The sequence below is a fragment of the Sylvia atricapilla genome, chromosome 4, assembly GCF_009819655.1.
Source record: "Sylvia atricapilla isolate bSylAtr1 chromosome 4, bSylAtr1.pri, whole genome shotgun sequence".
Taxonomy (NCBI): domain Eukaryota; kingdom Metazoa; phylum Chordata; class Aves; order Passeriformes; family Sylviidae; genus Sylvia; species Sylvia atricapilla.
This window is the reverse complement of record NC_089143.1, coordinates 19,617,742-19,731,306: the sequence shown is the minus strand read 5'-3', so window position 1 is coordinate 19,731,306 and position 113,565 is coordinate 19,617,742. Positions and strand designations below refer to the sequence as shown.

Below are 113,565 nucleotides of genomic sequence, written 5' to 3'. Positions count from 1 at the left end.
AAATAAAAAGTATTGTTGCAAGGCTTAATATCAGGAACCTTAAAACTGAACTATAAAAGAACCCTGCAAAGAATGGCACCCAGGAAATTTTTCAAGCAAGGAGTGTAAACTAGACAGAAGTATTTACCCTGCAAATATTAATTTATTGGCTGTAAATATATTCATTGATTTTACAGTCTAATGTGGGTATGTCTCGTGCACTAATAAATGTGTTTGATTAGAGTCAATATGCAGTGCTGAAAGTGTGTTTCCCATGGCACAGCTTTGCCAGATGACAGTGTTATTACTCCAACTCCCAACTAGGAAATCACACCGCCAGATAGCTGATCTTATTCCTACCCATTTTACCTGCCTTTAAACTTCACTGAAATGTTATGTGAGCTTATTAATTGCATTTTTGAAATAAATTTTAAGGATATTCTGAGAAGTAAATTATAGTAAAACGATGAAAACCAGTCTGTCTATAATTAAGACGACTGCACACTGTGCTTGTACAAACTCCTCTTCTGCCTGTGCCCCACCAGTGCCTGTTTAGTCTGATATTTTTTTACTTTTTTTGCAAAGCAATGTAGTAATTCCATCCTTTGCTCACTAGACATAAATAAATTCATCATGTATTGCAGAAATGAAATTACCTTTAAAAATTGTTAGCCAGACTTACAGAAAATTTTGAGAAGCAGTGCAAAGTAAATGAAGTGTTGATACTTGATGTTCAACAGACTATCCAGTACACTGGAAAATTCAAGTTTGATAATTTTATCTCAATGTGGAGAATGAAATGTTTGTTTATTGTTCAGATGTTACTCTCTTGCTATGAGAAAAATAAATTGCTGTTCACACTGTTGCCAAGAAACAAGAAAAATAACAAGTTCATAACTTCAGGTTATGTTTTCTTCCTCCTGTACTTCTTCCACACAGATATGGAACAGATTTGTGGAAATTCTCAAAAAGTTTTCCCCATGTAGCTTCCTTGTATTCCTTTAGGAATAAGATAACTGTAAGGAACAAAAAGTTCTAGTAGAAGGTTACCATTTCAGCCATCCCATTTCAACCATTCATCTGGCTGTGACACAAATGGACCTTTACAGTAGAACTGATAAATCTATTCTTCAGAATTTTCCAAAACAGACACTACTGCAAAGAGCATGGAATAAAACTTTTTCTCTAAAAGAATATCAGCACAGAGTCACACAAATCTCATGTAAGTCTGAATATCTGACCAAATGCCATAAGATGGGTTCTGATTATGCATGTTACAGCCCACATTTGTATCACATGTATAATTTAAACTTTTGGTCCGAGTTAGGAACAGCAAGACCTTATTCTGTATAAACATTCAGTAAATGCTCTTCCAAACTCTTGCCAATACCATTCTTCAAAGAAAGAAACCTGAAAGAAGAAAATCATGAGTATTGTTTACATTATAATTATGATACAAAATTTAAACCAGCACACAATGGTTTCTCTCACTGGGGAGCTGGACAGATGGGTTGGCATCAAAACACTGCCAGCTGTCCTAGGTGGGCCTTCTATTTGTACTCTGTTTTGGTTTTGCAAACAACTGTAATAATCTGTGCTGTGTGCACAAAGCTGCGATTTTAAATGACAAACAAATCATAAGAAAATATTTAAACAGTACAGAAAGTGTGGATTGAAAACTCCGAGCAGTGCTGATGTGTGTGCACATGCATGAATACGGATAAAATACACATCAAAAATAAAGAAACCCAGCCAGGCAGCCCTACCATGGTGACCTTTCTGTTAGTAGAAATTCAAGCTGTGGGGTTCATTCTGCTTTTTAGCACTTTCGCAGCCATATAATCAAAAACTCTGAGTCACTTATGTTTGCAGAGGAAAATGTGTAAGAACACCTTTTCTGCCGCATTATGTGGCGGAGTTGTGGACATACTGACGCATACTGTTGGCTGAAGATGATCTTCCTCTCTGCCCTTTTCAGAATACTTTTTTCTTTCTGTATAGCTAACACTGATCTTCATGATTCAAAGTCATAAAAATGCATGAAATAAACATTTTAAATTTTTTCCTTTAGAAGGAGGAATAGATTTTTCTTTACTGGCCATGTTTAATATTCATGTTACAGATACATGTCAGAAAAGGAGAAAGAAAAGTTCCTGGCATTTGACACACCAGTGACTGCCACTGTGTGTGTGTGTGTGTGTGTGTAAAGACCAGATCATGTTCATAGCTGACAAGGGCCAGTTGTTTGCTCTGCTCTTGTTTCTTCTTCTAAAGAAACCCCGCAGGTTTCAACATGCACTATAATGCAAAAATTTCAAACTTTACTTAAAACCCTTATCCCTCTAATGCAAATCAGTCACAACTACATCATAAGGTAGAAGTCAAGAACAAAAAATTCTCATTAACTCTTTGAATAAAGCATACAGCCTGAGCTGCTGCTGTGATTTTTTGGGAAATCCAATGCACAATCACTTGTTGAAAAATGTAAGATGGAAAACATTGGGAGTTTTGTTTCAGAACGATTCTAGATTTCTACATATATGAGATGGGTAGTCTTGCTCTGAGATATTGTCGATGTTAGAGGACAGATTTTGCCTGGGGAACAGTGGCTATAGGCCCTTGGGCGAAAGGAGTTTAATTTTTAAGGTTTTTCTAAATTAAAAACCAACTCTTGTTAATTTGTCTATAGCATATTATGAGTATAAAGTTATCAGCAAGCATCTTCAAGGATGTCCAAAGACATCCAAACACAGATTTAATTTTGGGAATCCATAGTCAGGGTCTTCTACAGAGAACACTGCACCCTGGGGTCCATCAGCATTATTCATCCACAATGTTTTGATAGGTTTCCCCAAACACTTTGCTCAGAGTGTGTCTATTCTGCATACTCTAGATGTCACTCACCTCAAATTAACTCCTCCAGGTCTGGTGTAGGCGCCTAGAGTTAGCAGAGACCAAGTTACTCTGTGCTTGGCCAGAAATCAGCACTTGTTCAAAGCTCAGCATGGGTGTACCTGATGAGGTTCCACCAGCTGGGCTCCCACTGTCCATGTGCCACCCAGCTCCCAGCACAGACGCTCAAAAAGCTCTGCTCTGTGTAGGTGTGAGTCCAGCCAGTTTGGTGATGGGGGACCTCGGTTCACAAGCAAAGCATGAAGTTCATCAAAGGCCAGAGAGGGACACAGGACTTGAGAGTGACCTTTTGCTTTCAGCACAAGTCATTTTATTGCAAAATTTGTATACTGCGTAAAGTAAATAGCAAGTTATTTTACTGCAGATGAAGATGAATTTTGATACTGGCTGTTTGCTCAAGTATGAGATGTATTGCTACAGATATCTCTACCTGAGCAAGTGCTTTGTGGAGCAGCTCTGCAAGGCTCCCTTTGCTGGCCCTGGACAGATGCAGGGCTCCCTTTGCTGGCCATGGAGAGATGCTGGTTTGTAAGACCTGTTTGAGACATCCACTATGGACTGAGCAAAATCCCAGGACTATGTTAGCTACCTGCACGGCAGATCTCTACTTTCAGTCCAGAGAATCCCACCACAAGTGTGTGCTAGGGATTTATGTGCTTTATAACAAAGTCCTCAGTGTGGCAGAGAGGACAGTCCAAGCCTGCAGCCCCTCACAATCCCCAGCTAGGGTGGTGAGGGAGAGGTGAGATGCTCATCTTCCTTCTGAGCAGATTGATACTGCACCAAAACTGGGCAGCCAAACCTCTGCTCCTACAGGGATATCTGAAAGAACAGATCTTGAGCAAACAGCCAATAATAAAATCTGATTTTCGTTTGTTAGTCACACTGTGTACCTTGAAGGAGAGGCTGGTTTCTACTGGCGAACAACTGGTTGTACCAGTCACACCAAGACAATAAATCTTTAGTTTTGAAAAGGTGTTGGCACAGAGGCGTGTACTCCAGATAGAGGTGTTTGCTAATGGTTATCTGTCCCCTGGGGGTGCAGCCACTGATTGGAGGGGACAGATGCATAAAGAACCCCAGAAGTAGAGCAGACTCCATCCTCCGAGAGAGAGCCCTGAGGCTGTGCCCGTCTAGGAGATAGCCAAGCTCCAGAGGCAACATGTCTCAGCTGGAAACTGCCATGGGAATGACTATTGCTGTCTTTGACCAGTATGCAAGGACTGATGGCAACAGGCAAACCCTCAGCAAAGCAGAACTAAAGACTCTGCTGGAAAAGGAACTCCCAAATTTTCTGGCGGTAAGAGAACAGCGCGGCACCGTTTTTGTGTAGCAGGTGCAAGAGCAGCCTGCAGAAAGGGTTTTTAGTAAATTTTTTGGGAAATTGCATCCAAAAATATGCAATGGTTTCTAGGAAAATATGAAATTTAAAAAAGGTTTTGCACAAATTGTGTAAAACTTGTTTTAATATGCAGGGCCATTCCCTCTTTGCTAAATTCATCACTTGGGTTATCAGGACAATGGGTTTGAAATAGATTGGGTTTCAACTTCTGAATTCACTTTCTTCGGTTTATGCCTGGATTTATCATCTCACTTCATGTCACAGCTTCTGTGAAGGTAGTTTTGCTGTCAGCAATTGAGGATCTTGACTGCAGACGGGCAATCTCTCTAAATATTTATACATTTACCTTCTCTAGGCATTTATACTACACACTCAGTATGCTCATCAAAATTATGCATAAACCAGAACAACAGGTGAACTCAGAGCAAACTGTTTGGCATTTGCCTTTAATAGGAAAATAAAGACCTGGATATATACTGTACAACATAGATTTGTATGTAATCATAAAGTGCATTTCAGTAGGTATTCAAAGTACTTAATATGTTCTAGTAAAAGCCTTAGCTGCTAGGGAGACACTTTCAACTTTTTTTTTTTTTTTTTTTTTAATTCGTTTCCCTTCACCAGAAGTCCAGAAAACACTTTTAAATACACTGTTCCTTCCACGCTGAAGTAATGTTTTCCTATTTATACTGTTTTGTTAGTGTTCTTAATGGAAAAAGTCTAGAACCAAATGCTTCTTGTGTGGCTCTCACTTTTTGTATCCAGCATAGTTCAGTTTTACAACAACTATTTCAGGGCACTGCAGGAAGGGCACTTGATACAATTCAGTATCTTTCCGTGCAAGCTATATGAATTCACCACATGAAATCCATGCCTGCTGGAGTTATGTCTCATAAATTTAAAAGATGCAATATTCAGAATAAGGTGAATATTCTGGGTGGCTCAGGGGGAATATATCCCAATGTTTCTCAGAAATCTGTGTAAGACAGGTAAGCATCACAACAGCATCACAGAAGGGTCCTGCTCCTGAGCATGGAGTTGTGTGCACCCACAGCACCTTCGTGTAAAGAGAAACTAAACCAACAACAAAACCACAGTTCTATGACAGCATGGAAATCCCCCAGACACTCAATATCTGAATAAGCCTGGGGAGCCACTGCAGTAGGCAGCACTAGATGGAATGATGCTCAGAGGTCTGTCCCGACTGTGGCCTGACACCATTTTTCCAGTTCCCCACAGCTGCTCTTACTGCATCTACCTATTTCCTGCAACTGGTGGAAAACCTGGCATTTTCCAGGAAGATAATTAGCTAATTGTCCTCTTTTACTCCATCTTATCTCCCGCTCCTGCTGTACCTCTTCTAGGAAAAAACAAACAAACAATCAAAAATTAACACATTTTAATGCCACTATTTTAAATAAATTTTAAAAAATGGTTCCTTGTTCCTTTCTTGCCAGACTGATAACTGCAAGAAAAAAACTGAGAACATATGCCTGACTACGAAAAAAAGTTCTACCTGCATTTTCCTGTCATTTGTATCTGTTTATTTTCATCTTCAAGAAATTCTAGGGAACAATATTTTCTGATTTCTCGTGTACACTTTTGGCCTTAGAATTGGTTATAGCTGACACAGATCACAACTGCCTGGAAAGGTCTTGAATCAATCAAGCATAAATACCACAGGATTGAAGGATTGGACTCGGTTATAAAGAGTTTCCAAAAAACAATTCCCATTTTTGCGTCTTAGAAGTAATTCAGATGCTACAACTAGTTCATATAGTTCACTAAACAATTTGAAACAGTCACTTAAAAAGTTAAAACTATGCCATTTACAAAGTGAAAATGAATTAAACCTGCAAGACACATTCATCAGTTAAATCTAAGGAAATTGTTCAATTTTTTAGTGATTTTTAAAGCTCTGCATTTAATGTGAAACATTAAATTACAGCATGAGACATTTTGTTAATTAGAACATGATCAAAAATTGCCTTCAGATTTAAATTTAGGTACTAATCGTTTTAAATTGGTGGACATTTTCCAAAAGTTTCTATAATTTTTTTCTAGTATTATATCAGATTTTTTAATCTACAAAATCCACACGCTTGTACAGGTCTGTACTGCCATCTCCTGTTTAGTGTTAAAATTGCAGCTTTGAAAATCCCTGGAGATTATCAGAGCCAAACAAACCCTCCCGTAAGCTTCTTTTCTTTTTAATCTATTTTGGCAAAATGAAAAAAAAAAAAAATTCAAACAAATAACCACTTTTTAATTTGATGATGCATTGCTTAACATAAGCCTAGAGATGCAGCGGTTCACAGAATCCCAGAAGCACAGAAAATGCAGAGTTGGAAGGGACTCACAAAGATGATAGAGAGAAACCTCTGGCGCTACATAGGACATCCCCTGGAGTCACACCGTGTGTCCAAGAGCATTGTCCACATGCTTCTCTGTCAGGTTTGGTGCTGTGACCCTTTCTCTGAGGAGCCTGTTCCAGTGCCCAGCCACACCCTGGGTGAAGAACCTTTTCCAGATATCCAACCTAACTCTCCCCTGACACAGCTTCAGGCCATTCCCTAGTCCTGTCACTGTTACCACAGCTCAGAGATCAGTGTCTGCCCCTCCTCCTCCCCTCACAGGGAAGCTGCAACTGCAATGAGGTTTCCCTCAGTCTCCTCCAGGCTGAACAGACCAAGGGACCTCAGCCTTTCCTCACATGGCTTCACCTTCACCATCCTCATTGCCCTCCTTTGGACACTCTCTAACAATTAACTATGTTTCTTTTATTGTGGTGCCCCAGACTAGCCCAGCGCTGGAGATGAGCCTCCCCAGGGCAGAGCAGGACAATCCTGTCCCTGGCCTGGCTGGCCATGCCCCCCAGGACAGGGCTGGCCCTCCTGGCTGCCAGGGCACTGCTGTCTCACATTCCACTTGTCATTGACCAGGACCCCCAGGTCCCTTTCCATGGCACTGCCCTCCAGCATCTCATTCCTCAGTATGTCTGTACATCCAGGACTGCCCCATCCCAGGTGCAGAATCTGACACTTTCCCCTGTCCCCTTCACATGGTTGGTGATTGCCCAGCCCTCTCATTTGTACAGGTGTCTCCAAAGGGCCTCCCTGCCTTTGAGGGAGTCAGCAGCTCTTCCCAGTTTTGTGTCATCTGCAAACTTACTCAGTATCGCTTCCAGTCCCATGTCCAAGTGGTTTATGAAGATGTTGAAGAGCACAAGGCCGAGGATGGAGCCCTGTGGAAGCCCACTAGTGACAGGTGCCCAGTCTGAGGTGCCCCCATCATGCCCTACCCAGGAGCCAGTTGCTCAGCCATCCCATGATGTGTTTATCCAGTTGTGTGCTGGACATTTGGTCCAGAAGGATTCTGTGAGAGACAGTATTGAAAACTTTACTGAAATCCAAAAAGAAGACATCAACTGGCTTCCCTTGGTCAGCTAGGTGGGTTGCTTCATCATAAAAGGAAATCAGGTTTGATAAGCAGGACTTTCCTCTCATGCTGGCTGTGAATGACGACGATGTTCAGTCATTCCATCAGAATAATGGCTACTTAGAAGAATAATGAGAACTTAGAAAAAGGTTTGCTGTTTTAACTCAAGCTCAGCATCCTGCAGGTTTCAAGAGGCACCTTTCCAGCCACCAGCTCCTGTGAGCAGCTTCTGCTGGGCCATAAGGCCAGTGGCAGCACTCAAACCACTTTTGAGGCTGTTTGCTTATTTTCTGGGGTGGAAGTATTCTGTGAAGCTTAAATTTGACACTCACCTCAGGAAAGCATCTTTCTGCAGAACTGCAAACTGCCTGAGCTCTGGCTGAGCCTTTCCAGGGGAATGGATGGGGGACTCATGGCATTTAATTCATCTGGGTAGTGCCCTCAGGGCTCTGTTCTACACAGCTTTAATGGAGATAAATGCTGTTTAAATGTAGCAAACATGCCTCTCTATGACAGTGCATGACTGCAGCTCTCAGGTGGAATAAACTCAGGAGCACAAGTTTTTTGTACTCATTGCTGCTGTGCAGACAGTGGGAACACACAGGACCTTACCAAGTGCCCAGAGCCCAACCAAGGACCTTGTTCAGAGAAGTTGCTGCACTGGGATTGTGCATCCTCTCACCTCAACCTGCTCTTTTTCTTTTGCAGTCTGGGAAGGACAAGAATGCTATTGATAAAGTCTTCAAGAACCTGGATGAAAATGGAGATTCCCAAGTGGACTTCAAAGAATTTGTCATCTTTGTGGCAGCTCTGACTTGCTGCTGCCACAAATATTTTGAGCAGAATGCAGCCAAATAGTTGTCAAATTACTCACATAAGCTGTCTTTGCATGTGCTCCATATGCCAGTGATATGGATCCCTTCACTCCTTCCATGTACTGCCGTGAAGTTTGCAAGCATGCTGGACTGTAAAAATAAACCCTACTGAGCTTACTCCCTATCCTGAATGTTAATTTCTTCTCATTTGTGGAGCAGCCTGGGTTTAATGACTCCCACTATTTCACACTGAGTAGTTTCTCCCTTTCTCTGGTTTTAAAATTCTTTTCTTAGTCGAAAGGTTCAATATGCATCCCAGTGCAGAAGCTGCACAAGAATAAGGGCTGCCAGAGCCATCAATCAGCTGGAGGCTGTTTTTATACATCAGCATCTCTGGCATGCATCCCAAATCCACACATGTGCCACTGTAGCTGTACAGGACAGGCCTCACTTGGCACTACCTTTGAGCCTGTTTGGTACCCTCAGCTGGGTGGTTTGTGCAGGGCAGCCTTGTTGGTTCTTTCTTGGTTAAAACAACAAAACAACACTTAACACCTTTTCTGGGTTTTTTGGCACGGAGGATTCTGTGCAGTTCTGGGGGCTAGTGAGCCATCTCACCCAGATCACATAGATTTCTTTTCTTTGACACCGTAAGTCTTTTGTACCAATATATTGATATTACTTTAAAATAAATCCAAATACCCTCCCAAATAGTGTACCATCATATTTTTGCCTAAAGCAAAAATGGCAGGAACTGTTGCTTCCTTACCTGAAAAATGTCTGTGTGGGGAAGTAGAAGAATTTGCTTTCAGAGGAGCAGGGAACAGACATCAGCTGAACTCTGCAGCTGAAGCAAGACTTTATCCAGAATCAAGTCTATATTTTGAAGCACTTTGCTGGTGAGCATCCCAACACAATTGGCAAAACCATTAAATTTAGTCCCTTTATCTACAGAACAGTACTGTTCAGTGCTATTCCTATGCCAGAAGCCAAATATTTCCCTGTCCTACTGCATGTGCAAATGTGCTGTGTATGTAGAGGTGCCACAAGTCCCTCTGGAGCCTCTGAAAGATCATGCAGCACAGAAAAAACAGGAACAGGAGCTCAGTTTCCTGAATCTGAAGTTATGCCACAGGTTTGACCCATTCATAACCCTATACGAACATGCATTGTTTAGGTGTATTCATGTTTTGGGGAGCTCAATGGGAAAATTTGGTGTTATTAGTGTATTTCAGCATGTTTTAACTATTACAGGGTGTTTTCATCTAGCTTGCTCTGGTGCTGGATGGCTGGAGATGAATGCAACACTTCCATTACACTTGCAGAAGTACCATTACCTGTCTTACTGACAACAGTAATATTTTCTGCATTACCCGGGCAAGAAAACTATCACCAAAATGTGCAAAAGTCTTCCCAATGCAGGGATCCCAAATCAGCCTTTTCTTTAGAGACTGCTCTGTATTATTGCTATTTTTTGAGATATCTTTACAGCTCTAATCCAGCATGGCTCTGACCTGTGGCTGCTGTGCCATTTGCAAGGGCTGATTCCACTATCACTTACCTCACTATTTCGTCAAGGCTATAAATGAGGAAAATGCTCTTCTTGCTGCAAAGCAAGCTAACTCTAAATACAGAGTCAAAAAATTCCTATATTGCACATTTATCTAGCTAGTGGGATAAACTATCCTCAGATAATGAAATATTGGTAATACATATCACAAATTGATCAATATATCCTAATTTTTGGCATGTATTTTTACTTTTATAAGTTTAGCATTAACACCTAATGTTCTGCATTGCTTCAGAATATCCACCCTCACTGAACATTTTGGGGTTTTACCCTATGTGGCACTAAATGCAGACTTTTCGTTGCTCAATGAGTCAACAAATTTTGTTGTTCAAAAGTCCATGCATCATTACTGAGATAGAATGGAAAGAATCTGTGTTAAGGTTAGAGGAAAAAAATCAGAAGTGCTCATAACATCATTTTATGTCAATAAAATGTCAATTTTATGTCTGGACGGATACCATGTGTCCCATAGAGAGCATTTTACTGATTGCAGCAGGAACTGCAGTGGAGCAGCAGGAACAGAGGGCCAGGCAGAGGCTCCATCTCTTGAGCTTTTGGAAGGGTTTAGCTGCACCAGCCCAATCTCATCCTTGTGAATGGTTTCCCCCTTAATTGTAAATTGCAAACCCCCATGCAATTTCTTGCTGCATAGTTCTCCACAGCATTGAAATTGCTTTTAAAACATAGCTCTTAAAGAGAGTGTTGGTGAAAAGCTCTACCTGTCTTGTGAGCCAAGGGATTCACCTTGTTTATCTATCAGATTATCTATTTAATCTATCAGATCTTTAAAAACACAAAATTGACTAGTGACAGCTGTTACACAGCCCATGTTTCGCTCTTACTTCATAAACTTCCTGCCCCCAGTCCAACATCCACACTATTTCACTCACCCATTAATGCCATTTTGTCCATTTTCCTGGGAATCAGTCGGTTTTTTCAGTGCTGGAGGACTGCTCACAGCAGTCCCTGTCACAGCAGCCCAAAGCTGTTCCCCCTCCCAAAGGGGTTCTGACTGACCATGATGAGCTCAAGGACCTCTGTGTCCTTGAGGGAGTACCAGGGCTGCCCCTCGTTGTTCTCATTGTTCCTGCAGCCCTCAGCTCCCAAAGCCCTTACATTTGTAGTGACCCTTGGTCCCACATTTGGGGACACCCAGAGAGCTCAAGGCTCGTGCCCAGAAGCACACGGATGCTGTGTGCTGCTTTGCTAGCCCAAGGGAGCTGTGCATGTTCAGAGCTGCATGAAGAGAGGGAAGAAGAGGGGTTCAGGGCTCTTTGTCTTTTTCCCTACAGGTTTTCCAAAAGCTGTAACTCTGTGATGAATATTCATTTCAGTGTAGTACTGAAAACTCAACTTGATGACATCTCAGCAAGAAAATGATCCAGGAATAAAAGAAATTAACATATAGCTCCCACCTTACCATAGAACAAAAGTGACTTTTCAGAATATATTATTTAACCTAAAAGCATCTGAACAAAGTCACTTTAGTACCTTTCAATCCACTAATTTTCTTTCCCAGTATTATTAATTTTCACCATGAACCTTCAGTTTACCCAGAATATACTGTGTATTTCCTTCCCTCAGTAAACTTTTGTAACTCAAAGTTCAAGTTACAGAGATGGTAGACCTGGTTTTATGGCTGCCATTTAATTTCAACTTTTAGGCCTCAATGTCTTATGTCAACTAAATAATTTAAGAAACGGTATAGGCAGCTGTAGGAGAAAGGAAAAGAACATAAAAGGCAGCTTGGAATATGTAAGCTAACAGCTGTGGCTTGTGCACATTTGACTTAGCTAGCTGAAAGGAAAAAAATATATAAGAAAATATATTACCAGAAGATGATGATATGGGAAATCATAATTTGTGATGAGCTACAAATTAAGCAAGTCTTAAAGGCAGAGTTGAGATAGCCAGCTAAGCAGCAAATCAGCCAATAGGTATTTTTATAGTACAGGAAAAAAATTATATTAACATCAGATCAATTCTAGATATCAAAATACTCCAGTATCTGTAGTTACCATTTTGAAATCTAGTGGGCTAGTGTCAACACTCTTCAATTTTTAAAATGGCATACTGAAATCTGATTCCTGAGTGTGTATACAGGAGAAAACAGGCATAATATTAAGTGACCCTTAAGTCACTCATGGCCACTTACACTGAAGTTTTGGCTGGGAATATTCCTCATTATTTGACCTTTAAGTTCACTGAGGCTCAGGGAGAAAAACAATTCGCCCACTCCAGTACACTGATTATCTCCCCAGTAATCCCACCTTGGGGCCGAAAACAGAAAGATTATTTCCCCAAACACTCTGAGCATCCTACACTAGCAATGTGCACTTTCAACACTTGACCTGGAGCGTCAAGATCAAGCTTTTCACGAAACACATTTTAGCTGCTGGTTTCCTTACAGAAGGCGGGCAGGGGAGGAGGAGGAGTTGTTACCTGTCTTTTATGTAACAGTCTCACTGCTCCTTTAAGATCTGGGAAATTGTGTTCAAACCTTTCCTGGAGTGAAACCCACCCACACCAGCTGTGTGCACTAAATAGCAGGAGGCCCAGGACACCTGACACTGACTCCCTCCTTCATGGCAGAGGTTCATGGGGCTGAGGAGGCCTGAAAAGGGGGGAGGCAGCACATCTCTCTAGCCTGGTAGATGCTGTGGTTTGCCAGTCCAGAAGTGTCTGTGTCCCAGAGACACAGTAAGGGCACTTTCTGTATTTTAGTCATTTAATACAGACTATTTAATTCAAAACACACACCTGGCATAATTGAAAAGATGTTTCTTGCCAGGTGAGTTCCCAAACCACTGAACAGCAGAAGTATGGTCATTGCTCTGGTCCCCTCTCTTGGACAATGTTCTCTGCAACAGGCTCAAAAGGTGCCAGCAGAGGATAAGAGGGAGAATCTCCTCCATCCTGTTCTTTTCCCCCTTTTCCTCCTCCTCCTCCTCCTCCTCCTTCTTACCCTCATCTTCTTCCCTGAGGGAGCATCTCCTCCTCCTGCCCTGTGAAACAGCAGGTGATGCTCAGCCCACCACTAGCAGAGTGAAAATCCTGCTGGCATATCTCCCCTGCCTTAACCACTCAGCAGCGCTCAGAGAAGTTTTTAAATAAATACTTTAAAAAGCTGACTCCTGCTCAGGTACCTGGAGGGAAGGACTGTGATTTCTATTGTGCTACAAAAGGTTCACAGCTGCAGCCCAGGAGAGGCTCAGAGCCTCCTGGCCTCCTCTGGGCCATGTCCTATTGACTGTGTCACAAAGCTCCCCAGCAGATGTGCTCGTGCTTTTGGGTCCCTTGCTGAGGTACCTCTCCCACCTGCTGAGAGCAGAGCCTGGGGGCTTAACACAGGTTTTTGCAGGCTGCTCAGATCCACCCACCTAGAAATTAGTCATTCCAGCAGCTAATTGACTATGCTTCTGTAGAGCTTTTACAGGCCATTTTTCTTCCCCAGACAAATTCTATTCTTTTTCCTTCGTAGTCAATAATTTTTTCTTAATCCTGTACCAGCCTCTAAACCTCTGGGTCACAGCTCCATTCTGGAAGCTGTTCATTATCTGAAAGGAGAGGAAATTCCATTTTTTAAGAATACAGCTCTGCTACTCTCCAGCAGGTGATCGATAGATGCATATACTATATTATACTGCAGGACTAAGAACTAGAATATTTTATAAGTAAGTTTCAGTTTGGCTTTTAAACCTTTCCATTGTATCCAAATAAATGTACTGATTTTCTTTTCCTCCTGATCTTACAACTTTCTATTTAGATGCATTTGCCAATGGTATTTTCTTTTCTTTCGTGACAAGAAGTAGGTCTCTGTAGTATTAGGTAATTATTGACTGTTGCCTTCAGAAAGAACAAAAGGTTCCTGGAAAGAAATAGATAAGAAAGCTGACAAAGATCTGCTGTGAGAGCCAGAAACTTCCTTTCCAGGAGGAAAGTACATGAACACAGAGAAGCAACCGGAGGTCTCTGCTACAGTTTTAGCCATGCTACCTAAAAGGGTTTAAACCTGAGGAAGGCTTGAAAACTCAGGATTGTGGGTTTGTTTTGGAAGCATGTTAATGTTCAAGTATTTATTTCCCTTAGCCTGCAAAATCCTTGTTGTAGTGATTATAACTCCTTTCCTTCTCCTCGTTGCCAAACCCTACTCTGTAATTTAAATCTGTGCTGCTTTAACCAAGCAGTTTCAGATGGAGATGTTCTGGAAGCCACCAATACATCACAAAAGTAAATTTTGTGTTCCCGAATTAACTTCCTCACCTGTACTGGCCTCAGTCTCCCCATATTCTCTGTAAGATTTCCTATTTGTCAGTGCCAAGTTAATATGTTTACAACACTAAGCAGTAAAATCTGCAGAACAGGCAGAAGGTCTAAGACCCAGTGCCTTCTGTGGCTCTTTGTGCAGGTACTAAGAGGGCTGTCTGAAATGAATATTTCATTTTCCATGAGAAAACCAACTTCTTCCTTCCTACCGCTGACTTCCCAAATGAAAAGGATGAGAGAAAGAGAAAATCCAGAATCTGTAGGGGAACTGGAAAGGATCTGAAGTAAATAAGAATCCCAAGTAAGGCAGGGATGATGCTAGGCTTGTCTTGGAGGGCTCTTTAGCTGAAGGCAAACATGAGTGCCTTGCCTAAGGCTCAGCCCGGGACTAGGGCTAGGAGAGAGGGAAAGCCCAGGCTGCAGTTTTAGCAGGATGCTGGAAAGCACCTTCCAGAGTTAACTTGGGGCTGCTGTTTGAATACTTGGTCTGAACATGTGGCTGGGTGCCCAGCCCTGCGCCACCTCACCTTCCAAATTCACAGGGCTGCTGAAAGACACACATTGCTCAGGCCGGTAGTGTCGCCAGCCATCTCCTCGGGGGCAGGTTCTTTTTAGTCTGGTTTTGGCAGGGCTAAGTGCAATTCCTGCAAACCCAGGTGGTGGATCTTTCTCTCGGGAGGTTCCGTGGGCTCTCCCTGGGGCAGATCCGGCTGACAGCCTGCCCCTGCTGACGGGCTGCGGGCACATCGCCTCGGCTCCGCCGCCTGGAGGGGCAGGGAGCTCCGCAGAGGGCACCGCAAAGCCACGGCAGCAGAGTGCGGTGAGGCAGACCTTGTCCCTACATCCTTGCTTTTCCCTGCCTTTCATGCTTTCCTTGTTCTTTTCCTCCCTATTTTCTCCCAGCCCTAATGTGAAGGTGCCTTTCAGCAGAAAGCCATTCTGTGGTTTATTCTATAAATTACAAACCAAAGCGTTTCTGTCCTGCAAAGTCCCCCAAAGACAAGCAAACGAGCTGTCCTCTTCTCCAGAGAGGCGGCTGCTCTTTTGGCTCACAGTCCAGCCTGCACAGCGCAGTCCTGTCTGCGGAGTCCCACCCTGCTGCATGGTGGCTCAGCCTTTCAGCCCTCAGAGAACGAGCACATTAGAAGCTGAATATAAGCGATGTGTGATTTCAATTTGCTCAGGCTATGCCCAATTACTTTATTAATGGACTGGTTTGCAGCAGGGTTCAGATAAAACAAAGCCGTGCTTTAGGCTGGGTTTTGCAGAGCAATAATAGTGAAGCAATGTTAACCTTTCTGGGGGATATTGTCTACAGAAGCATGAGCCAAGGATCTCTCTATGGGCAGCCTGTCCTCTGCAGAGCTCAGTGCTAATGACAGCAGCAGGACAAACAATTTTATTTTCCTGATACCTTTAATTAGGAAAGGATGGCTCTTCAAGAGGCAGTTCAACAGTAACAAATAGTTGTTTAATCTTTATTTTAGGAAGTGCGGTGCCAAGCAAGTCCAAGGTCCATTTGGCTCTGTCTCCTCCTGCAATTATGCTTTTGGATTAAGTTCTCCTCCACAGGAATGTTTTAGGTAATCAGGAAAGCTGAGTGAAGGCTTTTTAGAGAGTTCCAGGGAAGCTCTGGACCAGTTCTCTGAGGATTAGGAAGAGAGTTGCTGACAGAAACATGCAGGTAGTGACAACCACGTGCTTCAGAAAAAGCTGCGTGAGGCTGCCAGCCCTGGAGGGGAAGGGGAGACCAGAATCACCCCCACCACCCCCCTCACATATGAGGTCTGAGTCTGGACAAGATGACAGTAAGAGGAGGTAGGTCTACACAGGTTTCCACTGTTGCAAAGCATAATTTTGGCCACATTAATACTTCGCCTCTCAGAGATGAAAGCATCTCTGGGCTTTCCCATTAACTGGGCTTGGAAATGTTTCCTGTAGAATCAGCACAGGCAGAGTCATCTCCTGTGGAGCAGTAGGAGACACAGAACTGTAGAATCACAGACACTCTGGAAGTCTGCTGTCCCGAGAAATGATGTCCAGAGCCTGCTGTAAACTGGGCCCATGCCTGGACCAAGACTCAGCAGTGCTTTCACATCTGTAACTCCAGGAGCTCATCTATAATCCAAAGGTTTTAATGGTGGTCAGTAGCTGCTGCACTCTGTAGATGCTGGTATGACCACATCCTTTCTTCTAAATCTACCTGTTCTTGGAAAGAATAATCTTCAAGTTAAAATAAACCAATTATTCATATATTTTACCATCCTGTGGAGTCTATTATTGTATTTTGGGGTTTTTAAAAGTTTTTTTACATTTCAAATTTTTAAAAATAAAAAAAAAATCAGATTCTTTCAAAGACTAGAGCTTTATATAGAGTTGTAAAACAAGTTAAAAATAAAAAGGTTTTGAAAGTTTTATTTTATCTCTGAAAATGTAGATAGTACTAAAGCACATCTAGAAAAGAACATGAAAAGGAAAACAGACACACAGGCCTGGTAAATGTGTCACAATTTATAGCCACATGATCTTTCCAAACAGCATCAAAAGTCATCTGTACTTGGACCAGAAATGGTGACCCTCCTCCTGCCTGGCTACAGGAATGCTGATATCTGGTCATCAAACTTTGGACCTTGGCATAAAGATGTGAGGATTAAGATTTTTGGTTGGAAAAGCCCTTAATGTGATTTGGAAAAAAAAATTAAAAAAAAAAAAAAAAAAGGTGCTGGACCCCTAAATCCAGTGGGTAGCAGAGAGTACTAAGTTTCACAGTTAGTCAACCATATGGGATGATAGAAAACAATTCATGATAACACACAAAAGAGCCTTAAATCCTTTGCTACAGGACATGGTTTGTTCTCTGTTTGCATAGTGCCTTTGTTTCAAAGTACAAGTGAAGGATACCAGTAGTGAAACAGAAAGCAATACTTGACAATGAAAGCAAACAAGTCATCAGCTTAGGACCTCTAGTGAGAACAATAGATTGGGCTTACAGAGGAAAAGAAAAGATAAAGACAGTGGGAGAAGCAGCATAAAATGAAGGAAATGGATTCCTATGACTGCCTTTAGAGCTGAAATTTTGAATGATAAGGAAATATGTTTTTGCTGCATTTCCTTGAGGGAAGAAGCCGAGACTGTGTCTACCTTTATTTTAGACCTCTTCCAGTGTTCTGCTTTGCTCGCAATGGTGCCTAGTCTGCAATACCCCACTGAAATGGATGCTGCATGTTTTGGGTTATCTAGAGTCTGCCCACTTTGCACTGATTTATCTGACCTTCTGAGAAGCATTGCAGTACTTGGAAAAATCATTTTAGCTTTGTTTTGTCCCTCAAACAGACCAATTGCCCATGCCCTTTGCCACCCTTTTCCACAAAGAGAATCTGCCTCACCCTTGGCATTATCCACCCTCCACTATGAGAGCTGGAACCCCTGTTCTCCCCTCCGTGCTCTTCCATGTGCCATCCAGTGCTTATCTGCCTTTGCTGCGCTGGGACAGTCCCAGCTGGGCTGGGAATTGCAGCAGCCCCAGGAAGACAGCAGAAGATGATGTGGGAAAACCAAAAAGTGCTCTTCTAGAGAGCGTGGGGAAGGGATGGAGATAGCAGGGGGCAGAAAGCGGGATGTGGAGAAATCACCTCTCAGGGCATTAAACCAAGCCTGAAGCTACTCTTTCAGTGCAGAAAGGATCCAAACCCTTCACTGTTATCCAAATAAAACCAGATGTGTTAATTTCCATAGGCCATGGGTAAAGAAATGCTATGAACAATCAGCAGCTGAAGGACTGACAGTGGTGGCTGTGTTGCCCTGCAATCATTTCTAGCCTGATGCACTGGACAGGAGCAGACTCTGTCTTCCCAGTCCAGCCTGGGAAATCTTGAAAGCAAACATCTTGGGACATATGGAGAAATTTGAGGCCTGGAGATGAATGAAGATTCTGAAAAAGACAGGCAATGTTAGCAGACACATCACAAGAAGGCTTTGACCTTCTAAAAAGCTAGGAATTAAAATTATAATTAACAGCTGTGCCAACAGGTTTTGGCTCCACTTTATGTGATCCCTCCAACCAAAGCTTGAGCCTTCGTTTTCTTCCCAGACTGTCTTCTGCAAGGGCAAGGACTATTTGATCCAACAGGCTGGCCACTGACCTACATAGAGCAGCAAAGCTCAATGAAATAAAAGGAAAATCCAACTTCCTTTTTAAAAATAATCTAAATTTAGAAGCAATTTAGATGCTGATGTAACTGTGTGACTCTAGAGGTTGCAGAGCCTAAAGCTGGTGATTTAATCTGTACCTGGCTCTTGGCAGATCCTGTTCTGCTCCTGATTTTCCATCTAAAAAATCCCTATTTAAGGAGTTACAAGTTCTGAGTGGCACAGACATAGATGGAGGCACAAAGAAATCATCTTTCTTAATATGTAACAGTTTCTAAACATAGTATTTTATATTTATTTAAAGATATTTCCTCTGATTTATGCATGGTGCCCAGTTCAAAGGAGGTTCAAATTCCTGATCTAGATCCCAAGGCAGTATGGCAAGATAAGTAAAAAGTGTTATAATATCTCTCATTATATCTCCAGTTGCTTTCAAGTCTTCCAACAGTTTTCAGAGCTGGGATTTTCCAAACTGCTCAGTGTTGGTCTAACTCCAACATTGTTGCTTCCAGTGGTTGAAGTATTCATTCAAAATAGATCCCAATATAAACATATAATTTGGGAATGGAAGTAAATTTGTTTCTATGCTCATGGAGTAGTATTTTGATGCTTAAATCACATTAAGTCAATCTTCTGTCATCCCTCATATAATTTATCCAAGTAGATCCTATCTTGCTCTTGCTGAAAGTGGTTCAAGTTTGATGACCAAGGCACATAGTTGATTGTATAATTTCTTCATTTGTATCAGGAGATTTTAGAAGTGTAACTCATAACATATCTCAGCAAAAAAGCCCTTACATGTGACATATTACTGGCCACCCATTTTGTGATCAAACACATACAGCAAGATTAGTTATCATCTGTAGCTCAGCTGTTATTTTTACCGGGTTTTCAAAGCTCTGGGGAGGATTTTGTAAAGCTATTTAGCCTGAAGGAAGGGATTAAAGAGGTTTCTCCCCATGAAACATCTGTCGCAAATGTACTTTCTCATATTTGGAACAGAATGTTAAAATTTATCAGAAAGGGCAGAAGCCTCTTCCCTGACCAGCAGCTGTGCTCTCTTCTCAGCCATCCCACTGCTTCTTTCCCAACCCAAACCAGAAGCTGCTCCCAGCACTATGGGCACAGGACTTCTTTGAATGCTGTGGCTCCCAGTGCCTTGATGGGATACTTCGACTTTTTCCTCAAGCTTTCCTTCCTTTTGTCAATTAAAAAGAAAAGAGGACTTGAAGACACTGTTATAGCCAGAAAGTCCAACCATCCACAAGCTCCTTCCCTTCCTGCCTTAATTCCCAGACTCTACACTCATGTGATTTTGGTATATGCACTTGCACACGTTGTGTTTTTTTCCAAACACCTGCTGGAACAGTGTGTAATCATGCCTACTTTGGGCAAGAGCTGATTATTTTCCCAAGTAGAGCCCATCATCTAGAATTCTCCTGTGTGATCTGTGTGATTTTAAAATCAAAATGAAAGACTAGAGAACTAAACAAACTTGGGTACTAGCAGTTCTGATACTGATATGGCCCAAAAGATGTCATCTGGGCATTTCTTCTTCTCACACAGGGCTCTCTCAAGTCCACTTATCTCAGCCCCAGAATAAAGGAAAGGAAATATCTGGTAATGAGCAGGCATATTCACTACAGAGCAATATATACTGAGCAAACTCTAGTGCTAAAAGAAGTTGGATAAAACAAATTCTCAGTTATTCTCCTGGTTCATGCAGAGATTTCCAGAGGAATTGAGGATACTCAAACTCAGTAATGAATGAAAGCACTAAGACTAAGAAAGCAGTCTGGGACTTTTTTCTACGTAAGTGGGGAAAGAATTACAACTTTTTACATAATCACAATTCTTTTTACAAAGAATTATAAACTCATGTTTATAAATGCTTGGCTTAGTAACTGAAGCCTCAGGATGGTGGGGGAATGGCTTACTGGTAGCATGACAGCAGTATCCTAGTCAGAGCCATAAGTGACACTGATCACCTTGCATTTCTGTCTTCAGTTCACCCAGACGAGCTAAGGGCCCCTTAAAAACACAGTATCCTGCTGCTGCCTCATCAAACACATGAACAGGAGTGACAGGACATACCTGTCCTTGTCGCTCCATGCCCCCAGCTCAGAGGAAAGGCGCTGAAGTGTTTCATTCCCTGGGCCAAGCTCACCTGCTGCAGGTGTGCTGCTGCCAAGAGATGGGAGTGCAGCAACAGTGCTGAAGATGTGGGGGTGCACCTACAATGCTTGTGCTAAGAAATAACAAAGCAAAGAAATACTGAGGCAATAAATCCTAAACCTGGATGCTTGGGCACCTCCCAGGAGGACCCTGGACCTACACTCTGTAGACATCTGGGAATGAAAGAGGTTTATTCTTCCATTCCCAGAGCCAGGTTGTGCTAACAGAAAGCAGAACAGACATTTTTAAAGGACTTGTTTCAGGCTGATGTATGAAACAGTCAGAGAGAGAATTTACAGTGCTGAGCATGAGGACGAGTCATAAATAAGAAGGCAAACAGTAAAGCTCCAGCAAATGCCTTTACCTATAACTACAAATATCAACTCAAAGATTTATTGGTATAGGTAGATCAGCCAAGCTTTTCTGCTGTGGCATGGGCTTTAAAAAGTCCTTAGGCACGTCACCTGTTTGAAGTTGTACCAGAAATCCTGGTGAAGACATCCTGAAATCTGAGAGGGTACAATAACCAGGATTTCATTCCAAGACAACGAGGAAGGGATGACCAGTCTTTTCCCACCACTTATAGGCACAGGCCATGCTGTGATAATTTGGGAGTCCACCTTCAGTGCCTTTTCAGACCTTGTGGTTGACAGTAAAAAAAAAGTGAAACATGTGAGTTCTAGCCTACTAAAAACTGGAGAAAATCCAGAGCAATGTCACAACAGGTCATAAACCAGCCTGTAAATAACCACTGAAGACCTGGGCTGTATTAAAATTGGTGATATGTGACTAAAAAAAGCTCTCATTCTCCTCAGACTATGTGCCCACAACCAGGTGACATGCTGCCCCCTCCCTGGGGATGGCTGGGACACAGCAGTTGACTTGGCAACTGCTACTGTAATAAAATACTTTCCCTCTTGATTAGAAAAAAAAAAAATAGTGACAAAATGCACACCGCATTTTTTTCTCATGTAATAAATCTGCTTTTATATTTAAAGAATGTGCTTTTTCTCCTGGGAGGAAACAACTATGTAATATTTCTCTCCTCAGAATATGCTGTAGCAGCCCGATTTCTGTGTAAAGGGGTGATGCAGAAATGCAAAAGAGGGGATTTTTGCAGGTTGCTGCTGTTGGAGGCACAGGATATGTTCAAGGGACATTCATGGGCTTTACTGAAGATTCTGCAAGGAGCAAGTCATCATACAGCTTGCAGACTCACCCAGCTAATGCAGGAGGGAGGTCTGCCCAAGTCTTCCCGGCCCTGGGAGGACTGTCAAAGTCTCCCACTCTAACACATTTCTGAGCATAGCCCAAGGCAGGTGAGAGCACTTACTGGAGCTGTAAGAACCCTACAGAATATGTACAGCAGTTGTGACCTGCTCTTAAAGGCCTTTTGACTCAAGATATTCAGATAATCGCTTCTGTTGAGGGGTGGGTGTATGAGAAAGGAGTCAAAGCAATTTCCAGGAACATACTGCCTTAAGGGGGCCCTGCCTGGCTTTGGGAAACATGGAGCTGTTCCCTGGAAGGGGTGACCAGAAATAACTACAATCATACATGGCATCTGCAGCCAAGTCTCAAACAGAGATGGCAAATACCTTGCCCCGAATATATTCTTGCCTTTTCTATGTAATAGGGATATCTATTAACTAATTATCAGCCAGGGTTATACAGCCTTCCCAAGTACAGCAGAATCAGGATTTGCTGTGTGCATGGTAGCCGCCTCCTTTTCCTACTTTTTTTTTTTTTTTTTTTTTTTTTTTTTTTTTTTTTTTTTTTTTTTTTAAATAAAGGCGTGCTGTGAGGCAAGCCTCTGAAACACATTTAATTAGATAAGCTGAATCTGCAGTGTAGAATTTGGAAACTGTCCTGGTTCAGGATGGATAATTCAGTAATCTGGCTGGGTGATGATGGACTTTGCTGATTTGTGTGTGAATCAGCTTAGTGATGTTTTGGCTTCCCTCTCCACCCCAGTAATTCATTTGAACACCCCTTCTCCTGTCTACAGGTTGTGGGGTTTTTTACATTGCCATTCCTCTGCCCTGAAACACACACACACACACAGAGGAGTAGAGAAGTGAAAGTGAACAGATGAACTTCCACAATATTATAATATGGAAATGAAGGTGCTTGTGGTCCTTGCCCAGGTAACTGCACCCAAACTATAGACTGCTCACAGGCTGAAGTTAATTCACAATGATCCCAGCCACTATTATTTAACATTGTCTGAGAACTGTTGGGAGTTTGTCACGTCCTCCTCATGTCCATTTTTGTGACCAGAGACAAAACCCCATGGGGCAGAGGGCAGTGGGGAAGGGGCAAAGCTCCCAGTAAATGAAGTGGTGGCTTCTGCTGCTGGAGGGAAGAGGGAGACTGGGACCTGAGGGGGAACATCTTCAGTGGAGGACAGAAAGCTTCAATTCCTGAGGCTGCACAGCATATTAAAAAGAGGAGTCATTGTCTAGCATTTTCTCTCTCAACAGCAAACTGCTGGCCAGCTGCTGTGAAAGGAAACTCACCAAATTGCTCCCAGTGTCACCTGGATATCTAAAATAATTCTTAGGTAGCTGGAAAATATTTGGACTTAACTGACTGCGGTGGTGCTGGAATCCCATAAAAAAAATGATGAGGAAGGGGGAGACAGCTGAAAATGCAAGAGACGTGCAGTGTTTGCACAGCAGGCTGCGGGTCCCTGGGCAGCCTGTCATCACTCCCTGCTGCTCACAGAGCAGGTACTCGATGTGTGCCTGCAGGATACAACAGAACAACACATCTGTGCTCCAGAGGATGCTTCAACTTCACTGCCCTATGAGCAGGGATGAAGGTGCATCTGACAAATGAAGATTTTTTAAATGACAGATCATGTGAAGGTCGATTTCAGAGGGCTTTGTGTGCTTGGCTGGGTTATTATGTGCGCAATAAGGTGCAGGCAGTGATTGAAACATTTCCTGCAGCTCTCTCCTCCCTCGTTTGAGTTCCCTGGTACTCACACGTTTGCTTTCACAGAATAATCAGCCTTACTGTGAGGAGTGCTTATTTTCATCTGCCTCCCTGATGAAATTTTGCAAGGCTGTGAAAGAAGACTATCTTTGAGACATCTAAGACTTGATTCCTTTAGGTTGAAAATTTTAGGGTTCCGTTTTGGGAAAACAGTTGTGATATAGCTCCATTGAAGGAGATCTTTTTGAAAACCTGGTTCCTGATGTCTCTTTTAATTAATCACACTTTCCAAGGAAGATTATTTAATACGTCAGAATTAAACAAAAGTGCACATATATCATGCAGATGCAAATAAATTACATGTTCAACTCCAACGGCATTCAAATCTCACGAAATTCCTTTGCTGGTAGCTGGATGAATTTAGCTGAGAACATTCTCCATGAGTATAGCTCTTCAAATTAGAGCTAAACCATTGTTTTTGGTGACAGGGCCGCAAGGAATCCTGTGCTTTAGCACTTTAAATATAAGAACAAGAAGTAACAGCGTTTTCTTTTTCCAAGATTCCCCAGCGAGTGTTTTTCACAACCAATGTAGTTTCTTCATTCAAGGTTAACATATTGCTCTTTAGCTGGTTGAAAACATGAAGCTAAAGATTCTATATTAATCTCATCATTTTAAGCTGAAAAAAGCCACCTGTGCTCTAAGAAGTTAACAATAAATGGCTGACCAGCATCAAGGTTTCCACTCTGATCTGACTCTTGTTGTGTCCGCTGTCCAGGAGATTCCTGAACTACAAAGGCCACAGTCAAAGTGCTGCCTTTATACTGCACAAGAGCACTTCAGCTCAAAGCAGGTTTAGCTGTGAGCACATACCAACCCCATTTCTTCCAAAAAAGATCTCCCCATTTGTCTTCCCAGCACACAGCAGCACCTTTTCTGCAGAACTATCGCTGCTGGTCCTGCATTCAATGTTCACATCTGGGCAAGACAAAGAAAGAAACTGAGGAATTAATTAAATGGCATAGACTCCAGGTACTGTAGGAATATGGTGAGACTGGAATAATCTAATTTACAGTTAACAAACCAAATTCTGGTGAATTTCAATCAAGTCTGATACACAGCTCCAGCAGTCAATGAGAACTGAGAGAGAGAGGTGAACAAGCAGACAAAAGATTCCCTACAGAACCAGGAAAAAAATCACCCAAGGACTGCTTTGACCTGTTAGGCCTCAGCTTAGAAAACAAATACCACTCATATGAAAAGTCCCAAAAGGGGAGGAAAGGCTTCTTTAGCAGGTAGAAAATCATGCTGACACACTGCCTTATGTGCATGTCTTATTGCATGCACAAATCTTTTCCAAAACACACCTTGCAGCTGTGTTCCTGTTTCTTTGTGGGACAGATACTTGCCCAAAGCAGATCTTTTGCATCAAACTCCTATTCTTACCCCACTGAACTTACCAAGGCTTAGAGTTCCAGAGTGTGTAGGGGTAAAGGCAGCCCAAGACTTGCTCTGGAAATTTTTCTCCTTTGGAAACAGACAGAATGATCTTGCAATGTGCTACACACAAAAAGTGTGACTTATGAACAAAAAATTTAGGATTTTTAAATTTAGGAAATATAAATTTTTAAAAGTTTAGGTAATAAAGGCAGGTGAACAAATGAAATATTATTGAACAGGTTTTTGTATTCCTTAAACTCTTCCCACAATCTCTTCTGAACAAAGACCAATCTAAAAGTATAAGGCCCAAAATATATTTCCCTTAAAGTGCAAAGGAAAATCCTTCTGGCACATCTGATGTAAACATAAAATGCAGGGCAGCATGTTGTCCTATAAATTTTCAGGCACAAACATCTCATTTACACTAAGATTCTGCTCAGAGGCTGCACCTCTTGCAGTGGCATATTCACTGGGTTCAAATAGTTTAGCAAGATCTTTGAGAAATCACAGAGCTTTTAAGAAATATCAGGAACCCATATAATGGAAAAGGTTGTGTGGCACAAAGAGGCAACTGTGGAATTCAGCCTTCAGAGGATCATTCTGGCCAGATTTAAAGGACAATCTATAAGAGACCTAAGACCCATCAGAGTGAAATTAAAATATATGTACTTCAAAGGAGAGAAGAGCTTAGTTAATTTAAAGAAATGCAAATTCAAGCCTGATACCATGAAAAAAGGGTAATAAGGTGTTCGAAAGCTCTCTGTTAAGAAGTACAAAGATGCCTTAGCTGGAGGAAGCCCTGATGCCTTGGGAAGGCTGACCTGGAGCAGAGACTGAACGGAGCTAGAGAATAAAATAGATATGTAATGAAGGGCCTTTAAGGGTACACCTTGGGCAGGACAAGAGCCTGACCAGGGCTACACCCAAAGTGGACTTAAATGGATGACTGGTCACAAGGCCTTACACTTCCATAAGTTTTGGTCCATTTGTATATTGGGGTTTAATTGTCCAATTACAGCTTCAGGTTGTGAGGTCTCATCCTTCTTGTTTTCTCTCTTCAGTCCACCATTGTTTATGATGCTGAGCCTGAAAGTTGTACTCGTTGTCCTTGGTCTTCAGCAGGAAAAGGATTTGTTTTGTCTACCTGCTCTGGGAAGAGAGCTTGCTGGCACTTAATATGAAGCTCAAAACTACACCCCTAGGCAGCACAGAATCTGAAAAACATGAAAGCTGAAACTTAAGGCATGAGCCCAAACTAAGGTGCTATTAGTAGTTGGATGGTTACTATGTGCCTGCACAAAAGGACAAAATTTTGCTGAAAAATTTCCAAGTGTTTCCTAATATATTAAGATGGGGTTTAGAAGAATTTTTTTTTAAGCATCTAATGAAGAAACAGACTTGCTAGTCAAGGTGACGATCATCTCCAGCTGTGTGACGCTTTGTTTGGGTACTGTACCAAGATAACTTTAAGATTACAGCCGAGGTTAAAGTCTACTGTCCAGGCAGACTGTCAGATTAGCCCCATTCCCGAGCAGATTTGCCTTTCCCTTTTATCTCTCAGGTTTCACTACCTCCTGCCTTTCTCCATCTGTTCAGATGAATTATCAAAGCATTTTTTGCTGAGCAGAAAACCCCATCCCAGTGCAGCATGGACAGATTTTCAAAAGAACTCAGTCTTGGTTTTGATGAACAAAGAAACTGAAGCCTGATAACCCATTCATAGTCCACCAGGTACTCCTGGAGATTCACCAATAGGTTTAATTTCTCTGAAAAGCCTCTAAGGTTTTACTTCTAAACTCAGATTGCAATCACTGTCACCTCTCTGTCTCCACACCCTCCTCTGCACCTTCCTGCTGCCCCCTTGCCCTGAGCTTCTTGCTGACATGTGCCACCTTGCCTTGTGCCACACCTCTCCTGCCGCCACCTGGACCTCCTGCAGCCGGGGCTGGAGCCAGGCCAGGCAGCCTTGGTGGAGTTTGTCAGCTCAGGAATCTTGGATCCCTCTGGGGCTGGCGTTCCCTGCCAGGCAGGCCCTGAGGAGCCCCGGTGTCACCCTGAGGAGCCCCGGTGTCACCCAGAGCCAGCGGGGATCCGCAGCACTGTCCCCTTGGGCCCCGCCGTGCTGCGCCAGGAGCCTGTGCGCGAATTCCCGCGGCTGTGCTGGGCGCGGATCTCCCTGCCCACAGCAGCGCCTTGGGTGTGCAGCGGGTGGAGGCTGCTGCTGCTGCTCCCGGGATAATGAGCGCTCACTCTCAGCAGGGCCAATTAGTCTGAGGAGGGCGGGGGGTTCACTCAGCTGCAGCACTGGCTTGTTTTCTAGTTGCGACCTTGTTTGCCTCTAATTGGGGTACCTTTGCGTGATGTCACTCTACATCCTCACACCTGGCAGCATCCATACTACTTCAGAAATGCCACTTAGTCCTCTAGTGCATATGAGCTTTGTCATGCTCAGCAGAGCTATACATAAATACATTTTAACACTTCTCAGGTGTTCCAGGAATCCAGCCCACACAGCCATTTAATGCCAACCTGGGAATGGCTAATTGCTGCTTCATGCAAAACCTGGACTGACACATTTTTTGCTGTATCTATCACAAAAGGAACCAAAATGCAGCATAAAATACAATAATCAAATTAAAATTCTAGTGATCACCACACTACTAATTCACATGAGGAGGGGACAGCTAGAATGGGCATCTAGAAGGCTAAAAATCCACAGGAAAATCTAAGTTTAGTAACAAGTCCTGAGAACGAATTATAATTATTTGAAGATTGAAATCCTGTTTTGTCTCCCTCACTTGCTCATGAGGGAGAAAACTAACACTTAAAAGTTGTTTATAAAGCCTTCAAGAAAACATTTTAAATTAGGTGACTGTCTCCAGTTTTACTTTCAAAACAAATTCCCTTACACAGGGCTCAAAGTTACAAGGCTCGAGGCAGTCATAGCAAAAGATTTTAGTAGGCCTTTATAATAAAGACATAACTTAAACCAAGAAAGAGTTAAAATTTCAAGAAATCATATGAAAATTTCCCTTTAAACTTGCAATAACCTGAACTACTGTACCATACCCTTATTTAATTTTTACCTACTCATCAAGGTTGAAATATCATGTTATTGCCATAATATTGCCATAATTCTCCAAGTCGCAACTGTATTACTGAAGACATTACAAAAAACCAAACCAAAACAAAAACAAAAACAAAACAAAACAAAAAAGTTTTATTCAGTATCTTTGAGGGATAGACAGAACCAAATTTCTGTAAAATTGTCTCTTTCATCTGTCAGAAAATTGAGCCTGTAATTATGTTTTAGATCTTGGTAGAGACTTGGGGTTTATATAATTGTTATCCAGTTCTTTAGATGTATGTTAATGTGCCATTTTTTTGAGTTTTCATAATTTTCATGTATCGATGATTCATTTCCAGCAGCAGTACAGGAATCTTGAAAATGCTCATCTCTTTTTTTCCACGCATTTTTTTTTTTTTTTGCAAATCCGGTCCCAGCTCTGCACGGACGGGAGTTTGTAAGCGAGTATTTTCAGGCTGCATGTTTAGAGGAACAGCTCCGCGCTGATGCGAGGTAACCACGGAAAGCTGTGACAGGCTTCCTGCTCCAGCAGCACGGCAAGGCGACATGGGAAACACGCTGCTGTTGGGAATAACTCCGGCAGATAGCAAATCCAGCTGTGTTTGCGGGGTGCCGGGCGGCAGCCAGGGGAGGTGTTATCGCCGGCGGGGACTGCTGCCAGCTCACGGCGATACTTCCCTCAAGGGCACCACCGGCGGGAGTTCTGCCACAATAAATCGGGAGAAAGCGTGCTTTTCTAAACATGGAAAGGACGCAGGCTAGCGCTGCAAAAACTGACCGTGTTTTTCCAGCCTGACTTTATCAGCTTCAGCGCTTCAGATATTTAAATCTTCATTGAACGTTTGAACAGGGATCAGAGGCCACGAGTAGAAGTTGAAGATCTGATTCGAGGGAAAATATTTTCAAGGGGATGAATATGGTGTTTGGGATTTTGTTTATGCAAAATCTGGTACAAACAGAAGGAATTGAGGAGGGAAAAGGAAGTAAACTTTTTTTATCAGACACGTTTTCCCACAGAATGATCAGTGAAGCACAGACGCTCGTTTCAATTTGTGCAATAGCCAGTTTAGGGAAGCACATAAATATCACAGGGGGAGTTCCAGAATTAAATGTCAGGACCTCTCTGACCTGGATTCTGCACAGAGAAACCAAAAGGAAAACCTCGGGCACTGCTGGCACTTCCAAGATTGCATCAATAACTGTGTTGCTTCACTCATTGCATGCTTGCTGCAGGGTGGTATTTTTGTCTACACTTATAAGGCTGCAGCACACTGATAACTCACTGGGAAAGTGTGTGGGGCTTCACTGTGTAGTTTCCTCTGTGCTTGGGCTGATCTTCCAGCTTCAGCCCTAGCAGGTCCCTTGGCAGGACTCTGGGTAGCTCTGTGTCAATGCTTTTTTGTTGTTGTTGGTTGGTTGGTGTTTTTTGGTTGGTTTTTTTTTTTTTTTTTTTTTTTTTTGGGGGGGGGGAGTGGTTGGTTTGTTCGTTTTCTTTTGTTATGAAAGGGTTTCCCGATTTAACCCTTAATTCCTGCTCAAATTTTGGAGATTTGTCAACAAATAAAAAAGTTGCATTTGGACACCTAAATGTTTAATCCAGCTCTGTCTACTGCTAGATGACTTGGGCGTTACTCATATACTCTTGTACAGCTCCGAAGGCTTGTGCTCGCAGTCCTTGCAGGACTGGGACCATACTTCATGAGTTAAGAACAGCTCTCCATGCTCAGCCATGTTTGGCCTTGGCATGTTGCATTTGACAAGCTGTACTCGTCAGGGTCTGGGTGTCTAATCAAGGCAAAGAGCAAGCAGCTATCTCTGGCGGCCTCCCCTGTTCCCCAGCAGAACACATTTTTCCAGAGCCACTGATACCCTTGCAGCAAGTCTTACAGACTGATGACTAGTGCCCCCAGGAGCTACTGCAATGTTGCCACTTAATTTGGGAGTAATAGTTACAGTAGCACAAACTGATAATTTTTACAGAGATTCTTTCTGTAAATTACTCGTATTTACAGAAAAAAAAGTTAATATTTCCTTTTTCCCCAACATTCCATTCTGTCAATACCCGTGCTCCTGCATTTCTATAAAAATATCCTCAAGATACTCATGCCCGAACATAGTTAAAAAATGCACAAATATCTATATAGATGTACAAGAGTTACACCCAATATACTCTGTCAGAGAAATGCACTAAATAAATACCTGTTTTAAATTGCCCATTCAGCCCACACACAGTCCAATAACTACGTTGTGCAGTGGGAAGGTCCCCTCCACTGCTTTCAGTTGAAGCACACAAAGCTCAATTTAGCAATTAGATAAAAAGGTTCAGTTAGTTTCTAATTTCCACATGTTCGAGCACATGACTCAATTAGCAGAAACATTTTGTGGATTAGCTTTTGCAAGCCCTGCTAGAGGGGCCTCATGTTCTGAGCCTTGCTGGAACTGCCCACAGATGAGCTAATGCACAGGTGAAACCTGCACAGCCCCGTGCTGCTCACTGGAAACACTCTGCATGTGGGGGTAGGGTCTCTTCTATTAACTCCAAATGTTTGCAACATCTCAAAATTATTTGTTTGATAGAGGGCAGTAAAAAAAGGTGAGAAGGGCTGTCCCTTTGACCCACAGTGTAGTGCTCTGCAGCAGGCAGTAGCCTCGGGTGGTTTTTATGCCCAGGATTAACAGGGATTGGGAACGATGCCGAAGCAGCATGGTGAATGAAGGGTCGGAAATCGCTTTGCAGGGCAATTTTTCTGGTAAGATAAAAAACAACGATGATTTCCAAATGCAAACAAACACCCTAATGCCCTGTTTTCAGAATTTGTTTATTTAATCTCAATTTTTGTGCAGTAAATGGTGCAGCTAAGACTTTCTTTGGATGATCTGACAGTGCTGTGTTTCAAGGCAAAGAGGTTTGTCTGCAAGTGACAAAATTATGAGAAATTTTGGGAGAAGTGAATGCAAATAAGTTTGTTAGACTTTGACAGCAAAAGAGAGAGAAAAGAGGACATATTTTCGATCAGAGACAGCATATTATGTCCCTTTTTTCCTTATCAGGGAAAGCAGTGAAGCATTTCTTTTTATGTTGAACTTGCTTCTGATAGTTGTGGATACAATTACTTTAAAATATGCATTATTTTTAAAAATCTGGATCTTCCAACTATGTATTGAACTTCAACAACAACAAAAAACAAAGAAGAATCTCTTGGACCCATTCTCAGTTGGATGGATTTCTACCTCTGGCTTTATTTTTCCCCTTGTTCATTTTGGCCATGTGAAAATTTGGTATTAGGGAAGGTGAAACATTTCTTCTGCTGCCAAGTCCTTCCCTCATAAAACCATTTTATGCCTTTTTTTTCCCTCATCCTTAATTCTCTGTGCCTTTTGTCCATTTCCTCTCCACAGTGTCCCAGCATCAAAAAAGTCAAAATTCTCTTTCCCCTGGGGTTCTAATAATTATCTCTTACTTGTTTCTACAAATTTTCTTCTAGTCCCCCTTCAGAAAATTGCTAATACTCTATAGAATGCATATTGAATAATAAAGAACTATCATTGCAGGTATAGATGTAAGCACACTCATGAATTTCTATTTAAGTTTGATTGTGAATGAAGATTTACACTTAAACTTGCCTCAGATATATACATGTATTGAGAATATCAGTAGTATCTGTTACAGACTGAAATGTCTCCAAGTTTTCTAGGACAAGAGAAAAAAAATCCTGTCTTGGTTTTCCCTATAGCAGTCTCAAAAATATGACTGTGGAATAAAAGTGCTTTCTTCTTTTCCCCTAACTGAAGGACAAATTCACATAGTCCATCATGCCGAGCTAATATATTTTTGGTCCAAAGAGTTCTCCTCACCCCCAGACTTCAGGCTTACAGTGGAATCCAAGGTATGTAAGGATGTTATGAACATGATATACTTTACTGTAACCTGTGCTTCAGGCAGCTGTCAGCGCCAGTCTAGCTTTCTGTAGTGTTCAGCCAAAGGAAAGTTGTCTGCAGCATATGCACAGCTCCAGTCCCCGGCAGACAGCCTGTGAAGTCAATGGCAAGCTGAAGTAGACGCCACAGAAGCAAACAGGCATTTGTTGAAACTCAAGTCTCAGATATTAACATGTATTTGGGATTATTTCCCTGCCTGAGAAAGAAATTAATTTCCTTCCTGCCAAATTGTAATTGTGGCAGTGTCTAAATTCTCGCACAAAGACCCAGAGACGCATTCTACTAAACTTTATGGAAACACTGGGAAAGATGGTCCCACTCCAAAGAGATAAAAGTCAAAGGTGGCAAAAAGATAAAAACACAGAAAGGAAAAACCAAGAACTTCAGTGGGAGGGGAAACAGACAGATATACTGACCTCTTCACTCTGCTGAGCAGATCAAGAACAGAAGCATTGGAACTCAGGCTGTTGGCTCCTAGTCTAGTCTTCTATTCTATGCTGCTGTTTGTCACAATCTTGGTCAGGAGGGACATGCCTTACTGTTTCAATATTGCCCCAAATCATCTCTTTTAAGTTGTTTTTGCTATGCGGACCCTCATATACCCCTAGTATACTAAGTAAGTTTGCAGATCACATTAAATTGGGAAGAGCTGTTGACTCGCTCAAAGGCAGAGAGGCCCTGCAGAGAGACCTCGATAAATGAGAGGACTGAGCAATCACCAACCATATGAACAGAACAATAAAAAGTTCTGAATTCTGCCCCTGGGATGGGGCAGCTCTGAATATACAGACAGCCTGGGGAATGAGAGCCTGGAAAGCAGCACCATAGAAAAGGACCTGGGGGTCCTGGTCAACAGGAAAAAAGTTTAACAAGAAAGTTGAACAAGAGTCAGCAGTGCCCTGGCAGTCAGGAAGGACATCCCTGTCCTGGGGGACATCAGGAACAGAATCGCCAGCCAGGCTAGGGAGGGAATTCTCTGGCTCTGCTCTGCACTGGGGCAGTCTCACCTCAAGTTCTAGGGGAAGTTTTGGGTACAAAAATATACAATAAAAAGAAGACATTAAACTATTAGAAAATGTCCAAAGGAGGTCAATGAAGATGGTGAAGGGCCTTGAGGGGAGGCCGTGTGAGGAGTGGCTGAGTTCACTTGGTCTGGTCTGGGTGTCATAGGAGAAATGCTGTATGTAAATAAAACCAAGTAATCCTTCCACACTACTTAGCTTTCTGAATGTTTACACTTCAGAATTGATCATGTTCCTGTTTTTTTGCAGATCAATGAGGGCAGGAATCCAAGGACTACTTGGTTTTATTTACATACAACATTTCTCCTATGACATCCTCATAGGATGTTTATTTTTGTGCAGCAGTATGACATTGCTTACCTATATGTGCTCTTTTTCCCTTCTTAAAATATTTTTATACTGAACTACTGTTGGTAAGCAGTTTTCATGTTTGGAATATTAATTTTAATTTAGTAACATTAAATTATGTTTATCAGTACCTAAATGTAACTCAGCTATGAAAATACCAGGTGAAGTGTTATCAAAGGCTTCATTAACTTCATCACATATACTTACAGCTTCTCCCTATACTCTTATTTATGTGCATACACTAGTGAAAATAATGGCAACTTGTATTGATTCTACTGTGGATTGTATTTTAATTATTACAGTTCACAGAACAAAGACATCATCGAGTTCATGCAATGCCCAACTTCTGTAGCATAACTTTACCTTCTTCACAAAATCTACAAATCCAGTTCCCTGGAAATGTGATTGGTTTTAATCACACTGCCAAAATATAGAACTGTGTTCATAATTTAGGTGCTGAACACCAAGTACATCTTCAGTGTGGGGGTCTCAACAACTTTTTGGAGTGGAGGGGCATCAACCATGCTTGCAAAGAGGTGAAGCTGAGGTATGGTAGTAGCTATCACTACATCCGAAATTCTCAATTACAGAGCCAGCTATTGAGGCTGCATTTGCATGTGCACGGTGACAGGCAGGCTTTGTGGACAAGTGAAGATAAGAAGTAGGTGCAAAGTTTGCAGCTGATCAATGTGGACAGCACAGGCATGCTATTTATCTTCCCAAAGCTCCTTGCAAAGGGCTCAAGGCACCTTCAAGGGCATTTCCTCTTACAAGAGAGAAAGTGAGCTCCTCTGTGGCTAAACTCCTTAGTGATCTACGAAGGATTAATTGTAGGGTGAGAGAAGAGCCAAAGCTGAGGAATTGATTTTGGCTGAGAGGAGCACTCAAAAACACTACAGATTTTGTAGTAGCAGGCAAAACTGATTTCTTGGATCCAGTGATACACCAAGTTATGGAAAGGGTGTAGACAGGAAAAGATGACAGCAAGACTAGAGAGCAAAAACAGAGAGTAGGAACTGGCTGCATGTTAACAGGAGATGGAAAAGAAGGCAGAAAAAAATATTAATGTAAATTTTCTTTCCATAAAATCCACATATTCTACAATTTTTTTCAATGAACCTACAATTTCCATGAAGGGTATCTGTTCATTCCAGTGATAAATCTAATCTACAGTTTCTAGATCCCATTATTTAACCAGAATTTGTAACATTGCAATTTGATTACTTCAACATCTGATCATTTGCATGTTTCTACTGAAGTATTTGTCTGTGTGACGTTCTGACCACTACATTCATCAGAAAACACATTTTGAAGTAAATGTAATAGTGGGGCTGCTTGCCAAGCTTTTTCCAGTTGAAAATGCAATTCCAAACCGGGACCCAGCCTGCATGTGTACCATCATAGACTATTTTAGCATCCTTCAAACGTATTGCAAAGTGCAAAATTAACCATTTGAGCATGCTGATCAAGGCATTGATTCTGCAAATACTACTACCAGGCTTAATCCCTTTGAAAGCACGGGGGACTATTCACGGTCAGAAAAGCTGTGCCTGTGAGTAAACATTTGCCTCTCTCAGCCCTTGAAAGCGATTGTAGGCAGTATTTTCTTCTGGATGGACAGTACTGTCTTGTTGGCAGCCCACAAGTATGAATGACATAGACTATAATTGTGAAAATTATACGGACTGCCCCTAATAACAGTGTGCAGCCAGCAATTGGCTCGGTGGTGAGAGAGAAGCGCTTAGTCATTCTGTGAGAGGCAGGCAGGAAATGTCGAGATGAACTGTCGTAATTAGACACGTGTTATTAGTATTATTAAAACACAACTAGTTACACTGGTTGTGCATATTCTGTAGGCAGACCTTGTGCAAACCAGAGTAATCTAGCCTTAGCTGTGCAATATAGACCTTGTTACAGTAGAGAGTTGTCCGGACCTAACCACATTAGTAGAGTTAAAGCTGTACATCTCCAGTTTAGGAGCTGTATAGAATAGCTTATTTTTCCTTAGCAGGAGGAAACCAGTGGGCAGTGTAAAACACCTTCATAAGCACACATCATTTTAAACAGCGTAATTAAATGGATGTAAAAATTCACGCAGCTGAGATAACATGGTTAATTCGGTATATGATGTAGGAAGAGACAAGGATATCTATTTCCCAAATAAATGTCAACAGATGAATCTCACTCCTCTACATGTGAGGAGGAGGAGAAGTGAAAATAGCCAGGTGTTTACGATTAGAACATTTTGTCTGAGCAACTTGTGACATAACAGCTTTTGCCAAACTCAGTGAAATGCAATGTATTCCATTGGTGGCTGCCTGTAAAGTAGCTTGAATTCAGTCTAAAACTGATTCTTTGCATAGGAATGAAGAGGGAATCACTATGGCTGGATGGAGAGAAGCTGCTCATTTACGAGAAGAGTAAAAGATCACAGAGGGATAAGTGCTTCTGGCAGCATAATTTTTACTCTGATGTTCCAGTATCTCATCTTGAAAATGGAAGGGATTTCCTTCCTTTTTCCTTTCAGTTTCATTCTTCCAGTCAGATAAAGTAATGCCTAAATATGACCAAAGAAAGCTCTGGGCTATGGCAAAAGCTGGCTAATACTCTCTAAAGGTTTCTGTTTCCCAGTGATCACGGATGAGCACCATGGTGCTGGTGGACAGATGGCAGAACTAGGCAGCAGAGAATGGGCTTCTGCTTGGGCCCCTGCCTCTGGCCTGCTGTAAACCTCTCTCTGTAAGGTAAACTCCTTCTTTCTCTGTGTCTCAGTTTTCTCCTTTACAAAATGAGAGAAAGTCATTGCAAAGCAATTTGAGAAATAACAATGGCAAACAATTGCTCTGTATTAGTGGGTAGAATTGTAGCTTCTATACCCTCTTTTCTTGTGAAAGGGCCACTATTACAGACAGAAACTGCAGTTTTGCTTATTAGATAATTTACTAATTACGGATCTAAATCTGAATTGAGATTTCAAGTGAAGCTCAAGCTTCAAATTACTGAATGTGGTTTTTCAGCTTCATGTTAAATAAATGCAAATTTTCACACAGAATATTTCAATAAAACACATTTTGTTCCTATTTCTGATTATGAATATCAAAATGGAGACAATAAATCTGCTCAGAAATGCTACCTCTTTTGAAGATTCCCCTCACTATGTATTAACAGAGAAATTGATCCAACACTATCATTAGGTTGAATCACTGAGTAACCTTGTTTCTGACACTATAACAGATATATCACATGAAAGTAGTGAACTGAATGCATCATGTACTGGGAGGCTGCTGAGAAAGATATACTGAAAGTTAGGAAAGCAAAAATAGCATACAAATATGGGATCTAACAAACTAAGCAAGGATTTGGAGCCTACTGTTCATTGTATTTCCAATTGTATCTTACTAGTAAACTTACTACAATTACATTGACAACATCAAAAAAAGTTTTGATTTGCATAATTACTTGTAATGCGGCACATCTTTTTCATAAACTCTAGAATATGGAAATAAAACTATTCATAAGTCAAAATATTTTCAGGATGAGAAATTATATACAGTCGTGGACTAGTTTGGGTTGGAAGGGACCATTAAAGCTTGTCTAGTCCAACCCTCCTGCAGTGAGCAGGCACATCTTACATTAGACCAGGTTGCCCAGAGCCCACCCAGCCTGACCTTGAATCAGGCATCCACTGCATTGCTGAGCAACCTGTCCCAGTGTTTCACCACCCTAAGCATAAAAAATTCTTCCCTTACAACTAGTCTGAATCCCCCCTTCCTTTAATTTCAAACCAACAGGTCCATGGCTTTCTTCTGCTGAGGATCCCAAGCAGGATGCAGTACTCAAGGTGGAGTCTCACCAGAGTGGAGAGTACAGGGACAGGATCAGCTCCCTTGACTTGTGGCCACACTGCTCTGATGCAGCCCAGGATACTTTCTAAGTTCCAAGCACACACTGCTAGCTCATGTCCAAATTTTCATCCCGCACCCACCAAGTTCTCATCCACAGGGCTTCTCTCAATCCATTCATCCCCCAGCCCATAAGGATACCAGGGGGTTGCCCCAGAGCAGGTGCAGGACCTTGCACTTGACCATGTTGAACTTCATGAGATGCCATGTGCCCACCTCTTGAGTTTGTCCAGGTCTGTCTTGCTTAATTGAAATTGTCTCTATTTTGTTTTTACTGTTGTCTCTCTTTGTATATACTGGCTAAATTCATGCACATTGATCACACATTTTATATTTGAAATATTTGTTTGGGTTTTTTGTTTTTGTTGTTTTTTTTTGATATAGCACGAAATAATCTAAAGCATTTAGATCTTCTTTGTCAATTTATTGAATCTATTAATAATGGAATTTGACATTCTTTGTCAAATTAGTGATTTATTTCATAATGGACCACTGTGGCGGTTTAAGCATGTTTTCATTTTCTGTGTTCTTGGTAAGTGCAAGAAATTCTCTTTACATGCCATCAAATCTAAGCATTATATAATACATTATTTTATGTAATATAGAAACTTCGTTGGTATGAAAATAGTTCATTACAAATCCTGATAAATCTCTCCAATATTTAAAGGTACAATTCTGAACACTGGTGACCCAGACCCCATTGGCTTTATCAATGTGAATTTTTTTGAGCTGTTTGCCAGGATGCACATTGTGAAATATGTTAATAGCTTTTGTTTTACTAATAGTCTTTTGGCTGTCATCCCAGCATCTTCTGGTCATTCCAAAACATTTGCAGGAGATGGGTTTGAAGCAATTCTCAGTTAAGTTCAGAGGCAGGCTCTGATGTACTCCCTTCTCTTACCAAGCCCTAATTCTGCCCAGATGTTGTATGAAAAATGGATTTGTAAACATGCATGTATGAATGACAAGAGCAGTCTCGGAGCTAAACAGGTTGCGTTCTTCCTGTCCTTTAGTTGTAACTGTCTATCTTTCTGGCTCTACTCAGGCTTTAACCTGTGATTAAATCCCAGTGAAATCAAGACTGCAGCACACAGTTAAGGCTCAGCCCACACTTCAGTGCTTAAAGGGGCAGTTCAATTACATGCATTCCTGAAAGAATATTTAGCATGGAAAGCTATTATTTCCCTGCGACTGGAAAACAACCAAAGAATCTTTGGTGGCAATCCACAAATGAAATCTATGAGATCATGAAACACTTGAAAATAATTAAACACACACTGAGACAGCTTAAATATTCAATTTTTCTGAGCCTGACGTAGTAGATTTGGTAGCTCCACCATCCCATACCCTGCAGGTGACTCCTCGGCGTGTATCTCGGTCCTCCACAACCCCCATTCCCTTATCATGCACCTTCAAGAATTCAGTTGATCTCTTGAAAACATGCATGGAAATTATGTACACTTATACTGAGAAATGCAGGGACATACCATTCACCACTCTTTGCTGAAAAACCTGTATAATTCATAGACATGAATATATAAGTAGTGTGTATATTTATGGATTTCTGCTTCACTTTTACGCACCTCTGCAACAAACTTTGCAACACCTTTAGTATTTTTCTTCTTTCTAGGGAAATAAGGACCTTTGTGTATATTAACCAAGCAAACATAGATTAATCTCAGTGTAGCACCTTATCTGACATCTTTCTGAACTGCAAATTGGCTGCATCAATATTATTCTGTGCTTTCTAGGAGTCCTCATTTAAGCTGTCAGCATGCTGAAGGGGTGGAGACTACTAGAATATTCTATATATGCTATATCCTGTTGAAATGTGGCAGAGCTCATTTGGCTCTTCCATAGAGACCTTCCAGGTATAGGGATTTACAGGGTGCATTCTGATCTGACAGAACCAAATGTACCCCACATTGTTTAATGGAACCTAAGTATTTAACTAATACTTAATCTTCAGAAGCAGGTTTTCCAATATAATATAAATGGAAATATTCTGTGGTGGCTTCTTGTGAAGTCCCTTATATTGTAGGTGTACACATGGCTCTTTCGATTATCTTATGACATAGAAAAGGGACTGAAAGCAAAAGAAACAACCCTAGTGCAAGATGAAAGGAGTATTCCCAGTTGTGTGTGATAAAACCTTCCCAAAGAGATAAATTAGGAAACTTATTTTTTTCATTTGCAGGACATTAATGCTATCTTCTTACCAAGACATTCAGCCACTACAAACAGCAAACCAATACTGTCTGCAACTATTATACCGCAGGTGTTGTTCCAGCCAAATACAGCCACAAGGACAATTCCGTCACACCACCATTACCATCTTGTACCAATCTTGGACTGGAGATGAAAGGAAATAAAGTAACTCAGGATGTGCATGAATCTCAGCAGAAGCTGCTGCTCCACATTAAGGAAAGATTTGCCACGCTTGGAAAGAGACACCTGGGCCTATTTGTCCAGCTGCTGCGAGGGTTAAAACAGTGGAGAATGCAGGAGCATGAACATCCATAAATCTTTTCATCTTCTAGGAATGGGTTGCTGCTGCAGTAATATTATCACAAGACCCTGTCTCTAGAGGGTTCTGCCACTGTTCCAGTGAGCGCAGAAATGTTTTGGTACAGCCTCTATTCAGCCCTGGGTCGTCTGAGTAAGATCAGTGGAAAGACAGAGCTTTTACCAGCAGAGCAGCACCGTACTGTCCACAGTGCCAATGATTACATACTCTTGACAGGTGGTAAATCATGCCAATCTCTGTAGCTGCCATAGTGTTTCCATTGTGACTATATCTATGCATCTATTTATGGTGATGCTTTATCTTGCAGATTTTAAATATGATGTATTAAAACATGGTGCAGAGTAATCCAAATGCAATTGAGCAGGTAACTGTAAAAGCCAAAATTAGGATTCAGAGAACAATGTATTTCAAGTCAAGTGGGAACAAGACTACTTGATAGCTGAAAATAATGGGCACCTTCAGTGCCTTATGTGTATACAAATGAGAGGTGTGCCAAAGGAATATGATCTCAGCTGGCATTACACAATCTACCACCCTGAAAATAAGACCAGTGCACTGGTCTAATCATTATGGAATTAAAAAAAATCACCCCTAAATCCACACCACAAGCAAAGAAGAATCTTGATTTAACATACAACTGCATAAATTCAAAACCTGCCTGCCCCAGCAAGACATGACTCAGGTGAACCCCTGAAATGCGGTGGTAAGCAATTAAATGTTCTCTGCATTGACAGTTTTAAAAAAAATAGTATTATCAAATCATTGGAGCTTGTTATCATCTCTATATCTGTGTCAAACTGTACATAATTCTGTACAGAGCAGAACAGTTAATGCCAACAATCACATACTCCAAATTTGAGCCAATCACAGAAAAAATAAACACCATGACTTTGGATGAGACCAGCAGCAGCAGTGAAACCAGGCAGTTATTAAACCTCAGCTGAGCTATTGCTAGGATTTTCTTTGTAAAACAAATGAGGCAGTACTTTTAAAATACATTGCAAGTACTTTCTACTACTAGCTCATGTAAGTTTCCAAAACTCCCTTGTCACAAATAATGACAAGCAGTGACTGTCTAGAAAAGTCAGTTAACGAGTTTGCTGAAAAGAAATTGCAGCTGAATGCTTCACTTTCACTGCATGATACATAACCAGACGTAAATCTTGAAACAGGAACATGGACTGTGTATCATACAGGATAATTTCATTCACAGAAAGAAAACCGCACAAACACACAGAAAATGAATCAAATATCTTAGGAATTGAATCCACCCTACAGGAATTTACTCCCTTATTTAAAATTGAGTGATTGTAACAGGGAAATTGCCTTCTTTCCTTTTCCAAATGTGCATGTCTTGAAGATGAGAGGGCAAAAAACACGTTTCATTTAAGGGCCTATTTCTGCTCATTGGTCTTCCTGTCAGTTTTGTAATAGTCCAGTCTGCATGGTGCCTAAAATCCAAGAGGGCCATTCAGGTCACCTAATAAACATGGAAGAGCTGAAAATTTACTAGAGTCTCAATATTGGACTTCCAAATTTTCTATATAGACCTTCCCCCCTGATAGTTAAAAGTATCCCAAACTGAACTCTTAAAGCTGTAATTGAGAAAGAAATGCCTAAGTTCATCCCCAGAGAGGCCATTCCCACACCTAGCATCCATGAGTAGCTCTCATGGATTTAGCTCAAATTCCATTTAGTACTCCCAGCTGACATTAGCACTCTTATCCTGCATGTGGAGTGAGCTTCCAGCAGACAGCTCGAAGCAGCAGTGTAGAGAATAGCTTGGGGTGAGGTTCACTTCTCCCTCTTTCCACTCCCCGTAACTTGCTCATGAGAGGGACAGTTCACAGTTTGCACTGTAAAATTTGGTAAACTGTATACATATAAATGGAAACAGAGTTTGAATCCCAAGACTTTAAGACTTGTCATTCAAAGGAGGATCTTCAGCAACAAGATAAAGGGAGTTTGAGTCTGGTTTTATATTCTTCTTGGTTGTGTCTTTCCTTTCTGAACAATAACCTAGCTGCAGCAAGAGGGATGCAGAGTAGCCTGTATCCTTGGGCATTCTACCATTTGCTCATTCCTTGGGAAAACCAGAATCCATGGGTTCAGCTCACTCGACTGAAAAAGTCCTAGACCTAGAAAAAACATTTCTGTCTTCCAGGACAAATGCCCAAATTGACAGGTACCTTTGCACAGGACTACACAGTACTTAACTGTTAGCACAACTGGCCAACAACAGGCGCCCAGCATCACCAGGAGGTAGCACAAGCCAAGAACCATCCCTGGCAGGAAACCTGATGAGCCACACTGGCTTCAAGGCGTGGGAAGAAAGAACAGTCATGTGGATGTGAAGTGGGAGCCTCTCACGGCTCTTACTTGTAAAATGTCTTGGTGTCAAGAGTTCGTTCTGGCAAAGTCAAACCTGCTGACTCTTCAGATGGTTTTCAAAATGTTTGCACTGATGAGCTCTAAGCAGTGCTCCGTTTCAGCATGTGGGTGTGCTGGATCAGCTGGCAGACGTAGGCAGTCAGAGCAGAGAATCTGGTGCCTCACACAGGTGCCCTGAATTCCTTTTTACAGGGCCTCATAGTTTTTCATTGACTATAGAAGAAATGTTGTCCTAATATTTTTGCCACAGCAATACTTCGGTTCCATATACAGAAGTCACTTTATGCACAACAGTGAAGCAAGGAATTTTCATCCTGTTTTCAAGGATATGATTTCCTACCTGGAAAAGTTCAAAGTCAAATGCTGCTCTGTACAGAAGCACATGGATCTGTGAAGTATGCTCCCAGGAATAAAAATCTATAAAATCAAAACATTGCTGTAAGTCAGAAAGCAATGCCTTTGGCTATCAATTCTTATTCAATGCCATGAATATTGGCCTTCACTTTAGGAGGAAAATATCTATTTGAGAAATAAACTATTCTCTTATTTAATATACTGCATTCATTTTACCCCTTTAACAAGTAATGTTCAGGCAATCCATCTTGTAGGATTATACTCGCATCTGTGATCTGTACTTGTGGCCCAATCCTGCCATCTAATATTCTCCTCTGATATACCACCCGACATAGCTTAATTAGCTCAGTCTTTAGTGCCTCCTCCCTATGTAATGTGAATACAGCATGGCCTCAGTCCTCAGAGAAAAAAAAAACCATTACTTTCTTAAGGGAAATGACCCCTACAAATGAATGCTCTACCTGGAAAAGCTGGCTGGGTTTAGGCATTTAAATGTTCCATTATTTCATGACCTCTTCAACTGCCAAAATGTGTGGGGGTGTTTTAACGTAATTTTGTTCAGCCAGTTAAAGCTATGCCTGCTTTTTTTGTTTCTTCACAGTTGATATTGAAATAGTATCAAACTCAAAAGACAACCCTATTTAACCAACAACAAAATCCTAATGAAGCCAGAAACAAGTAGTTTTCATCTCAACAGCGATAACTCCCTTGAGAGAAAAGACTTTTTTAGCATAAACACGTAAACTGGCCTTAAAAATGAGGTAGTTTTCTTCCCATTAACAAGTTCCAATGAGTAACTCTTTAAATGAGCATCTAATCTAATTCAGTTAGAATTGCAAGCCAAATATCATGAAATATACTTTTGAGAGCATATCAGTCTAGTTGCAAAGTATTGAAATATTAGCTTCTTCTTGACAGAAAAATACCCTCTCCTTCTCTTGTGCGCTCAAATGGTTTCTATTTCTGGCTGACAGCCCTGTAGTCAATCACACCAGCTAGAAATCTCTTCCTAGAGCTACAGCTTTGGAAATGCAGATACTAGAGCTCTGCATGTACTGCCAATTTTTTTCCCCTAATATCAAAATAGTAGTATATTCGGTTGGGATTCAATACCTGTTTTTAAATGCTGCTTTTGTCAAACTTGACTTTTTCTCTTCTTGTATATGAACCCTTTGTAATGGCTACTGGTATTAATCAGTCACTCTAAACAGTCCTTTGATATATATGGAATTTATTATTTCCCAGCCCATCAGTTCTATCAGAAAGCAGCAATGGCCCTTTTGTCTTTTGCCCACACAGACAAAACAGTTTACACACATAAAAATATCAACATTTTATATTATCAATAATAATCTTATTACAGTCTGTAAGTCATGTATACAGATTCCTTCACTTTCAGTCTCAGCTTTCAAACCAAGTTTGAGGGTATTTATTTAATTTTTTAGGATCTGAAAACGTGCAACCTTTTTTGCCTTGCAGTTTTTTACTGGGTTAGGTAAGAAAACTTTTTGATCAGTCAAAATAATGTCAAAGTGCCAGGACAATAACCCATTAATACACAAAGGAGTACTTTTCTATTACCAGGGTCTGCAACAGAATATCTTGTTAAGAAATGTTAAGGAAAGAATAATACCTTCAGTGCAATTGCTTTAAGATCATAAACTTTGAAGTGCTTCTTTCACCTTTCATTTTCTATAGGTCATTAGTATAGATGGTAGTACATTATTCCAAACCTGTGGCCAGATCGTCAGCTATGACAATGCATTCAACTGTTTTCAGCAGTTTCACTGACTGAGATATGACCAATATCTGGAGAAAAAAAGGGAAAAAAAGAGAGAAAAAAAAGAAAAAGAAAAAGAGAAAGAAAGAGAAAGAGAAAAAGAAGAAAAAGAAAAAGAAAAAGAAAAAGAAAAAAGAAAAAGAAAAAAAAAAAAGAAAAAAAAAGAAAAAGAAAAAGAAAAGAAAAAAGAAAAAGAGAAGAACAAGAAGAAAGAAAAGAAAGGAGAGAGGAAGGGAGGAAGGAAGGGAAAGAGAAAGCGAAAGAGAAAGAAGAAGAAGAGAGAAAGAAAAAAAAGAAGAGAAAGGGGAAAGGAGAGAAAAGAGAAAAAAGAAAGGAGAGGGGGGGAAGAGGGGGGGGGAGGAGAGAGGAAAGGGGGGAAAAAGAAAAAAAAGAAAAAGAAAAAAGAAAAGAAAAAGAAAAAGAAAAAGAAAAAGAAAAAGAAAAAAGAGAAAAGGTGGATTAGTGTAGAACAATGTTGTATCTCTGATGAGCAATGCAAGGATTGGATGCTGATGCTGCAGGCTACTCAAGGATGTTTAATTGCATTCATGAACTATTTGTTAGACAGTGAGCTGCCAAAACCTCAGACATTTCCAACACGGTAATTCTAAAATGGCTGTAGTATATAGGAAAAAACAGATGTCATAATGTGTTTCATCTAGTTTAACACTTACATGTAATTAACTTAGTAGCTTGACAACAGCTGATGTAGTAACAAATATAATGCAATTAAATTCATACCTCATTATGACATCAAATTCTTCTACATATGCATTACAAAAAAAGATCAGATTTTGAGACACTGGTATATTTAATGGTGACTAACTGTCCTTAAAATGTAATTGCATGTAATACTTGCTTTGTATTTCATCACTTGTGAAAACAATTTTATTTTTGTAACACTGTACTTCCTGTAGCCCTTCCATTATGCCACAAGTGAAAGCTATTCCTTGGTGTATGGTTTCAAATGCTGTATCTAGGTACTTGGACCTTTACATTCATTATGTGTAACGTTTTCATTTTAAAATCTTTTTGTACTGCTTGGCTGTTTGTCTAAACTGTTGCAGACAATTATCAGGGTTCTTTATCATTTTCTCTGAGTACTTTTTACGATAGACCTCAGGTGGTCTGTTTTATGCAGATACCATCATGTTGAGACAGAGTCTTGTTCATGTATTACTTTGGGCTGCTCAAAGGTTTCTCAAGGTATTATTAGGGTTTCTCAATCATTAGTGCTGCAGGATGAAAAAGTGTAAGAGTAACACTGAAGCAGAATAATTAAAAAAAAAAGTAGAGTCCTAAAGAAATACCAACAATAAGCCCAGACACTTGTTACAGAACAGAATTGCTTGACATACAGTTTCTGTGACAGTTTCCTCCATGCAGTTTGTGTTCAAAGAAAACAAAAATACATTTTGAGGTTATAGTGATCAAGTTGCATTAAACAGAAAATAAATTTACTTTGAATTATGTAATTGATTTTTCAAGTGACTCAGATCTTCCAAGCTCACCACGCTAGTGTGTTCCTGTTAAAGATATTGAAACCTCTTTGAGAGAAGTCTGAAAGGAAAAGGGTTGAACTGTGGCCTCATGAAAGCTCCACTAAAATTTAATGTCACATTCCATTCACTGCAGTAGATGGGTCCTTGATGCTGACAACAGAGTGGTCCTCTGATCCTGTGGGTATGTAGAGCTTGGTTTTTCACTGCACAGGGATATTATTAGGAAAGAGGGATCAGTAAAAAGGAATCTGAAACCTGATCTAGTGCTGAGGAATGCCTTTTGAATGTGTCATTTGAACCAAGTTATTACTTCTGGGAGGTGTGAACGTCTTTGCTCAAATCCTGAAATGGGCCCTGAAAAAAAAAAAAGTTAGGCAACCCTTCATGGAATTAAGAAAAGTAGTTTCAAAGAGATAATTATAATTTTGAATCTGTGCATCAAGATTTCAAATAAAACTCATCATGAGTCTGTTGGATATTCCCTGTTTCAGTTTACATTAACATCCATCCATTTTCTAGATTTTAAGAATACATTATGAATTTATGTGTATATTTAGATCCTGCATGCTTAGACGATCTTTGAAGTTCTTAAACTACGTATTCCCTCGCAAACTGTACTATAGCTCCATTTCTAAAATGCTGAATGGGCAGATTGTTTTTATCAGGAATTTCGTAATCCCTGCTCAGGGAAAATCAGGGGGTTTTTATTGCAACTACAAGGAAATTTTAGGGAATTTTATAAACTGATTGATTTTAAGGAAGTAAGAGGGATGACTGACAATAAAATGACTAAAAGCTGTGGCTATGTAATACTGAAGTGCTGTGCAATTTCTACTTCAGGAGGTTACTTAAAAAAAAAATACTATTTGATGAAATGGATACATTTTTAGGAATTTATTGGAGACCCTTTCAGGGGATCACAATGAAAAAGGGAAATGGTGCTGCTTGCTGAGGCTGACAGCTAAAGGCACAAGTCCATCAGTCACTCAGTTGTGGTTTAGCATTCTTTTCAACACAGATCATTTAGCCTTCATTTTCCAAACAAGTGCTGTCACCTACAAAGCACACCCACATAGTTGTTCTCACAGGGTGCAGGTTGTCACACAGAGGCAATAAACAGGGTCCCCATAGAAAACTTCCATCTTTCATAGCACTTCAGAAAGGAAAAACCACTGACTGCAGCTCATGTGCTCTATCCCTAAGGCTTTTTGTAGGAAAAGTTCATTAGCTGCTTTGCATGCCAAGGGACCAGCTGTCCTTCAGCACATGGAGCAACTCTGATTGACCAGGAGGACAAGTGGGAAATAAGCTCACAGCAGTGCCAGCACGGCATATGGTCATGTACCAGCTGTTTCTAAAATGCTTGCCAAATGGAGATCAGAACTGGGTTGGTTGTTAGGAAAATAAAAGCCAGCAAAAACCAACAAACAAACAAAAAAGTTCCACTGTCAGGATTCCTGAGATCTGACCACAAAACCAGAACTGTCAATTTGAAATGTCACACAGCAACTACGTGAATATTCAGAATAATCTGTCATTGGCCTCCAAGCTCTGACTTGCTCCATTAGGAGAACAGCAGTGTTCTGAGCATCTGTTCCTTCGACAGAGCTTTCAGAGAAAAAATGTTTAGAAAGGGTGAAATAGAGTAAGTGGATTCTTATTGATGATACACATTACTAATACATTGAGTATGTGCGTAAGACTGTATGGAGATTGATTTAAATAGGTGCCAATTGTTACTACAGACAAATCCCAGGTGCCCCATTTTAGTATATTTATTCTACCTTGAAAAGAGGAATTCAAATTCTGAGCTCCTGACAAAAGGAGATTTGATTGTGATTGGCGCGAGTTGTGTTACAGTGGTGGTGAAACGCTTCTGATAAACCCGGGAATGACTCAGCAGAAAACAGTCAGCAGGATTTTCCCCCCAAAGCTTTTCAGTTTCAGCTTTTCATAACAAGAAAATAAATTGAACAGTAATTAAATGGTTCAGAGAACAATTCTGTTCTTTTATCACACAATTTAAAGCATTACTTTCTTTTTTTTTTTTTTTCCCAAGTTTTTCCCAGAATATTCCTGCAAGGTTTGGAGAAAGTAACTGATTAACTGTATGTTCATACCACATTAATTACTGCCTCAGCAGCATTTAAAAGAATGCTGGTAGTTCATGCAGCTACACAATCCTGCATACTTAACTTTTGGCTACCCTAAATCAGATTTATGACTAAATTAGGCGCTAAGGATGCTCAAAATTGGCAAACCCTAGCTAAGACAAAAATAAGTATAATGTTGCTCTGCATCAGGAAATGAGTATACAGGCTGGGAGGCAGTGTTTGCATTCATGTTTCTTATGAGATGTATTTTTTACATACGGACTTAACTGCCGAAAGGCCTAAATGGGACTACATCTGGTACTGGGGGATCATGTTTTCAAAGGCAATATTGGTTCCAGTGACTGAAGATGTTGTGCACAAAAGCAGCAGTGTGAGCCAGCATGGATGACATACTGCATTTTGGAACTCTAGGAGCAGTGAACAAAACGAAGAAACCTCAGGATTACACAGACAGAAGACTTACATGACATCTTACATAATATTGACTTTCCTTAGGCTCATATGTGTTCATGTATTTGAGAAATGTGGGGTGGTGGTGTATACCTGAAAAGGGCATCATTATTTTCCCAATTAAGAAGCTTAATGAGTACTTTGGTGTGTCTTGTCATATTTTCAGCCTTACAGTGGCCCATTTTCACCCACGTACTATGCTAAAAATGTTGCCCTTTTATTACTCCACGGTTGTGTAAACAGTTGTGATTAAACTGGCATTTAATCAATTGGAACAAAATCTCTGCGGCTCCCGAGGAGCTCACCTACTAAACCCGACTTTCAATGGTAACAATCTTCCAACAGACGACTTCCCTTCCAGACGGGCTTTCATTGCGCAGTATAATAAACCTTTATTTGCTAACCTTGCCCCCGGAGTCGTTCAGCATTTCAAAAGGACCTCACATGACAAACACCGCTACGCTCCATCATTATCCCCCGCTCCCGCCCTCGCATTCCCGCCCGGCCCTGCCCGGCCGCTCCGCTCCCCGGCGGCACCGCGCACAGGCCGCGCCGCTGAGGCCGCCGGCTCCCCGAGCGCCTCCGCCCGGGGCCCTGCTCAGGCGGACAGCGCGGCGCTCCCGGAGCGGGCGGGAGGCTGTACAACCAGGGCAAAGGACGCTTCCCCTTCCCCCCGCCCTTCCTGCGCCGCGGCCCTGACATGAAGGCGGCTCTCCGGGCCGCGGGCCCGACCGACGACAGAGACAGGGAGAGGGAAGGGGACGGGACGGAGCGGACCGGTCCCGCCGTCCCTCGCCCCCCGCCCACCGGCGCGATGGTCGGAATCCCCTTCCCGCCCGCCCGGCGCAGCCCCCCGGCTCCGGCATCGGGGATCCGGGCCGCCCTCTGGGCGGAGGGATACGGGGCGGAGCCGGCGGCGCGGTCGGCCGGGGCGCTGAGTCCCGTTGCCGGGTGACGGAGCGGCCGGCCCGGCCCCCTCCTTCCTCCTCCCTCTCTCCCTCCCTCCCCGTGGCGCTGGAACCGCCGCCGCCGCCGGTTTACGTAACGCCTCCCGGGGCAGGTCCGGCTCCGTCCCGCCCGCCTCACTCGGGGACGGCAGCACCGGGACGGAGTCCGCTGCCTCCTCCGGCTGCCAGAGGCCCCAGGGCCCCGCTCTGCGCCGCCACGGCAGGTAAATGCCCGCCGCGGGCCCGGGGAGCAGAGGGAGGGGCAGGGCTGAAGGGAGGGAGGGAGACTGGCAGCCGCCCTGCCCGTGGAACGGGAGGACGGAGCCGGGAGGCGGCGGCGGGCGCCCTTCCCCTCCCCCGCTTCCTTCCCGCCGCTGCGTTGGGACAGGCGGGCTGGAGCCCCGGCAGCGCCGGGCCGGCGGCTCGGGGCCCGGCCGGGAAGGCCCGCGCATCCCTGTCCTCTCCGCTAACAGCCCGGGAAGAGGAGGAGTTGCGGGGCCGGGCCTGGTCCCTAGGGAGGACGGTTGGGGACGGCGCGTCCCGCTCCCGGGCTGCGCCCGGCGCAAGGCGGCGGGAACGTGCCGGGGGCCGCGGGAGGAAGGGGCCGGGGAGGGGGTGACAGGAGCGCCGGGGGCCGGGCGGGGGGCGGCTGCCGGCCGGCGGCGGGCAGGGCTCGGAGGCGGGGCCGGGGGCCCCGGTCACAGCGCTGCCCGGGAGGGGAGCTGAGCCCTCCCTGGCTGCCGCCGGCTCCGCGCTCTTCAATCCCGGCGGGACCCGGCGCCAGGTGAGCGGCTTGTGCCGCGGCCGGGAGGGAGGCGCCAGCCGGGAGCGGGAGCCGCGGCGCGGTGCCCTCGGGCCGGGTCACGCCCGGGAGCAGAGGGAGAAGGAGGGAGGGGAAGGCGGCACCCGGCACCCACCCGCCGCGGGTGCCGGCCCGCGCCGGTGTCACCCGGCGCCGGCAGATGGGAGAGGGGAGGATGTGGCGGTTCGGGTCGGAGTAGGGAGATCCCGATCCGGGCAGCGCCTCGTCTGCCCCGCCTGACCCCGAGGTTGAGGTGACAGGATTGTGCCGCTGCCGGGCCCTGCTCACGCCGTGACCTTTCATCCGTGCGAACGTTCAGAGCGCAGCAGCGGCCGCGCAGCGGGGAGGGGAGCTGGGGCCGGGCTGGGCCGATGGAAGCCGCCCCGGCTGAGCCGCGGCGTTACAGCGCTGCCCCGGGGGCCGATCTGGCGGCTCGCGCTTTTTTTTTTTTTTTTTTTTTTTTTTTTTTTTTTCTCCTCAGCAGCATTGTCCTTTAGGGCCTATTGAAGGCAAAAGGCGGATAGGAAGGCTAGGGCTGCTGTTTGAGGAGGCGGAGCTGGGCTGATGGCAGACTGACGGGAGCCGTACCCTATGGGCGCTGGGAGCCGGGCGCCGCTGGGGCGGGACCGCCGGCCGCGGCCTCTCGCCGGCGATGGGCGGGGTGGGGGACAAGGTTTGCCGAAGGTTACAGCTCAATGCAGGAGTGACACAAACTGACGCTTCGCTCCGACAAACTCGTTTCTGTCTTCTCCTCGTGTCGTCTCGATTCAAAGTGTACGCGTATTGAGTCGTCTTGTGAAACTTTGAGAAAAGCGCAAGTGCGGTGCTTTTTTTTTTTTTTTTCTGTCTTGCCTTTGTTTTAATTACTCATTGCAGTACCTGATACTGATCTGAAGGGTGAAAATAGTATGATTTGCTCGTCCTTCCTTTCAAATAAAACGCATTCCTGTATTCTGGTGTTTTCTGTGTATAAGTGATTTGGGCTGTAATTTATAAGTTTGGGATCAGAGGCCTCTGTGCTATGTGTAGTTGCTTTTCCTCATTCAAACCCTTTCAAATGTTTATGGTTTCTGTTGTACACCATATATTCCTTCTGTGTTCCTGGAATGAAGTAGGAATTGCTGATCGACTTTGGTTTCTTAGCTGTCAGAAGTGAACTCGTGATGATTCAGTAGATAATTGTGTAAAACTGAGTACTTCACTGCGGTGCTTAAACCCTAGCTATTGCAAGCTCCTCACAATCCATGGGAGTCTGTATTTGACATTTTTCTTTATTATTTAAGGCAAAACTATGCCTTATAAAAGCAAATAGCATAGAACTTGATTGTTACTTGACATGTAACTGTACAGATTTTATGTTGTACTAATCCTCCATCTGCTGTTTCTTGTTAGTATGGATATGCTAAAATGGTAGTGTACAATCATTCTCTTCCAGTCAATAAAGCATATCATATAGGTATCAAAGTCTTCTCTTTTCATCGTTGAGGTATAAGAGGCGATGAATAAATGAATTGAATAAAGTAGGTGACTTGAATAAAACGAGTAGTATGTTCATAATGTTACTTATTTTCAAAGACTTGACAATTATAGGGGAAATCCTGAGACAGGCCATTAAAAGCCTCAGCAGCGTATATCCCCACCACGTTCTGCTTGACAGATATTAACACAGTAACAGAACTTTATCTGTCTGTTGGGGGCACCGTTGGGATTAAGATCCTTTCAGTCCACAGACTGTGCAAATTTGGATTGGGTATGTGACCCTCCAGCTTTTCTGCTCATGAGCAGTGGAATTGGAAGGAAAGTAAGGGTCAAAGAGATCTATATGTGTCCCAAGAAGAAAAAATGGAGGCTGAACTTCTCTTACCTATTATGCCTGTTTCATGGGCATATTCCAGCAATCCCCACTGCTTTGGTTGTTGTTGCTGTTTGTTATTTTTTCAAGTAAGAGAAATTCCATAGGAGTAAAATGATGTCAGCATTTTCCTTTGCTCCTTTGCTGTGCATTCTAGCAGGAATACAGAGAGAGGAAGATCTAGATACTGCTCAAAACTTCATTATTTGTCCATCTTGAGCATCTTGTTTCTAGGCTAACAGGGAGAATGAGGCAACCAAGAGGCTGGACAGGTGAATGCTCTTGAGGGATTTTACTGGGTTTTAGGCATAGTGTTGTAGAGTCAGAATAGACGCTTTATATACTTAGCTAGAATCCTGGCAAAATTGTGTTTGCTGCTTCTTTAAGCAGTAACTAATAACTAAAGTAACAATTTAGTGCCTTTTAATAGATAGGCAGCTATGTCTGGTAAAGCAGAAAGTGGTGAAGGTGGTAAGACTTAGAATTCCTGTGGAGTTGGAGAGGTGCGGGAAATATTCCCATTATCTGCATTGCTAATGGAGATTGGAATACAAATTATCTTGTAGAAGCTATTTACTATGTTCTGTTTATTGGGATAGTCTGTTTTTAGGATGTTCTTCTGTCTTGTGGAACAGAGATTGGAATCCTTCATTTTTGTCCAAGAAAAGTGACAGGCTGGTTGGATAATTTGTAAATGTGATTGCAAAAACGAGTTGTGTTGTCTATCCCCATCATCCGCCCCAAGAATATTTCCAACTAAAGTAAATTACGTGATGCAAAATAAAAATGTTCAAATGAGTATTGGTGTGCTTAGTTACATTTCAGTACACAGACAAAAGGAAAATTGTCTGATTAGAAGGGAAATTATGTTTTTTAATTATTTGGAAGTAATTTACCAGATTTTTCTAGTGAGAAGTACTGTGTAACTGCGAGTCTGTCAGAATGTTTTAGTAGAAGATTTAGATGAGCTAGTTATAATATTTTTACAAAAAAAATCTTGCCCTACTTTCCTGAAAGTTGGTTTGGTACATTTTTAATGGATGTTAAGAAATTGAACGTGTTTATTTGCCCCACAGAGGTGGTTGGGAGTGGGGGGAAGGATTGAGTAGCTTAAACAATCAGTACAAAGATTATTCTTTCACAGACATCTTACTAGCAGCTTCTGTAGCTTTATTAGAAGATACTGAGTATTTTAAAATTTTCATCATCTACTTCCTTTATAATATCATGAGCAGGATGTTTGGATCTACCTGCATAATAGTATACATTGTCTTGTTTCTGCATCTAAATTCTGTTCATAACTCTGATACCAAGGAGGACATATGGAACCTGTCTTTCCAAGAGATTTATTTCTGAGGCAGTAGTGTGGAAATTTAAATAATGAAGTATTTAAATTAAATTTTCACTCTTGTGATATTACATGTAATAGTTTAATTATAATAGTGTGGAAATTTAACTTACGATGTATTTAAATTCATTTTTTCAGTTCTGATATTACATGTAATAGTTTAATTATATCCTGCTAAGTCTGTGCTCAGACTTGCTGTAGTGATTTTCATTTTTAATATAATTTGGAGACTGTTTGAATTTCTGGATTTTGCTGTATTGAGGAAGAAATTTCAAATGTGCAGTCCATGCTAATGGTACTTGTGTCTGCAGCTTTCTAGGCCTGATTCTAGAAAGGATTACATGTGAAAATATATACTCTATGCAAAAAAGTTTGTTAATAAATAAAAATAAATTGTAACAGGGATGAAATCTGAATAATTTTATGGGTGTTTCCATCTTTTAAAAGTTTTCCTCTAGTTGGTATTAAATGTGCCAAAGGAGCAAGGTCTGCTGGATGGATGCTGGGTTAGGATTGAGAGAAGAGATCTGCATGCGGTTTTCTATCAGCTGTACCACTGAGTGAATTCAAGTGAAATTTCATTTTCATGGGCTTGTGTTTAAGGTGCTGTGTGGAAAGGTGTAGCTGTTACCCCTTTTTAGGTTGTTAAATTGTACGAGTTTGTTTTTGTGGTGTGGTTAGGCGGACTAGCTTGGTTGTAGAAGAATTCTGAAGGGAGACATGGTTGCACTGCCAATGAGATTTTGCATGTATGGACTGTGGAAGGAAGTACAGAGAGAGAGAGATAAGGGAGTAAGAGACTGGGAGTAGCTGAAGGCCAGAAAAAATAAAGCAACCTGTCATAAGATGGTACAGCTTTAACATCAGAGCAGCAGAGCGGAGTTACAAGGTCCATATCCTCTGCAGGGTTATTCCAGGTAGTGTTAGTGTAGTTAGGACTTAGATTGAGATAATAATCATCAACAGTAAAATTGGAAAACATGCTGAAGCATACACAGATCAATTCAAGAAGTTATTTTGTTAATTTAGCATGTATCATATGTACTTTTAAAGAAAACAAAGTGTTTTATTAGCCTAAAGGAAAAGGTCTGCTTGAGGAATCCCTGATGAAGAAATCAGTAATGCATATTGCTGTCACTAGGTGAGTAATTAATTCTCACTAGATCCTTATGACACTGTAATATGTTATTATGAACTTGAAACAAATTTGAAGACTGTGGCTGAGTGGATGTGTAACTTTAAAACATTGCATTGTATTTAGGACACTGGAATATCCTGAAAGACATGGGGCCAGCTTCCAGTTATTTGTTGGGTTAATATATTTACTTTTAAAAGCACAGGAAAACTTTTATTATTTCATTATTTGATTCTGCTCTGAAGATTTTGAGCTAATTACTATTACTAATTAGCTAAGACTGCTGTTCAGTGAATTCCTCTTAGGTTCTGTTTTCTGGGGTAAAGTTCACTCCTGTGCATATTCAACTCTTGCATTTGACTGAAACTGAATTACCTTTAGTAATTTTTGCTTTTTGATGTTTTTATGCAATTTTGATTAAAGTCATGTTGAATTGTGTGAGGTGACACAAAAGTTTTAAAGTATCTCTAAGTTCAGATATAGTTTATCATATGTAGATGACTTTTTCACCATCCTCTCAGAACTGAATATCTTAGTGACTTCAGAGAAACCTCAGAGTTCCAGTTTTTAGTAACTTTGTTCTTGATTATGAAAGAAGTATCTTGGTTAGCAGTACAGTAACTTCCTTGAAGAGAATTAATGTAATGCTGACCTGCTGTTTTTTGTAAGAGGTTTTCTGGTTGTATTTTAGTAAAATGACCTTTTCAGCTGTCATTTGAACTATCAAGCATCAAATGTATTGCTTTAAGAGCAATATTAAACTGTCCTACCTATTTGGTTAGTAAATTTTTTCTTAAATAAGTAGTGTTTTTAAACAATATACTTAATCATAAAAGTGAAGATATGGTAACAAATATCACCGCTGTTTTTATGGAAAAAGACAGCCTGGCAGCCTTACAACATAAACTGAACAATAAATGCCTATGCAGATTCATTCAAAAGCTAAAATATAAATTATTTCATGTTGACTTGCTGTTCTCTTCAGAACAGCAGAATATCCTACATTGGATCTCAATTTCATAAATAGATAAAAGTTCATTTAACAATATTTTTGGAATAAAAATTAGAGGTGGTAGAGTGGCAGGGGAGGAGTATTTGAAACTATTTCCTTTGTAGGTCTACCATATTTTATACTGAAGTCAGTATCTTTGCTGGTTAAGTTGTAGAGCTTGCAAATTCAACTTCTCAGAACTCTGTGTTTACTGAACCTCCTGTGGCTGACAAATCCTGTAAGTTTTTACACACCTATTAATGAAGACATTGTCTATGTATGACTTCCAACTTAATTTATAGTAACTCTTTTCTTTATTAAAATAACTGTTGAAAAGGCCATATAGTTAGGTGAAGTTATATTTGTTTTCAGACTCTTTATAAGGCTATTTAAAGCTTTTCAGCAGGATAGTAATTAACTCCCTGAGCTGCAGACCAGGTATAGAAAACATCAATAGTAAGTATTCAGAAAAGACCTTAATACAAATTAAAGAAATTAAAAACCAGAGGAAAATATATAGTGTGGTCTTTAACTAGTTAGATGTTTATATACAGCTGGATGATTAACCTTGGAAGTATAAATAGCAGGACAAATACCATAGCCTTTAAATGAGCACTGGTGGTTGGATCTTTGGCATTCATTATTCATTCTTGTCCTTGCCCGACTGAAAGATGCAGTGTATGCCCAAGAGTAAATCGTATATTAATTGAAATTAATCTTGTATGGTTACACTACAAGAGTGCCCACTGGATTCTGGCTGATGGGAAGAGCACCGAATATTTTATCGGGGTGGTCCCACTGGTGGCCTGGGGGATGATTCCACCTAGTGGCTGCCTGTACCTGGGAGGAGCCTGCAGCAAATGTTGGGGTACATGGGTGGGTCCAGTGTCTACTCAGTGAGGTGTTTAGAGCTGGGGCCATGTCTGTTTTGATGCGCACGTGTGTAACTTGGTGCACAGGCCTCCAAGCGTTAGCATCCCACTTGGGAATGGGGTTCAAAGAAAGGCTAGTACCTTTTGGTGGCAGATAGTTTGAACTGTTCTGAAAGTTGAGTACATAAAGGACATCGTGAAGGCAGGAAAGAAAATGGTCAATAGCCAAGAGCATATTACATTACAGTCTTTACATTACTTGACTGCATTCTGTATTGTGTTTTTAAGTCCTGCATATATTCTAGGTGATACTAAGGCCACTAAATATAGTGAGACAGAAGTAGTAGAAGGCTTACAGAGTTTACCTGCTAAAAATCCTGAAGATAAATGTTTTGGTGAACTCAAAATATGCTCATCTCTGCGATCACAGTTGTGTTTGGTTTTGTTGTCTGTTAACTCCGTTTATGTTTTCCTAAATCTGAGTAAGTGTTACTGAGGTATGATGATGGTAATCAATGATGTGTAGTCTGTTGCTTGTTTATGTAGTAAAAGATACTGCTTTTGATAAATAGTGTTCATGTGAAGATTCTTATGGGACTGAACAGAAAAGACTAGCTCATCTCCTCCTTGAAGTTGCATCTGGGAAAGTATTTCTCCCCAGGATCTCTCAGGCCCAGTAGCAGCCCATCGAGGCAATCCCTGTGGAATAGACTCGAGGTAAACAAGAGAGAGCATGATGTGTCTCTGGCAGTACTCTGGTACACTGATAAGATCTGCAAGTTTAAACTTTAAAACTTTAATCATACCACTGTCTTCACTGGTAAAAGAAATGCAGCAGAGAGGTGTGACGGCTGATGTTAATAGTACTGAAATTTCACTGATGGTTGGAGGGTAAAGTATGAGGTGAGGCAATGCCTCAGTGTTTCTGAAGTCTACACATGCTGCCTTCTGCACTACCACACGTTCTCCTGGGTTCTCCACACTTGGGTGATCCGTCCTATTCTCGGTTAGTTGCAGTGCAACACCTGCCTCTCTTCACAGCAAATCTAAAGGAACCAGTAATTTCTTTGTCATCACCAGGCTACTGTTGGAGACTGAATCTGCTGAATGTTACAAGTATAGGGTATGGTTGCATGGGTGCCTAGTGAATTTCTGTAAAAATATTGGAAGTAAGTATCATACCTATTGAAGTGGATTGGCTTTCACACTTCATCTTCCTAAGAATAATCGTTGTCTGATAGACTTGGATCTGAATTAGCTAAAATGTAGCTTCTGCATTCTGATTTTTAACGTTTTCTTGTTATTCTTAAGTGAATCTAATAGTGGATTGCTGCTGAAAGGGTCAACACACTTCCTCTCTTATGCCACATGTAGAAATTTTGTGGAGAGAGAGCGAGTAGATCGCTGATTCGTATTTTTTGAAGACTGGGTTACCAGAAATTAAATCTTTCCATTTGGAACAAAAAATTGATACAGTTCATCTCTGCAACCACACAGTGGATGTGTTGGGTACAAGGTCAAGAGGGTGGGAACATGCAGGGAGGATGAGAGAAGCAGTGGAATGTCTTGTCCTCTCTTGGTGGCATTGTGCAGTGTGGTGCAGTTCCTGTTACATTAACTCACCTTCAGGTCGTCCCCACAGGTTTCTCTGTCAAAATGCTGCTGCTGTTGTTCTCTTGAAGGTTAGTTACTACTGCTATAAAAACAATCGCTTCTGGTTTTTGCAGACTGGTTCTTGTGCTGGCATCAGTAGTAATTCTTTTAAGTTTTTGTGTGACATTGTTATAATTCATTTTTAATGTGAAAAATATTTACCTAAATTCTTTGTCATTTGATGCTGATTTGTATTTTTAAACAGTTACCATACATCTGAGGTAGGCTACATGTGTGCATTTTTACTTTTTCAGCTAAGATTAAAAAAAAAGTAGTCATGTTTAAACAAAGTAAAATGTGGTTCAAACACCAGTATAGACAGTAACAAACTAAACTGGGAAAAATTTTCTCATGTCAGTTTATGTTTGTTATTATTTAAGGATAGAATGGAATTACTAGTATTCTTTTGGTTGCTGGATAACCTTTTGGACAAATTCTTAAATAATGTAATTGTTGCCATTGTTAATGACAGCTGAGCATTTAGTAATAGTGAGGCAGCATTTCACTTCTCTAGATTCAGGCAATTTACAGATATCTTCTCATTTCTTAAATCTGAGCAATCAATATTTTTAACAGTTTTAAGTCCTTCTTAAATAGCAACATTTTTTGAGATATAATTCTTTGGTTTGAGGTGGTTGCCAGTTACAGATGTGCTGTACTTTAACTTCTCTCATGCAATTGCATCATCTGTGGTACCAGAGATTGTTTCATCATGTTTTATTTTGTCACAAATGCTCTGCCCCCATTCTGTTTATTGAAATAGAAGTGGTATCTATGTGCTGCATAATGGAGTGCTTGCTTTTGGGTTTTTTTTAATGCAGCTGTAATACTGAGTTGACCTCCTCAAACAGTTTCTTGAGCGATGCTATGAAATAAAAATACTTCCATCTAGAAGATAAAATTTGCTTCCCAAATTATCAGTTCTCACTGACGCATGATCTGGAAAACTTTCCAACTATTAGGCTTATTAAAGGATTTTTTTAAGTGTATTAGGTATACTGAAGGACCACTTGATAAGCCTCCACTCTGCAGAGATCATGCTTTACAAGCCTGTTGTATGTATGAGACCTTTCCAAAAAAGTCTTGTTTATGAAGACACATTCAAACCTTGCAATTCTATGAAATGATAAAGTTTTGGGGTGTACACAGAGTCTGCAGGTTTGTTGGTAGGTCGTGCCTTTCCCCTTTATGTCTGGCCTTCTTTTCTTAGCTTAAAAGTTTTACATTTTTCAGCTTACATACGTATTTGTTTTTTAGAAGCGAAGAATACAGATGACAAGAATTTGGGGTCTTTGATGTGCAACCAACCCCCTAGTACAAGTGTCTCACCTGCTAATTCTGCTGTGCATTAACAGTTATTTCCCATAGCTCAGTTTTTGCTGCCTGACAGGATTGATGTTTTGACATCTTCTAACAAAGTTTATGTGTGTTAATAATGTGCAGCCCTGTGAGTGGATCAGCTTGTTGCACTCCTCCAGCAACTTTTTTTGAAGTGTTGCTCTTGTGCGATGGTAAACATAAATGTTTATAAGAACAGCTGTACTGGTTCAGACAAAGGCTTTGACAAATCCTGTACTGGTCTGCAACATCATCTCTAAAGGAGCAGTTAGGCACAAAAAAAGAACAGAAGAGTGATACCTTTCCTAAATACTCCCTCAGCCATACACTCTTTTCAGCCTAGGGGATTTCCTGACCCTGATATGGTTTGCCTAGTTGAAAACTCTCAAGGCATCTCTCTTACTCAATTTCCATTGAAGGCCATCTAGTTTGGGTTGTTGGGGTTTTTTGTTTGTTTTGTTGGTTTTTTGTTATTGTTTGTTTTTTGGTTTTGGGTGTTTTTTTTTTTTTTTAGTCTTTGATATCTTTTGCAAAGACTTCTACTAGATGTTGTGCAAAGTTTTGTATGTAGATGTTACTAACTCATGAATACTTTCTAGTAACAAAAACCAGATGTTGAACAGTCAGTCTCTATCCACAGAGACACATGGATTAATAGCTCACAACTCAGTGATTTATGCATGGTTAGCATCAGGTGGTTATTGCCCCTCATTTCAAGTTTGCCTGTGCTGACTTTTGATTACCTTTTTATAGCCCAGTCCAGTTTTATAATGTCCTTCTGTATTTTTTCAGTTGCTGTATACTCACTATCCCTGATCACTTACTGTCCTTTGGTAGCTTCTAAACTGTGTCACCCATCTCATCTTCCAGGCCACTTAGGAATTTATCAGGTAATGCAGGTTCCAGAGCAGGATCCATCAGAACTATGCTGGTGCCTTCCCCTCTTGTTACCTTGGTTATATCTGTTCTTTTTCTTTGCTAACTAAGTAACTGAGGCTTACATGGTAGCCTTTGAGTAATTCCATTAAGCTTTTATACAGGATTAGCAGCTTCAGATTTTCATTTGGATAAGTGTTATGAAAATAAGATTGCAGATTTGCAAGGAAAAAAATCCTGCAGTAACACCCACACACTGGTTTCTGTCTCTCCTGTGGGTTCTTTGGCTTGAGTTGCCCTAGAACCGTAAACCCAGCCTTATTAGACATCAGTCCCCTATAAAACGTAAACCCATTACAAATAAGACTGTACCACTCTTGCACTTCTTGGTAATGCTTCTTAAAAAAGACGGTTCTGTGTATATTTAAAGTTGATTCACAGGGCTGCTTTTATGTTTCTGACAACTTTTAGTGCTGTGATTCCAGCCAGGTGTTTAATCTCTGTTTCTCATGGCAGGACAATATTTCTGTACTGTTTCAGTGCCTTGGTTGTGAATCAAGCCGCTGCTCTTGCTGTTTGTGTGCAATAACATCAAACATCACCAGCGCATAAAAAAAGCCGTCCCTGCTCTGAAGACTACACAGCCAAATTTCTTAGATTATCAAGGAATGTGGTTAAAAAATAACAACTTCTCTTGCTTCTGAATTCCCACGTCTTTTAAATACAATGTGAAATTTATTAAGCACACAGATTCCATTGTTTGCTAGACTTTAAATAGGCTTTGGTTTTGGGCTTTGGCGGTGCCTTTCCCAGTTTGTAGCTGTTAAAGATTTGTTCAGTGTTTTTGTGGAAAGAAACAAAAAAATCAGGGTAAAATTGCAGATTCTTCTATAATATGTAAGAACAATTTGGAATTCTGTTGCCATCATATAATGTGGTCATGCTTTTGACTATCAGTTTTCTAAAATGGACTGAAATTTACTGCACTGTGTATGTGATTTTAGTGTGTTGTTGACCAAACTTGATAAAATGCTTACTTTTTTAAATTAGGATTTCCATATTTTTTCCCTACCTGTAGTTGCCAGAGGAGAACATATTGTTTGCTTTTAATGAAACCATTCTGGGAAAAAACATTAGTTTGAAAAACATTGTGCTGGTTAAAAAATGTAGGCACTTCTATGCACATTTTTTTTAAAAATTATATACATATAACCTCTTGTTTTCCCCTGTTCATTGAATAAATGTCATAAACTGTCAAAGTGAAGAAAAAATTTGAAATGAGAGCTGTTAATTTAAACTGTGTAATGCACTGGTGTGTTTCAAAAAATAATAGAGGAAACTTTGTTAAAACAGCAGTTTTGATTTAACTGTTGTGAGAATGTGTTGGCCTAATTGTTAACATGCAGCAGTAGGCAGCACAAAACACTGGAAACACAGATGTTTCCTTTTGGGAACTGAAGGAAGGAAAAGTAGCATGTATAGATTATCCAAGAAATTAGCTTCTCTGTAGTAATGTATCAAAATGTGTAAAGAGTAATCTTGAGTTTTTAGACTCACTTGCAGATAATGCAAATAAGCAGTGTATTAGTTTTCAAGCTCTTTCAATATATAATCCAGTAACTTTTTTTATTTCTAGTGTGGTAGTGAATTCCAGTGTAGTGAATTTAGGCCTGCAGATAATTTGCTTCCTTTTCAAGTTTTGTGACCTCCAAGACATTGTAGACCTTTAGTTTACCTATTAGGACAATTGTAAGTGGTATAGTTTTTACTGTCTTGTACTAATATCTTCTACTGTTTTAAAAGTTGATATTTAAGAAAACTTGAAAGAGTGTTAATTATTGTATTGTTTCAGGTTTTTTAATTTATAAAATGTTGGTTTGGATGCATGGATACACCATTTTCAGAGGCCTCTTGGTGCTGATAAAATAGATTAGGTTACCTTGGATGAATTCAGTGGGTTTAGTGGTAGCTTTGGTTACTGTTTTCTGACAGTATGAAAGAAGAATAAAAAACAGTCAAAGACATGGAATTATCTTTCTTGGCATGAACTTTTAGTTAATCTTTCTGTTGATAATCCATACATTAGCACTCCTTAGTGTGTTTGTATCATTGAAGAGTGATTTGATTGTACCTTTATTTTACTGCACTCTTTGCTAATCTCTGATTTTATGCTGTCATCCTGTATCCCGTAGACACAACTGCCACAAGAAGTTGTTTGTGTTACTTTCCTTATTGTAGTACCAAGGCACTTAAAAAAAAAATATTCTGTTTATTTGTTGTATGACAGTACCCATATTCCAGTTATTTTACAGAGAACACTAGATTATTTATTTAGTCTTCAGAAGAGGTTATTTACCATGTTGCACAGGACAAACCTGGAGAGCTCCAGCGTCACTTTCTGTATCACTGATCCTCCTTTCTGTTTCTTGCTATAGGTTATTTAAAGTTGTTGCTTTGCCATAGCTGGATCTCAGGAGACTGAGGCTGAGTTATTTTCTTCTGCTGTCTATTGTAGATCAAAAGTAGTGTCTATCACTAGAATTTTGAGAAATACGTGTATTCTAAGACAGCCTGAGTTGAAAAATTGGAGTGTTTATACAGTATTGTGTTCTCACTCCTTGAGAAGACGGTTCATAAATTGGCTCTTGTGCCTCTAGTGGTTAAGCTGCTGACAGCTTATCTAGTGTGACCTTGTTAAGGTCATTGATTAGTATTGCAAAAACTGAAGGTTGCTTAAAAGGAAAAAATATACTAAGAAGTGGAGTCAGGAGAAAATATTTTGAAATAATTTTAACACCTTTTTTACTTTGTAAATAAGAAGTAATTTTCACAAAGTATTGATACAGGTGTTTAAATTTTTATTTGGTAATTTTTGTTACAAGGCATGTCCATCTGTCATATTGTATAGCTGGAAATGGGGAATTCTTTCTGACTAGCCTTCCACTAATTATTTAGGCTGTAATGTGCTCCCTCTGTTCATATTAGCCCTGGCCTTGCGAGAATGGAAAAATTATTTTTAGTGAGACAGTGTGAATTAGATTTAAGAGGGATAATAATTTGCTTGTCAGAAAGTGTTATCTCTAAAATCAAGCTTCACATCTATCAGCAGAAATGTTTGCTCTTTGAGTGACTTATTAATTTGATATGGAAAGTCTCTCTAGTACTGGGATGGAAAAATACTCAATGAATTTTTGTTAATTCTAAAACATAAAGGAAAAGTTTACGACCATCTATGCAACAAAGTACTTGAGAGTGAAATGAGAACACTTAAATAATATTCAATGAATTTGTGTAGATTTCCAGGTTTTACATCATGTAACTGAATGTTAAAAGAGGTAAAAAATACGATATTCAAAAAAGCTGGAGTGCAAAACAAATTACAATTTTTTTTTGTCTGATTTCATAATTGCTCTTATAATCTGTCTCTCTCTTGCTGTCATTTCCCTCTCCTCCCCATCTAATAAAAGCAAGACACACTTAACTGGTCAGATGAAGTCAAATCAGATTTTGTCAGCCTAGATCTCAACAACTGAATTTCTCAAATACCTCAAATAAGTGTTAATACAGAAAGGAGAGGCCCCATTTTCATCTCATTCAGGGAAAAGCTGAAGCATGACCTCAGTTCTGGCTAGGTTTATCTAAGGAGCTAAGCAATGTGTCAAAGTTTTGGTTGAAGTGACTCAGTATCCAGAAGCTTTGCCATATAGAATCAGAATGGTTTGAGTTGGAAGGAATCTTTCAAGATCATCAGCACTCACTTCTGTGGGCATGGACATCCTTCATTAGATAAGGTTGCTCAAAGCCCTTTCCAGCCTGACCTTGGACACTTGGACTAGACCATGCACAACTTCTCTGGACAAGTTGTTCAGTGTCTTACCCTGTAAATGTAAAAAGTATCTCCCTAATGTCCAATCTAAATCTACCAGCTTTTAGTTTAAAGCCCTGTTACTACAGACCCTCATGAAAAATCTGTCCCCATTTTTCTTCAAAGCACTTTTTAAGTTCCCTCAGTAGCTAGGGATGCATTTCATCAGGTTCCATGGACTCATGTACCTTCAAGTTCCTTGGATGGTCACAAATCTGACCTTGTGCTGCAGCAGGCAGTTCGTCATTCTCCCAGTCCCCATGTTTGCCTCCAGCAAGTGGGGCAGTGTGTCTGGTAGCATTTGCTGGTGACGACCAGGATAAAGACGTCATTAAATACCTCAGCCTTGTCTGTGTCCTGGGTCTCCTTTGAGATAGAGGCCCTTTTATCACTGATGTACCTATAGAAGCTTTTCTGTATAGAAGCTTCATCAATCTTGATGTCTTGGCCAGATTTAATTCTATCACAGCATTAGCTTTCCTAACATGATTCCTGGCTGCTTGGACAATTTCTCTGTATTCCTCCAAAGATATGTGTCCTTGCTTCCATATTCTGTAGGCTTCATTTTCTCCTTGTGTTGTCCAGGAGTTCCTTCTTCAACCATGCAGGTGGCTGGTGTTTTGCCCGACTGTCCTTCGATAGGCATGCATCACTCCTGAGCCTGGAGGAAGTGATCCTTCATATATTAACCTGTTTTCCTCTTGGGCCGCTGGCCTTCTCAGGGGTCTGTTGGTACAAACTCTGCTCTCCTGAAGTCCAGGACCGTGAGCTTGCTGTGCACCCTTGCTGCCTAAGGATCTTGAACTCCACCGTCTCATGGTCACTGCAGCCTCGGCTGCCCTTGAGCTCACATTCCCCAGCAGTTTGGGTGAGAAGGAGACCAGGCATAGCACCTCTCATTGCTGACTCTCTAACTCGGGGAAAGAGGGTATCATCATCATCACATTCCAGGTACCTCCTGGTCCCGGATTGCTTATGTTTGCTGTGTTGTCGCTCTAACAGATGCGGAAGATGATTGAAATCCCCCATGAGGACCAGGGTTTGTGTATGTGAGGCTGCTCCTATCTGTCTGAGGATTTCATAGCTCAGGTCTTCTGGGTGGGGAGGCTGTAGCAGACCCCCAATACCACGTGACCTGTCCCTGCCCTCCCTTTCATCCTGACCCATAACCTTTCAGTTGGCTCCTCTTTCATTCTGAGGCAGAGCTCCATGCACTTCCAGGCAGTGCACTGACACAGAAGGTAACACCACCCTCCTTCTCTCCTGTGCCGTCCTTCCTAAACACTGTGTATCCTTCCATTCCAGCACTCCAGTCGTAGAAGTCATCCCACCTGTTGTAGTGATGCCAGTAAGATGATAGCCATGCAGGCACACGCATGTCTTTAATTCTTTTTTTTTTTTAATTGTCATTTGCTATGTGCATTCCATAGAGGCATTTTAGCTGGGATCACAGTAGAGCTGACTCACTGGCTGGAGTGGCAGAAGTCCCTTTGTGCTGCTCTTCAGGTGCTCTCCTGCGGACCTGTGATTCCTTTCCAGGCTCTGAGCATATTTTTGCTGGCTCTGGCATCAAACTGTAGCAGTGAGATGACTGAGGCCCCTGTTCCCTGAACTTTGAGGTAGTTCTGCACCATGTCTCAAAAAGATCAATTAAGACTGTCAGTTTTTCCCATATCTATGAAATACAGGATTTGGGGGGCTGACAAGGACTGTGGCATTGGCTTGGGGAGAGCATTCATCACATGCTGTGCTGCGGCAAGCCAACAGGACTAAACAGATTTTCTGGAATGTAATTCTTCAACAATTAAGATAGTATGGACTTCTTAAGAGTTTGAACCTGTGGCTCTTGGATTTGGTCTGCCTTGGGTCACAATACTAGACTTTTCTTATACTTTCTATTCCCTAATTATGTGATGAAGTAGTAACCTCCAGTGCCTTGCAGCATGTTTCTACTACTGTTATTTGTGCTTACTTGAAAGATTCTGACTAATTGAAACATGTTGCTGAGCTAAGATTGAATAATGTTTCTCAAAATTTCTCTTGTTCTCATTTCTTCAGTGTGTCTCCTTTTCTCAGAATTAACACTGCAACCAGAGCAGTAAGGTCACTTTAGGAGAGGGAAGGGTTTCATGAACTCGGTAGCAGCTGATCATAACGGGTTTCTTTTTTGGTGATGCTACAATTGACTGAGAAAATCTGGACTATATAGTTGTACCTGGGTGGTGTAAAGAAGGCTCCTAGAAACGATCATCTTTTGTTGTGTTGACAGTATCAACTTTCAGTTTTGTTTAGCCACAGAACACATGCTGCCCCCAGTATCTGCCCCAGTATCTAGTTCAGATAGTTGTATTAGGTGGTGTCTATTGTGTGCTGGCTGTCTTGCACTGGGGTTGAACAAAACAGTAGATTTTGCTTAGTCACTTGAGTCTATTTTGTTTCCTTTTAGTGAAGGGATATTTCCTGCTTGGATTTGAGCTTTGTTTTCTTATGCTAAGAAGCTGGAGAGGAGAAAGAAGGCCTACACAAATGCCAGATTGGCATGTGGCTGATAAGTAGACCAATCCAAAAATGCCTTTTTTGGGCTGACATTTTCTGCATTTGAGAGCAGAATGCTGACATGTGTGGTGCTTGCGCCTTCTGCCCATTGCTTATCAAGATTGATTTGTGATTGGGGCTGGTATAAGTCTTAGGATAGTTTGTCTATTTAGGACATGGTTTAGAGTTTAAGCTCTCAGGTAGGACAGGTGTACGCTTTGTGTAATGAGGGTTTAAATGTTGATTTTTGGCACAGATAAATTACGTTCTGCTTAAATTCTTGAAGTTATTCCAGGGATTTATGTTTTTGTAAGGACAGATTTTGGATGATAAAATGGTTTATTGTCCTAGAACAAGGCAAATAATTGAAACTAAGAAAAAACAGCCCAAAAACCACCACCACCAAAAAAACTGAACCTGAAGGTAGTAGGAACTTTTTAGTAGTAGAATTTATGAAACTTCTAATCAGATGAATTTCATTAATTCAGTGTTTTATAAACAAAACACTTCTATTCCAGAAATGGGTATCGCTGCCAAAACAGTAAGGTTATATTATCTTCTAGTGATGCAAAATATGCAGTCTTTAGTCAAACTAACAGAGTTTTTTAAATGAAAGTTGTTTTTTTTTCAGCTGATAGTGAAAATAATAAAATCTCAACTTTGCCATAAAGCTAGGTCAGACATATATTTCACTCAAGAGATTAATTGTGAAGTCTTTGATGAAAGAGTCTCTCTTCCTGCAGTAAAAAGTACCTTTTCTAAAGTCACCTTTAAACTTGTAATAATTCGTGTCACTCTTCAAAATGACACTGAAGAGTAGATGTACAATATGTTTGGAGTAAGCAGTATGTAAATGACTGCTTTCTACTTTGGGTGCTTTTTTTTCACTGTTGAATATTATTCATGTATGGATACATATTGTCACAACTTATCGTTTTTTCCTCTTTATAGGTCCTGCTGGGGACTTGCATCTGGCCTCAATGTGAAATTAAGGTAGAAAACACATCTACATATGTGTTTGCTATTAGGATTTAGTTTATTCACTGGTCATGCCTGAAGATGATGTTCGTCTCTAGTCGGCTAACAGCCAGGAATATAATGATGTCCTAGAAGTCAAGCCTCTCTCCTATTTACTGGAGTGAAAAATCACCTCCAGATATCGACGGAAAATCAACTACAGAAATGCTTCACGTTATAAGGCTGCCAGCCACCTAGATTCATGCGCCCTATCTGTACAGTTGTTGTGGATGGTTTGCCATCTGAAGCTCCTCAAGCTCTTATCCAGGCCCTGTATCTGTTTCTGAAATGTCTCTGCTACATGCTTTGGGTCCAGTGCAGACCTGGCTGGACAGAGCTAGAGAAGGTGTGGCATTGATGCCATGATTTATACTCGGTATGTCCTCAGTCTTCTGCTGCATGATAGCTATGACTACGACCTGCAGGAACAGGTATTTACATATTTTAGATGTTGTCAGTGAAAGTGAGTTTTTTTGTACCAGTTATGTTTTGTGTATTATACCTGGGTGTGCCTCAGCTGGGGGGATGATTGTCTTTAAGTGTGTGGGTGGAAGGAGGGTATAAACCACACAGGAGTCAGATTTGTTGGGTGAGCTGAGATTAAAGTAGTTAGGTTGCTGTGTGGGCAATTACATTAAACAATGTTTCACCATGGCTACATTGATATCAGAATTGTTAACACTGGAATATCTGTGTCCTAAATGGAGACCATCACTACTTGTGATTATAAGTTTAATTTAGTACTAGTACACAAATCAATATGCAAAGTAATTCTTGTAAACTGTGTCAAATTGCCTAGCCTCCACAGTAGTTTGTAGACACCCCCCATCACTTCCCATGGATTTCATGTTGTGCTATTATCAGTAAAGAACAAACACCTCCCAAGTATTTTTTGGTGTTCAGGTATTTGAAATACATTATTTTATATACATTATTCATCTCTTCTAAAATAATGTTAAGCTGAATGCTGATAAAAACCATGCAAGAGAGTTGTGACCCTAGAACATACTGTTCAGGTTCAATACCTTTTTTCTTCTTCCTTCTTTTTTTTTTATTTCTCTGCATCATGAACCTATATAGAAATACTTCTAATACTTTTAATAGTGGAGTTTTACGAATTCAAGACTCAGGGAAATTACAGTTCTTTCAGAAAAGTTACTGTGAGATAGATGTAAGTGTAACTGAGGCACAAAAAAATTCATGTCAGATGCTGCCAATTTTTGAACTCCTAGCAACTACTGCTATGCATAAGAGCCTTCATGCTTCTCTTGTGCAAACCAGAAAATTTGTATCTGTAAAAGTTTTTTTGTTTCTTTTTGTTCAAAAGTTATCTGGCAGCAATAGGTGACATCAGCAACAACCCCATGATTAATAATAATAATTTAAAAAAAAAAAAAAGTGTAAGCACTTTCTGAAATGTACCTTAACATGTAGGTCTTGGTCAGACATGAATAGCTGTATATTAGAGGGGGGAAGAAAGGTTCCAAAAAGGTTCCAAAACCTGTGTGGAAGGAGTGTGTAGGATGAGGACATTAAAAACAAAACTAGTTGAAACCACATGAGAACTTGAGGAGCTTTAGAGATAGGCCAGTGGCCTTGGGGAAAATGAAGACCTGTTTCTTTTCAGTTCATTTCAGACCACAGTTATAACTTTGAAGTTGCTACTGTGATATTTCAAATTACTCAAGTGCCAAAATTAGTTTTCATTTTATCAGGCTTCGCAAGAAGCAGGGTAACTATATTATGAAAATCTCATTCAGTTTATTCTCATTTTGATACCTTAACTGGATCCTTTGTGGGTTCGATAACAGTGCTTTAAGGAATGTGTCTGTTCTTTTTCCAAGTTGATTATCTGAACCTAATGAGCCAAAGGGAGAAGAGCACCACGTGCTGACAGGGTAGCCAAAACCTGTGTTGCTGAGCGGGTGCTGTGGTACCCATGCACAGGATGTCTTCTGAACAGCATTGAGCTTTGAAGCTGGAAGATATTTTTTTTCACCTCCTCCAATTTGAGCCTGTTTATAATGTACTTTTACTGCAGTTGTTCACCCTACTTCAATAAACCGTTTTCTAAGTTTTGAGACCTAATATCAATTTAGTTTTGGGGTTATATTCTGTAGTAGTGATTAGATGCACCTGTTACAAAATATACTGCCCCCCTAATTCCTTTTTCAAATAGCTTAGTCTATAAAGCCTGCAAGTACAAATTTCTTACATAGAAATGGAAGAAATCTTTAAACACGTCTGCTTGGTCAAGGAAGAGAACTGGAGTTAAATACCTACATGAGAAACAATTCAGGGGTAAATATTTAGAGTTGCTGAGCTTCTTAACGCGCATTAATTCCTATTGAAGATTTGGTCCTTGGCATCTCAGGAGTTTTTTTCTCCCAATTCCTTTAATTCTTAAGGAAGATAAGAGCATTTCTATGGAAAGAACTATTCTCAGTAGTGGGCTTATTGCAATGATTTCTCTCCAACTTAGAGGACAGCTACAAAAGGACTGAAGCATTCTATTCATATGGAGAAGACGAGGCAATGGGTACATATTGCATTGGGAGCAGTTTCATCTTGATATGAGAAATTTTTTTGTATAGTGAGAACAGTGATTCACTGGAACAACCTCCTCAGGAATATGATAGAATCCCTGTTGCTGGAAGTTTTTGAGATGCAGTAGGGTGCTAGATAGTCTTGTCTAGTCTCCTCTTTCCCTTGGAAGGGTAGACCACATGAATTTTGAGGTCCTTTCCAGCCTGAGCTCTAATGTGATTCTGTGATTCTTTGCTTTTAGAACTCTTGTTTTTGGCAATAGTGAGTAGCCATCCCTTTTTCCTCTAAATACAGCAGTGACTTCTGTTTAGAGCAGGTTACAAGGAATGCGTGGTCTCACAATGGGGTTAATCCATTGCAGTTTGCTTTTTTGGGGGATGGGAGTGAGGAAGAAGTCTTAATTAAGGAAGTAATAATCTCATGGGTAGTGTAGTCTTCATTAGAAATGTTACAGACTGAAGCTAAGATAGTCATTAAGATCTTTGTACCTCAGAATGTTGATGGTATCATTAGCATTGTTTTAGTTGCTTCAGGGAGGCTCCTTCAGTGCTTTCTTTTTAGTGTTCTGGTGTCATCAAGTGTAGCAGGGAAATGGAACTCTGAAGTCTGGACTGAGGTTCTGTCCAGGTAAGTACAAAAAGATTTAGTGTCAAAAATAAGTTAAAAAACCCATTCCCGACAGTACTAGGCATACACAGCTATTTAAGCTATATCCACTGTTGTCACGTTATCAGTTACTTCTGCTTACAGTTAAAAAAGAATTTTAGAAGAATATGGGAGTTTTGATTGATTAGATCTTCAGGGTTATTTTTGAGAATAAGCAGGATGTTCCCTTCTGCTCTGTTAGTAATATTTGATACGTGCGTTTTGGTCTTGATTCTGGTGCAGTCTTCTGTGGATTTATCTCCAGTGTTACTCTGATTTGGGTGGCAGATTTGTGTGGCTTTCTCCAATGTTATCTGGTTTTGTACAGTGAGCTAGTTTGATGTCTGAATAAAAGATGGGACTAAGGATATGAGTGGGGAGAGTTGTGTTGGTTTTCCTTCCCGTTTTTTTGTATGTATGTGAGGGTGGGGTTTTTTGTGTTTTGTTGGGTTTGTTGCTGATGTTACGTCTATGCCTTGCCCAATTAGAATGGTCCATGTTGGGTATCCTTATATGGATTCAGGCTCAGTGTCACAAAATGTTAGATTGGTAGAGAATTTCCAGAGGAATTCATAGCAGATTTTGCAAAGCACAGAAAACACAGGTGAAAGTAAAACTCTGATACACTGCAACCAAATTTACTAGAATGTTTTGCAGTTCTATCTGGCTCATTGGCTTAAACCTGAAATAGCTATTAAATACTGGGAAAATTTATAAGCCAGTATGTTTGCCCAGATGTTTTTCAAAGGAATAGAGAATTTCCAGGAAAGCAATCTTGTTTATGATAAATTGTACTGTGGTACTACAGTCTTCAGGACTGCTGTGGTTATACATACCTATCAAGAATTACTGTAAAATTTTCTCAATATACACATTTTTAATGCATGGTCGGTTGGTTGGTTTTTAAATACCCAAGTACTGAAGGTAGCTTAGTTTATTGTTGGCACTTAGAGCACAATTCTTAGCCAAGCATATTTGCTACTTTTGGAAGTGAGTCTAAGAGCTCAAGATGTAAAAGTTCTCCAGAAGTTCTTCATTCTTACTATGTGCTCTTTTTTTCTTTTTTCAATTTCCCTCTCTCTTCAGGTTTTTTTTGGCAGCAATGATATGCTGGTGGGAAGGTTTAAGTGGGTGGAAGTAGGAGACTCTTTGGGATTTTTTTTTTCCCAGTACTGACTGATGGAGTAGAAAATACAAAGATGGTATGAATTGGGTTTGCACGTTTTTATTGATTCCTGTGATACAATTCATAGCAATAGTTTTGGGGGTTTTGTGGCTAGTTGAGGTTTGTCATATCAGAAGATATGTAAGGATTTCAGTGGAAGACTTGCCCCTTTTTTTTCTGTACAGTCTTTCTAGAGAACAATTCTCAAGTTGGTTTATGCATATTTTAGATGTCCACATGGCCTAAAAGATTACTAAAGAAGTCTCTGATCTATGCTGTATAAGATACTCATTATTAGGTGTGTTAGGGGGTTTATTTGGTTCAGTTTGGTTTGTTTTTTTTTAAGATTTGAGGCCTATCAGCAGTATCTTCAAAATGTTTGGAAATCGCTCATATTTTGTGCTGAGATAGGTGACATTTAGTCACTTTTGGTCCATTAAGGAAAAACCTCAAAATTGTCTAGATTTACAGACTGTTTAATGTAAGTGAAGTGCAGAATGTTTCTGCCAAGTATACATGCTTTTTTTCATTTGAATTTATTACTGAATTTACTTACTTTGAAATAATGATAAATTGAGCAGAAAATAATGAAATTCTGTCAAGTTTTTAACATTTGAGGTCCCACAGAATTGCTGTTGAGGGAGAACTGAACATTGTGAGACAGCCTTTTGACTTCACACTAGACTGATTTTTAATCAGAATACCTTGCTCTTAGTTTCCTAGTGGCAAACTAACTAGGTACTTTTAAGATTTGATTCTGTTTAAATTCTAATTAAAAATACATTTGTAGATGCATGTGTTCTCAAACCAATTTGTGATACAGTAAATATTGCATTAAGATAGTCTAATCTGTGTGAAGCAGAAGGCATTGCCTTAAAATATACTTTGTATGAAACGTTATTTAATTGATCTTCCTTTGTACAGTATTAAAATCAGTGTTCTGTGTTGTATCTTTCACATTCTATTTGTAAGCCTAGCTGATTTTGAATATAACAAATCTGTGGTCTAGAGCTATAGGCTTCTTCCTGTAGACTGTTCTCCCTCTTGAAGGGATAGAGCCTTTATTTAAAAAACCCCAAAACCTAACCCCAACAGCTGGACACTCTGTGAGATAAAGGCTTTGTTTGTAAGCCTTTGCTCATGCAGTAGGAAGACTGAAATGCACTTGTAATGCATACTTTCCATATCAAGTGTCTTCTGTTGCTTTTGATCTACTTTCATACTTTCAACTCCTTTTTGGAAGTTAATGTTTTTTTCCTAAAGCTCCAAGGTAAAAATCCTTTTTTTAAGATTGTTTTCCTAACACTCAGAAATAATTGGCTATTGCACTGCAAACTGTGTACTTCTGTGACCAGGTTGAGATTTTTTGTTTTGATTTTTCAATATTTAACAGGGAGACTCTTTTTGTGGGAAGACTAATTATTTGTAGACTGATTTGAAGTAGTTCCATTCAGGTATCTTTTATATGAAGGCATACAAAGTTTTCAGAATGAGAGTTACACTTCTGCTGTCTCTGATCATAGGTTTTATTCTTGCTTTTTCATAATTTTCACTTACATATTTGAAGTCCAAAGTGTAGTTTTCATTTTTTATTAAGAGAAGAGAGCAGCGGAAAAGACACCTCAGCCCACATGTGATATATTTTAGGCCTTAACCTTGTGATTTTAAGTCCATAAATGATTTTGGCCTATCCCTCTGCCCTGGGATGGGGATATCATTGCCAACTTTAGTCTGTGTTTGTCTTGCGTGTGCTAATGACACAGGAGACTTTGGTGACTGAACTTGGTTTGAACCTCTTGCTAGGTTCCCAGATCCAGTGGTGCAGGGGCTGTTTGTTCTCCTGCCATCCCATATTAACCCAGTAGAGGGACCTGATGTCTGGATTTATGTTCTAGTAGTAGATACTAGTTTTTCCATGCATATTTTGGGGGGAAGAGGATGTGGGGTTTTCTATGTGTCTTGTGTTTTTGTATGTCTCATCCATAACCTAAAGAGAAGAGGACAAATGAAGATGTGGTCCTCTGCACTCCACTAACCATGTGTTAAATGTTAATCTGGCTGGTATGCCTATCTGACAAAAACAGCAGTGCTGCTTCTAGTATAATTACAGCTATTCTTTTATCATCCCTAAGAAATACATTTGGGTCACTCAAACACATTTTTTCATAACGCATTATGAGGACATCCTACAATATGAGGACAGGGTTCAGCTACAGAAGGGTAACACTGTGACTGACGTACACAAGTGTCAGTGAATTTCAAGGTTCACCAGCAACATGTAGAAATAAATTTCTTGAATGCAAAGCATTTTCCATTTAGTTTGTATTTATGTTACTACTTATTAAGCTGTATAACAGTCCTGAATGAACAAGTTTTTTATATTTTCTGACCATAGTTTTTTAGTCAGTACCCCAACTAAGTATGTAAACTTAAAGTTGTGGGAATCAGTGTATGAGGAAAAGAATAGGTAGGAGGGGGAACTGTGAGACCAAGACTTCTAGCTGTACTTTTTTACATGACTAATTTGAAATCCTTAGATAACTCAAATGTGTATGTTTACACAATGGGAATAACCCCCTTCTTCCCGTACATGAACATGTAAACTGAGGAAAGGACCAATTAATCACATTTAGAAAATGGTACTGTATCTTGAAATTAATATGCCCATAAAGCTTATTCATGCAAAAGTTAAACCACTTTCTAAAACCTGAGATAACTAAGTTTAAAAGTTCATAGAGGAAAACAGCTGTGGTCCTGCCCTCTGTCCCTTTCTAGGGGGGGGTACTGTAGCTGAGAACTACATAATTCAAATTTTGGGAAGTAATTTTTTTGTGTACAGTATTAGTTTTTTGAGAAAAACTAGGTGAATATGGAGCAATATCTTTACTGTAAAAGCGTGTGGCTCAGGAAACTTGCTTATTGATTTTTAGTTGGCGTTTGTCTCGTTCATTGTGCAGTAACTGATCTGTTCTGTATTTCTCTGTCTGGTGTCTGTTAGATATGGGGCAGGTTTGGAGTATCATGGAACTATGAGTTTGTATTCTCTATTCTGTTTTAGGGATGGGAATTGTGGTGGCAGGGATTGGAGCTCAGCAGTAGGCTCGCAGGGGTTTTATATTTGTGCAAACTGTATGGGTTCCAGGGCAGTCAGCTTCAGCTCGTGTGTTAGTGCACAAGAAAAACATTCATTCTCAAGGACTGTGCTTATCTGAGAAACTTGATTTCCACGCTCTCTGCTGCGTTAGTATTGGTGTGAGTGATCATGTTGAGCTGCTCATTCCTTTTTTATTAAGTTGTGGATATTACTGTATTGTCACAAAGGCTTACATAATACAAAGCAGAGATGGAAGCTCAAGTGCCAGGTTGGTGAGTCCTCCTAACAGCCAGGATTTCTTTGCAGCCATCTCTGTGCCAATACATTTGGGGTTTGGATTTCTGGGGATAATGGAGATACTTCCTTTAGTGTTCTTTGGGTATAGACCATTGCATGATAGTACACTTGCCACATTTCTCCAAGCATGGATGTGTGCTGCCTGTATTCTCTGAAATCAGATGGTTACAGTGGTCTGTGATGTTTGCCACACAACTTTATCTCTAAATCCGAGAAAGCAACCATAAATGCTATGAAATAACTTCTCCACTCTTTACATGCCCTGTTTAGACGCCTTGATTGTGTAGTGACAGTTCTGTTGAGTTCCTGGCTTTCTTTTTTGCAGTGTAAGTCAGACATGTAAGTAAAATGATGTCTTTATAGCTCTAGCTATAGCCTTGCTAAATTTTCTTCTTTTCTGCTTTTACTTTAATGGGAAAAGTCTAAAAGCAGTCTGCTCAACAAACATAAGATTTTGACAGATGCAGCATTTGCATGTTCTCTCATTCTTTGGAGTGGGTGTGACAAATTTCTTCTCCTTAGTTTTAGCCTAGAAGTAACTTCTAGTTAGTGAACATCACATAGACTGCCCTTTCAAACTGGTAGGATTATGAGCAAAAGTTTATAATTGACAGAAACTCAGATTACAGGTTTTTATACTTGGATTGATTAATTTTGATAAGTAGAATTTTCCTGCCTGCCATCAGTCCCAAATTCCCTGAGGTCATAGCCATGCATGTTGTGATCTGTGTGTGTTGTGATCTGCCACATTATCAGTTGTTCCGTTGCAGTCAGGCTCCACAGGATTATAATGTTCTGGTTGTGACATCTGGGAAAGCGATGACTGTAGTGGCTAGATGATTCCCTGGTTTTTCACTACAAGTCTTAGATGAATTCTTTCTGTGATAAACACCTGGCTTTGGAGTTACTATCTAACATTAAAGAACATTTCCCAGTCCTCTCTATTCTGTGTTTACCAATGGTTTTTTTTGCCATGGAGAAAACTTATGCTGCTCTCTGAAATGTGCTCTTCATCCACATTTCCTTTGGGGCATATTAGGCAAGTTTGAGCCAATGTTCTTGTGTTTTCTTCTGAACTGTCTCACCTATGTATTATCTCTATATCTTTGTCTCAGTCTGAGGCAGCCTGTAAGGAATGTCTAAGCTGATCCTGGCTCATCAGACCTTTCTCAGTATTTATAATGAATTTAATCATGAGAATGTATCCATTGCTGTGGCCTTAAGCAGCCTATGATAGTTTTTCCTGAATCTCAGTTTAGTGGAAGCATTTTTTCAGGCAAGATCACTGAAGGTCTTTATACATTGCAGAATAATAAATGTTAAGTACACTTGGATCTGTTGCAATTTTCCCCAAATTATCAATTGTTAAATTCTCCAAGAGGCAGTGATACTCAATTTTGGATATAATTTGTCATGGAATCGTTGAATAGTTTAGTTTGGAAGGGATCTTCCAAACCATCTAGTTCCTAGCCCCTTGCCATGGGCAGGGATTCCTTCCACAAGACTGGGTTGCTCAGAGCCCCATGAGTTTGGCCCGAGCTTGGCCTTGAATACCTCCAGGGAAGGGGCTGCCACAACTTCTCTGGGTAACCTTTCAAGTAAAGAACGTCTCAGAGTAAAGAACGTCTTTCTAATATCTGATCTAAACCTGCTCTCCTTCAGTTTAAAGACATCCCCCCTTTGTGCTGTTACTCCCTGCTCTTGTCAGAAGTCCCTCCTGAGTTCTCCTGTGGGCCTTTCACATACTGGAGGGTGCTGTGAGGTCTCCTTGGAGCCTTTTCCTCTCTAGGCTGAACAGCCTCTGTCAGCCTGTGTTCATAGCAGAGGTGTTCCAGCCCTCTTGTGGCCCTTCTGTGGACTCACTTCTACAGATCCATGTCCTCTCATGTTGGGAACAGACCTGGGGTGGAGTACTGTTGGTGGGGTCTCATGAGAGTGAGAGGGCCAGGGTCACCTTCCTTTGCCTGCTGGCCGCACTGCTTTGGATGCAGCCCAGGATACAGCTGTCCTTCTGGGCTGTGACCGCACATTGCCAGCTCATGTTCAACTTCGTCAAACAAGAGCCCTAAGTCCTTTTGTTTGGGCTCGTCTTGATCCTTTCTCTGCCCAGCCTGGATTTGTGTTTGGAATTGCCTCAGCCTGGGTGGAGTACTTTGCACTTGGCCTTGTTGAACTTCATGAAGTTCACACAGGCCCACCTTTCAAGCCTGGCATCCCTTCCCTCCAGCGTGCCAACAGCACCACACAGTTTGGTGTCGCTGAGAGACTTGCTGAGGGAGCATTGATCCCATTGTCCCTGTCACTGAGAAAGGTGTTAAAGAACATCAGTACCAACACAGACCCAGAGAAACACTTGTCACTGGCCTTCACTTGGACATCAAGCCGTTGACCACAACTCTTTGAGTGTGACCACCAAACCAATTCCTCATCCTTATCCATCTGTCAAATCCGTATCTTTCCAGAGGCAAGGACAACGTGACAAGCTTTGCACAGGTCCAGGTAGTTGACATAATTTACTCTTCCCTTATCCACCAAAGATGTTATCCTGTCATAGAAGGCCACCAAATTTATCTGGCATGATCTGCCCCCAGTGGAGCCATGTTGGCTGTCACCAGTCACTTCCTAATTTTCCATGTGCTTTAGTATGGTTTTCAGGAGGATCTGGGCCGTGATCTTGCCAGGCACAGAAGTGACACTGACTGGCCTGTAGTTCCCTAAGTCTTCCTTTATTTTCCTTTTTAGAAACAGGTTATGTTTACCTTTTTAATATTGCAATTTTTTGTGAACCATGAACTTCATAATGTTTTTATTTCATTTGTATTGCAAGGTGTCACATTTGTTTTTCTACGGATAGTAGATATTTCTCTTTGCAGCAATTGAAAGAAAAATCACTATCAAACTTGTGGAGCTTTTTGTTGGTTTGTTTGTGGGGTTGTTTTTGTTGTTTTGGTTTGGTTTTTTTTTTGTTTTTCCAGTTTCTTGGTAGTTAAGAGGGAAGTGGCAGAATTGCTGCTTTTGCATAAAGAGAATAAGCCATTTCAAAATCTTTCCAAAATTTGTGTCTGTACCTTAATTTAAAATTGAATTAAGTACTCAAAATACTGAATTTCTTGAAGCACCATTAGTGTGAAGAATACAGATACTTCATCAATGTTTTTTTAGCCATATTTGTAGTTATTAAGTTATTCTTGTCAGGAAACTGCATTTTCAGTGTCTTCATGTTTAAAAATTTCTAATGAAATTATCTAGTTACATAGTACGTAGGGGATGGTAAAAAACCATCTGAAGTAGTCTATCTATCAGATGTTTATCTACTGTCAGAAGTATCTGATAGTAGATAAATATCTGAAGAGTAGATGTTTAAATAGCAGTTTAGATATTCAAACTGAGGTTTTTTTCAGTATCCAGAGGGCATTGGCTTTCTGTTGATACCTCTTTATTGAGTGGTCATCTCTTGAAAATTTAGGTAATGGTAGTCTCGTTTAAATATTTGAACTCGCTAAGCAAAATTTCAGTTTTTCTTCTGTGTTTATATACACTTTCAAAATCTGTAAGTTCAGAGTGGCATTGCTTTTGTGGAAAGTTCAGCAACCAGTGTAGAGCTCTTGCATTAAAACAAAAGCATTGTCTTTCGATCTCTAGTTCTGTTACAAGGCAAATGAAGGCATCTAGTATGGGAAGAGATCAGAAGTCCTTGGTTGTTCTTTCCACATGGAGGAAGTAGTTTACCTGTCTTCATGCATACAGAATGTTTTGCTGTGCTGCTTTCTTTCTTGTTTGTTATGGACTTGATACTTTTCAGTCTAAGGGGTGTACCTACTGATGGGCTCCTGACTGCTGAAGACAGAGAAGAAGAGAGGGGAAAAGATTACGATAATAATTTAACTAATTTAAAACATTGGGAGCTACTGGGTTGTCTATCTGTCTTTCTTTTTCTTTTTTTCTTTTTTCTTTTTTTCTTTTTTTTTTTTTTTTTTTTTTTTTTTTAGATTTAGTCATCATAAAGTCACTGTCTCACTGTTCGACAAACTCACTCTCTAGAGTGTATTACATTTTCTTGTTTCTCAGGCATTTTATTGTAATGTTGGGCTTTGTAAAAACTTTTTGTCTTTCATCCAGAATTGTTCTGATACACAAGAATTATGCCTAAGGATTTTTTAATTTCTTCATTACTCTGTAGGGTTTTAAGGGTGTGGTATTTGGTTTGTGTACAGAAGGTGCAAGATCTGCAGGAACGTAGGTTATATCAAATACATATATAGTGCTGATAAATACTGGAGTTTAGGTGTGGATTTTAAACTGCAAAATTTTGCATGGGACAGCTGTAATCTATGGTCTTTCCTAGTCTTGTAAAACCTGAGGCTATAAAACGCATGAATTTGTCCAGGAAAAGAAATCCAAACCCAAGTTTTAAACTTGGCAGCCAGGTGTGACTGAAAACCATATGTCTAAAAAAATTTTTTGTGTGAATTGTATAAAGACGTAGAAAGAAAAGAAGAATTCTATTAGAGCTATGTCCTCAATTGCTGCATCCTGAAAGACAAGCCATGTTGTTCCCAAAGTGCAGTGACAACTCACTCACTCTGTGAGGAGGGATGGGACCATGATATCACAGCTCTCGGGTGGGGACCTGAGAGAGGGTTGTTTAGCTTCCCTTCCCCTATTAAAAAAATAGCATATTTCAGTTTTTAAAAGTTGAAAACTGTCAAAGTTTGTAGATGAGTGTCAGCTATTTTCCAAATTACATGTGTGAAGAACTGAATTAAATGCTTTATAAATTTCTGTGAGCATGAAGGGTTTTGCTGCTCTGCTGACAGATAGTTGGTAAAGCTGTGATGTATCAGTACAAAGAAAACCTTTGTAAGCATAGAGAAAAACATACATAGCATTTTGGGAATGGTTTCCTACTGCAGATGTTACCTTTGTGAACATACCACGTAAAATCAGAATAAATGAAGTTAACATGGTGCAAATTTGCTGGTGTACCTGGATTTTCACCCACACAAATGGGTCTGTATTTACTTATTTGTGGCTGTGCCCATGTGAATGAGCTGGAGGCATTTTGGGAACTGGTGGGGGATAGGTGGTCCCCATCAGTTTGTTTTCTTTCATATGAATATTGGGAAGAGTTAGAGTGTTCTACAGCCTTGTTGTATAAAGAAATATATAAACTGCAAATTTGGAAAAGACTTTAAAATTATTTTTTAAAATGAATTGTAGATATGCACAGTCTTTTAAACCTATTTGCTGACTTTTTCCTTATTCTTTTCTATTATTTATTTAGTTAGTCCTTCTAATAACCATACAGTAGCCTGTTCAATTTTTTTGTTTTAAGTGAACCACTGGCACCTTACACAAGTGCTTACTGCTTACAAGGAAAACCAGAATGACTGATAGCTTTTTGTTCTGTCAGCTCTAGATGCAATTCTCCAGTTCTGGTGCTCAAATAAGACTTTAAGCAGTAAATCCAGCAAATTTCTGTGCTTCCTTCATGTGAAGTCACAAATGGCAGCCCTTTGGTTGGTGCTTCTCAACATAACTGGTCTTTCTTGGTCCCCATTTTTTTCCCATCTTGTTCTTTGATTGCACAGGGACAATTATTTGCACTGACAACTTGTTTTTACTTTGTTTTGAAACCATGGGGAATATGAATTCTTTTAAATGAGTGTAGGCTTTAGCCTGGTTTTCTTTGGAAGCAGTGACAGATACATTGAATGGGTTGAAACAGGTAGGCTGAAAAGCATCAGATGTTTGTGGATCTCTCTGAACAAGATGATTTTAGACAAGCATACATTGTAAGATGTTAAAAGACTATTTTACTGATAGCCAAAATATTTCTTTCATGAGATGAATATGGGAAATCATGTATATGTATGTGAACAGACAGTGAAGAGCAAACAATTCTGGTAATAAATTTTGTAAATTCTGCAAAGCCAGAATAAAGGGATGCTACATATCTTCAGATGATTGCATATAATACAATAACATTCTATTTTGATTTTATTGTTCTTTATCGTTCTTCCATGTATTAGAAGCCAACCCCACCTTCTCATCCTCACTTCTCAGTTATTTGAGTTTTCTTCAGAAATAGTTCAGGTTTATTTTATTGTAGGTACTGCTATCTCTAGCTGTAATCATGTTCATTTTAACAGAGTTGAAGGCTTCAGGATCTAACACTGCATTTTCTTCTTCTGGCTTGTTTAACTTTCTCTTCAGTTTGATCTTAACTCAGAACTACATGCTTTTCATTCTTATTATTTCGGAGATCAGTGAAACTAACATTTTTGTGTAAATTACAGTAATGCATTCAACCATAACTTGGCCATAAAATTGCCTTTGTGGATATACTTTGCAATTGGAAAATATTACAGTGAAGTGTGAGTTGCCTCCATGTCCTGTGAAAGATGCATGTGCTTTTCTGAATAGTAAGTGCAAGTTTTATGTAATCAAACTAATCTTTAATTTGTCAAAAAGTAGTTTTTAGCAGATAGAAAGGGGTTGTTTTCATTTTGCACAGTATGTTATTTGTAGTCCTGTTCTGCTATACTACTAAGGTATTACTGTATTTAAATAATGTAATTTCTTGATTTGATTTTAGGAGAATGACATCTTCCTGGGCTGGGAAAAGGGAGCTTACAAGAAATGGGGAAAGAGTAAGAAGAAGTGCTCTGATCTAACACTAGAGGAAATGAAAAAACAGGCTGCTGTCCAGTGTCTTCGCTCTGCTTCTGATGAAGTAAGTTTGGACTATTTCATAAATTCTTAAGGCTTTATGTCCTTCTTTGTGCTAGATATATTTGGCTTGTGATGATTATATCTTAATTTGTGGCTTCTTAAAGTGCTAGTTTGCTCCAAGAATTCTTTATTTTTATTTAGGAGGTCATGAAAACTCTGTATGTTAGACTGATTTCACAAGAGATTCTGTACTGTGCAGAGTCATGCTTTCCTTTCTGTATACCCTTGCCTGTTCTTGTCAGGGGCAGTTGCAGTGCACCAGTTTGAGTTGAAATTGCCACAAAGCTTTGCATAAAGGTAATTCTAAAAATTCTAAGTTGACTTCGTGTTGTGTGTGAGTAGAAAGGACTGGAAGACATGGGCAGAAAGCCATCTTGCCTTGTGCATGCAGATTACACATGTACATGTGTAATCCAGAATTCCTAAATAAAAAGTCATGTATAGTAGGATATGTTCACTTTCCAGATGACATGACTGAGTGGAAGTGAAGTGCACTGACTGGAGGAGGTGAGGAGAGGTGAAGGCAGCAGGTTGAAGGAAGATAGCAGAGGCAGCAGATTATCATGTAGTTGAGCAGAAAAGTAGATGAAGGGAGAAACAGTTGAAGGGAATGTTTAAAAAGAGAATGATCATTAGCACAAGTTGAAGGAAACTCTCCTGGGAGATTTTTCAGACAGCAACAATGAGAAACTGTTTTTTAGTTTACAGAACTATCAATATTCTGATCTGTCACTGCTGTGAGAAGAAACCACCCCACCTATGCAGCCTGGTTACATTATTGCTCTACACACCTTCCTAGTCATAGCTTGTGCTTGCATAAGCATTTGGGTGGTTATGTGGAGAACTGGTTTAGGAAAGTGAATCAGTTTCCTGAGATTAACCTGATTGGGACACAGGAAATGTTAACCCAGAGAGGTTTCCTGGACAGATTTGTGGCACAGACACTTGTGCCAGCAAGGCTATGGAAGAGTAATGTAGGAAGTGGGGATGGTTTGGTGGTTATTCCCACCACCTTCAGCAGCACGGCCATCACATTCTGGCTCACTGTGAAGCTACTTGAGTATTTGTTCAGTTACTAAATTGCTTATTGACTAGCTGGGAGATTTTTAAACTCTCATTTTCCCATTACCTGTTATCCTAACAAAGTGATGCAAAGTACAGTTTGTCGGTAATTTGCTCTGCTCTCATAGTTACAGAATATTGAGGTCAGCACTGTAACTACCATGGTAGTTAATTTGAATATGAAACAAATACAGAAAAATAAATGCAAGAAGTAATGTCTTTCTTGAAGATATGTTTGGTTTGTATGCTTATTTTACGAACAATAAAACGCAGGACTCATACATACAACTACAGGAATACGATGATTGATTCTTAACTTCAGAAGTTACATTCTTGATGCATCTACACATAGGTGAAAATCAAGAATCATCACTTAGAACTAAATTTATGTTATATAGAAAAATCTAGTTGCAGAGCAAAAGGAAGGAGGTGAATTGATTAGTAACCTATAACAGAGAGGAGAAGAAACTATTCAACTACAGTTTTGAAAGAATAAAAATACTTGAGATCTGAAAGGTTGAAAAATAACTTCACCTTTGACCCCATCATGTTGTCAAATTTTTAGTGTTCAACATTCACCTATAATCTGCAACCTATAGACTTGAGTTATTTCAGGGCTGTTTTGACTTCTGTTGCCTTCTCAGACAATTAAGCTTCCACATTTGTTGTCATTAATAAAATTGCAGCCATAATTTTTATAATATATATTCAAACACAGAATTGAACCTTTAAATCTTTTAAAAAAGCTTTTTACTTAAAGCTTCTTTGTAGGTAGTTTTAACACATGCATTGCATGAAAGAATTAAGGGGAAAGGTGATCCTGCTTAAATGCTAGTAATACTTTGAAGTAACCTGTAAGATATCTTTAATTTCTGATTTTTCAAACACATTTCTCATGTTGGGTTTTTGTGTATAAGTTTATATGTTGATCTGATGGGAATAATGAATAGATTTTGGACTGTGAAAGATAATGTTAAAATACTATTTCTGCTGAAGCATTCAAGCTGCTCCATACAATGTTCAAGGTTTTGTCTCTACAAAAAGATAGAAATACTTTGTGAACTGTAGTTGAAATTGTAGATCAAATGTTGAGATACAAATAAATACTTTTTTCCAGTGCCACTTGAATTTTTAAAAATAGTTTTCTGAATCATCTGAAAAATGTTTCCCTGTGATTTTTTTTGTTGTAGACAAAAAATGATGAGGTAGATGTGTTCATTAGGATGTTCTCTTTTTGCAAGTGCCCTCATAAATTGTCCATATGAGCAGTTATGGAGCTTGTTTGTAGTTTTGGTTACCTTCTGTGATCCCTTTTTCCAAGTCGGTGGATGCAGAAATGCCAATCTGCTCACGCAGATGTGGAACACTTGCTCTTCCAGCCTAAACTCTTCTTTCAGCCTTAGTATTGGAGCAAAACAAGCAAGTTCGGGCCCCTTTATTGGAAGTAATTGGAAAAAAGTGTTAGTAGATTTTGACCTGAATATATTTAAATAAAATTGTATTTAAGTGGAGTGATTATAGTGTTTACCCTGTGTGTGTCGGTAGAGAGGGTGTGTACACACACGTGTATAGGCACACACATACATACACACACAGAAGAGCCAAAACAGGGTGACAGTTCAATGAAGACTTTAGGATTTTGCAGCCTGATTGTTTTAGAGAGACAAGTGTGCAGAGGATGGAAAGGTTATGAGAGTCAGTAGTAACTTTTCTAACTCCCATAGGAAATTACGGAGATACAGTAAATATAATCTTGATTTCTGGATTTAATTATTTAAACCAATAACATATTAAGAAATGGCAGACAGTCTGCCTCCTCCGCCTACCAATAACCAAAAGCTTTAAAATTGGGTAATCACTTCAAAAAGGTGCTTGATGGAGGGACGAAGTCAGAAAATAGATTATATGAAAATTAGCTTGATAGCTGTAAGGACTTTTTTGTCAGCCTTTCATTCAGTGGTTGAAACAAGTGTTTTGAAATCGCCTCTTGTGGATTTTCATTTCCACAGTATTCATTCTTAGAGTCTACTTTATTTGGTAACTTAGTTTTGCTTGAATTCAGTTCTTCCTCTCTTATTAAAAAGAGTAATTCTGTGAAACACTAATCTGAGACAGAAATCCAAGGTTCTAGTTTTAATTTCAATTTCACAGTGCTGCAAACAAACGTCTGACTTGAAGAAGCCTAAATTTTGTGTTTATTTCTAAAACGTTTCCTACGTTGTGGAGAATGACATGTCAGAGAAATTGCTGTGCCTCACTGTGTCTTTGCCATGGCAGAGTCTGTTGTGGTCTAAGTGTGTTTGTGAGGGAAGGCCTGATTTTGACAGACACCTTCTGGTATAGGTAAGAATGCAAATCGTTAATGTGTGTATGTTCTAAGGACAGTATTTTCTGTGTGACAAGCATTTTGGTGTCTCAGATTGTCTGTATTTGTATGAATGAGTCTTTGCTGCAGATGCTCTTGATGCAGTGAGGAGCAGAGGAAATGTAAGTACATTGCAACTTGACAGAAAATGGAGACAGAATGCTGGTGAGAAAGACTTTTAAGACAAGTACTTTAATGTCGCAATCAATTGCTATTCTTACTGTAGTTCTAAAGTTTAGTTTTTTCTGAAACACTTGAATAAATAGCAGTTTAAAGACATGCTGAAGAATTGCTCCAATTTTTAAAAGCTTGTTAATAATACTGACCTTGAGTAGAGATTTTGTCTTCATTTTTATCCTGCTAAAGTATGGAAGGAATTTTAAAATGTTGGTTTGCAATTAACTGGTCAACTAGAGATATCCATTCTAATGAAACATTGGGTAAAAATGTAATTTTTACCTAATACTTAGGACTGGGGAATATTTATATAAAAGTCATTTGAAAATAAGAAATATTATCCTGAAAATACTGCATCAAATTTTAAGTAAAGATACCTCATCAGTCAACATTAAATAACTTGATGGTTAGTTTTGTTGTTGTTTGTAATTCCTATCTGAAACACAGATCAGTTTGTTCACATGCAGTGGAGTTTCTTTTTTTCTTTTTTTTAAACCTAATTCTGAAAGTACATTATTTTGTATTTGAATAATGAAAGTTTCCATTACTTGTCGCTGTAAAAAGACAGAAAGCAGCATCTTTGAGACACAGAAATTTATTAAATAAATAAGAGTTTAAAAATGCACGCGTGTTACTTTTTTATGACGTGGATACTGTGAGCAAGGCTGGAATTAGTGGTTACTTATGGGGACTGAAACATGTAAGACTTTTCAATAGGTATATTTCCTAGTAATAATATTGAAATTACCTTACGTGCCTGTCCATTGGTCACAAATCCAAGCTTCATTAGCTTGTACCTGACTACTTTTCTGCTAAAATATGCATTGCTCAATAGAGCGAGCAGGTCTCCACCTGTGCTGTTGTGGTTCCTGTGGAGTGCAGTTAATTCACTGAACGCTCACAGTGTGGCACATGAAGCTGTACCCCAAGATGGTGCCAGAGCCTCAGTTAAAGCAGTCACTGTGTCCTTCTGCTGAAATGTGTGAGGACTTCTTAAGAATGAGCAAAGGAGATAACTTCCTGTAGATCTTCCTTTCTGCACTGATGAAACCAGTGCTCCAAGGCCCTTTCCTTCTCCCAGTGTAGGGAGCCACTTTACGTAAGTTGTTGCACAGCGCATCCTGAGACATTCCAAGTGTCCAGTGCTGCCGCTCTCCCAAGGCCTGTCACACTGGGGTTCAGGCAATGTGGTCCATTCTGAACTAATCAAGCTCTCAAATTCCGCTGCATGAAACCGCGTGCAACTTGTTAAAGCAGGAGCTAGTCTTGGCTGATAGATTCTGTGATGAATTTTGAAAGAGAACTGCTCTGATATATTTGACAAGAACACACAGTGCCTTCCATCCCACTGTTCCAAGAAATTACTGCTTGGGGGTAACATGGAAACATAATTGTTGAAGCTTCATAGCAGTAATTTCTTTCAAATGTAGTCAGGTGTGGGCATGCTAACAGCATAGAGCTTTGGCTTTGCTTACTTTGAGTCATGAGGGGGGAATATAACTCTTCTGATACTTGTGTTATCATATAGGACTACATAGAGGAACAAGTGTGGCCCTAGTGAACAGTTGTGTTAAAAATTTAAAATTATAATTGTATTCTCAAATGTGCATTGCTTTCAGCACAAACTTGAGATGCGTCTAAAATAAGATTTTGTTGAAATTTTCTTAGTGTTTGTCATCTTTCTTACTTGAAGTGTAGAACTGTCAAACTTTGATAGAATCAGAGAATCCTAGAATGGTTTGAGTTGGAAGGAACCTTAAAGATCATCTCATTTCAAGCTCCTGCCATGGGCAGGGACACTTCCTAGTAGACCAGTTTGCTTGGAGCCCCATCCAACCTGGCCTTCAACATTTGCAGGGGTGGAGCATCCATGCAGTTACTACAGTTCTGCACATAAACCTTCCTTGAAGAAATAATCTGCTAATCAGGCCCAGTGTATCAACTGGTTACGATTGCACATCTGAGCATGTTTTTATTGATGGGTTATTCTGGCCAGCTATTGCTGTCTCTAGAGATTATGGTATCTGCGTGCCATTTACACCAAGGCACTGTTACATAATCTGCCTTGCACTTTGCAATAGGGATAGGCAAGAACTGAGGAAAAAGGACTTCTGGAGTTTGTAACAAGGGAACAGTCTTTCTTTTCCTCTTACGTAGATCAGCATCTTAACTAGATGAAATCACTAGTTTTTTAATCACTGATTTATTCCTGCTGTTTCATGCTTCTCTAATGTAAGCCAGTATTAATTAGGGAATACACACAGACCACTACACTGTGATACCAGGGAATCAGGTTGTAAACATCAGGTGGTTTCCTGAGTGATCTAAATTACACATTTTTGTATAACTGGAAGTGACATGAATGAGAGTGGTAATGTAAAGCAAGGATGAATCAAGTTGTGTGAAGGCCATCCTAACAAATCAGAAAGGTAAAGCATGATTTGAAAATTTGAATTTATTAAAGGAAAAAAATAAGGTTAAGATTCCAAAAGAGCCTTAATGGTTCTTGAAGCATATATCCTGACCAGATATATATGGCTGATGTGTGTCTGAGGATGATTGTTCAGAATCTTTTATTGGAAAATGCCAAAACTATTCACAAAGTCAATGAATAGTATTGTTCTTTTGGTTTGTATCCAGTTGCCCTTACTGAAAGGGATATGCTAGCAGTTTCCAGAACACATAGCATTATTTAAGAAAGAATTTTTAAAATAACTTCAGATACCATATAGGAAATGAAAGTAATTTGTCTTGCCAAGGTAACCATCAGAGAATAAATTAATTACAATAAATCAATTTCTTTTTCTCTATAACTATGGCATTAAACCGATATTCATAGTACCACATATCTGATTTGTCACATTACTGAAGCCTCTTTGCTGTCTGTAATAGTAGCATTAATTGAAGTTGACAAAAGTTTTAATTATTCCAATTTTTTAATATGTGCTTTCTCCATATAGAAAAGATACATACTGAACTGGAGAAATTCCTTGTGGGAGCTTAGTCTACACAAAAGTCACTTCATAACATTTAGTATTTCCAGTAGTATAGATGACTGTCTTGGAGGCTAAAAGTAGGTATTCAGTGTGGTTGGAAGTTCTTTCACCTTGTATGTGCTTCCCATGAAAATGGGAGCAAACTGGAGCAAGGCAGGTCTGTCCTCACAGCAGCTTCTCTGATAAGCCTGGGACAGAAGCGAGGTCGGCCTAGCATTTCTTGCAGGGAGGAGCAGCACAAAGGAGTGGCCAGGAAAGTGCCAGAGGGGTTGGTTACAGAGCTCTCCTGAATAATGCCTTGTGTTCCATCACAAAGCAGTGTTATTAGATTATAATTTTCCTCAATGCAGAACACTCATTTTCAAATTTTCACCAAAAATTTGCGTTAGGGGTCCATTATGAACTCTTACCACATGCATGAGCAAACTTGAATGAATCTGGCAGAGCACCTGCTGAGGAAAATTCAAGTGTCCTTTCTGCATTTCACTTATTGCAGAAAAAAGCTTTTGTGTAATTGGTGGGAACACATTTTAAAAGTTTCTCCCATTTCATTGATAATACAGACACATTTTAGCATGGGCAAGCTGAAGTACTGTGATTAAGTGAAATCTCACAGCAGCACTGCTTACAAGGATAGCAAGTCTGTTATTGGCTTTGAAGTCAGCATGTTTGTTTATAAGTGATGAATAATAATCAGGAAGAATAGTTTCTAGTGAGGAATTATCCTTTCTTGAGGGGATAACTTCTATTTCAGTGTAGCCTGCTATGGGAGGGATCTAAAAGAATTAAGTTTTAAATAACAGAAGTCAGATTAGCTGCTCTAGTAACCTACATTTAGGGATAGTGTGTTCATTTGAAGTTAATTTGGACTGGCAGATGATCTCTTTTATCTAGAATTAGTAAATAACATGTGCTATTTATTATCTATCTCTCTTAGAAGGTGTTGTAAGTGGTGAATCATAGCTCTGAAATCTGAGCCTGATCCTAGCTATGTGCTAGATATGTAATTTACCTCTTCGGAAGTGGTTTTAATACCAAAGACAGAATTAAGGGAGAGTTGCGAGGAAGTATTTTTATTTTCTTGTTGGAGAGCTATTGCTCTCATATTTCTTAAAATGGCTTGGATTTTTTATGATATTAAGTCAGTTTGCTTGGAAATTGGTATTTTGAGGTCACACATTGATTGAAAATTACTTTGGATCAAGTATTCATGAACCCCAAAAAGAGAAGTTAATAAATAGAATCTGTTTTTCTGACTGGTCCAATACCTTTGTTGTAAACCATTAAGCATTCAAGTAAATAGATAAAGATTTAATTGTGTTCCTACTTCTACAAGTACATGAATGTTTCTTAGTGTCATCCACCCTATTATGATGGAGGGAAATTCCATAATGCAAGCTGGAACCATATTTTATTCCTTTGAAGTCCACTTGGGTTGAACACCCTAGGGAAGCTGCTGTTTTAATGGATTGATTTGTTTATTCATTTATTCACATAGTACTGATCTTGGACCAAGTTTTTTTTTAGTCTTTTTTTTTAGTCTATCTTGAGCACCTCTTTTGAGAGTACTTGTAATCGGATGAATTATACTGTGTCAGAATGTTAAAAAATGTAAACTCAGACTTCTAACTTTCTCTCATCATCCTACAAAATATAGAAATAGATGTGTGGTTGCACTGAATCACATTTTGTGCCTTACTCAGTTCACGTGGCTTAACAGCTGATTCATATAGAAAAGCTGTCTAATCCTGCACCGGGTGACAGGAGACATACCAAGAAAATAGTCCTGGTACAGTCAGAATACCATCTTCTCTGGAGAGCCCTGTGGCCTCTTAAATCAATGATTTGAAACTGAATATATTGATTTATTTTAATTTCTAGATTGTTTGAATTTTTATTTTGTGAAAGGAGTGTAATTCTTCTCTAGTTTATCCTGTTTAAGCAGGGGTTTGGACTAGATGATCTCCAGAGGTACTTTCCAACCTAAACAAATTCTGTATGTTTGGGAAAGGGAAATGAGGATTTGTTTTGAAAGTGTAAGCTAGAAAGCTTTCAAAACCCTAATAGCAAATGAGTGATTATTTTAATTGTTCAAGTAAAAGGAAGTGCAATGTTTTTGCTTTTCAAAAAGATTGAAGAGGGGCAAAGACCTTTCCCCGTACCTTACAGGCCTGAAGTAACAAGCCATATTTAGTAAATATTTATACTGCACAGTTCAAAGCTTCTTGAAGAAGCTTTTAACTTACGTTAGACAAGATGCAGAAAACCTGAACCTGCCAAAAACCTAAAGCCAAACATCTCCCCAAAACAACACTTTCCTTTGAGTTGTACAATCTGACAGCATTTTTCAGTTTCTGTGTATATCTTCATGGTCAGTCAGATGTGGAAAATCTCCTTCTAAGTACTAGCTACCAGGATTTTGTTTTCCTTTGTTTCATCCAGAAGGCTTGGCTATTGCAGATGTGCAGACCTGCAAGACCAGGTATATGTTTGCATGGCATTTTTTGGTTAGAAATATGAGACCCATAACCAGATATCATTACTGGGTGATGGGAAAAGGTGAAAGCTCAGTGAAAATGAAAAATTTTGTTGAACAATCCCCTTCTCAGTTCTGCAGTATAACTATGTGAAATAATAGCAGTGCTGTTTGTGATCAAATTCAGGAAAAACAACTTAAATTTTCTGGATGATGGCTGTGCTGTGCTTGCTTGCAACATGCAGAAGTAACCTGCTAGAAGAGGTGAATATCAGTTAAGAATTCAAGCGATTTGTCAAGCATATGGGAGGAGCTAATGTTTCACCACTTCTTACTCAAAACTGTGAAAACATAGAAACAGTGCCCACTGTTAACATTGGCAACAGGTTTTAGTGAATTTCAGTTTAGTGCACATAATACAGGGTTTTTCCATGGTTCACAGTTTAAGTGAATATTTTAAATTCATAAAAAAATTTCAGAAGTAGCTACACTTTGGATTTAATATCTTCTGGGAGCACTTTCTGCAGCTATTCAGAGGTATGAATGTATATATGAAAGCAGTTGGACTGCTTTAGGGTAATGGGTTACCACTTGTCATCTCTGACTGCTCTACTTCCAGAGTAGAGTGTTCAGAAGGTCTTTGATTTAATATTTGACATTATATATATGTATGTGCTTATGTGTTTAGGAAAAAAAAATCCAACCTCAAAAAGCGAAAACTACCAAACATATTTACAAATATATATATAAATGTGTGTGAATTTTACTGTTTTGGTTTTGGGGTGTTTTTGTTCGTTTGTTTTTTCTTTTTCTTAATTGGTCTTATTCTTCATTATGCAGAACTGCATTAATTAGGTTCTGAATAGGGTCATGGTAGTCAGTAGGGAAGATAGTGGTTATTGGAGTCCTGTAACTCCAGCAGTCATTGACTGTTCTTGCTCATGCTGGGTGAGTTCAGAAGCTTAATTTATCTGTTAGCATCATCACTGCTATGCCAGTAACATGACACCTATCCTTTATGTAATCCTTTCCTTGCTGCAGCCAGCTGATAAAAAGCCAAAAAGAACAACTTTTGGTGAAACTGGATATACGTTAAAGTAGGGGTAGGAAAGAGAAATGTGATAAAAACAGTAGAACAGAATAAGATGTGTTTGGTGTACAGGAAATATTGCGGTGCAAAATGAAAAATATGAATTTAAAAATTATGCCCTGTCCTTTGTAATTTGAATGAGAGAAATAGGTTGGTAGAAATCTGGGCCAGACAATTTTGAGATTTCAGCCTTTTATGATGGAATTACAAAAGCAATAATTGGGCACTAAAATTCCATATTTCAAAATTTTTATAAGGTATCCAGTATTTTATAAGGCTCCAGTATTTGTACTGTATGGGGGCTGTCTATAAATTTGAACATAAGCAAAACACTTCAAGCAGATCACCTGGTTTTGTTAGCCATGTCCATTGAACCAAACCAGTGCCTGGAACGTGTTACTTTCAGGCCATGGGGTTGTTACAGCTACAAGGCACTAAGGTAAACAATAAAGTAACTAAAGCTGGTATTCTGAGAACAGCAGTGTCACATAGGAAAGAACTGCCATGGCATTTGTTACATTGAGTCTGTGGCACGTTTTCATGTGCTGCAGTAGGAAGCTGAGCAGGGGGTCTCCCCAGTCCTGCCGTTCTGCACGGTGGGTCCCACCCCCCTTCTTTTAAAGTGAGCACTGTCTCCTTCAGCGCCGGGCAGGACAGCGGGCAGGACAGCCGTCAGCTGACTCAAGTATTAGTTTCATGGTACAGGAGGAAATGAAGACTTGATTCCAAAAGTTTTCGCTTTGGCATAATGGTAAGCATATTGTTGCTGGTTTGAGGCATTTTTTTAGCATGATGTTATATGACGTTAAGGGAAGTGAGTCTGTGTTCTTTGGAGTGTTTGCTACAGGTGTCTGTTCAGTTAGACAGTTTGGGGAGCTAAGGAAAACCAAAGCCAGCTCCTCCTCTGTTGACCTTTTTGAGGGAGGAGGGGGGTGAGTCAAGAGTGGTATAGGCATAAAGTGACAAATTATTACAACTACATAGCTTTGTCCATATTACTGTTCTGCTTGGTTCTTGCTAAATGATTTAATTTATACTGGTAAATTTACTGATACAGAAGATGCCTTCTGAAGTTTGATATTGCTAAGTCATCCTCAGTTAAGTATGTGGCATAAAGGTTTATATTTAGCACTTCAGTGCAGCAGTACAATTAGGAATAGAATATTGCTTTTTTTCTCACTTGGCTGCAAATGATTAGAGTTAGCATATAAATCATTGCTTCACTGTATGATTTTTCAAGTGTGTTTTTCTGACAGTGAATTAAACAAACTAGTCTGACTGTATAAATTAGTATTCTCTTTTTCATAGTATTTACTTGTGCTTTAGCAACATATATTCACATTTCTCAGCAATTTCTGGACAGCAATCAGGAGAGACAAAAACCGTAGATCTTGGGAAAATGAAATATTTATATCACCAAGGTGACACAGCAAGTCAAACTCTTCTGAGCATTTCTGTAGCTTGATATTTGATCGGCGCTACCTTTGAAGAGAAAACATGTCCCATAACTATATGCACGATAAGATCATGTTAAATTCAGAAGATGAGATAATTTTCTTGGGGGATTGTGTAAGTTTCTTCAAGCAGAATTTGAACTAGACTTTCAACAATGATGGAGTTGATAGTGAGGAAACTGTGCACAGGATACAATAAGCTGCATGGTCCTCCCTTGTTACCACTCCCAGCTGTACGGTGATGTGCAGGGGACCTGTTGTGTCCTCCTCACTAGTTCCAGATTGCTGTATTCAGCTGTGATTCCAGCTCTGTTTGCTGTTATGGGAAGTGTGAAGAAGTGCAGTCCCTGAACACAATTCCTGAGCATCGAATAATGACAATACAAATATCCACGCAGTACCCAGCTCACCTAGGTTTCCTTCCAACAGGAATGGTCATTTCAGCCTCTAAGTTGGTGTTTAGTATTTCACTGATGAGGATGCAAATTTTACTCCATTGGAATGACAGGAGGGTTTCCTCTGTGGATAATATATTTGACTGTTTTCTGTGTATGTTTCTTTTTAGTATTTCAGTATTTATGTAGAGGAATAAAGGAGGAAAATAGACGCTTATAGGAATGTGAAGAAGGTGATTTTTTCCCCTCTGCTGTCCTGTGTTGTTAATAATGAAATGTTTAAAAAGAAAAAAATACCTAGTCATTTTAAATTTGCAAGACTGTGGGGGGGATGGGTTTTGCATACAGATACTGTGGAAGCATTTCCTCTCCATCTCTGCCACATATGTGGGTACAGCTTCCTACTGTTCTCCTTTCCATCTTCATGCCTAATTTTCTCTATCCTTTTAACAGTCCCTTTCCCACAGGTATAAATTGTGTAGCCAAAAGGATCAGGTGTAGCTTTTTGAAATTCATCTAAGTGATCAGTGGGTCATTGAACTTCTGTCCTGAGACTCCTGGATAAATCTGCAGCAATACCATGCAATAAATGTGACATGCTGTGTTTGCAAAGCCTCGGATATCCAATGGTGCAACAATGTGACCTATAGTTTGAAACCTCTGTGGGAATGTATCTTCCTGTTCCAGGGAATCATTTTGACCTCTAACTAATGTATTTATACGATTGGATTTATACTAGTAATAATTTTTGTTAATTTTTCATATGTAGTTACTGTGCAAAAAGAACCGTATGTCTGCTGAGATATGTTTACTGTGTTGGTATATTTTTTATGACATTAAAATTCTTTTTAGTAAGTTATGTTTTCTATTTTTTTTTCTTTTTTTCCCGCTTGGTTTTGTTGTCATGCAGAGCTCTGGGATTGAAACATTAGTGGAGGAGCTTTGCTCCAAGCTGAAAGACCTTCAGAGTAAGCAAGGTGAGGAAAAAAATGTTTAAACTTCTGAAGCCACAAATTGTATTTATCAACTCTGCAATATTCTGAGACAGGGGTGTGTGTGAAGGAGTAGGCTGTTATTTCAGTAGTGTTTAGTACAGGGCATGGAATTTAAAAATACATTTGAATAATTTCATTCAAATAATTTAAGCAATTTTGTATTGATAGGCTTTATTTACCTAAGAAATAGCCAGTCACAAATGGAGTTTTCTTCATGAGAAGCTATAACTATTCATATCCAGCCATGCCTGCTTTTTTAGTAAACACTCCAAATTCAGCATCCCCCCACTCTACCAAAAGTAATGAAAATCAAGTAGGCTTGATTCTATTCCTTTTGTGTAATGATGCTTGCAAAGAGCAGATTTGCCTCAAAATAATTATGTGGAAACTATTTGTGGGAAAAGTATCCAAATAACCATCACTACTTGAAATTTCTGGGCTATAGGGGAATGATAATGGGCACTTTATGATGTCAAGCCTAGGGGAGGGAGCACAATGTAAAGTTGTGTTGCCCCCAGTGAAAGTTCATTGCACATAAATGTTTGTTCAGGCACACAGCAGCAGCCTTGGACACTTGGGGTAAAATTAATATGCTTATTATGTAGTATAAGTAGCTGTAAATAAGAGATAAACACTTAACTGCTTAAGGAATGGTTTTAGGTGTTTCCATTCCCCCTTTTTTTTTAAACAGTAATCATTAATCGGCTCTTAGTATTTCATAATGCTGTGAATTCCTTCCTGAGCCAAGGTGTTGTTGAGCATTTATTTGAAAAACAATAAATTAAAAAAATAGTATTGCTCACTTTTTTTTATTTTAAAGGTTTTAATATAAAGAATTAGAAAATCTTCAGAGTCCCCTCTCACAGGAAATATGAATGATTACATATAATTCATATGAATTATATCCACTCAAAGCTTGGCAATTACTGCAAGGCTATTTCCTTTTAGTGAAACACATGAGAAGTCAGATGTGGCCAATGATAAAAACATTTAGTTAAATAGTTGATTTTTAAGAAATATTTTTGTGTCTGTAATGCAAGAATGGGATAAGGATTTGGACATGAAACAATTAGACATTCAGCAGGATTTCTCCCAGTGGGGCATTGCTAGCCATGATGTTGCATGGAGATGCTAGCCAGTTGTGTTTGATCTGATTTGCAGGACTGGACAACAATGAGAAACTTGAATCTTGGGTGGTAATTCATAATTTCTTAATGTTATTTACAGTGTTGTATGTAAATTTTACTACTATTACAGTTATACATCCTGGTGCTTTTTGTTAAATACTGTTATAAAGTACACTGGCTTTTTTGGATTTTTCTGTTAAGCATTTGGAATTTTCTTCCAAAACAGAGGAGAAGGTTCACAAAAAGTTAGAAGGCTCTTTGACTCCTGAGACTGATTTATCTCCCACAGCAAAGGATCAAGTAGAAATGTATGCATTTTTTTCTTATTATTATCTGAGATGCTTTTTTCTTTTTATTTTCATATTTTAACACAGTGAAGTTAACTTAGTGGGGAATCTGGAATTTTCTAGATATTGAGAAATAAATTTCTTTTCACCCCATCTTCTTTTGTCAATTTTCTATATTTAAATATAATCACTTGGTACCATGGGCTAGTTTAATTTCTGTTAATGCCCAGACTGCTTTCATTTGACTATGTGCAGAACTCAAACCATACTTTATTTCAGTTTCCTGAAGACTAAGTCAACCAGACAAAAACTTTCAAACTGTTAATTGATACGTAGATTTGCCAGGAGGGAATAATCTGTTTCCTGGATTCAAATCTCACAGTCTTCTGTTGCAGAAATGGGAAACAAAGTCTTTTATAACCTTTAAACTCTTGATAACCTAAGTGATCTCTTAGTTAACAAGTACCTGAGTCCAGTGTTACTGAACTACCCAAGAGTTTTGTCATTGACCTCTCTTGGAGACACAATTGCTTCTGTATCTCTTAAAAGCAGCAACAGCCTAGTAGAAATGTTACTAAATGGGTGATCCATCTGTCTTCAGGGAACTGATTGTGCTAATGTGCACTTCATTTAACTGACTTCTAAAATTTTTTAATAAGTTTTCATTGAAGTATATGTGATTCAGTATAAATCTCTACCACTAAACACATACTGTTATGTGTTGCAGAAAGTATAATATTTTAATATTATTTTAATCTCATACCTCTTGCATAAAGCTGTTAAGCATTTTAAATAATTGAAGAACTAATCTTTTTTTAATAGTTTTTTCTTAATAACTGGATGATCAAATACTGTCAATGAGGTACTGTCTCATTTCATAAATGAGAATTTTAAAACCTGAAATTCAGGAATTCCTCATTTATAATCTAAATCATACATTTAAGAAGATTGTAGTGAATTGCCATATTATCTTATAAACCTGGAGCCACTGTTGTAAGCATCAACAGTTTCTCTCATGATGTTTAGTAGTCTCTGAAAAGGAACTTGTTTTACTTGTGTGCAGTATATTTCTAAACATATATTAATATAACCACTTGTAAAGCTCATGTTGATTTTCCTTTTGATATCATTCGAATAGTGCAATGAGTGGCACGTGCATATGTAGTGTAAACTAGATTTTTAGCAATTAGGCTGGTAGTGTTTGCTGTGGTTTTAGTAATGCTTTCTAATCTTAGTGCTTATCTGAAGCTCCGCGATCCAAATGTCCCTTTTGTTTTGCTTTCAGGTACTATGAAGCATTTCCTCCTCTTTCTGAAAAGCCAGTTTGCCTGCAGGAAATTATGACTGTATGGAATAAATCCAAAGTATGCTCTTACTCTAGCTCCTCATCTTCATCCACTGTTCCACCAACTAGCACGGATACATCTTCTCCAAAGGACTGCAATAGCGAAAGTGAAGTAACTAAAGACAGAAGTAACAAAGTATCTGCCACTGTACAGGAAAGAACCCAGCAGAAGAAGAGTAAAAACGAGAAAGAAAACAAGTTTAGTAACAACACTGTTGAAGAGAAGCCTGTTTTGTACAAAAAGCAAGTCCGGCATAAGTCTGAAGGGAAGATGCGTCCCCGCTCCTGGTCATCTGGTTCCAGTGAGGCTGGCTCAAGTTCTAGTGGTAATCAAGGTGAATACAAGGCATCAATGAAATGTATCAAAGTAAGACACAAAACAAGAGAGGTTCGGAGTAAAAAAGGGCGTAATGGGCAGAGCAGGCTGTCAGTGAAATCTGGTGAAAAGGTTGATAGAAAAGTCCACAGCGGAAGCAGCAGCAGCAGCAGCAGCGGGTCCATCAAACAACTGTGCAAAAGAGGTAAAAGGCCATTAAAAGAAATTGGAAGAAAAGAAGCTGGCGGTAGTGATGGAAAAGATTTGTATTTAGACAGTAGAAATGAAAAGGAATATAAAGAAGAGCCCTTGTGGTATACTGAGCCGATTACGGAGTACTTTGTTCCTCTTAGCAGAAAAAGCAAGCTGGAGACTACGTACCGCAACAGAGAAGATATATGTGGAGTAACATCAGAGGCTGTAGAAGAGTTGTCTGAATCAGTGCATGGTCTTTGTATTAGCAACAATAATACTCATAAAACATACCTCGCAGCAGGTACTTTCATCGATGGTCACTTTGTAGAAATGCCTGCAGTTCTAAATGAGGATATTGACCTCACTGGGACCTCAGTATGTTCTCAACCAGAGGACGACAAGTATTTAGATGATGTTCATCTGTCAGAACTAACACACTTCTATGAAGTGGATATTGATCAATCCATGTTGGATCCTGGTGCCTCAGATACGATGCAAGGGGAGAGTCGGATTTTAAATATGATTCGACAGAAGAGTAAAGAAAAAACCGATTTTGAGGCAGAATGTTGCATAGTGTTAGATGGAATGGAGTTGCAAGGGGAAAGTGCAATATGGACTGATTCAACCAGCTCTGTTGGTGCTGAAGGGTGGTTCTTGCAAGATCTTAGTAATTTAGCTCAATTTTGGGAGTGCTGTTCATCTTCTAGTTCTGGTGATGCAGATGGAGAAAGTTTTGGAGGAGATTCTCCGATCAGATTCTCCCCCATCCTAGACAGCACAATGCTTAATTCACACATGCTTGCTGGCAATCAAGAGCTCTTTTCAGATATTAATGAAGGGTCTGGTATAAACTCTTGTTTTTCAGTGTTTGAAGTGCAATGCAGTAACTCTGTTTTACCATTTTCTTTTGAAACACTCAACTTGGGAAATGAAAATGCAGATTCTAGTAGCACTGCTAATATTCTTGGGAAAACACAGTCTAGATTGCTAATATGGACCAAAAATAGTGCCTTTGATGAAAATGAACACTGTTCTAATCTTTCAACAAGAACCTGTAGTCCATGGTCACACTCGGAAGAAACACGTTCAGACAATGAGACTATAAATATTCCGTATGAAGAATCCACGCAATTTAATGCAGAAGATATTAATTATGTAGTTCCTAGAGTGTCTTCGAATTATGTAGATGAAGAAATTCTAGATTTTCTGCCAGAAGAAACCTGCCAGCAACAAGCTAGAAGTTTAGGAGAAATGCCCACTTTGATTTTCAAAAAGAAATCTAAGCTAGAATCTGTCTGTGGTATTCAGCTAGAACAAAAAGCAGAAAGTAAAGACTATGAAACTACACAAGGGTGTAGGGAAAGCAGTCCACATGGAGATGGCTACAGCTCAGGGGTTATTAAAGATATTTGGACAAATATGACAGACAGAAATTCTGCAGCGATGGTAGAAATAGAAGGAATAGAAGATGAATTGTTTTCAACTGATGTAAATAACTATTGCTGCTGTTTGGATACAGAAGCAAAAGTTGAAACCCTTCAGGAACCCAATAAAGCAGTGCAAAGATCAGAGTATCACCTTTGGGAAGGTCAAAAGGAGAATGTAGAGAAGAGAGCCTTTGTCTCAAATGATTTATCAAAAGTAGATGGTGGTGACTATACCACACCATCAAAACCCTGGGATGTTAACCAGGACAAAGAAAACTCATTTATACTTGGTGGTGTATATGGGGAGCTCAAAACATTTAACAGTGATGGAGAATGGGCAGTGGTGCCACCTGGTCACTCAAAGGGGAGCTTACTGCAATGCGCAGCTTCCGATGTGGTGACAATAGCTGGTACAGATGTTTTTATGACTCCAGGTAATAGCTTTGCCCCTGGCCACAGGCAATTATGGAGGCCCTTTGTATCATTTGAACAGAACGAGCAGTCAAAGAGTGGAGATAACGGATTAAATAAGGGTTTTTCTTTTATCTTCCATGAAGACTTACTGGGAGCTTGTGGTAACTTTCAAGTCGAAGAACCAGGGCTTGAATACTCATTCTCTTCCTTTGACCTGAACAATCCATTTTCACAAGTTCTTCATGTAGAGTGTTCGTTTGAGCCAGAAGGAATCGCATCTTTCAGCCCTAGTTTTAAACCTAAGTCAATTCTGTGCTCTGATTCAGACAGTGAGGTTTTACACCCCAGGATATGTGGTGTTGATCGAACGCAGTACAGGGCTATACGGATTTCTCCGAGGACTCACTTTCGCCCAATTTCTGCATCTGAACTTTCTCCAGGTGGTGGAAGCGAGTCAGAATTTGAGTCAGAAAAAGATGAGGGAGGTATTACTGTCCCTCCTCAAGTAGATGTATTTGAGGATCCACAAGCGGATCTCAAACCTCTGGAAGAAGATGCAGAAAAAGAAGGGCATTATTATGGAAAATCGGAGCTTGAATCTGGAAAATTCCTTCCCAGATTAAAAAAGTCTGGAATGGAGAAGAGTGCACAGACATCGTTGGATTCCCAAGAAGAGTCAGCTGGGATGTTGCCAGTAGGAAACCAAGATCCCTGTTTAGAATGCAGTATGAAAGAATCTCTAGAAGGGAGAGCGGTGGAGAGCTCTAAAATAAACTGCAGAATAGTGGAGCCACGGGAGGAGACTGGCAGGTTTTGCAGTTGTAAAGCAGGGTGTCATTTCCCCACGTACGAGGATAATCCTGTTTCTTCAGGAGAGCATGAAGAGGTATGTGGATATATAAAATTACAGAATTTGCAGCTAGCAGCTGATAACCAGCAGTTTGTCATGTGACAGTTCAGTTTAAATGTTTGTGATTGTAGATCTCTAGAAAATACAGTTTTATAGAAAACTGGAGGTTCCATCTGAACATAAGAATAAACTTGCTTATTGTAAGGGTGACCGAGTGCTGGCACTGGTTGCCCAGGAAGGCTGGAGAGTCTCCATCCTTGGAGATTTCAAAAAACATCTGGACAAAGTCCTGGGCAGCCTGCTCTACTGGGCCCAGCTTGAGCAGGGGGAGTTGGATGTGACAACCTCCAGAGTTACTTTTGAACCTCAGTCGTTCTGTGATTCTGTGAAAAATTAACCATCTTCAGGTATTTTGGTGTCATCTTGCATACCTTTAGAAATATATGCATGTGTACACTCATGTGACTTTAAAAATCTGTTTACCTTAGGATTTTAGGTTATCTGATTTACATATAAAATGTTAAAATGTGCATAAATTTTGAGTAATGAAATATTACTGATTTTGATTCGAACGTATTTTAAAATCCTGAAGAAAAAGATCTGAAGCCAGTCTTTTCAGTATAGTTTCTTCTAAGTAGAAGAATTTGGAATTGAAGTACTGGATGTAAACTTCAGCAAAGAAAGACTTGTAAAGAGGCTTAATTGTCTGAAAATGAAGGCATCCTCTTGTCAGCATAGAAATAAATAAGAAAAAGAAATAAAACGTGGATGCAACATATCCATCACTACCACAGTACCATAAGAAAGCCTCAGCACAGCTGTGGGTTAAGCTCAGAGTTTTCTTTTTGGTAACTGTAGCCATAAGTTAAGTAATAATCAAGATAAAAAATCCTTTCTAGCCAAAAATACCCTGAGTTTTTCTTGCTGTGAGCTCCCTCTGTTCTTGAGTAGAAACGTTTTAACTATCAAAATAAATTAGATGTGTGGCCAGCTCAGAGATACTGTCTGGATAGGTGTAAGTTACATCTTACATTTTCTTTTACTTACATCTTATATTTTCTTTTCCTCTTCAGCCTCCCCTTGCACATTTTCAGCAGTTGTAGTATTTACATTTGGAGGAATTTTTTTCCATTTTCAACTGAAGAATTGCACCCAGCTTGTGTTGTGCAGTTGCACATTTCTCAATTATAAGTTTGAAACACTAACTCATACATAGGCAAGCTAACCTCACTCTTGCTAAAACTAAAGCTCACCTTTTTGTTGAACAAAATCAGACCTCCTTATTTTCCTTCTTCCTTATTTGTTTCTTCTCTCATCCTCCTTTAAATTAATTGCTTCTTTTCGCAGCATCAGTTAGTTAATATCTGCTGCTTGCACAAGTGAATCAAGTTTGTGACTTTTCCAGATGCTTTCTAGACATCTTGGTTCCTGCTGCTCTGTTAACAGAGAAGATAGTGGCTTCAAAAATCTTTGCTGGAGTCTGGGAAGTTTCTGTGTTTGTTCAAGGCCTTGCAGAAAGAATAATCAAAAAAATTAATAGACTCTAAGTCAGAACAGATTCTGGAATTGCCTTTTACCAAGAGTAAGTGAAATCTAACTTCATCATGCAGTAGGGCATAATGAGTGAACAAATGATTATACGGTTATTTGTGACAGCAAGAGCCTGAAGTTCCTTACAGCCCTTCTTGGATCTTCTTTCTGAATGTGTAGTGCTCTGTGAGGCTGCTTATGCTCATCTTCACTTCAACCACTTATCCATGCAAGAAACTAGTAAGCGGCTGGTATATAGAGTGGTGCCATAGTCTGTGGTAGCTCTGAGGCTTGTGAAAGGTCTCTTGGTAGTGAACAGTGCTCAGAAAGCTCTGGTATTTGATTTTATTTTAGTTCCGTAGTGCAAGAGGAAAACTTACTGCTTCCCTTGCTCAGGTCATGTGATTTTGTAACATTTTCATAGCTTCAGAGTGATAAACCACTGAGAAGCACAAAGGGCCAACAACCCTCTCAGCAGTCTAGACTCCAGTTTGGTTTGCAATTGAGCTCTTGTGGGGGGCTTGGGGAGCTTGATTCCCCTCTAAGCTCGGACAGCCTGGGTTAACTCATCCCCCTCTATCTACCATGTCTCAAGAAGGTGTGTGCACACTCCAGGCTTTTCTAAGCACCAGTACTTGGACTGCGAAGGTAATTGGCTTTTTGGCTCAAGAACATTTATTTACATTTCTTACTGTGCTTAAATGTCTGTAAAAGATGTGTGTGGACTTTTTTTTTTTTTTTAAGAGTGATACTATTTATTTTCATGAGCATTAAGCAAAATCAGTATAAAATACAGAATTAAGGCAGTCTAGGAGAAGCTTTTTTCATGGACACCCCACACATACATGCATGGGGGAAAAGCAGGCACTGGGGTCTGGGCTGATTAATATAGATCAGTATTTGTAAAGATTTTATTTAATAAAACTTTCTGCATTTCTGTGCTTGACTTTGGACAGAAATTAAAGTCATTGTTTAACTCAGTCATCTAATGAAAAGTTTGAGTTGTGTTCTGAGGTACTTCTAATATTTTTGCATAAATAATGGATGTGAAAATACTAATATAAACCACAGCATAATAGTAACACATTCTGTTTTGTATCACTTAAACTGGAGTTATATATGTGCTGTGGAAACACACATCTCTGAATACCTCCTATTTATAAACAAGACTGTAGGAGAATCTGGTTTAGTTTCCTCCTTCTTACCTTCTATATTAGAACACTTTTTTTGGAATTACGGTGTATTTTGCAGCAGGAATTTGCAAATCGCTCCTGCAGAATTTTTCCAAACATGAATGATATTTATATATCTAGCCATAAGATTAAAAAAACCCTTAAATTAAACCAACGACAAAATGAAACCAACAAAACAATTAAAAAAATGTCCAAACCAAACAACCTCTACAAAAAACCACCAGCACATGCTACCCAAACAACTATGTAAAACCCCACAAACACAGCTCCCTTGCCCCCCAAAGTACAGTCTTTTTCTTCTGAGTAAATGCTCCTACCATTTAGCTGTGGAGTCATGGGTAAGTACACAATCTGGACCAGTTAATGGCCTGTGAACGTACCAACACTGCATCTCCTGTCAACAAATGTTCCATGGGCTCCAATCCAGCAGGTGTGCTCATACTGTTGGGTCCTTGAGATAGATAAAAGGACCTGTAGGATTTTAAGGTCTGAACATGCCTAAGACACTGGTTTTGGGGATGAGGAAATTTTACTGAGAAAAACTGTGTTTGTGTATCTCATGACTGAATTGGCCTTGAGATTTGGTGAGGTTCTGTGCTGGACTAGAGTGATGCAGTGGAAGTGCATAACCCCTTTAGAAAGGGCTGTCAGGAGAGGAAGGGAAGAGGGATGCTTTATAAACATTGGTTCTGAGGTCAGCAGTGTAGAAGGTAAGCTGGTCATAAATCCAGTAGTGATAGGAGGGAGACAGAATTTGGAGGTGACTGCTATGTGCCTTTAAAATCAGAAATCAAGAGGAAAAAGAGCATGTAGAGTCATCCTCATACAAAGCAAAGGACTGACTGTAAATAATGAGTAATTTGGGGGATACCTAAGACAGGACTGGTGCAGATAGTCTTTGGTAAATGCTGATCATAGCATGTGATGAAAACACCTACAAAGACTCTTAAACTCTGACCTGCTAAGTAAGAGAACAGAGATATTTTGCAGAGATATTGAAGGACTTAAAAAAGAGTTCACAATAACAGTTTAAAAATCATGAAGGAAAACCCCCAAGGTTTGAACAAAGCAAATACAAAACATTTGGTATACCTAAAAGTTCTGGAAGCAAATGAGAAACAGAAAGATGACAGAAAGATATTTCATAAACAGAACTAACAAGCTTGTAAAGCTATGAAAATGTAATACCTAAGGTATTGATTAGTGCATCTATTGTCATTGTTAATAAAAATACAGATTTTACACTGTTTCAGTTAGTCACAGCGATATTCACCTGAGTATCATGAAGAGCAGCAACTAATTTGAGAGAAGCCTACTAGAATACTTGTTTGGGAACACATGTAGGATAGAAAATACATAAAAAGCAAATCTTGCTTTTTAAAGAGGAAAATGGAACTCAGGGAAAAGGGAACCAGTGACCCTCTTAAATTGCCCAGACTCCACTTTAAACGGTGAATGGCCCAAATGGGTGAGTAACAGGAAGTTTCCAAGTATTAGTTTAGGAGAAAGATTGCACTCTCAAAATAACAGTCAGTGGCTTACTGGAGTGTTGACAGAGGCTCTGAAATATAGTAGGAGGCCAGACAAAGAGCAGCGTAGGTCAAGCCAGTGTGGTTAGCACAAACGTTCTCCGATTATTCTCTCTCTCTCTTCAGCATAGTTTACAATGACAGGTTATAGAAAGAATGCAAACAAACATTGTTTAGCTTATTCTTAAGGTGGCTAAAATGCTCACACAACAAAACTATATCTAGCACCTAGAAACCCACTGTCCCACATGTACACCTTAACATAAATTTCTAGCTGGGCCACAGGCCCCACATGCCTAGGATTGAGGCACAGTCTGTGGTAAAAACTCAAATGCCAATATCTGCAGCACTGGAGGACAACAGAGATGATTATTTTTTCCTACTGTGTGTCATGTTTATGAAAATCCCATAATAACAAACTGGGAAGGTCTGCAGTTTACACTGGAAGACAGGATTAGAATAAAAAAGTTTTTAAATCTGAGCAGCATCTGAAACATAAAATGCAATCCTACAGAGGCAACTAAAATTTCTACAGAAAATAATAACCCTCTTTACAAACACTCTGGGAGGAGTGACAGATGAGGACGTGATGTGAAACAGAAAAGCGTCTTCAAATAGATCATATTGGAGTTCAAATCAGGAATGATGCACTGCTAAAGACAGCAACATTGAGATCCATGAACAGGAATACCCTCCTGGCAGAGTGGAGTTGCTCTGCTGGACTACTGGGCTCCTTGTATCAGGAAAGATGTCTTGAGCAGAAAACACAAAGGTTACTACTTACAAAAACAGAGTGAAGGAACTGATGGTGTTTATTCTCAAATAAGAGAGACTCAGAGCAGAGGCAGAAGTTTTGCAGAAGCCATGTTCATAGTTAGAGATAAGGGAAAAGCTGTATTCTCTGTAGACTCTGGTAAGCACAAAGGAAATGGATGTGATGACCTTAAATCACACTAAGAGAAATTGGAGAATAAGAATTCTGACCAGACAAGGAGCATACTGTAAGGCTCAATTATTTTTTAGGGAAGCAGTGGAAATTGTGCCTTAATGAGACTGAATGTAAGAATAGTACATTGTAGTTGATTCCAGCTTTGTGCAAGAGTAGAGGCTATCTACTCTCTAGTAGATTATATCATAGAATCCCTTGCACATATATTTTCAGTGAAGTTCAACAATGAGGTTACTTCCAAATACATTTTAAGAATATAAAGTCTAGACTCAGCTGCCTTCGTTCATTTATGACTGGCTTCTTGAGCTAAGTGTATTTTCACTGAGTGGTTGATGAACTAAAATTAGGACCTGATCTTTTGGAATGGAATTCAATGGGTTCATTGCTGTTTTGACTTTTGAATTACTCATGTGTTGTATTCTTCCTGATAGTAAGGAGTTGCAGAGCAGATTCAAAGAAATATGTGCTTACAGATGAATATGATTTTTTCTGTCAGTTATAACACTTCCACTAATATTCATTCAGACCATACTGAGGCTTTAGTGCTTATTCTGTTCACATTCTGCAAGCCTCTTGTCACCCTTGTCAGCTGTGATTCTTGTCAGCAAGGGTTCTGAAGCAGTACAACTAGTCAGTGATGGTGTTTCCAAATTAGTGTCTAATAGTCTGGGAGAAGCTTCAGTTACCCTGTGCCTGGTGGTAACACCAGAAAAGAAACCCATCTGTCTTCTCTCTGACCTGCAGCAAAGCTGGGAGTGAAACAGCATTGCAGCTGGCTTTCCCCTGCTGCCTATGAGGTCAGTTTAAGAATAAAGTAAAATAAATAGGAATAGTTTCAGAGAGGAGAGACTTCCAGTTGCAATATTTAATATCAGAACCATTCTAAATAATAGCTATTTAGATGGTTAGCTGGAAAATTTAATAAAACTTTCCATAAAAACACAAAGTGTATATATGAGTATGTGTGATAAAGGAGGAGGAGACACAAATTGAAAATCCTGTTTTAAAAGGGAAAAATTGCCAACAAAGGAAGGTTGAGTCATGGTGCTATTCTGGAGTTGATATTTTGTATTTACTGATTGAGAGTGTCTCTTTAATTCACAAAAAATTTCACAGTGTGAGACTGTGCATTTCTAGGAAACACTTAAGCAACTGTAGGAAAAAAAAACCCTTTTCTTCTGCAGATGTATAAAATGGACATTAGAAGTGTCCTCTATCCCCTCCCAAACAAAAATTGAGCACTGAGCTGGGAGCTGTCTGTGACCTGCTCCAGCTCTCAGGTGTTGGGGCTGTGATGGAAGTGTGAGGGGGCTGAAGCAGTCAGTGCCAGTTCAGTCACGGAGCCATCCCAGAGCAGGTGCTGGGCTCTGCTGGTGCCTCAGCCCAGGAAGCAAGGCTGCTGCAGCTTGTTGTGCCCTGCCAGACTCAAGCTGGCTTTGCCTGCAGCTGCTGGGGTTCATCCAGCTTATCCCAAGTGCAGCAGCAGTGGGAGAGACTTTGAAGTTCGTAACACACTGTGCCTGTGGAGTTTAGATGCCTCAATCTCTGATCAGCACAGAGTGAGGCTTTCATGATTGAATGTATTTGTAAATGCACATATTTCTTACTATGTCCTGCTTATACCCTTGATCTGCTGCTGCTTTTTTTTTTCTTTTCTTTTTTTTTTTTTTAATGTTAAAAAAGACACCATCTGATGGTTTAAGTTGCTAAGAACCTCCTTTTCTGGAATTAAGTGTTTGAATTTTTGGAGGGTGGTTCCAAAAAGACTGTTCCTGGGTCTTATGACAGGAAACCAGCATGAATAAGTTCAAATAAGTTGAATCTAGGACATATTTCTAAATACAGCACTCTTGAGTCACTCCTTTTCTTTTGAGAGGGGTTTCTCTTTATGGACTAAGTGTTTGTAAGTTTAAGTTCTATGGGTGTGTAGTTCTATAGCAGGTTAAGAAGAAAAAAAGGATGCTCATTGATCTTCCTTGTTCAAACATTCTCAAGTGTACTAAGGAGAAAGGTGACTAGAAAGTCAGTGTTGAAGCTTATTTGGTAATGTTTGTTGTAGGCAGTTGCACTGTTGTTTGTTTTTTGAATCATTCTAATATCTGTAGAGGATGTTAAAAGGTGGCATAATCTTTTGAAGGCTAATGGGGTTACCTCAGGTGCAGCCATGAAACTGGGGACATGTCTGTTGTGACAAGCCCTTGCTATTTTAGCCATGTCCATCAATGCGATAAGGAAAGGCCTCTGGTAAAATTATAGTAGCATTAAAATATTGGGAAAGGGAGAGTGTTTTGGTAGTCTTAGTGAATGGATTACTTGTAGCATAAAGACAAACCACTGATCATCCTCATAACCTCTTTTTCCTCATGTTGACACATAATTCTCTAATTTTGTGTTCTTCCAATGGTAACGGTACTGCTAATTCATCCTCCCAAACTTTAAACATGAAATTTTGCCGCTTTTTGTTTGCTGTCTTCTCTGTTTTGTTTTACACTGAACTGTTTGTCATGTTGGCTAACATTTCACTGTAATTCCATGTCTTGGGTAGCTCTATCTAGATTATAAAGTGTAGGGCTGGAATTAATTTTTTTTTCTGGATCTGTATAACTCTGTGTAGGCAAAGTCTGAACCCCAGCATGGAGTACATATTTGCTCTAAGTTCAGAGAATGGATATTCCACTGCAGTTTGACAGTCATTTCCCATTAGTGTTACAAACTGAGCAGTGTGACCTGTAAGACTTAGGAAAATTCATTGTAATACCAGAATTTCCTCCTTTACATGTAAGTATATTATTTTTGGCAAAATGAAGTGTGATTATTGTCTAAACACTTTCCTATATTGAATACTAATCTGCAGAGAATGAGTGGCAGCCAGGAAAAGCAATGCTGGTGGGAAAAGGCGCTCTATTCTCCCCTTTTTCCTGCATCACAGTGTGAAGGTAAGCACTTCTGCCTGTTAGAACTAACTTGCTGTTGCACCCATGTTAGACTGAAATGCTCCTTGTTATGGATTGGAATTGCTGCAGGTGAATTCGATTTACAGTCTGTATTTTAAAAACCCACACCAGTAAGCTCCCACAAAAAAATCTGTAATCTGAGAGAGAACTGGGATGCTTCAGTTGCGCTTAGAGTAGACTCCTAGCATGATTCTAAATTGGTTTTAAAAGAAAGTGGTTTTAAAATAATCTTAACATTTAGACAAATTTTCTTAATGCCAAAGCCTGCAATTAAATAAACAGAAAATCTATGATTATGAAAACACTTTATTACATTTTTTTAATATTTCATCCTGAAAAATACTTACTAGGTAGGTAAGTCTATAAGAATGTGAAAATGTGATGATTACTTTTTATGGGTGTGCATAAATATCATGCCAGTTATTCGGTGAATGTGTAGAATCTCTCTGAGACTGAGAAGGAGAGGGGTTTGCCACTTGGCCACTTCTTTCATACTGACAGTCTGGGAATTTTTCTGTCCTGTGCAGAGAGCAAGTCCAGTCTTAGTAGGCAGGCTGCTCGTGATCGGAAGCAGGTGTGCTTCTAGCACTCCCAGGAATCTGTAACATCTGACAACTGACTCAGGCCCGGGTTTTCAGTGGACCGACAAGAATCCAGGCAGCTTTTTTTGTCTACATAGTAATTCACCTTTTCTGGGGAGTAGGCAAGAAGCTAAACAAGACCATTCTGTGCCCTGAATCCGCAGGATTTCTGGTGCTTTCTGTTGGTACAGGCCCAGGGTGAGAAAAGTTTTGATCAGAGACCTGGTTCCTTAGTAGTCTGAAAGTAGGTTAGCCAGTTATTATTTTGGAAACGCACCTTTAAGTGCAACCAACTAAATTGTGTTCTTGGTTGTGAAACAGCCTTACTTTGGTCTTTGGGGCAGTTTGGGTCACCATCAAGAACATCTTAACTTTTACTTCACTCCCACCTATAGAACTGTGCACAGTGCAAGAGCAGATCGACGCTCGGAGCCTGACACATTAGCGAGAGCCATCAGTCTTCCCAAAGTGGGGGATTTGGGGTCCCCCTGCAGAGCCCCGGGGCCGTTCCCGGTGCCGTGCCCGGTGCCGTGCCCGTTCCCGTGCCCGGTGCCGGTGCCGTTCCCGTGCCCGTTCCCGTGCCCGGTGCCGTTCCCGTGCCCGGTGCCGTTCCCGTGCCCGTTCCCGTGCCCGGTGCCGTTCCCGTGCCCGGTGCCGTGCCCGTGCCCGTTCCCGTGCCCGGTGCCGGTGCCGTTCCCGTGCCCGTTCCCGTGCCCGGTGCCGTTCCCGTGCCCGGTGCCGTGCCCGTGCCGGGGCAGGTGCTGGCCCCTGGCGGCGGACGCGCGTCACTGCGGCAGCGTTTCCCCGGCGCGGGAGGAACGCGGCCGAGCCCAGGAGCTGCTGATGCAGAGCCAGGGTGTCAGGGACAACAGAGCCAGGGTTTGCTCTGTGCCACTCAGTTTTTAAACAAGACCGGGACTTTGTCCTCACGGCTGATGTTACTCTTCCGCAAACCTTTTTCTGTATCCAGTTTTCAGTATGGGTACTTTTTATATGTGGATGTTGATGCATGTGATCCATGTGTACCTGTCTATGTGATAGTTGTTGATATTACATTTCTAAGTTTACTCTGGTAAGTAGAAATCACTGCCATTCACATCAACTGGGGTTTTTGAGTTTCAGTGAGGAATCAGGCTACTGTTTCAGTCTATACTGTATGAGTATAGAAATAGGAGTGAAGTGGAACACAGTGCAATATTAGAATTGAAAAATACACTGAACTATCTATCATTTAAAAAAAGTACTTTTTGTTCTTTGGTATTTTAGGTGTTTTCATTAACTAAGTAGCTTCTTCTTTTACTGTTAGTTATCCAGGTAGGATTTAATGAAGCTTCCATGAAGTACTATGCTGATTTCTTTATGGGTGTTAGGCCATAAAAACCCCCACAAGCACAGAGTTTATGTGGCATAGAGTGTGAACTCCAAGAATACTTCTCAGGATGATTTAACTTATGGTAAATGTAAATAACAGTGTTCCTCAATTCTGTTTTTTCTTCCTTTGCATCTGAAACACCCCCACAAAAACAATATAAGAGTGCTATACAAATGCCAAGGGAGAGAATGGTGTAGGAGAACTTGCAGATGTAAAGGAAGTATCCAATGATGATGAACATCTTTTAGATTTTAATATGGTAAGTTTGTAAATGGTTTTGGGGAGGAAGTTTTTTACTTATTTTATAAGGGTGGGCTACTGCATCTTTCCTCTCATCACAATTCTCAGTCTACTCTCAGATGAAATTCCTGCAAAAACCTTCAAAAGCTTCTCTTCTCTTTTCTTTGTTTTTTAACCTCCATCTTGAGCATTCTTCTGAAAGTTCCTCAGAGTATTGTGCTTTGGGGAGTACAACCCTTTGTACAAATAGCTGTACTTCTAGTAGATAAGCAAAGCCAATTTCCTTTGGGAATGCTTGCCATTTGCTTGTCATGAGTGTTAAATATGAGTCTTCTTTTCCTTCAACTTCTAATTTCAGTAAGTGTGGAGTGAGCTGAAGTGCACTATGAGGGCAGAAAGGACCAGTAACTAAAGGCACAGAGATAATACATGCTGAATATATTATCTGTCCTCATTACAAGCAAAAAATCCTGGATTTTTTTTTCTCTAGGGAAAAAAATTTCATGTATACGTGTATTTACTGATATACCTTTAAACTTCGTAGTCATGATAGCGCTTAGTTTAACGTTGTGACATGCTTGCTATAGCTTTACTCATTCAGATGAAAATATATTTAAAATACATTTGCTTGAAGTTTAGTCAGATCTCTGCTGTGTTTTCTTACTATATAATACTTACTACCAAGTTTTGGAGATAACTTTTACAGTAATTTTTCTGACATGAACTGTGTTAAAGATACATCTTGAATTCACTTTTGATTCTCTTGCTGTTTTGTGCAAAACCTAAAATTAAGGAATAGGAAAAAATAATAAAGCCCCATCTTTTTTCCCTGCTGTTCTGCAGTCCTTTCTACATAATGGACTAAGTCAGGAAAGAGGAGGACTTGCCCTGTAATCGTGGCATCTCTCTTGGACAACTACAAAACCATATAGTCTCCCAGCCCAGAGAAAAGCAAGCATGTTCTTTATTGTTCCCCATCAACACTGTCAGTTTAAATCCTTAGGTTTCTTCTGTTTATGAAGCAAGATGTGCAGATGATATAAATGCTGAGGCAAAACCAAATGGCTTCAGGAAGAAGATCTACTCCAGTGATAGCTCCAGCTCTGAAGACACAGCTTCAGAAGGTGGAAGCGAATGGGCTGATCCGTGTGAGGAGGAGCTTTTTTCTCGAACTCAACTGTAAAAACTGCAGAGTAGAACAGATGGTTGAAAAGTAACATGAGATGGAAAACTTTCTTTCTTGAGGGTCTGTAGCTCTAAAACAACAACTTGAGTTTCCTCTTCAGTTAATGGATTCAGATGTGTATTTATCTTTCTCTTCTTGCTTATTTTATAGATGAGGACACAGCTGTCCTGTTGAAGATTTTTTTTTCCCAAAAAATACTGTTAAATTCTTGGCTATTTGAACTAGACTAGATTGTGTTGTCAAATCAAGAATGGATGTGCATGTGCTTGTCTTAGTAGTACCACTGCTTTTTTGCATCTTAATTGCAGTTATTTTCTTTCGTAACTGTAGCCCTACCACTATTACGATCTTCTTAGCATCGCAGTGTCTACAACTACTTCTGCTGTTCAGAGACTTCAGCTTTCTGCACATTAGGCTTTGTTCTTTAAGAACTGGGAGATAAATACTTAACACTGTAATCTATCAGTGCCTTTCTGAATGCAGGAGAAAAGCATGAATGACTTGTCCAGTCTTCATTCAGTAAATCTCATAACTTTGAAGTAGGAACAACAGGGTTGTGCTTTAGAGACTTACAGAAACTGTGTTTTCTATCCTATGATTCCCCCCTCCCACAAACCAACACTGAGGATACCATGGTTTGTATTTTTGCTAACTGGAGAAGCCAAGGATTTTTTTTGTAGGTATGGAGGCAATGTGGGTTTTTTTCTTTTTTCTTTTTTTTTTTTTTTTTTTTTTTTTTACTTTTTAGCAATTTGCCAATGTGGGGCAGAAGTTCAAAAAGTAACACCAAAAATAATAAACCACTGGGGTGATGTGTGGATTGTTGTGAATTTTGTTAATGAGTAATGAGAATGTTGTCTTGTTGCAGATGAAGGCATTCATGTAACCTGCAAAAGCATCCT

At 39.9% G+C, this 113,565-nt stretch overlaps 2 protein-coding genes across 2 annotated transcripts; both read left to right on the top strand.

Moving 5' to 3' along the window:
* Nucleotides 1–4,007: 4,007 nt before the first annotated feature.
* On the top strand, nucleotides 4,008–8,664 carry S100P (S100 calcium binding protein P). The gene is made up of 2 exons (XM_066316791.1): nucleotides 4,008–4,192; nucleotides 8,381–8,664. Exons 1-2 carry the CDS (start codon nucleotides 4,055–4,057, stop codon nucleotides 8,528–8,530), a joined length of 288 nt encoding a protein of 95 aa, XP_066172888.1. The 5' UTR covers nucleotides 4,008–4,054; the 3' UTR covers nucleotides 8,531–8,664.
* Nucleotides 8,665–50,024: 41,360 nt separating this feature from the next.
* Nucleotides 50,025–113,241, top strand: KIAA0232 (KIAA0232 ortholog). The gene is made up of 8 exons (XM_066317232.1): nucleotides 50,025–50,175; nucleotides 82,022–82,159; nucleotides 95,084–95,150; nucleotides 96,522–96,603; nucleotides 97,868–101,165; nucleotides 109,185–109,266; nucleotides 111,399–111,496; nucleotides 112,481–113,241. The coding sequence occupies exons 2-8, from the start codon at nucleotides 82,112–82,114 to the stop codon at nucleotides 112,658–112,660; spliced, it is 3,855 nt and encodes a 1,284-aa protein (XP_066173329.1). The 5' UTR covers nucleotides 50,025–50,175; nucleotides 82,022–82,111; the 3' UTR covers nucleotides 112,661–113,241.
* Nucleotides 113,242–113,565: the final 324 nt, after the last annotated feature.

Bases quoted from the DNA above. Each gene is read 5' to 3' on its own strand.
- KIAA0232 (XM_066317232.1), top strand. From the start codon at position 82,112: ATGAAAAAACAGGCTGCTGTCCAGTGTCTTCGCTCTGCTTCTGATGAA. The intron at 82,160-95,083 runs GTAAGTTTGGAC...GTTGTCATGCAG, and splicing joins TTCGCTCTGCTTCTGATGAA to AGCTCTGGGATTGAAACATT. The intron at 96,604-97,867 runs GTATGCATTTTT...TTTTGCTTTCAG, and splicing joins GCAAAGGATCAAGTAGAAAT to GTACTATGAAGCATTTCCTC.
- S100P (XM_066316791.1), top strand. From the start codon at position 4,055: ATGTCTCAGCTGGAAACTGCCATGGGAATGACTATTGCTGTCTTTGAC. The intron at 4,193-8,380 runs GTAAGAGAACAG...TTTCTTTTGCAG, and splicing joins AACTCCCAAATTTTCTGGCG to TCTGGGAAGGACAAGAATGC.